The sequence below is a fragment of the Peromyscus maniculatus genome, chromosome 1 (assembly GCF_049852395.1).
Source record: "Peromyscus maniculatus bairdii isolate BWxNUB_F1_BW_parent chromosome 1, HU_Pman_BW_mat_3.1, whole genome shotgun sequence".
Lineage (NCBI taxonomy): Eukaryota > Metazoa > Chordata > Mammalia > Rodentia > Cricetidae > Peromyscus > Peromyscus maniculatus.
In genome coordinates, this window is record NC_134852.1 from 6,776,311 (window position 1) to 6,899,685 (window position 123,375).

The following is a 123,375-nucleotide window of genomic DNA, read 5'->3' on the forward strand; positions in this document are numbered from 1 at the left end:
CAGGAGAATGTGGCCCACACAATCAGCTAAGCAGAGCTCATAGGGGCTCACAGCGACTGAGGCAGCAATCACAGAACCTGCATGAGTCTGCACTAAGGCCTCTGAATAAAAGTCATGGTTGTTTATCTTGGGGGTTTTGTGGGGCTCTGAAGAGTGGGAGTTGGTGTATCTCTGATTTTTTTTTTTTTTGCCTGTGCTTGGGACTCTTTCCTCCTACTGCATTGCCTCGTCCAGCCTTGATATGAGGGTTTGTTCCTAGTCTTATTGAATCTTGTTATGCCATGTCCAGTTGATATGCCTGTGAGGCTTGCTCTTTTCTGACGGGACACTGGAGGAACAGAGGATCTTGGGTGGGGAACTGGAGGAATGGAGGGAAGGGGAACTGGTATTGGGATGTATTGTATGAAAGAAGCATAAATAAAAAGAAAACAATGGAAAAAAGTAAAATGAGGGCTGGGATGGAGGGGAAGGAGTTCACAAGGTCCATACTCCTAGCTGAGGAGCTATTGACAGTTGACAGCTTCTGGGGAAGGGAGAGTCTGTTTTCTCTAAGGCTGTGGCCTATGCTAGGCTGACCAGGCTCCAGCAGATGGCCCACATCCTTGAGTATATGGACAGCCCAAATCATATTCACTGGATTATTTTTTTAAAAGGATTCACAAAGCAGAAAGGGGGAGGGGATGGTATGGAATTACAGGAAGAATGGGGATGAATATGATCAAAACATATTGCATGCATCTAAGAAATACTCAAAAAATATTTTAAATATATCTAATAACAAAAATGTGTTTATCATTGTTGCCAATGGATCAATGCATCTCCCACGCCTCATCTGAGAAGCTTCTATTTGCAGTAGATGGAGATTAACACAGACACCCACAACTGATCGAGGTCACAGAATAAGAGACTGCAGAATGCTCGGCCTTAAAGGGAACATACATACCATTCATCTCCTCCTCCCAAGACTCAGGGATCGTTTTGGAAGAGGGCGTGGGAAGAGCATAAGAGCCAGAGGCAGTAGATGATTTCAGGGACTACAGGGTATTCTGAACACAGAGGGCAGCTGCACACATGAACACAAAGCAGGGGTGACAGCATACACAAGACCTGTGCAAGCCCAAGAACAAAGACAAAATCCCAGAACTGGAAGGAAATTTAGGCACATACTCCCTGCTTTAGCCTTGGAGCGAATGGTCATTACTGCCTGCTGGGAGGAGAGTCGATTTTAAGAGGGTAGACCCTGGAACCAGGTGTAGCGAAGCACACCTTTAATGCCAGAATTTAGGAGGCAGAGGCAGGTGGGTCTCTGTGAGTTGGAGATCCAGCCTGGTCTCCACAGTGAGTTCCACAAGAGCCAGTGCTACATAGTAAGACACTGACTCTGAATTAACTAATAAAATAAAATAAAGTGTAGCTCCTGTTAATTCAACCATTCTCCAGCGCTAGACCACACACAAGAATGTTTGAGCAGCACAAATTGATTTTAAAGGGCTTTTTAAAAATAGACGCAAAAGAGCAGGGCAATGGTGGCCCTCGCCTATAATCCCAGCACTCAGGAGGCACAGGCGGATGCATCTCTGTGAGTTTGTCTGGCCAGCCTGGTCAGCAAAGAGAATTCCAGGACAGCTGGGACTGTTACACAGAGAAACCTTGTCTCAAAAATAAATAAATAAATAAATAAATAAATAAATAAATAAATAAATAAATAAATAAATAATAAAAGTAAAAAAAAATAAAAATGGACACAATGTTGAGTGGGTAGAGAAGGGGGGTGGATCTTGGAAAAGTTGGGTGTGAGTAATATGAGAAACTCAAAAAAATGAATAAAAACTTTTTAGAAATAAAAGAATTTCTGAACAAGGGTATTTAATAATATGTAACCACTGTGATATTAAAAAATAAAAAGAAGACGTGAATTCAAGGGCTACAGTTTTGTGGCAGCGTGCTTACCTAGCATGCATTAGGCCCTGAGTTCAACCTCGGACACTGAGAAAAACAAATGTCCCTAGGTCATCGTCCCTTCCAAACAGGCTCTTCCTAACTCCTTTTAAAGCTGAATTTGGCCGCATGCCCTATTCCTGTTCCTATCAATAAGTCCACAGAAGTATCTTCCAAGTAGAGGATGGGATGAAGAGACTTTCTTCCCAGGGGACTCCAGAATCTGCCTGGCTGGTTTCAGGCCTGAGTAGGGAGTAGACTCCCTTCCTCAAATCACCTCCCTCATCCCTCCATTTCTCCCAGGACTCACCGAGGGCCAGCACCATGGCAGGATGGGGTGACATGACTCAGGCTCTGCAGTCTGACCAGGTCTGGAGCTGAAGCCCTGCAGTGGACACAAGGGGCAGGATGTGCGGACTGGCGCTCATCACAAGGTTTCTATATCAGTTTCCTCACACGAAGAGGAAGAGGTTTCTCCCCTGCGCTTTCCACTCTTTCCCCTGGTGACTCTGTGAGAAGGCGTCAGATTCTGAAAAAAATTGGTTAGGTCCCTGAGTTCAGGTGCAAGCGAGCTCATCCCTCGAAATGTTTGTCTTGCTGTAAATATGCAAGACATAGAAGTATAAAATTTTACATGTCAGTCCTTGTTGTGGAAACTAATGGACATCGATCTTTGGACAAGGCATTTCAACACCCAAAGCTCATATTTCCTAAAGTTGAAAATGAGAATCATAAAGTCCCCCCTAAATGTTTGATGTTATGATCTTTGTAAGATCCCAAGCAGATATTTCACACATTATATGTGTGCTGCTTTAGGTAATGGTTTTTATTAAATAATATTGATTTGTGTGTGTGTGTGTGTGTGTGTGTGTGTGTGTGTGTGTGTGTGTGTGTGTGTGTGTGTGTGTCACAGTGTGTGTAACAGTCACAGGACAACTTGCCTAAGTTGGTTCTTTCCTTTCATTGTGTAGGTCCTAGGGATCTAACCCAGGTTTTCAGGCATCTTTACCCACTGAGCCATCTCACTGACCCAGACAACAATTTGTTTTGGTTTTTTTGAGAGTTTCTCTGTGTTGTTTTGGTGCCTGTCCTGGATCTCACTCTGAAGAACTCACAGAGATCCACCTGGCTCTGCCTCCTAAGTGCTGGGATTAAAGGCGTGTGCCACCACAGCCCAGTCCCAGACAATATTTTTAAGATTTATTTTTATTCTATGTGCATTGGTGTCTCACCTGTCTGTGTGTCTGTGTGAGGGTCTCGGGTCTCCTGGAACTGGAGTTACCGACAGTTGTGAGCTGCCATGTGGATGTTGGGAATTGAACCTGGGTCTCCTAGAAGAGCAGCTGAGCCATCTATCCAGCCCCAGATCATATTTTTAAAGATAACAAATGTTATCAGAAGTGGTGAAAGTGGATCTTTATCATACTGTTAACAGGAACCCATGACCCCAACTGTTATGAGGAAAAGCTGCCTCTGAACGAATGAGTGAGTCAGAGTCATTTTGGGGCATCTGAGGCCCTTCTTCCATGCCACTAGTGGAAAAAAAGGGTAAATCAGAGGGAAGAAAGCTCTTCCTCTTTGGAAACAGCATGAAGATTTCACAAAATAAGAAATTAAAAATAGAACCCAAGTAAGGGGATGAAATAAATGAGAAGTCAGCACTCATGTAATCATTGCAACACTGTTCACAAGAGTTATGATGAAGAAATAATCCCAAAGAATGGGTGAAATGTGGTGCATATACACAGTGGAATGGAGAAGATAATGATGGTGCCGTATGAAAAAAATCCTATGGCTGGACCTTCAAAAATCCTACGGCTTGGCCCAGTGAAACAAACAACCTCAGAAAGGCAGGCACTGCATTGTTCCCCTCATATGAGGTACGTCATATTCAAGCTGGACATGCTGATCCATGCTTGCAGTGCCTGCACATGGGAGGATGAGGCAGGAGGATCGCCATGAGTGCAAGGCCAGTCGACACTACATAGTGAATTCTAAGCCAGCCTGCGCTATATGGCAAGACTCTGTCTCAAAAACTGTAAAATAGTTAAAGAAGTCAAATTCGTAAAAAGCAAAGTTTGGAATGCTGTCTACCAGAAGGAAAAATATGGGAAAGTTATTTATCAATAGACAAAATTTTTAGTCAATCAATAAGAATAACTCTAAGACAACATAATGCCTATAGTCAACAATACAGAACTGCACAGTAAAAATGTTAAGAGAACAGATTTTATCCCTTTCTCTGTCTTAACTAGGTTTTCTATTGCTGTGATAAAACTCCATGAGCAGAAGTAACTTGTGGAGGAAAGGGTTGATTTCATCTGAGACTTCCAGGTAACACTATCACTAAGGGAAGTCAGGGCAGGAACTCAAGGCAGGAGCCCAGAGGCAGGAACTGAAGCAAGCCTGTGGAGGAATGCCTCTTACTGGCTTTCTCCCCATGGCTTGCTCAGTCTTCTTTTTTATAAAACTCAGAACCACCATACCAGGGGATGTACCACCCACAGTCCACCCACATTCATCAATAATCAAAAAATGCCTCAGAGCTTTATCCACAGGGCAACCTGATGAGTGCATTTTTTCTTTCTTCCTTTCTTTCCTCTTTCCTTCCTTTCTTTTCTCCTTCCTTCCTTCTTTTTTTCTTCCTTTCTTCCTTCCTTCCTTCCTTCCTTTCTTCCTTCCTTCCTTCCTTTCTTTCTTTCTTTCTTTCTTTCTTTCTTTCTTTCTTTCTTTCTTTCTTTCTTTCTTTTTCTTTGGTTTTTCAAGACAGGGTTTCTCTGTGTAGTTTTGGTGCCTATCCTGGATCTCACTCTGTAAACCAGGCTGGACTCGAACTCACAGAGATCTGCCTGGCTCTGCCTCCTGAGTGTTGGGATTAAAGGCGTGCACCACCACCTCCTAGGAGGTGCATTTTCTTTTTTTAAATATTTTTATGTTATAATTAATTTAATTTTACATATCAGCCACGGATTCCCCTGTCCTCCCTCCTCCACCCACTCCCAGCCTTCTCCCCCAGTTCACCCCCCCCCCATTCCCACCTCCTCCAAGGCAAGGTCTTCCCTGGGGAGTCAGCCCAGCCTGGTAGATTCAGTTGAGGCAGGTCCAGTCCCGTCCTCCTTGCACCAAGGCTGAGCAAAGTGTCCCTGCATAGGCCCCAGGTTCCAAAAAGCCTGCTCATGCACCAAGGACAGGTCCCGGTCCCACTGCCTGGGGCCTCCTAAATCATTCAAGCTAATCAACTGTCTCACTTATCCGGAGGGCCTGGTCCAGTTCCATGGGGGCTTCTCAGCTATTGGTCCACAGTTCATGTGTTTCCTCTAGTTTAGCTATTTGTCCCTGTGCTTTTTCCAACCATGGTCTCGATATCTCTTGCTCATATAGTCCCTCCTCTCTCTCATCGATTAGACTCCTCTTGCCAAATTACTGTGGCTTGTGTCAAGTTGACCAAACACTAGCCAGCTCCCTCTCCCTCTCCCTCTCCCTCTCCCTCTCCCTCTCCCTCTCCCTCTCCCTCTCCCTCTCCCTCTCCCTCTCCCTCTCCCTCTCCCTCTCCCTCTCCCTCTCCCTCTCCCTCTCCCTCTCCCTCTCCCTCTCCCTCTTCCTCTCCCTCTCTCTGTCCCTCCCCTTCTCCCTGTCCCCTCCTCCTTTCTCTCTCCCTCTCTATATTCTTATAGTACCATTGAAACTAGAGTGGGACAGAGTGGCATAAACAAAATTCTAAAGAGACTAAATAGATAAGAGACAGACCTAGAGTTTGAGGATGGATGGATACCCTTATGTCAAGACCAGAGAAGGCAGCATTTAGTGTGCCATGAGCAGAGGGAGAGGAGAGGTGTCCTCTCCCGGAGTCTCTAAGGTCTTCTGTGTCTGAAGACAGGCACAGTGACTCCTCCACACCTTGCCTCCAGCTGACACTGGTGGAGGTTGAAACAGCTTGTGCTCAGTCATCCTACTAACAAAGACCTAGCTCTGTGGGCGTAGCTTTGTTCCGAGGTTGCAAACATGGACAGGGAGGAAACAAAATTTGAACTAAGACAGTTTCAACAGTCCAACCTGTAGCCCACATGGGTCTTGACCTTGCAATGGTCCTGCCTAACCCCCCAAGTAGCTGGGATTGTAAGGCTTGTGCCGCCAGGCCCAGCTTTTCTAAAGGAGCTCAGATTACCAAATATGGCCAAATGATACTTAAAACGAAATACATTTTATGCATTGAGGTTTTGTGGGAATCAACCCTTTATAAAAAATGGTTTCACAAGGAGACCTTTGCCAGCTTTTACTTCTTATCGTCGACTATGGAGGTCCAGACCCTCTATAGTCCCTCCCAGGGTCCGGGAAGAATCTATAATCAGCTGATAATTAATCACTGATGAAAAGAAATTAATCTGTGTACACGAAACTCCTTAGTTCATACACTTTATTATTCTGTGATGGTTCTCTCTCCACACAGCTTCTGTTCTGATCTCATATCTAGCTCCTTTCTTGCCGGATTTCTCTCTATATTTATCTACTGTTCCCTCTACGTTCTATTTTAATTTCTTCATCTAGTTCTGCCCCTTCTAGGTTCTCATCCATCTTGTTCTTTCCCCTATCAGCTCCTCTCCCATCTCCTTCTTTCTCATCTTGTTCTTCCTCATCTTATTCTTCCCCATCTGGCTCTTCCTCATTTTTCATCTCATTCCTCTAGTCGTCTCTTCTAGTCCTTCAACCTAGTTCTTCCTCATCTCAGTTTGTTCCTCTCAAGTTCTTACCCATCTAGTTCTTCCATTCTCTTTTCTCTTCTCCTTCCTCCACATTCCACCTAAGTCTCCCAGGGATCCAGTTATAAACCTAAGCAATAGCAAGCCCCTGGTACTAACCAAAATACTAACCAAACATGAGAGTCAGGGTCTCTAGAAAATGGATGAGTTGATGAATCAAACTCGAAAATTTCCATCCTTGGAATTCCTCCCTTCCCTCTTTCCCTCCCTCCCTCCTTCCCTCCCTCTCTCCTTCCACATACCCTCTCTTTTTTTTGTTCAGTAGTAAGGAAGAAATTTAGGGTCTCCCACATGCCAGGCAAGCACTCTGCTGTTCAGTTATAGCTACAAACTCTTTAACCTTTTTTCTTTTTTTGACATTGTTTTCATTTTGTTTTAAGTGTGTGAGTGTTTTGGTTGCATGTATGCAAATTAAAAAAATTATATACCAACTCCTAATGACTTATTGTTATACCCTTAGACTGCCATGTATCTCAAGCCTTATCAGAGAAATTTTTAGAGTCTACAGAATGGAAATAAATGTTTTTATATTATATTTTGTATTTTCATACATGTATATATTCCTTTTTTAAATTTCTCCTTTTCCTTCTCCTCCTTTTATTCCTCTTTTTTCTCCTTTTTAAGATATGGTATCATGTAACTAGGCAAGCCTTTAATCCACTATATAGTCAAGGATGACCTCGAATTCTAGATCTGCTTGCCTTTACTTCCCAAGTTATGAAATGACAGGTGTGTGCCTCCAAGCTATGTTGGGCTTATTTATTAATTAATTAAGTTTAACCCACTGAATCAAAATAGTGACACCCAAATATTCATGGATGTAGAGCTATCCACTGGAGCATGGTCAACCTACCATGGGCCACACCTTTAAAGTAAACTGAGTCTCCCTCTCATGGAAGCCATCAATTGCCAATCAAACCTAAGCTAGAAGTGGGACCTAGAGAGCCCTTACCCCATCCATACTGGGTGTTTAAGTGGTTTGATCTTGTGCAGGTCACCGTAGTCTGTGATCTAATAGCCATGTCATGCCCAGCATTTCACAGGACTCCTGCATCTTCTGGCTCTTACACTCTATCAACCCCTCTTCCATGATGATTCCTGAGCCTTGGGGCAGGGGATAGGTTGATATCCCATCTATGGCTGAACCCCCAAAGCTGCTTGTTCTCAGTACTTTGCACAGTTATGAGTGTCAACATTAACCACTGTGTACTGCAATGAGAAGCTTTTTTGACCAAGTTTGAGATCAGCACAAATGTATGGCCATAAATACAAATATTTAGAGATGCTTTGAAAACATGTTCATTTAAAAAAATAACAGTAGGTTCCTCCCCTAGGTCCTCTCACATTCCTAGCCATGGATTAGGGCTAGGGTTAGGGTTATGGCTAGCTTCTAGCCATAGGCTTTGACCATGTCTACAATACCTGCTGTGTGTGTGTGTGTGTGTGTGTGTGTGTGTGTGTGTGTGTGTGTGTGTGTGTGTGTTGTTTTCCAGCATTGGTTGAATCCATGAAGGCAGAACTTGGGCTCGCATGCCCATGTCTTGGTATGAGCTTAGAAGTTGTTATATGTGGTCTGAACTGTCTTCATCTCATTGACTCCTCCAATGTATTTTCCAAAATGATCAGCTCCCACCAAGCCCCATGACTTCACCAGCTCTTGAAGCTTTTCTGGTTTTGTTTTAGCCAAATCACTTTTGGGAATGGCGTCTTCTTGTGGTTTTACTTTGCATTCCTGTAACTAGCACATTGAGACCACATTTGCCATTTGGATATGCTTTCTATTTTTGAGAAATATTTCTCATTTCCTCTTTTTTTTCCTAAGTGAGGTATACTTTAGTTAAATGGGAAGAAATTTCTTTTCTTAGCAAGCATATGAGTTCTGTTTCAAACCCATATATTATGAATGTCAAGTCCCATCTGACAGTTTTTGCTCTTACTGGCACATTTTAAAGAAAAAAATTCTTGAGTCCTACTGTGGTCCAGTTCATCTTACTTTGTATTTTATTTTAAACCGTGTGTGTGTGTGTGTGTGTGTGTGTGTGTGTGTGTGTGTGCTTTGTATATGATGTGGATTGCATAGATGACAGAAAACATAGTATAAACTGTCTTTTTTCTGGGTCTATTTCATTTTACTCAGTATAATAAACTCCAGACCCATCTATTTTTATGAGAATGATGTTTCTCATTTCTCATGTTTCTTTCATCTTCATGGCTAAATACAATTCCATTGTGTAAATACAACACATTTTTATTCACATATCTGTTGATGAGGAGTGAGTGCCCAGCTTTACCTGGCCAATCAGAATCCCTCATGGGACAGAAAGAAATGGCAAAAGTATGGCATCATTCATTTTAAATCCCAGTGTCACAACTCTGGAGCCAAATATAAGACTCCAGCCCTTAAGAAGTTCTTTGAGATTGTAGGAGCCAGATGGGTCAAGAACACCACAAGGAAACTCACAGATCTACTAACCAGGGCCCATAGGGCCTCACAGAGACTAAACTGGCAACCAGGGACCTGCATGGGACTGACCTAGGCACTCTGTATATATGTTAAGTTGTATAGCTTAGTCTTCTTATGGGACTCCTAACATCGGGAGCAGGGGCTGTCTCTGACTCTTTTACTGGCTTTTGGGACCCTACTCCTCATACTGGGTCTCCTTGCCCAGGTGCTTAGTCTTACTGCAGCTTTAATACCATGTTTTGTTCACACTCTTGGGAGGTCTGCCCCTTTCCTAAACAGGAACAAAGGAGGAATGGATTAGGGGGTGGGAACAGAGGGAGATGGGGGGAGGGACTGAGAGGAAGGAAAAGAAATTGTGGCCAGGATTTAAAATAAATAAATAAATTTATTTATTTATCTTTAAAAAAAAAAGAAGTTCCTTGAGGTCTTACCTGAGACTGTCTTTTACGCTGTTATACATTGAACATTTGTGTGCCTTCCCTCATCAAAACTTACATGTTAAAACTTAATCCCTTGGGGCCTTGAAAGAGGTTCAGTGGTTAGGCATGCTTGTTGCTCTGGCAGGAGACCCATGTTGGGCAGCCCACAACTTCCTGTACTCTTGCTCTGGAGGATCAAACATCCTCTATTGATCTCCACAGGCAACTGTGCATACGTGGTCTAACCACACACACACACACACACACAGAGAGAGAGAGAGAGAGAGAGAGAGAGAGAGAGAGAGAGAGAGAGAGAGAATAAATTTGTTTAAATAAATATTTCTAAAATTCCATTGAAGACACTAGAACACAGATATTAAAGGAAGGAAACTATATTGGATCCCCCACATGTAGTATCAGATGGAACTTCTAAGTTTGCAAACTGTAAGTCAGTAAATTTACAATAAATAAATTAAGTCATTAAATTATCCTAAACCACTGCATTCATGATAATGAATGAATGAAGTCACCAGCTGGAGAATGGCATGGATGACTCTATTCAGACTTGACTAACAAGAATTGGACACAAGCGAGATGTAAGCACTTCACCTTCTGGTTGTGATAACATGCCTCTGCCATGGAATAATCCTCTTGTACACTGTAAAGATTTGTTACTCTACACTGATAGGCCAGTATCCAGGCAGGAAGTATAGGTGGAGCAACCAAACTAAGAAAGATGGGAAGGAGAAGGGTGGAGTCAGGACTTGCCAACAGATGCAGCGGGAGCAGAAAATGAATGTCCCATGCTAAAACAGATACCACCACGTGGCAAAGCATAAATAAAATTGTGGGTTAATTTAAGTATAAGAGTTAGCTAGTAACAAGCCTGAGCTACCAACCAAGCATTTATAAATAACATTAAGCCTCTGTGTTGTTTATTTGGGAGCAAGCAACTGAGACAGGAAACTGTCTGTTTACACACCTCGGCAAATGGAACTTAATGGAGACAGGATTTATTTTAGTTCACAGTTCAAGGTACAATCTATTATGGTAAGCAGGAGCTTAAGGCACCTGGTTACACTGCACCTTCAATCAGAAAGCAGAGTGTGAATGAATGTGTGCTGCTATTCATCTCAGTCTCTGCTTGTACAGTCCAAGATCCCATCTAGGCAAAGGAGCCACCACAGTGGGTGGGTCTTCCCACCTCAATGAACAGAATCAAGGTAAGTCCTCACAGCCATGTCCACAGGCCCCTCTCCTAGGTGATGATGCTAGATTATCTCTAGTAGATAACACTGAACATTACAACTTTCATGTGGCCACTCAGCACCGTTTTTACTGCATCATGCACTTATAGTCATGAAAATAAATAAACAGTCCTGTGTTCTGTCTGTTCACCATGGTAGCATGCATTATGGCTTCATGAACTTGTAAGAGCATTGGAGTTTCACCCACAGCCAGCATGAATCATGGCTGTTCTGAGGATGCTAATATATGATTCAGAATGAAGGGGATCACTAGGAACATCTAATTTCCTTTCCTGATTGCTCCTGAGGTTTGGACTCTGAGGGAGCCATGGGCCTAGAGAAGAGCTAGTGCTCCCATTTCTGTTCACAGAGGAAGAACTTACAGCTGGGGAGCTGTGGTGTCTGAGAACTGCCACCACCAATAAGGCACCTTCTCCATGGTTAATATTGAGTCGCATGGTCATAAGTGTCTCTGTATTGAATGTAACTGAGGTTTTAGAAATGTGACTGTGAGGCCCTTCTTCTCCCAGTCTAAAGAGCTCACAGAACTATGAGCTCCTTGCACCAAGTGGACAAATGCATTTTCTGGTGACGCACACTCAGCTCAAACCATCCATTTAGGAGAAGTCCCTGGAAATGATCAGCATGTCTTCTGGAATTTTAGTTTCAGGGCCGTTCCCAGAGAAACCACAATCACACCAGCTCTTCCAACCACAGTGGGATCTCCATGTTAAAGACAGAAGCACAGATTCTGAGTGTTAGGGGAAGAATTTCCCTACGCCGGGTGTGCTGAACCAGAAACAGGCTTGAAGAGTAGCAGGGCACAGTGCTCCCCCACCTCAGCCACAATCCACTCTTGGTTACACCTCCCAGATACGGATCCAGCCTTCCAGCCTACAGCACACAAACCTGGTAGTGTGAGAGCACTCACCTGAGATTCTCCCACAACTCTTCCTAAGTGGAGAAGCAGGTGGTCTGCATGCCCAGGGGCCAGTTCCCACCACAGGAAGGCTCCAACCGGAGCCTTTACTATGACTGCCTCTAGACACGGTATTTCTGAAATAACAGGTAAAGGTATCAGAAACGGTGCTCTGGGCAGCATAGGGCAAGGCAGCATGCTGCGTTTTCCTCTGTGAATTTCTCAGAACAGAAGCGCCCACTTCCTTTGAACTTCGCTCCTCTCGCCTCTGACCTTACCTCACTGAGAAATTTCTCATACAATGAGCAATGCCTGAAGTTTCACAAGCCCACCTGCAGACCAATGTCCACCACCAGACACCAAACTCTGATGGCTCATTTGACTCCGGCTTTTAAAAATAGGTTTCAACAGAAGCTTGAGGTTCACAGGAAAACTGACCAAAAGTCGAACAGAGTTTCTGGTGTCCTCCCAGCGCTGCTCTGCTCCACCAGAGGGGTACACTTTGTGATAAAGCTACAGGGACACACTGCTGTCGTTCAGGATCCGCAACTCATATTGTGTTGTGTACCCGGTGGATTGGGCAAATGTCCAAGACATGGGGCCACAATTACGGTTTGCTGCCCCCTAAAACATCTGTAACCCCTTTATTTCTCTCCAAGTGTCTCTCTGTCTCTGTCTCTGTCTCTCTCTCTCTCTCTCTCTCTCTCTCCCTCTCTCTCTCTCTCATGTGTGTGTTTCTGGAGATGGAACTTGTGTTAGTTACCTTTTCTCACTGCTGTGACAGAATACCTAACAAAGGCAATTGAAGGAAGGAAGGGTTTATTGTAGGTCACAGCTCCAGGGTACAGGCCACCATGGCAGAAAAGTCATAGCATTTGGAACATGGGGCAATATCTGCCAGTCAAGAGACAGAGAGAGGTGAATGTTGATGCCTGGATTGCCTTCCCTTTTTCACTCCGTCCAGAGGACCACAGCCACCACCATTCCCGGCAGGTCCTCTCAGCTCTGCTAAATCCTTCTGGAAATACCCTTATAGCAGCAGTTCTCAGTTTGCCCTTTAATGCAGTTTCTCACGTTGTGGTGACCCTCACCCATATTTTCTTTGCTATTTCATAACTGAAATTGTACTACTGCTATAAATCACAATGCAAATATCTGATATGCAGAATGTCTGGTATGTATGTGACCCCTGTGAAAGGGTCATTTGACTCCCCCCACCAAAAAAAAAAGTCAAGACCCACAGGTTGAGAACTGCTTCCTTTTAGACACACTCAGAGGTGTGATTTCATGGTGTTACTAAATCCCAGAAAGTTGACAGTAAAAATTAGCTATCGCAGAACCCAAGGTTTCACACATGCTAGGCAAGCACTCTACTTCTAAGCTACAACCTCAACTATTTGCTGCGACCTCCATGAGTTTTGTCTTCTTCAGGACATCTTGCAGAGTTGAATCAGACCGTATGTGCTCCTTTGAGACTGGCTTCTTTTTCTTAGTGATGCACATTATTTTTCTCCAAATTCATGCGCAGGAGTGTGTGTGTGTGTGTGTGTGTGTGTGTGTGTGTGTGTGTGTAGGCACAGCTTCTCAATTTCCTTGGGCAGATAGAAAGGATCCAGACTGCTTGATATTATAAAAATATGCTTGTCCACTGGGCCTACCCTGGGAGTCCAGTTGAAGAGAGAGATTATATAAGCAAGGAGAGTCAGTCAAGATCATGATGGGGAAACCCACAGAGACAGCTGACCAGAGCTCGTGGGAACTCACAGACTCTAGAGTGACAGCTAGGGACCCTTCATGAGACCAAACTAGGCCCTTGGCATGTGGGTGACAGTTGTGCAGCTTGGACTATTTGTGGGACCACCAGCAGTGTGACCAGGATCTGTCCCCTGGCACATGAGCTGGCTCCTTGGAACCTACTCCCTATGGTGGGATGCCTCACTCAGCCTTGATGCAGGGGAGAAGAGCTTGGTCCTGCCTCAACTTGATATGCCATACTTTGTTGACTCTGATGGAAGGCCTTACCCTTTCTGAGGTGTGGATGTGGGGGTAGAAAGGAGGTGTGGGAGGGAGCAGTAGAAGAAGAGAAAGGGGAAACTATGGTTGATAAGTAAAATAAATAAATAAACATTTTTTTAAAAAAAAGAAAGTAGAAATAGGAAGGTGAGAGAAAGGGGAAAAGGGGGGCCAGTGGAAAATACGCTTAATTTACATTGAATACTCATATGAAAATATCCTTACGTAATCAATACTATATACAATGAATATGTGCAATAAAAGAAGTATAGTATGTAAAAAATATATATGTATGCCTCTGTCAGATACAGCTGTACTGTGTCTGCAGCTGCCACACCACACTGACTCTCCACAGCCCATCACATTCCCACCACATCCTTCCCAGTACGCACAGTTGCCGCTGCTCTGGATTTGAACAACTCTCACAGGTGTTAGTGAAAACTTGGTTTCTGAGACGTTACAAGGGCTGTAACTCGGGAGGCAGGGGCAGGCAGATCTCTGTGAGTTCAAGGCCAGCCTGCTCTATAGAGAGATGTCCAGGACAGCCAGGAATGCACAGAGAAACCCTGGCTCCACAAACAACAAACAATCAAACAAACAAAAAGGCTGCAGAACACTGGCTGCAAAGTCAAACATTCCTCCTCTGATTCAGTCTCCCACAGCCTCAGTGACCTGATCAAGTCACTTCCCCTTGTAGACTTGCTGACATATAAGAATCTCCTCTCTTGGAAACCAACCAGCCAAGATTCGCTGGTTGCCCATCCCAAGCCCAGTGCCTGAAGTTAAGGACTCACTTGAAGTTCTGTGTAGCAGGAGCTTTCAGTGTATCTTGTTCACATCTTGGTGGATCAGGAAACTGGGATCCTGGCTGGAAATGAGACCAGGCTATCATCTTCAAAGGCCCACCCGCAGTGGCCTATGTCCTCCAACTAGACACTGTGTCCCAAAGGTTTCATAAACCACCCAGTGGATACCAAATGCTCATGGGGGTCCACAGCAAACATGCTGTTCTAACTCTCTACAAATAACCTAACCTTAACCTTGACCCTTTCCTCTATGGGAACTTAGCAACCTGAAGCTCTAAGTATCACCAAAGGAAGACATTCCCAAGCTCCTCCCATAAACCAGCACAAATCTCCACAAAGCTAATGGTAGTCACTCTACAATAAAGAACGTGAAGCCAGGTGGTGGTGGTGGTGGTGGTGCACACCTTTAATCCCAGCATGCAGGAGGCAGAGGCAAGTGGATCTCTGAATTCAAGGCCAGCTTGGGCTATAGAGTGAGTTCCAGGAAGGCACCGAAACTGCACAGAGAAACCCTGTCTCAAAAAAAATAAAAAAAGAGTGTGAGCTGTATGTAAGGGTGTTAACACAGAAAATTTTCTACATGGGACAATTTATTTTCTTATCTGTTCTAGCTCCATTTCTGCTGCAATGATAAAATACCCAAACAAAAAGCAAATTTTGGGAGAAAGTATTTAATTTTAGGCCACGGTTCCAGGTTACAGTCCACCACAGCCCAGAATTTACTGTGGCATGAGCTTGAAGCATCTAGTCACATCATAACTATATTCCAGAACAGGGAGAAGTAAATATGTGAGTGTTTGTTTGTTTACGCAGTTTGATTTCCCCACTCTTACTCACTCCGGGAGCCCCTGGTTAAGGAATGGTGCCACCCACTGTTGGCTGAATCTTCACACATCATTAACTTAAGACAACTCCGCCCCAATACCTGCCCACAGGCCAGCCCAATGTAGAAAATTCCTCAATGGTAGTCTCTTGCCAGGTGATTATAGGTTGTGTCTAGTTAATAACTAAAACTATCACACCCTCTCAGGGATATAAAAGTAGGACCTGAGGCTGGGCAACTGTTGGGTGTGTCCAACTCAAAGACATCAGCTGCCACCATGACAAAATCCTAAATTGTCTTTGTTATGGAAAATGATGGATGACTTTGGCATTGTTCTGGACTCTAACGATGTCTTTATCCTTGGTTCGAAATGTTCTTCTCAAAGCTAGAGAGACGGCTTCATGGCTAAGAGAGCTTATAGCTCTAGCAGAGAGAAGATCAAAATTCAAATTCCAGTGCCCATGTCTGGTGACTCACAGCTTCCTGGAACTCTAGTTTCTGGGGATCTGATGCACTCTTCTGGCCTTGTCAGATTCTAAAAATAAGCGCGCGCGCGCGCACACACACACACACACACACACACACACACACACACACACACACGTGGGGGGGGGGTGGACAGGCAGACAGACAGATGGACAGACAGAGACAGATCCATATAGAGATGGAGACAGGCACTCACAGAGAGAAACAGAGAGAGAGGGTGAAGAGGAAAGAGAGAGGGAAAGAATGAGATACATACATAAAAACAAGTATCTTCCCCATCTAGACAAAACCCATGGGATCCAGAAGGTGGCCAAGAGAGTTAATCTGGAGAGGGGTTATAACCTAATGTCCCAAATACAAGTCTAAACTCCAAAATCATTTCCAAAGTTACTGCATCAGCCTTTCCTTCTCTAACACCACCTCTCCTGACATAGGCCAACTGAAAATAGACCTTCGCAATTTATCGTAAACACTTGCCCTTCTGTTCTCAGGCTACGTGGATTCAGCCCTTGAAGAGGAATTCAGACTTAAATGTTGAATATTTCACTCAAAAACCTGGGTTTGATTTGGCCTTTCAGCATTTGGTTCTAGCTAGGGTCAGGGGAACAGGAAGCCTGTATAGATACTGCCCTTCTGGCCCTCTCTCTTCTCCCCGTGAATTAGGGCAGTCCCACATCGTGGATGCAAGCAGGGCTTGGATCTAGGGGCCTATCTTCCCTGTACCCAAAATTCACACAGGGAGCAAACACAGTAGGCATTGTGCTATGTCCCTGGCCTCACCCTGGCCAACAGATGACTATGGCCATCAGAGAGGATCCATCATAACTGCCTGTGGTTTTCTTATCAAGGATTTCCTCTTTCTTATCAAGTGTTTGAGTTGGTTCCTTTTTCTCTTCACTGGGGCCTAACAGAGAACTGTTCTCTTAAAAATATCTTTGTGCCTGCCCATGTCCTCTATGAACAACATCTCTGATCCAGTATCAGGTTTACACTAGTTGACTCTGACCTGCCAAGAGAGATTCTAGTTGCTGAATTTGAAGCAGGGTTGAATTTGAGCATGTCATCGCTGTGCCAGGCATGCCTAAAATAAAATAAGGAAGCATAAGTTAAAAAAAAAAGTTTCACCTTTTCATGAAACCTTGTGCAATTCTTTTCATTTTCTGATGAACTGATACATTTTCACAGTACATGACACTTGAGATACACAAGTCAATGAAATGCATAGTCTGAGAAAGATACACATCAAACTTCCTCAGAAATTATGTAACTTGAAGTAGTATTAGACACTTTAAAGATGAACTAGTCTGGAGCTGGAAAGGATAGCTAAGTGATAAAGAATACATACTATTCTTGCAGAGGACCCATGTTCAGGATTCCCACATCTACATCAGGAGGCTACAACTACTTTTAACTCTAACTCCAAGCGACATGGTGCCATTTTCTGGCCTCCACAGACACCTATAGGTACGTGCACTAGCACACACACACACACACACACACACACACACACACACACACACACACACACACAGTTAAAAATAAAGTCTTAAGTAAACAAGCTAAAGAAAGGTGAGCTTTGTTATTCCTTGGTGTTGTGAGGTTGCCATGTGGGAGATCAAGGCTGGCATCTGGAGTTCTTCCTAGGGTAGCTCAGGTACCCGGGTCTCCTCCAGCTTCATTTCACCATGGCCTTGAACTTGAGAAAGAATTTTTTTTTCATTTTATTATTTTTTTTACATCCTGACTACAGTTTTTCCTCCTTCCTCTCCTCCCAGCCCTGCCCCATATGTCCATTTTTATCTTTATCTTTATGCTTTATTTCTTATTAAATTTTTATAGCAATGGGTTTAACCATAATATTTTCTTTTCTTTTTTTCATTTTTCTTTATTAAGAAATTTTCTACTCACTCCACATGCTATCCAGACCCCCCCATCCTCCCTCCTCCCACCTCCCAGCCCTCTTTCCCAAGCCACCCTACATCCCCACGTCCCCCAAATCGAGGTCTCCCATGGGGAGTCAGCAAAGCCCAGCTCACTGAGCCTAGGCAGGTCCAAGCCCCTTCCCACTGCACCAAGGCTGTGCAAGGTGAACCATGACATTTTCACACATGTATGTCCTTGTACTTTGTTCATTTCCCCCACTCCCATTACTCTCTTTTATCTACTCCCCCTTCCTCTGGCCCCTTTATCCCAAATTCTCCCCATTCAGCTTTCACTTGAGAAAACAGATATAGAAATAGATACATATAAAATATGATTAACGTATGATATTTGTTTTTCTGAGTCTGTCTTATTTCCCATAACACATGGTCTCTAGTTCCATTCATTTTCCTGACAATGGCATAATTTTGTTCTTCTTTATGGCTGGGTAAAATCCCACCTTATATGTGTATAGTATTTTCTTTATCCATTCATCCGTTGATGGACATCTAGCCTTGTTGCATAATTTGGCTGTTGGAAATAGTGCCATAGTAAGCATAAATGTGAAGGGATCTCTGTAGCGTGCAGACTTTGATTTCTTTGTGCATATAGCCAGGATTGATATAGCTGGATCAAATAGTAATTTTTTTAATAAATAGTAATTTATTTTTGGTTTTCAAGGGACCTCCACACTGATTTCCACGGTGACTTCACCAGTCTGTATTCCCACTGAAGTGTATAAGGGTTCCTTTTCCCGTGCACCCAGGCCAGCGCCCCTCTTTCAGAAACTGCATGCCTCACTCACTTCTGCTCACACTCCAGTGGTGAGAAACAGCCAGGAGTTCACATCTGGGTGTGGGATGGGAGTAGAGCTCCCCTTGTGGAAGCTACCTGCAGGGTGACAGAACACAGTGTTAGGGACAGAAGGCTGTCCTTCAGGCATTCAGTGAGCCAGGGCAGGGGGGGGGGGGGACATGGACCCTGATGGAGGAGAAATCCTGTGGCCCGTGAAAGAAAAAAAAGAAAAGGAAAAGAAAAACTTGGTCTCGAGGCAGATGTCAGGAAGATCTTGATGCTGGTGCAGAGATGTAGAGTTTGTGAAGTGGTCAGCTGGCCCCGTGGGAAGCAAGGCAGAAGGCATTGAGGATATTGAGGCGGCTCAGTCATAGGCAAGAGTTAAGAAAATAGCTCTGTTCAGTCTGAGAATTGAGTCAATTCCAAATGGAAAGTGATGCTTGAGTGGGATGGCCTAAAAGGCTAAAAGAAGATTTAGGATTTCATTTCTCTTCATTGTAATAATAATTTTAATTTCCTTTGATAATTGTTTTGAATAGTGTCAGATATTTAGATAAGTAATTTTGGCCATTTTTACCCCTTCTCATTCTCTGCTTCTACCACTGAAATCCTTTTTCTCATGTCCCCTTTCTACTCCAATGTCTTCTTTGTGTGTGGCCCTGAGAATTTAATTAGGATTGCTTGCCCCAGTGCCGGGAAGGGGTTCGAATTTAATGGAGCAAGGGAAACATATCAGTGGTTACACTGCTGAAGAATTTAGAACTCCCTCTCCCAACAACTGTTAATTGCCCATAGTACCTAAAGTACTATGAAGCTCATCTCCCATCTGTGATGAAACAGTGATGGGCCCAATCTGGGACAGGTCCTGTGGAGATAAGCACAGCTGCAGTGCATACTCACAGGCAAAGACCACACCCAGATGACTTCCTTTTAAAGAGCATCTCCCTATCCTCTGACTCCTGTATCCTTTTGACATCCTATCCTCTGACTCCTGTATCCTTTTGGCATCCCGTCCTCTGACTCCTGTATCCTTTTGACATCCCATCCTCTGACTCCTGTATCCTTCTGGCATCCTATCCTCTGACTCCTGTATCCTTCTGGCATTCTGTCCTCTGACTCCTGTATCCTTTTGACATCCTATCCTCTGACTCCTGTATCCTTTTGGCATCCCATCCTCTGACTCCTGTATCCTTTTGACATCCCATTCTCTGACTCCTGTATCCTTTTGGCCCCCTCTTCTATGATGTTCTTTTATTTTTTATTATTTATTTCTCTGTATCTTCATTTTTATCTGTAGCTTTGCCTGCATTTATGTGTGTATCACATACACGCAGTGCCTGCAGAGGCCAGAAAAGGGCGTCAGGTCCCCTGGAATTAGAGCGAGAGGGGGTCCTTGCCTTCCAGCACTGAATTCAGGTACCTGAATTGAGGTGATAACTGTGGAGATACAAACAAACACACACAGTTGTGCCTGAGGAAGCAGGCTGGTAGGAGTTTGGCTCCCAGAAATTTTCATTTTTATTAGATAAAATTGATTTGTTTACAGTTTTAGTCAAAACTGTGAGGAGGAAACAAGCATCTATTTCTCTCCAATGGTGCTTGAGTTTATAGAGAAGATTAAACAAGAAGCCAGTGGGTGATGGCCCCGGGGCAGGGGGCCCAAAAAGCTGAGTTCCGTATTCAGATCCCACAGTGGAAGGAAAGAACCAACTCCTGAACGTCAGCCTCTGACTTCCGTGTGTGTACCATGCATATGCCCACCCTACTCACGTACACATCCATCATCACACAAATGCACATTAATAATGAGTATTTTCTAAATATTAAACAAAATTCTCCAAATATGCATATGCAAATTTCACCAAAAATTTCTTTCCTAGAGGACAATTCCCCACATAGCTCCCTCCCCTCACACAGCCCCCCTCCACAGCTCCCCCCTCACACAACCCCCCACACCTCCTCCTCTGGAAGTTAGGGATTCAGACTATTCTGATTCCACAGCCCCAGAATTTCTTAGAGAATTCTTCTTTTTTAGGGTAATAATACAAACTACCTTTTTCTTGTCTTTTTCTTCTTTCTTTCTGTTTGTTTGTTTGTTTGTTTGTTTGTTTGTTTCTTGAGACAAGGTTTTTCTGTGTAGCTTTGGAGCCTGTCCTGGAACTCACTTTGTAGACCAGGTTGGCCATGAACTCACAAAGATCCGCCTGCCTCTGCCTCCCGAGTGCTGAAATTAAAGGTGTGCGCCACCACCACCTGACTTTCTTTTCTTTTTCTTGAGGCAGGGTCTCACTACATAGCTGTTAATCCCACAGATGCAAGGAGAAAGACCATTGACTCAAAAGTATAGCCAGATCAAAGAAAGCTTTATTCTGTGCACACCAGAGCTGGTCCAGTGACTGTCTCCCCCTAAGATGGGGTTCAAGAGATCAGCTGGAGAAAATTTCTCAAGTCCCTTTTATAGAGCAAAACCATAGGATGGGAGATTTTGCAAGCAAGCCTGTGTTACAGAAGTGAAAGCAGGCCTTTAAGGAAACCTTCCTGTAACATTTATTACAGAATAGTCTATGATTACAGGGGTAGGGTGCAGCCCAACTCCAAGAAACATTAAGTTTTATAGTAAACAGAAACCTGACCGAGCTAGAATATCAAAATGGCTCCTGACTACAAAATGGAGTTGGGCAGGTTTCATAGACTATGTAGTTCTGGCTCTCCTGGAACTCACTATGTAGACCAGGCTGACCTTGACTCCTTTCAGATCTGGTCTCTGTCTTGAGGGATTTGTGGGTTTTGTATCATTTACTGCTGTACTGATGTGAAAATCCATGAAACATGCCTGTGTTCAAATGAATACTATAATTGGAAAAGAAGAAGCAGAAATCAGCCGGGCGGTGGTGGTGCACAACCTTAATCCCAGCACTTGGGAAGCAGAGGCAGGCGGATCTCAGTAAGTTCAAGGCCAGGCTGGTCAACAAAGTGAGTTCAAAGACAGCCAGGGCTATGCAGAGATACCCTGTTGAAGAAGGAGGAGGAAAAGGAGAAGGAGGAGGAAGAGAAAAAGAAGACTCCAGTTGGTGTCAAACAACCGTGTGAGTTACTTTTGAGGGCTTAATATAAGTGACTGCGTTTTGTTTGTTTTAAGACTGGCTCTCATGGGGACTCAGACTGGCCTAGAACTTGCTATGTAGCCAAAGAACTTCTGATCTTCCTGCCTCTGCCACCTCCTGAGTTTTTAACAGGTGCTCACCACCACTTTCACGCCAAGCAGTAGCAGAGCTACAAATGAAGTCTTCCTTCATACATTCTAAGCAAGCACTCTTCCAACTGAGCTGCATCCCCAGGCCCAAGTCTCCATTCTCCATTGGGGAGGGGGGTGTCTTTTGTTTGTTTGAGATAATGTTTTTGCTACATAGTTCAAGCTGGCTTCAAACTCATAACTCTGGTTTTGTGTACCATTGTGTTCATTATCAATTCATTTTGATTCTGACCTCTTCACCCCATATCGATAGAGACAATGCTAACTGTTCTGTGATTTGTTCTTAACTGTCCTAAAACACAGTCAAGATTGAGTTAAACGAAGCTTTCTACTGTAGAAAATAAAATGGAGAGATGGCCTGTCAGGTAAGAACACTGGCTGCTCTTCGAGAGAATCGGGATTTAATTCCCATCATCCACAAGGTGACTCACAACCATCTGTCACTCCAGTTCTAGGGGATCTAACACCCTCTTTTGACTTTCAAGGGCACCAAGCACATATGTGGTGCATAGACGTAGAGACAGACAAAATACTCATACACATAAAAAATTAATTTTTTAATAGATGGAGGTGCAGCTTGGTGATATAGCAAGTTGCCTGAGCATGTTCTAGTGTATGGACTTGGTCCCCAACACTGAAAATAAAGGGAAAAAGAGCTAAGAAGACAGAACATCTGTTTGTACCTTGGAGCCTCTCCAAGACAGAGAGAACAAGAGTTTCCAATTTTAGAACAAGGAAGGAAGCTCAGAGAGAAGTTCATACTTGGGGTGAGTATTCAACGGCTTCTGGGTTTGCTGATTCTGAAAATAAAAGTAACAGACAAAAGACAAAGAGCAGACAAGGAATGGGACCTGGAGGGTCAGCAAGGGAACAGAAGGCAGGACACTAGATAGGTGGAAACCTCAGAGATGAACAATGTAGTTACTGAAACCATGTGATGTTGCCAGCAGATGAGGTCCACAGCAAGCTGGGCTCAGACGGGTAGAAAGGACTAATTGAAACAGAAGAAGGGTCTATCCCTCACTTTGGCTTTAGAGGTGGAAACAAAAGACACCGCTCAAACTGAGACATAAAAATAAAATGAAGAAATCAGGCCAGTTACACTTGTGATTCCATCACGTAGGTTGCAGAGGAAGAAGGATCAAGAGTTGGGCATCCTGGTTTACATCTTTAGGAAAAACAAAAACTGGGGACTGGAGAGATGGCTCTGTGGGTAAGAACAGTTGCTACTTAGAGGATCCAGGTTCAATTCCCAACATCTGTACAGAGAATACAACCATCTATAACTCAAGGTAGAGGTGATCCAGTGTCCTCTGCCAGCCTCCATGGGCACTAGGCAGGCATGCAGTGTGGAGACGTACATGCAGGCAAAACATCCATGCACAAACAATTTTTAATGGAGCTGGAGAGATGACTCTGCAGCTGAGATTACAAACAGGGCCTCTGGAGTTTGGTTCCCTACACCCGCATAAGGTGACTCAGAATCTACTGTAACTGCAATTTCAGGGAATTCAGTGGCCCCTTCTGAACTCCATGGGCACCTGAACATACATACACTCAGGCTCAGGCTCAGGCACACACACACACACACACACACACACACACACACACACACACACACACAAATAAGTTTTAAATTGCAAAGATAGTATCGGATATGCAGATATGGTGGTGTCTTACATGTATATAAATGGAGAGAGGATGAGAAGGAGCGACAGAGAGAATGTGGAAATGAGGTAGGCACACTCCTAAACTTCTCTCCCTATGGTCCTTCCTGTGTCAGATAATGAGAATTCGAATCTTCTAGTTTTGCAGTCTAAAATAAAATATAGCACTATTCTCCTCAACTTCCTTTCCCTCATACCTCAGCAGATTATGTGGGTTTCCCGCTCACAATTCTCCAAAGCTGGCACACATCTCATTCCCTCCACCCTCTCCTATCACCTGCAGCATTGCAAGGACTCCCCCTGGTTTCTCCTAAAATATTACCTTTAATCTGTCCTGGACACGGCATCATAATTAGTCTCTTAAAAGCCTGTCAATTCTCCTGAGAGTTGGGGACATCCTGGCAGACAGGGTGGCAGATGTAGTAGCCGTGAGGTGCCAGGAACGGCACCCACGCACTATGCCGGCCTAGTTCGTCAAAGAGTGTGTGCTCATCCAGATGAGAGAGGGTAATGTGCCAACTTTGTGTCTGTTGTTCTTGGAAATCATTCCCTTGAGAGCAAGCCTTTGTCGGGCACAGGGAGGAGGGGCTGGGAAGGTGGCTCAGTGGGCAAATGTTCCTGAGCAAACACGACAGCCTGAGTTCGATCCCCAACACCAACAAAAGCCAGATGTGGTCGCTCATGTCTGCAATCCCAGCGCTTTCACCTTGAGGTGAGCTGCAGGGGAGGCAGGAAAATCATTCAGAAGCAAGGAAACAGCAAGGGAGAGCTAGAAGGAGAGGGCCAACTCATGAAAGTTTTCTTCTGACCTCCATGTGTGTGCCATGGCATACACATAGCACACTTGGGTACACACACACACACACACACACACACACACACACACACACACACTAAATTGCCAAGGCCTCACTCCTAGCCGAGGAGTCATTGGCAATGGATGGTTTCTTGGAGAAGTAGAATTATTTTTCTGTGGAGGAATGATGACTGGTAGGTTGTCCATGCCCCAGTGGATGACTTCCCACGCATGCATATATGGGCAGCCACCACTTGAACTTGGTGATTTAAAACAAACAAATAACTAAATACAAAACAAAATGAAAAAAGAAGACATAAAACGGATGAAAGTGTGTTGGGGGAAGTCATGGGGAGAGTTGGGTGGAGGGAGTGGGGAATGGATATGATCAAGATACATTGTTTACATGTATAAAACTTTCAAAGAGTAAATAATTAGTATTTTAAAATGTGGGTAGGGCTAGGTGTGGAGGAGCATCCCTTTAATCCAAGCACTCAGGAGGCGGGGGCAGGGGGGGGTCTCTGTGAATTCAGGGTCAGGCCTAGCCTTCATAGTGAGTTTCAAGATAACCAGGATTGCATAAAGAGACAATATCTCAAAACATAAATAAACAAAGGAAGGAAGGAAAAAAGGAAGGAAGGGAGGGAGGGAGGGAGGGAGGGAGGGAGGAAGGAAGGAAGGAAGGAAGGAAGGAAGGAAGGAAGGAAGGAAGGAAGGAAAAAAGGAAGGAAGGAAGGAAGGAAGGAAGGAAGGAAGGAAGGAAGGAAGGAAAAAAGGAAGGAAGGAAGGGAGAGAAAAAGAGAGAGAGAGAGAGAGAGAGAGAGAGAGAGAGAGAGAGAGGTGTAACTAGGTGTCGTGGCATATGTCAGTATGTCAGTCAATACTGCTGTCAAGTTATGTGCTATTGCAAGCAACCCTCTGATACTTATTTTCTTAAAAATGATGGGAGAAAGATACAGACAATCTGACTCTCTGATTGACAACTGTGGAGTCAAACAGATGATCCTTTTGCCAGCACGAACTTCTCCGAATTCTCGGCAGAGCCTTAAGGAAGCTGCACAACAATTTCAGCTGCCTGCCATCAGCACGCAACTCTGGCTCCTGGATGTGCAGCCCCAGTCGTAACTGTTTGGAGTGTCTGCAGTGGACTGTCTGTCCAACCATGTCCACCCAGGCCGATGGACGAACGCTTCTCCTGGGGGTCCAGCCAAGAGAATGTCGTGATCAGCGCGAAAGGTCACTGCTGTAAGTGTTATGAATACTGTTACGGGTATCCGCCAGCGAAGATGACCGCGACGTGGGTTTAAGTCACTAGAAAGCAGTGGCCAGCCCGCAGCTGCACTGGTGCTCTGGAGCCCCGTGGAGCCCCGAGTCTTTCTCAGGGTGGGCTTTCATGCACAAAGACCGTATCCTAGGCTGACATACGTCAGTTAACAAGGACGTTTGGCCAGAGACGGAACTACAGAAGTGAAAAGGCGAAGTTGGTCCATTTAGAGACTCTCCCAGAATTACCGGTTTTGTTTTCATTTTGGCAGGCAGTACTGTCTGAGTTTTATGGCCTGAATGGTGCTTCTTCCATCAGGGAATCAGTTGTGCTAAGGTCTAGGGGCTTGTTACAGATTACAGTTGATACGGATATAGATATCACATGTTTACAAAAGTTGGTAAGTTTAGAAAAGTAGTGCTTTTTTAACTGTTTACATCATATATAGCTAAAGTATACAACATGAAAACCTTTTAAAACAAATTTCATGCCAGGTAGTGATGGTGGTGCACACCTTTAATCCCAGCACTTGAGAGGCAGAGGCAGGCAGATCTGAGTTCAAGGCCAGCCTGGTCTACAGAGTGAGTTCTGGAACAGCCAGTGCTACACAGAGAAACACTGTCTCAATAAAACCAAAATAAATAAAAAAATAAATTTTGTATAAAAATAAATACAAGAAGGTATCTTTTTTTTTTTTTTTTTTTTGAGACAGGGTTTCTCTGTGTAGCTTTGTGCTTTTCCTAGAGCTAGCCCAGGCTGGCCTCCAACTCACAGAGGTCCACCTGGCTCTGCTTCCCCAGTGATGGGATTAAAGGCGTGCGCCACCACGCCCAGCTACAAGATTATCTTTCAATATATACCATAAAGTGGTTACTCTAGTAGCAGAAACGATCACACCCATCTTCCTACATAGTAACCCATTCCCCCAGGGAAATAGCAATTATCCTCTCACATATCAAAGCTCATGATACACCACACCGCTATTAACTCCAGTCCTCATGTTATGCATTAGATCTTTCACTGCTAGCAAATGTATCTTTGGAGTGCACTCAGTGATGGAGCACTTGACCAGCATGCATGAGGTTCAATGCCCAGGTGAGACAAAAGAAACTTTTCAGCTTCTTCATATCTGTCCTGTTTCCTTTGGAGAAGCAGAGGATCATGGGAGACAGAAGGTCCAGTTAAGTCACTAGGCTGAGGCACCCGGACCACCCACTTTCCCGTAGCAAACGCTAAATCTGTGTCTTGGGCTCCCTCTTGTGGCTATAGTGGGAAATTTTTTCATTTTTTTTTTTTTTAAGATTTATTATTTATTTATTATGTGTTCTGTTTGCATGTATTCCTGCAGGCCAGAAGAGAGCTCCAGATCTCATTACAGATGGTTGGGAGCCACCATGTGGTTGCTGGGAATTGAACTCAGGACCTCTGCAAGTACAGCCAGTGCTCTTAACCGCTGAGCCATCTCTCCAGCCCCGAAGTTTCTTTTAAGTAGGTGTGGTGTGTCCCATCAACCCCCCACGCCCACCCCACCCCGCCTGCCCGTCGGGGCACCCCAGTCCGTCCTGTAGCCATCCGGTTCAAACAATACAACTAATGCAAGCAACCCTGCCGTGAGTCAGTCACACACAAAAAGACAGAAAAGTGGGGGAGAGACTTGCCAGGAAGAAGAAAGCCTGAGGTGGATGGAAGAGAGTGGGGTCTTGAAACTGCTAAAGTCGTGTGTGTGCGTGTGTGTGTGTGTGTGTGTGTGTGTGTGTGTGTGTGTGTGTGTGTGTGTGTTCAGTGGATTTTGTAAAATGTGGTGATCTGGCAAATACTTTTCCAGTATCCTGGTATCGATCCATCAGTATACAGACAACCCTCTCCTGGATACATTCATATTCTTGCAGACAGACAGGAGACAGATAGGAAGCCACAGGAACAGTACAGGAGTCCTCCTTCCCATCGTTGTGATTCATTCCCTCTCATCAGCCACTGTCAACCATAGAATACTGAATGGAAAATTCCAGAAGTAAACAGACTACCTTTTCCATCATGTGCCTCTCTGAGTAGTTTGATGAAGTCTTGCTCAAAGTAATACTCTGTCCAAAACAACACTAATAATACGTGTTGGGGGAAACCCTCATTCTCCATCACTTTTATTACAGTGTTTTACAGGTGTCCTGTTTTACTTTTAGTGATGACTGCTGGTCCTTGTGCCTGGTTTATAAATTGAGCTTTGCGGTAGGGGTGTGGGCACATAGCATATATATATAGAACTCAATACTCTGTGTGGTTTCAGGCATCTGCTGGGTGCCTTGAAATGAATTCTCCACAGATGGCAGGCTGCTGTGAGCTTGTTCACAGTCTTCTTAAACTGATCAGAAAAGATGAGACAGTCGAGCAGCTTGCACAGGAGACCTAGAGGGCCACAGACCTGCGGTGAGTACAGCGTGCTGGGTCCTGAGGAAAGGGGCAGGAGAGCAGGCAGCCGGGGTTGACTCCAGATCATGTGGAACCCTTTCAGTCTCTGCAGTTAGTCTGAGAGAAATGGCAAGCAACACAGACTGCCCCAAGTTGAAGACACTTCCGGCAACGAGTCTTTCACCTAGACTTCCAATGTAAAGCCGAACTACTCAAACAAGAGATCTGTCTTTCCAGTCATCTCCAGTCTCAGCCAACTCCCTCAGCAGCCTCCAGCCCCTCCCCTCTAGATCATCAGGGCTAACAGCTCCATAATGAATTGACTCCTGAATGCCTATCTTGTCAGGGCCAGAGGGGTGTCTCATGGGGCTCCTCACCATATGTGGCACAGTGACCCCCGAGTTCTGCAGTGCATACCTCGCAGATCTGTGCAGTGTTCCTGACATACTCTCTCTGTGTGTGTCTTTAGCTTGTGTCTCTTCTGTTAATTCACTGGGTAATAAGATGTCTTATCTCTCTCCTCTCACGTGAAGGACAGGATAGCGTTAGAAGCACCCAGAAGAGGAACAGAAACACAGCAGCTTCAATGTCATTCTTTTTTTTTTTTTTTTTTTTTTTTTTTAGTTTTTCGAGACAGGGTTTCTCTGTGTAGCTTTGCTCCTTTTCCTGGAACTCACTTGGTAGCCCAGGCTGGCCTCGAACTCACAGAGATCCACCTGCCTCTGCCTCCCGAGTGCTGGGATTAAAGGCGTGCGCCACCACCGCCCGGCCTAATGTCATTCTTAATAAAGAAAACGAGTTGCTACAAAGGGCCAGGAAACTATGACAGGGTTTTAGATACCAGACTGCAACTATGTACAGTCACTGAGATCAGATGAGGAACTGCAGCCCAGCTGGCTCATTGTACCGGGAACTCCCACAGCCAGCAGAGTAATTATAGATCTGCTGGGTGATTACCATGCAGTCACGGAGTCCAAAGCGATAATAGCAGGCTTCCAAACACAGGCACTAGGCAATAACTGGAGGCATGGTGATGATCACAGCTCAGAGACAGAGGATGTCCCTGAAATGTTGAGCCTCAGGATGCCCAGGATAGCCCCACCAGTCACACAGCCTCAGAGGTTCCCTAACATTGAATGATTATTTTTCCCCCTTTGTTACGTGGTTCTTGGAATTGAACCTAGCTCCTTACATACAGATATCAAGGACTCTGCTACTCGGCCATGCCCCCAGCCCCTCACTGGGGGATTCTAGGCAGGGGCTCTACCACTGAGCCACACCCCCAGCCCCTCACTGGGGGATTCTAGGCAGGGGCTCTACCACTGAGCCACACCCCAGCCCCTCACTGGGGGACTCTAGGCAGGGGCTCTACCACTGAGCCACACCCCAGCCCCTCACTGGGGGATTCTAGGCACGGGCTCTACCACTGAGCCATGCTCCCAGCCCCTCACTGGGGGAGTCTAGGCAGGGGCTCTACCACTGAGCCACACCCCAGCCCCTCACTGGGGGATTCTAGGCAGGGACTCTACCACTGAGCCACGGCTTTGGCTCCCTCTCCTCTGCCACATTTCTCTTCCTCACACTCAATCTTTTTGTTTTGTTTTGTTTTCTTTTGTTTAACCAGGGCTATCTGTGTGGCCATGGATTTAAAAGTATCCACTGGTTTTATATCTAGAATACACTTATGTCCAGTAATAAAGCTGAATGAACTATTGTTTACTTGTTTGAGACAGAGTCTCACTCTGTAGTGCAGGCTGGCCTGGAACTATGTGGACCAGGCTGGCCTTGCCTCTTCAGTGTTGGGATACAGTGTGCAGCTATGTCTAGCTGAATAACTACTGATACATGCTACAACATAAATCAACCTAAAAACACTATGCCAGGTGAAAAAGCCAGTCATAAAAGACCACACAGAGTCTGTTCACAGGTTACCGGAAAATGTAAATCTCTAGAAATCAAAACAGAATAGTCATTGCCAGGGACTCAAGAGGAGAGTACAAGGGAACTCTGGGGAATTATAGACAATTCTAAACCTAGACTGTGATTATGGTCGAATAACTTCTTAAATACACTACAAATGAGGCTGGGAGTTTAGCTCAATGGTAAAGCAATTATTTAATATATCTGAGACCCTGGTTTGATTCTCTGTCTTTGTTCATGACTTAGTTATACACATGCAATGGTAAATTAATTATATAACTCAATAAAGCTGTTATTTAAAAAAATATACATCCTTTCCTTTCCTCCTGTATTATCTTGCACTTACCCAGCCACCAAAGAGCTGCTCATTCATTCCAGTGGTTCTTTGAATGTTGTCCCTGGGTTAAGTTAAAAGTCAACTCTCAACTATGTTTACTTTCATCCCATACATTTGTATCTATATTTATTTAATAGTATATGCATTTTTATATGTGTATAGATCAGTTTAAAAAAATAAAATCCATACATAGTGAAAAAAAAATATCCACTGGAGGTTGATGGCCTCACCAGTATGTAAACAACTAAAGGCAATGATGATACCCGTTCCCTCCCTGCAGACTCTGTAGCTGATTGAGATAAGATCGCAAGCCCCTCCCCCATCTGTAACTGACTGATGACAGCGCAGGTGACCACTGCTGTGAGATCATGATTACAAGGTCATCTAAGGGCTTTCTAAAGCCAGATCCCCCAAAGCAGCAATGTTGTTGGCATGGCGGCCGTCGTGATAACTGTGGTTCCTACAACAGGAACAAAGTGGCTTGGGGAGACTATCCAATGTGAAGTCTCTCCCAGTCGTCAGTAGCTGGATTGGTGGTGTTTTGTTTTTTTTTAAGCAGGCACGAGGGATTTAAAGCAGCCACAACATTCACGCTGATAGCTGAGGAAGCAGCTGTTTGATTGACAGCCCCGGTGGCTCCCCAGGGAGTGGCTGTCTACCTCCAGTGAGCTGCCAGAGGCCTGGCTGCAATGTCACAGACCTGCGGGATGCTGGGCTTGGTACCCAAGAAGATAAATCTGGACTTCCTGATCCAGCCTTTGTCACTGTCCTTCCTGTTCCCAGGAAGCTGCTGATATATGTAGGCACAAGGAAAATGTCTAGACAGCTGCCAATCACGCAGCTAAATTGCTGGTAGCTGAGGGAAAACATTATGGTAGGCTGGTTGAAAATATCTGACATGGAAGTAATTAGTCATCTTCAGTAAACTTTATCTAAGAGAAGTTAACCTCCAACCAGTACCCTGGGGAGGGCTGAGTTCTCCAGATCTGTCTTGATTGCCAGCATTTCTTTTTTCCTTTCCTCTGAGTCTGCTAGGCCCTGTGTTCAGAAACGATGGGAACATAAGTCTTTCTAACAGTTCCTGGTGCCGAGGAAGACTGTTTTTCTTTTCTGTTTCCTTGTGGCAGGTGTGATGCTGATCTGAGCGGCCTGTGCAGCCACGTGGGGACATGGTGACATCTAGGCCTGGGATGCTGCCGAGGACCATGTCTGGGTTTGTGGTCCTACTGTATGTAGCCAGAGTCTGTGTTGATGTTCATGGCTCTAGTTGCCACCAAGGGCCACAAGGATGCTCAGCTTTGGGGCTACTACCTGTGACCATGTTGGGGTCCGAGGGACCATGCTACCAAGTGACTATGCTCCTACCTATGGTCATGGTGTCATCTGTACCCAAGCTACTGCTGGGAGCCATGTCTGGGTCTGTGGCCCTGCTGCAGCCAGGGTCTATGTCAATGTCCGTGGCTCCATTCACCACCAAAGGCAGTCCAGATGCGTGGGGTCTGGGCTGACACCTGAGGCCATGTTGGTGCCAGAGGGTCATACTGCCACCAGGACCATGTAGATCAGGGTGGCCAGCAACTACTGCCTCGAACCATCTTGACATCTGGACCTGAGCTGTGGCCAGAGGCCATGTCTAGGTCCATAGCCCTGCTGCAGCCAGGATTTCAGCCTCCACGTAACTGTTATGCCCAGATCGAGGGGACCCCCAAAAGACCACCACCATGGAGACCGAATCCCACATGTAAAAGAAAAGAGCCTTTATTTCAAGCTCCAGAGTTTGGTCTCTCTGTCTGTCTGATGCAGCAGTGAGAGCAGAGAGCCCTGAGCTCAGGTGGGGCAGAGTTTTTATCATAGCAGAGGTTGGGGTGAGGAGATTTCCAGGTCCCAGGACCCTGACTGGCTGACGATTGTCTAGGGGTATCCGTAAAACAAAAAATAGGTGTGTGCTAGACTGGCTACCTTATCTAATGGTTGGAATGTGTGGGAGGTCAGGTACTTCCTCACCCCTGGGTAGATCCCTGGGTGGTATCAGCTTAAGGCTTTTCCTGGATCTGGGTGCTGCCTGCCAGTAAGCCTGTCACAGAAGCTGTGTCTAGGCCTCTAAGCCTGTCATGGCTGCTGTGTGGTCAAGCTATTTGGTGGCATATATTTGAATGTAATCCCAGCATTGGGGAGGTAGAGGCAGAAAGATCAAGAGTTCAAGGTAATCTTCAGCTACATGAGACCTTGTCTAGAGGGAGAAGAAAAATGATGTTAGGCAGCTCTTGAAATCTAAATAAAGGCTGAGGAATGAGGCTACGAGGACAGACTTGGTGGTTTATGCTCTAGTCCAACACTCAGGAGGGTGAGGAAGATGGGTTGTCGGGATTTCAGAGGCAGCTGGAACTAAAGTGTGAGACCCTGCCTCACTCAAAATGACTCAAAGGAAGCAAGACAGAGGATACGGAGCCAAATGGAACATCCTAGTGTGGAAGATGCTCGTGTTTAGGGCTAGGGGTGTAACTCAGATGTTAGAGTCCTTGCCCAGCAGGCACAAAGCCCTGGGTTTCATCCCAAGCACCATGTACGTATATTGGGTGTGGTGATACATACAGGTAATCCCAGCACTACAGAGGAGAAGGCAAGAGGGTCAGAAGTTCAAGGTCAGCCTGAACTCCAGGAGATACTGCTTCAAGGTAGGAATGAAAGAATGGAGGGGGAGAGGAAGGGGCAGAGGGAGGAAGGAGGGAGAAAAGGAAGAAAGGGAGGGAGGGGAGGAAGGGGAACTGGCAACTAGGAACACCATCGCTCCTTGTATCTCTGCCTTAGCTCCCTTCAGGGAAGTCCCACATAGGACCCTAAGATAGGTGGAGTCCAGAACTGACTCTAAAGAAAACCCTCAATATGTGGGGACAGTGGGCAAGCAAGGACTTTGGCTTCCACAAAAGGAGGCAAAGCAAGACTTCCCACTGAGCCCCAGACGGATGGAACCTTCTTTCCAAACAGGAAAAGAACGTCTATGCACAGAACCAAAGATGGCAACCATGCTCTCTCTGTCTCTGTGCACACCAGCCAAGGTGATACCTTAAATAAAAGCTCCTGCTCCTCCTGCCTGCCCACACACTTTCTGCCAGGTGCCCAGAGAGGATTTTTTTTTTTAGTAACTAAGAGACTGACAGACTTGTGGGTGAGAAGGTTGAGCTCGTCAACATTTCAGTATGCAAATTTCTCAAACATAAAGGTTGAAAGAATTTGCCAGGGACTATCTACTCATACCCTGCTTGAGTTCTTCCAATAGCAGCTTACCCTGCTTGGTTTTTAAAATAGAACGTCTTTTTGAATTCTTTGATAATTTCATACTTCATACAATGTATTTTGATCGCACCCACTCTCTCTCCTCCCCTAACTGCTCTCAGATGCATCCTTCACCTCTTCTAACTTCGAGTCCTCTTGTTCTGCTGTTTTGTTTTGTTTTGTTTTGTTTTGTTTTGTTTTGTTTTGTTTTGTTTTGTTTTGTTTTGTTTTGTTTTGTTTTGTTTTGTTTTTCGAGACAGGGTTTCTCTGTGTAGCCTTGCGCCTTTTCCTGGAACTCACTTGGTAGCCCAGGCTGACCTCAAACTCACAGAGATCCGCCTGCCTCTGCCTCCCGAGTGCTGGGATTAAAGGCGTGCGCCACCACCGCCCGGCCTCTGCTTTTAATAACCTTCAGAGCTTTTTTTTTTTTTTTTTTTTTTTTGCGCTGCTCACATACTCGTCTGTATAGGGGTATACCCTGGAGGTTGGTGGGCTTACTAGGTGCCACACCCTTGAAGAAAGCTGATTCTCCCTCTCCCAGAAGCCATCAATTGCCAACAGCTCCTCAGCCGGAAGGGGAGCTGGTGAGCCCCTACACCTCCATGCTGGGTTGTTGGCTGCTTGACCTTCCTCGGGCACTCACAGCCCCTGTTGAGTTCATGAATACAGCAGTCCTGTTGTGTCCAGAAGAGACCGGTTTGCTCAATCTTCCCTGGCCTCTGGCTCTTAGAATCTTTCTGTCTCCTCTTCCACGAGGATGATCCTTTGGCCTTGGAGAATAAGTGTGATAGAGACGTCCCATTTATGGCTGAGCATTCCACACTCACTTATTCTCTGCATTTTAATCAGTTGCGATTTTTCTGCCTTAACTGTCATCCACTATACAAAAACCCTCTCTATTGAGGTCTGAGAGTCACACTAATCAATGAGTATAGAGATGGAAATTTAGAGAGCAGCTTGATGCCCTACTATGGCCATGTCTTAGGGTTTCTGTTGCTGTGATAAAATACCATGACCAAAATCAACTTGGGGAAGCAAGTGTTTATTTTAAGTTTACCCTTTCAGGTATCAATCCATCAATAGAGAAGTCAATGGAAGGGAAGGGAAGTGTAGAGAAATGCCTACTAGCTTGCTTACTAGCTTGCTCCTTGTGACTCACTCAGCCTGCTTTCTCACACAAATCAGGATTACCTACCCAGGGGTGGCGCTGCTTACAGTGATCTGGGCCCTCCCACGTCAATCATTAATCAAGACAATAGCCCATAGGTCTGCCTATAGGCCGATCCAACAGAAGCATTTTCTTAACGAAGATTCCCTCTTCCCAGCTATGTCTAGGTTTGTGTCAAGTTAACAAAAATCAAACCAGTACAGTCCAATTAGCAGAATAATAGTAGCAGGGCCTGAGAGCTCCTCCACTGGTTCCTGGCCAGATTTACAGTACCAGGTGTGAGCTCCCTTCCAAGAATATTGTTGCTCGGTTACACGTGTGAATGCATGTTTGGATTTCTGTTAGGTAAAAGCTGAGCTCTAGAACTCCTGTGTCCTGAGAAGACGTTGCAATTTCATTTCTCTGGGTATAACTCTTTCATTTAATCATGCAGGTTTGTCGTTTTATTGCTGTTGATTATTGGTTTTGTTCATGATTGAGACCAAATAGCAAAATATGAAACTAACCACTGACTATTTTTACATTTTTATGTAACTTATACTTATTGCACAGTGTGGGTTGGGGCGTGTGAGGGTCAGAGGACAACTTGAGGGAGGCAGTGGGTTTCGAGAGCTGAACTCAGGTTGTCAGCCTTGTCAACAAGCGTCCTTACCCACCGAGCCATCTCACTGGCCCACCACTGTTTTAAGGTGGGTAATTTGGTGGGTGTGGTATCTTCATATGTGACCTAACTTCAAGACAAAGTCATCACCCTGAAAGGAGATCCCATCCCCTTAGATTCCCCGGCCAGCAGCTCTCAAAATCAGCGATCTGCTTCTGTTGGCCACGGATTTTGACATACGTGGACTTGAATGCCCTTAAACTTTGTGTGTTTGTATTCTCTCACCCATCATAGCCACCCATGTCCCAGGTATTGATACTTCACCCCATTTTTGGCTGAATAATGTTCATTTCTGTGGGATGCTGGGGTGGAACCCGAGGTCTCACACATGCTAGGCAAGTGCACTACTATTGAGCCACACTCTCGGCACCTCACTGGGGCATTCTAGGCAAGCGATTTATTACTGAGCTACATCCCTAATCCCCGTTCCTTTTATTTTGAAATAGCGTTTCACTAAATTTCCTAGGCAGCTCTTTCGATCACTCCGTAGCTCAAGCTACCCTTGACCTTTCATCCCCTCCTGTCTCAATCTTCTGAATAGTTGGGCTGACTGATCTGTACCACTATACTAGGCTAAATAATATTCCATTGCATGGTCATACCACTTTTTGCTTACCCATTCGTACACTGATGGGTTATTTCTAGTAGTCTTTCCAACTTCCTTGTGGAACCCAAGAGTTACAGGGTTAAGCTGTGGGGCCACACATCCACTCTACTACTCCTTATTTGTGTGATGGTGACCAGATGGCTTCACATTCACTGAACATCTGTTTTCTCAAATACAGAACGGCAGGAATGACTGTGTCTGACTCACAGGATGGGTGTGAAGGTCGAGAGAGTTGATCTATGGTGAGTGTCCCTGGTACTGGAATAACTGTTAACTCTTTTCACTGTTGAGAAAACCGAAGCTTTTGTGCAGCCAAGTCACAAATGCACTGACAGGGAGTCAGATTTCAACCCCCACACATGTCCTACATATAGACCTAGTCCCTCCTCCTCCTCCTCTTACTCCTGTTTTCCTTCTTCCTCCTCCTCCTCCTCTTCTTCATCCTTCTTCTCCTTCTTCTTTGTCCCTTCTCCTTTTCTTCTTCCCTATTCCTCCTCTTCCTCTTCCCTTCTCCTTCTTCTCCCTTTTTCTTCTTCTTTTGGAAGTCCCCTCCCCCACCAGAAACACCTCAGAAGCCATAATAATAGTGACAGCAGCTGAAGAAATGATGTTATCAGAAAGGAGTAAGATACATGGGGAAGTACGCACAACAGTACACCTAGTCACGAGAAAGAAATGAGGACTGATGTGTCTCTGTTCTACTTTGCTTCTCCGTTGCTGTGATAAAATGCTGACCCAAAACCCCTTGGGAAGGAAAGGGTTTATTTGGTTTACAAGCTGAAGTCCATCCGTGGAGGGAAACCAGGGCAGGAACTCAGATGGGAACCTGGAGGCAGGAGCTGAAGCAGCGACCATGGAGGAGTACTGTTTACTGGCTGGCTCTCCATGGCATGCTCAGTTTGCTTTCATATTGTGACGGTTTGAAAGAAAATGGCTCCCAAAGGGAGAGGCAATATTAGGAGGCGTGGCCTTGTTGGAGGAAGTGCGTTGCAGGGGCCTAGCCTCCTCACGGGTTCAGGTCCTGAGACAGAGAAGAGGCGTCATTGCAAGAAAAACTTCTGACCACCAAGTGGACTGCATCCAAGTGTCTCCAAAAAGCTGGAGCCATCTTTATTTACACGTTAACAGAGTTTTTCTTACCAGGGTTACATGAAAGCCCCATTTGTTCCCCTTTATGCTTCTCCAAATACACTTTCCCACACCCTACATAACCTTATTCTAGACATAAAGTTCAGCACTTTCTCAGGATTAACTAAATATCAAGCCAGACACATCCTGCTCTTACAGCACTTATGTCAACTGGAAAGCTACTTGTAGTAACAAAGTTAAAAAGTAATAATCATCAGTACAATGCTTTAAGGACAACAATATTCAAACCCAAACAATTCTTTCATGTCTGCAGATTTGCTTTTATACAAGAGGGTCCCGTGTCTCCATCTCTCTATGAAAGGCAGACTTCAATAAGGCACTCTTTTCCCATCCCTCTATACCATACTTCTTTCACCAACATAAGCTCCTGTGTGCAGTAGAGATGGATCTTTCCAGCCCATATTTTACATTGCGTTTTTCCTATTGGAATAGACTAGATCTCATCATTGATTCTGTATGATTGATGTCCAGGGAACTTACTCTCAACAGTGGCACTATGTGTATTCCTGAGGCTTTTTCCCTATTCTGTGTATGCATGCCTTACTCTCCCTTCCAGAACTGTGAGACATGATTAACATCCCAAGTGTTGTTTTTTCTCAAATGTACCTGTCTCTGTTGGGTCAGAAAAGCTCCCAGGATTAGCAGCTGTAGTTAGTAATTCCAGATAAGATATTTGAGAAACCCGAGCTAGTGGGAGCTCATGGACTCTGAACTGACAGCTGGGGAACCTGTATGGGACCGAACTAGGCCCTTTGAATGTGGGTGACACTTGTGTGGCTTGGGCAGTTTGTGGAGCCCCTAGCAGTGGGACAAAGATTTATCCCTAGTGCATGAACTGGCTTTTTGGAGCCCATTCCCTATGGAGGGATATCTTGTTCAGCCTTGATGCTGGGGGGAGGGGGGCTTGGTCCTGCCTCATTTTGGTTTTTGTTTTGTTTTGTTTTGATTTTTCAAGACAGGGTTTCTCTGTGTAGTTTTCATGCCTGTCCTGGATCTTGCTGTGTAGACCAGGGTGACCTCGAACTCACAGAGATCCGCCTGGCTCTGCCTCCCAAGTGCTGGGATTAAAGGCATGCACCACCACCAGACTTTGTTGACTCCCAATGGGAGACCTTACCCTCTCTGAAGAGTGTGTGGAGGGTGGGGAGGAAGTGAAGAGGGAATTATAGTTGGTATGTAAAATGAAAAAAAAACTTAAATTTAAGGAAAAAAAGAAAGAAAGAAATACCCAGAAGGCAAACCCAGAGTCATAAAGCAGATTAACAGGGGACAGAAGGGGTAGAGAGTTACTTCTCTGTGGCCAGAGCATTCTATGGGTCTGGGGAGATGGCTCCTACCACACAATGTGAGAACCTGAGTTCAGATCCCTAGAACCCATATAAGCTGGGCAGGGTAGCATGTGTCTACAATCCCAGGACTCCCACAGCAGGATCGGAAATGGAAACAAGAGGGTGCCTGGAGGCACATGGGTGAGCTAGCCTGGTGTACACAGCTAGCCTGGTATACACAGCTAGCCTGGTGTACACAGCTAGCCTGGTATACACAGCTAGCCTGGTGTACACAGCAGCAAACGAGGCGGAAGGCAAGGACCAACACCTGAGCTTGTCTTCTGGCCCCTGTTGTGACAGGTGCACTCTCACACTCAAATGCGTGCACATCAAGCACACACACACAATTATAATAATGTGCACGTGGAGATCAGAGGACATGTTTTAGGAGTTTGGTTCTCAGCTTCTACCTTTTTGAGGCAGGGTCCCTCTTTTTTCTGCCATACTGTGTACTCCGGTCTATCCAGTTCACAAACTTCCAAGTGATTCCTGTAACTCTGCGTCTCCTCTCACAGTAGGAATATTAGGATTTCACACGCATCCCACCACAGCATCTGGCTTTTTTTTTTTTTTTTACAAGGGTCCCGGGCATCCAACCCAGGCCTTTAGGCTTGCAAGGCAAGTGCTGTTACCCACTGAGTCATCTCTCTGGCCCTGAAAAATACTTAGGAGAGGGCAATGCTAGCAAGAAGCTGATAGAACATGCTATCTCAAAACTGCTGGCTGATACTGAGGAGCCTACTTGCAAATTTCCCCTGATAAAGGGGCTTGGGTGTTGCCATTCCTTCCTCCCCCAAATCAGCTCTGGTGTGGCTTCCTCTTTCATTCTGGGCTTCTAACCAATATCTATCTATCTATCTATCTATCTATCTATCTATCTATCTATCTATCTATCTATCTATTTCCTTCTTTCATTCTTTTTTGTTTCTTCTTTTTTTAATGCAAAGTCTCTCTGTGTAGTCCCGGACTGTCCTCAAACTTGACATGTAGACTAGTAGGCTGGTCTTGAACTTACAGACATCTGCCTGACCCTGCCTCTCAAAGGTTGGGATTAAGGACATGTGCTACCACGCCCAACACAATATGTCCTATAGAATTACTTCGTTGCACTCTCCAATGAGCCTGCAAGGGAAATCAACAGAAAGAGTGGATAAGAAAGACAGAATGTGCATTTTAAAATCCAGGAACTGTTAGGTTTTACTGCCTTTCTCCTAGTTGGTGTCAAATCACTCCATGCCTGCACGCCTGTCACGCTATAAATAAAATGGTTTAATTTTTATCTCACCTGCTGGAGCTAACGCATCTGCAGCAAGGCCCACACATATTTCCTGCCAAGTTCCATTCAGAATCTTACTGCTGTGCTTGGAATCACCCCAGCAGCTTCTGTTGCCTAGAAATAAACTCTGAACTCCCCACCACCACACTTTAGAACACTGCCGAGCTCACCCTGCCTGTTCCCAGACCCGCGCTTTAGCAGTTCTCCAGCTCGCTCCCACCAGCCCTCACAGAAATGCCCTCAGAGTCTTCAGCCCTGTACTGGGCCTCTGCATTTGCTCTTACAACTGCCTGATGGCCACTAACTATAGCTTCTTCTCATGCTCCCTGTACCACCTTTTGTTTCTATCTCAGAGCACCTCTCCTGGAGGCTGGAGAGATGGCTCAGCAGTTAACAGCTCTTGTTCCTCTTTCAGAGGACCTGCGTTCAGTACCCAGAGGTCCTGGGTTCAGTTCCCAGGACATACATTATGTCTGTAATTTCAGTTTCAGGGGATCTGATGCTTGGATACTGCACACACATGGTGCTCATACATACATACAGGCAAAACACTCATACATATAAATCAATTTGAAAAAAAAACTTTAGGGGCTGGAGAGATGGCTCAGTGGTTAAGAGCACTGACCCAGAGGTCCTGAGTTCAATTTCCAGCAACCACATAGTGGCTCACAACCACCTGTAATGAGATCTGGTGCCCTCTTCTGGCCTGCAAGGACATGTGTAGACAGAACACTATGTATAATAGATAAATGAATCTTTTCAAAAAAAAAAACTTTTTAAATACTTTCTCTGGTTATTTCAAATAAAATGTCTCCCTCGTTGTGACCCATCAGACCTCCATATCCATGTTCTATCATCTTTCTTTCCACATGTGTAGTCACATGGGGAGGCTTGTATGTTGTCCCCAACTCATCACCACCACGGCCGGATTAAAGAGTGAGGCACAATTACTTTTTAATTCTACTTCTGAAATTTATATCATGATATTTAACCTGGCAGGGAAGATACCATGATCACAAAGGTGGTCTTCCCAGGGTGAGGTTTATCCATTACACTCCGGATGTGCTGGCCCCTGCAGTCTCCCCAAATTTGGAAAACTTGACTGCATACTTTGTGGTAGTGGGGGGACTGTGTTCTCACAACCCTGAATGAAATGGCATTTAGAAGTGGTACGTTTTTGAGTGATTGGTTTTAGATGAAGTGATGAGGGTGCTGCCCCCATGATGGCATAGTGTTTTATGTGGTGGGAAAGGCACTGGAACTAGCTCTCTCTCTCTCTCTCTCTCTCTCTCTCTCTCTCTCTCTCTCTCTCTCTCTCTCTCTCTCTCCTTCCATTTCTTGCTCTCCTCGCTGTGTGAGAATATACTAGGATAGCTACATATCTGAAGTCTGAAAGACAACTTTCATAACATTCTAGAATTTCCCCCACCAGATACATGGCAGCCCTTTGCAGCAGCCCACCGAGAGAGTCAGTCAGGAAAGTTAAATATGGAGGCCCTGTGAGACTCTTTTTTTTTTTTTTAATTAAAACTGCTCAGCCATTAGCTCAGGCCTACCACTGACTAGCTCTTACACTTAAACTCAGCCCATTTCCGTTAATCTATATGTTGCCATGTGTTCCATGGCTTTACTTGTGTGTCACTACATGCTGCTCTCTGGATGGCGGGATGGCGTCTCCTCACTCAGCCTTCCTCCTCCCAGAATTCTCCTGTCTACTTATCCTGCCTGTACTTCCTGCCTGGCTACTGGCCAATCAGCATTCTATTAAAGCAGTGTACAAAAGCATTATCTCCCTGTGAGACTCTTTACAAAATGGTTTATTGTCAAGGCCAGTCATGTGCAGACCCAGTGCCGGTAATGGAATCTACTGCAAGCTCACGATTACATTGGCTGTGCCATATGCAGAAGACAGTAGGTCATGGCCCTTCCCTCCCTGTCTTTTACCTCTCATGTTCTTTCTGCCTCCTCATCTGTAATGGTCCCTAAGCCCTAGAGCAATGGTTCTCAACCTATGGGTCATGACCCTTTTAGGGATTGAACGACAGTTTCACAGTGGTCACATACCAGATATTCTGCATGTTAGATGTTTACATTCCTATTCATAACAATAGCAAAATTATAGTTATGAAGTGGTAATAAAAATAATTTTATGGTTGGTCCATGACAACATTAGGACCTGTATTAAAGGATCGTAGAATTAGGAAGATTGAGAATCACGGCCCAGAGGGAAAGGTATAAAAGTCTTGCTGAAGGATGAACTCAGCTGTCACTTATTTTCAACATCTTATACAGCCACGAGTTTCTGCATTCACCACTGTTCACTGCAAAGACAAGTTTCTTTGATTAACTATGTACAGGTATAAACATATTTAGATGGTAGTTTGATGCTATGTCAACTTAGCTGAAAAATAGTACTTAGTTCCCTCTGAGAGCAAGTGAGTTCCTGACTAGGTTTATAGTAGCAAGGGTAGATTCCCTCCTGTGAGGCATGCCTCAAATTCAATCAGAGAGTGATTGGCTATCCCAGTAAAAGTCATGCCTCTATCACACAGAAGGACTGGTCTCACCGGGCAGGTTGGTAGTGTAGTTTGTAAATTTCACACCCTCTCTCATGAGTTATTGGCTATTGATAAATTCTGTGAGAGAGGGAGCCATTGCTTTGAGTTCTGTTTTTTTGTTTTGTTTTGTTTTTTGTTTTTTGTTTGTTTGTTTGTTTGTTTGTTTGTTTGTTTGTTTGAGACAGGGTTTCTCCGTGTAGCTTTGCTCCTTTTCCTGGAACTCACTTGGTAGTCCAGGCTGGCCTCGAACTCACAGAGATCCGCCTGCCTCTGCCTCCCGAGTGCTGGGATTAAAGGCGTGCACCACAACCACCCGGCCTTGAGTTCTGAACCTACTGGTGAGTTTACCAGGCTCCCGCAGATCCTTCTAAGCAGACGATGACAGACACCAATGGTTAAACTCTGAGTCTCCAAACAAAACCAGAAGACATGAGTGGAATAAAGAGATCTATGTGGAGGAGGGAATTTAACAAGAGCGGCAGAGAGATAAAAGAGGGTGGGTGAGATTGAAGGCTGTCATTGTAGTATATACCTGTATGGAACTGTCAAATAACAAATTTAATAAACTAAAAATAAAACAAAAAAAGGAGTAGATTTAGGAGACTATATGGAAACCATGCAGTCTAGAAACTTCTATAACTCAAAGAGGAAGGATCCCAAGGAACTCCTGAGAGAAGTGTCTCTCAAATCTCCACATCTGAGGTTGAAACATTCCAAGAGAATTAAGCCGGCTGCCACATTGCAAGGGACGCTGGTTGCAGTTCTGAAATAGTACCACTAGATGTCAGTATTCAGTGTGCCCTCTTTGTAAGGCCAAAATGGCAATCTTGGAGGCTAAAATCCTGTGAAGGGGTCACTTTTGAGTTCCTAAGGGATGATCTATGCAAGAAAATACTGCAAACCTCAAACCTTACAGGAGGTCATCTACAGTTCAGACAGTGAGGTAAACATCTCCCTTCAAAACCAGTGGATTCCTGACCAACAGGCCTTGGATATGAATCATGTATTTTCAGTTTATATGTTTGTCTATGTTTCAGTCTAAATGGTGTTTGTTTGTGCCTTGACATCTTGAGGTCTTGAAAACTCTGTAGTGGACTAACTATCTTTCTAGACATGCCAAATACTCATCTGTTACGATGCCTAATCTTAGTTGTCAACTTGACTGGACTTGGGTTCGACTAAGAGACCCATCTGTCTGAGGCAGGTTCATTTCCTGTAACAATGATAAAATGTTCTGGCAAAAGCAATTTGAGGGAAAAAAAGGGTCATTTGGCTCACGCTTCCAGGTTGCAATCCACCATTGTGGGGAAGTTAAGACAGCAGGAACATGGAGCAGCCAGTCACGTTACAGCCATAGTCAAGAGCAAAGAGCAGTCCATTAATAAGTGAAACGCTAGTGCTCAGCTCATTTTCTCCATGTTTATACAAGCCAGGATCCTCCCTCCTCAGGAACCAGTGCCACCCATAGTGGGCAGAGTTGTGCATTTAATCAAGACAACCCCTCAATGGCATGTCCAGGATCCAGCCTGATTCAGACAGTCCGTTATTGAGATACCTTTCATAGATGATTCTAGATTGTGTCAAATTGATAATTAAAAATATGCATCCAGGGGTTGGGGATTTAGCTCAGTGGTATAGTGCTTGCCTAGCAAACGCAAGGCCATGGGTTCGGTCCTCAGCTCCGGAAAAAAAAAAAAATGCATCCAGAGTATGTTTCCTAGAAGCATTAGAAGGGGAAGACTCTCGCCAAGAGTGGCGCATTTTGCTGCTCAGATAAAGAGACCTGAGAGAAGAGCAGAATGGCTTTTGCCTGCCTGCTTAAGTCTTTGCCCGCGAGTGTATCTACACTGTTGTTGCTGCCTCTGCGGCCAGCCATCCTGTGCTGACATCAGAGCCCAGATTGTCCCATCTTCCAATGTGGACTGAAGGTCAGTGGCTCTCCAGGAATCCTCTAGGCCCTCAACACTAGATTAAGACAGCTGAGGCATGCAGCTTTGTGGCCTGAGCAGCTACTGGGCTCTCACCCTCTCTAATGTTCAGATAGCCATTGTTGGACTACCTAGTCCATATTGTGTGAAGCATTCTAATAAAGCCCCTATATAATATCCATTCTTGAGACCCTGTCTCAAAAAAACAAAATGAAAAATAAAAAGCCATTCTGTCAATTCTGTTCCTCTAAATAAACATGGCTAACATGTCTGTGATTGTGGTTTCCCTATGCAGCTCACACAATCTAGAATCCACCCCCAAACCCATACACACCATCCACCCACACTTCCGTTGTGCCCATCATGCTCTGGGTAATTATTCTCTGTCCTCAGGACTCCAAGAAAGGTACCAGGCATTAAAGACAACCTGTTCTCAGAGCCACTGAAACTGTTAACATTAACAAATTCTAACCTTGATTTCACAAAACACGATAATGTCTCTTGCTCACCAATTCTCCTTATTCCCAGTGCCTCCTGACCACCCCTGTGCTTCCCTGTGCATTTCTGTGTGGCATTGCATGCCTCCTTGTCTATAAAAAGCTGCTCTTTCAATGGATTTTCTCTTCTTATCTATTGGTTTCATCATATCTATATTTGAAAACATCTTGATGCCTGAGTGAAAGGAGAGATAAGGATGTGGGTCCCTCATGTTTGGGAGTGGGAAGGATGCCACTGTGAACACTGTGGACCAGGCCACCCTTGCAGGGCTCACAGAGGGCTCAATGCAGAATCTATGTGTGGCAAAGAGACAGCTGCCTAGAAATGAGAACAGCCAGAAGGCTGCCTGAGGGAGAGATTGGCCCCAGGGGAGTCATGGTAAGCAAGAGCATAAAGGGGCAGAGCAGGACAGCAAGAGTGAGCACATCAACCCCAAGAATTGGAAGTACCATGGAGACAGATTCAAGGAGCATCAAAATTCCTCCTAACCAGAGTCCTGACATCAACCAAGTTTTTTTTTCTCACTTGGAGATGCTTTCTGCACAGATGAGCTGCTCCTTAGTCGCTTGGGATGCTCCTACAGATGATGAGACAGAGACAGATAGAGCCACAGAGACACATTTCCTTGGCCAAGCCTGAAGATGATATGCAACCTTTGCAACCTTCCAACCCTAGAGACTAGCCACAAGGTCACGCCTGAAGAAGAGGGAAAGCAGGACGTAGGTGTGGCACCTGACTGGGATGCTGTTTTCCAGTGATACAGAAAACAAAGAGGGGCTGGCTGAGGATGTAACTCAGCTGGTAGAGCGCTCACCTAGCATGCACGCAGCCCTGGGTTTGAGCCCCAGCACCACATAAAACTGGGTGTGGTAGTGTACACCTGTAATCCTAGAATTCAGGAGGTGGACACAAGAGGTTTAGAAGTGCAAGGTCACTCCTTGCTGTATAGCAAGTTTGAGGGAGGCCAGACTGGACTACTTGAAACTGTGTCTCAAAACAGAAGAAGAAGGAAGGAAGGAGTCTCGCTACCCAAAACAGACCACATGCATGTCATGGCAGATTCCGCAGGACTCCAACTACCCCACAGAATGCTTGTGGTGATGTTTTATTTGTGCTCTAGCAAATAAAGCTTGCCTGGGGAACAGAGAACAAAGCCAGTCACTATATTAAACATAGAGATCAGGCAATGGTAGCACACGCCTCTAATCCTAGCATTCGGGAGGCGGAGACTCATCTAGATCTCTGTGAGTTCAAGGCCACACTGGGAACAGAGCCAGGCTGGTGGCACAGGCCTTTAATCCCAGCACTAGTCAACCATAGAGGCCTGGAGGTCTGCACAGACAGACAGGAAGTGATAGATCTGGGCAGAAAGAGGAAGTGATGTAGCTGGGCTAAGAGAGGAAGTAAGATGACAGGGCACAGGAAGGTATGTAAGACGTGAGTATGCAGGAAGTAGCTCTCTTAGGCTGAGGACTTCCTAGCAGTAAGAACTTGTGGCTGGCTTATTCCATTCTGATCTTTCAGCTTTCACTCCAAATATTTGGCTCCAGGTTTAGGTTTTTATTATTATTACCTTTTAAAATTCGTGTTACAGGGCTGGAGAGATGGCTCAGTGGCTAAGAGCACTGGCTGCTCTTCCAGAGGACCAGAGTTAAATTCCCAGCACTCACCTGGCAACTTACAACTGTCTGTAACTCCAGTTCCAGGGAACCCGACACCCATGGCAAAATAAAGTTAAATAAAAAAAAATTTTAAATAAAAAGATTAGTAGCCGGGCGGTGGTGGATCATGCCTTTAATCCCAGAACTTGGGAGGCAGAGCCAAGCGGATCTCTGTGAGTGTGAGGCCAGCCTGGGCTACCAAGTGAGTTCCAGGAGAGGCGCAAAGCCACAGAGAGAAACCCTGTCTCGAAAAACCAGGAAAAAAAAAAAAAGATTCGTGTTACAGATGCTTTTGTGAATTACATCTAAGATGCACTCACAGCTTCCAGGGGCTCATGCTGTAAAGGCTTATCTCCAGCTGGAGGCGCTGTTAGAGATGCCGTGGAATCTTTAGGAGGGGTATAACAGACAGAAGTAGGTCACTAGGTACAGACCCTTCCAGGTTGTACCTGACTCCTATTTTCTCTCTGCTTCCTGGTCTACTTGTGGGACAGCCTCTTGCTCCAGCCACCATGAACTGACCTCCACAATGTCTTCTCTGCCACGATGGACTAAAACCCTCCGACACCAAGCCAGAATAAATTGTTCCTCCTTTTAAGTTGTCTCTGCCAGGTATTTTGGTCATGGGGATGCAAAAATAACTAATGCAGATGACATTTAGGATGTACACAAAATCTGTACAACTCCTTTCCCATTTAAGTGATGACTTCTTGCCTGACACATGTGCCCTCCTGTAAATTAGATGCATTAACACAGCGAATCACACACACCCAATGTACAGCTAGCCCACTTCCTTTCTTCTGCTCCTAACTCTGCTACAGATTTTTAGTTTGGGGTGGAGGATAAGTGCATAAAAATATATTTGACCGTGAAAGTACAAATCCAGGATGAAGCTCCACAAAGTCCATTCCTAATGGCTACTCTAATTATGTAGAAGTTCACTGAGAAGTAGGGACTTTGGGTGTGGTTAATTCTGATGTGTGATATTTTTCTATTTGTAAGGTTTTATAACAAAGCTAACAAAATGTAAAGAGCACAGTAACCCAAATGTCTTAGTCAGAGTTACAATGGCTGTGATGAAACACCATGACCAAAGAACCTTGGGGAGGAAAGGGCTTGGGATTACTCTTCGACATCTCTGTTCATTATCGAAGGAATTCAGGACAGGAACTCAAACAGGGCAGGAACCTGGAGGCAGGAGCTGACACAGAGGCCATGGAGGGGTGCTGCTTACCAGCTTGCTCCCCATGACTTACTCACCCTGCTTTCTTACAGAACTCAGGACCACCAGCACAGGGATGGCACCACCCACCATGGGCTGGACCCTCCCTTATCAATCACTAATTAAGAAAATGTCCTTCATCTGTAGGCTTGCTTAGATCCCCATCTTATGGAGGCATTTTCTTTTTTTTAAAGATTTATTTATTATGTATGCAGTGTTCTGCCTGCATCTATACCTGCACATCAGAAGAGGCACCAGATCTCATTACAGATGGCTGTGAGCCACCTTGTGGGTGCTGGGAATTGAACTCAGGACCTCGGGAAGAGCAACCAGTGCTCTTAACCTCTGAGTCATCTCTCCAGCCCCGGAGAGGCATTTTCTTAGTTGAGGTTCCCTTCTCTCAGATGACTTTAGCTCATGTCAAGTAAACATAAAATGTCAAGTGAACACCAAGTAAATCCAAATCTCGTGAGACCTTCTTTCTTCCTTCCATCTTTTTTCTTTTCTTTTTTCTTTCTTCTTTCTGACAGTCTCCTGTAGCCCAGATTGGCCTTGAACTGACTATGTACCCAAGAATGACCTTGAATTTCTGATCCTCTTGCTTCTGCCTCCCAAGTGCTGACATTACAGGCATACACCAACATGCCCAATTATGAGATGCTAGGTGTTGGACGCGAGGCCTGGTGTATGCTAGGCTAGTACTAACGCCCAGCCATGTAAATTTGGGAGTTTTGTGTACAAGTGTTTTGCCTGCTTGTACATACATACGATACATACATACCTTGTCCTCAAGGGTCAGAAGAGGGCTTCAGATTACCTGAGATTGGAGTTACAGAAGGCTGCAAGCTACCATGGGGTACTGGGAATTGAACCCAGATTCTCTGCAAGAGCTAAAAGTGCTCCTAACCACAGAACCATCTCTCCAGTCTGTACATTATTTTATTAAAATGTATTACATCATTTCCCCCTGGATTTCCTTGCTCCATCCAAGTCTCCTCCCTCTAACTCAAAATTTTTGTTTATTTATTTATTTGTTTGTTTATTTATTTATTTATTTATTTTGGTTTTTCGAGATGGTTTCTCTGTGTAGCTTTGCGCCTTTTCCTGGAACTCGCTTTGGAGCCCAGGCTGGCCTTGAACTCACAGAGATCCACCTGCTTCTGCCTCTCAGTGCTGGGACTAAAGGCATGCACCACCACCACCCGGCTGAAAGATTTTTATTTTATCCCCTCCCTATTTGAGGGGTGTGGGGGTGTATGCTAATGCCTTGAAGACCAGAAGAAGTGTTGGACCCCTTGAAGCTGGAGTTACAGGTGAGTGGGAGACATCTGGTATGGGTGCTAGGAACTGCACTTGGGTCCTGTGGAAGAAGCAGCCAGCCTATATTATTGCTGACCTTTCTCTCTAGGCTTTATTTATTTTTATATTTTGTGGTGATATATTGTGTATCCTAATAAACTTGCCTGAGGATCAGAGGACAGAGCCAGGCACTAGATTAAACATAGATGTCAGGCAGTGGTGGCACAATATCTTTAATCCTACCACTCAGGAGGCAGTGATCCATCTGGATCTGTGAGTTCAAGACCACACTGGGCTACAAGAGATTGATCCAGTCTAGGAGAGAAACAGCCAGGCAGTGGTGCACACAGCTTTATTCCCAGCACTTGAGATCGCATGCCTTTGCTTGGGAAGCACACACATACTTTTAACCCCAGGGTGTAAAATGGCAGGGCAGAGAAAGGTATGTAAGGCATGAAAAACCAGGAACTCACTCTCCTTAGGCTGGGGATTTTGTAAAGGTAAGAAGTAGTGGCTGGCTGTTCTGTTTCTCTGATCTTTCAGCTTTCACCCTGATGCTGTGGGATGTTCTGTATGTCCTGTGGGAGCCCTTCTTGGGTTCTTTGTGGCGTTACCCAGCAGGTCCGCATAGAGGATGATTAGGACCATGGGCCTGAGTGCAGGTGTCTGAGATGGTCTGCACTTGGCTGTGCTGGGGGATGGTCTGTATGTCAAGTTGTTCTGATTGATCAATAAATAAAACCTGATCGGCTGTGGCTAGGCAGGAAGGATAGGCGGGACTAACAGAGAGGAGAAATAAAAGGACAGGAAGGCAGAAGGACTGACTGCCAGATGCCGCCATGACCAGCAGCATGTGAAGATGCCGGTAGGCCACCAGCCACGTGGCAAGGTATAGATTTATAGAAATGGATTAATTTAAGCTATAAGAAGAGTTAGCAAGAAGCCTGCCACGGCCATACAGTTTGTAAGCAATATCAGTCTCTGTGTTTACTTGGTTGGGTCTGAGTGGCTGTGGGACTGGCGGGTGACAGAGATTTGTCCTGACTGTGGGCAAGGCAGGAAAACTCTAGCAACACCCTGATATCTGGCTCTGAGTTTTTTATTAAAAGACTGCCTAAGTTTTCAACAACAATATTCATTTGTTATGTATATATGAGTATACACATGCTCTAACATGTATGTGGAGGTCAGAAGACAATGTGTGGAAGTCTGTGAAAGGAACTCCCAAGGGCAAGTTCTCAGCACAAAGGAGATTTATTTGTCCCAGAGGGACAGAGAACAGGAAATAAGAAACAAAGAGCACACATCATCCAGAACACACTTTTACTTGGTGTGGATTACCTCTGACCTTTGATCCTCATAATGTGTGTTCTCCTTGCGCCTGGAGCAATGCAGGCCGCTTGATCGGCTTCAGAGTCACTTAGCTGTTAAGCACTACCCTGAAATATTCCCCCTGTGGGGAAGTAGGGGGCTCATGAAAACCACAAGAAACTTACAAGAAAAACTTACGGGGTCTCCCTCGGAGGTTCTTGTAGAGATCAGCAACTGATGGAGGAGAGGAAGCTGGTCAGTGGAACTGTTTGGAAGATATCCAGGCATCTTCAGGGATGCCAGTTTTATGAGGCACCCATCACCCATGCCAGGATAGGCTTCGCAGTGGCACAGCTGCCCGTCTCCCATGCTCCTGTGAGTAGCTCCAGTAAGTTCGCTGGTTCACCAGGCTGATTTGGATGGAACCATTCCTCCTTGCCCGTCTCTACCCTCCCTCTCCTGGGCGGATAGAAAGAGACTCCTGGGTGAAGTAATGCAACAGGGCTGCTTTCCTGATGGTCTTTGAATGGAGGACATCAAAATGACGTGAGCAGAAGATGAAGGTGGGGAGGAGGAAGAAGAGACAAGAAGACTCCCAGGAGACCACAGGGATGACCCCAGCTGACTCCTAGCAATGGTGGAGAAGGTACCTGAACTAATCATCTACTGTGATCAGATCGGTGAACACCCTAATTGTCATCAGAGAGCCTTTGCCCAGTAACTAATGGAAGCAGATGCAGAGATCCACAACCAAGCACTGGGCAGAGGAGCTCCGGAAATCCTCCTGAGGATAGGGAGGAGGGATTGTATGAGCCAAGCAGGCCAAGGTCATGACGGAGAAGCCCACGGAGACAGCTGGCCTGAGCTCCGAGGGAACGCATGGACTCTAGGCTGGCAGTTGGGGAGCCTGCATGGGACGACCTAGGCCTTCTGCATGTGTGTGTGGCAGTTGTGTGGTTTGGTCTCTTTGTAAGGCTCTAGCAGTGGGATCGGGACCTGTCCCTGGCACTTGGCTGGCTTTGGGGAACCTGTCCCTCATGCTGGATTACCTTGCTCAGCCTTTATGCAAGGGGAGGAGCTAGGTCCTACCTCAAATTGACTGCTAAGCTACAGTTCAAGGCCATGGGAGGCCTGCCCCTATCTGAATGGAGATGGAGGAGGAGTGGATCTGGAGGGGTGCAGATGGGAGTTGGGGAGAGGGAAGGGGAGGAAAGGAAGGAGGGGACACTCTGGTCAGTATGCAAAATAAATGAAAAAAAAAAGTTAATAAAATTAAAAAGAGAGACCAGAGCTGCACCTGTGTTAAAGACTAAGGGCCAAAGGACAGAACTTGGAGAGTGTGAATTAAAAGGCTGCAAACCAGAACTCCAGAGCCCAATTATCTTGGGTTATTTTTATTCCCTTTGAAAGCAATCCACTGGCTAGCCACCCCCGTGTCTGACCTGACACCCTGTGACTATCAAAACCTTTAAACGTGATTGTCAGAACTGAATTGAACTGTTGGACATCCAGCTGGTATCAGAACTAGGATCCCAGGTGGAGGAAATAAATTATTAAACGGTTTCATGTAGCAATGTGGGAAATGAGATCTGCCTGGATATTAAAAGATATGATGAAGAGAAAGCCCTTAAAATTTATTCTTAGCATACCAGCAGCTTCCACCAACCCAAAAGCTAAGAATAGCATCATATAGCAACTGGAACCTATAGCAGGGATTTCCCCCACTTTGCCATAACCCATTTACCTGTGGCTCCCACCAATGTCTTTTGGCAAATATTTGATTTATGACTTTTTCCCCTGTAACTAACAAAATCTCATGGAACTAATTTCACAGCAGAGTATAGCTTTTTGGGGGGCGGGGGGGGGGGGCGACGGAACCTGAATCTGTGTTCCTGGATCATGCCTACTCATATATGGTTCCTTAATAAACTATCACTTCTTCCCTTTGGGGTAAGGAGTGTGTTTCAGAGGTAAGGGTTGTGGTTTTACCTTAACATCAACAGTAGTGGGCACTAAGGAAAGCAGCCGTTCTTGAAACACTGGTCAAAAGGGCAAAGGGATCCCCAAGAGCTTCCATTGACAAAGATTCCAGTGACTTTCCTGGCTAGACGTGGAGGAGAACTGTGGTGATATTTTGTGTGTACTCTTAACAAAATTTGCCTGAAGACCAGAGGACATAGCCAGCCCCTAGATTAAAAATAGAGGCCAGGCAGTGGTGGCACACACCTTTAATCCTAGCACTTGGGAGGCAGAGATTCACCTGCATCTCCCTAAAGTTCAAAGCCACCCTAGACTACACAAGATTACTCCAGTCTAACAGAGAAACAGAGCCAGGCAGTGGTGGCATACACCTTTAATCCCAGCACTTGGGAGTCACATGCCTGTAATCCCAGCACTAGGAAGGTTGAGACAGGAAGTGAAATGGCTGGGCAAAGGAAGGAATATAAGGCGTGAGGAGACAGGAGTTGGAGGCCCTTTTGGCTGAGGACTCAGAGGTGTTCAGTCTGAGGATTCTTGGAGACAGGATCTCACCTCTCTTTTAGCCTGAGGATTTGGTCTTGGTGAGAAGTTTCTCTACTGCTTGTTCCTTTGTTCCTCTGATCTTCCAGCATTTACCCCAATATCTGGCTCTGGGTTTTCATTATAAGACCAATTAGGATTCATGCTACAGAGAACAGCCAGAGGGAAACAAAGCCAGTGAGCGCACCCCATCCTTCTCTACTTGACCCCAGAAATTGGAGCAGGGGAGAAAGGCAGAGAATAAGGAGAGAGAACTGGCCGGTCTGTGTTCTGCTCCTGTCCTTTGTCCTGTGGGGGGTCTCAGCTCGGGCCTCCACCAGGTTAAGAGAAGCAACTTCTGAGCTGATCAACAGCCATTTTACTATTATGTTAGTCTGGATGATAGGGCTCCTAGAATTCCAACCGCTGGACAACCCCAAAATAACACTAAAATATTGAAGGTATTCTCCAGATTATGGCCAGGGAACAAAAAAGCCTGGGCCTCAGCTGGTTACATCTGTTGAATTACAGCACTTAAGAGGCAGGGCAAGCAGAGCTCTGCGAGTTCAAGAACAGCCTAGTCTACATAGCAAGTTCCAGGTCAGCCAGGTCTCAAAGTGAGTGTGTGTGGAGGTGGGATGTAGAGAGATGGCTCAGAGGTTAAAAGCACTGACTGCTGCTCTTCCAGAGGACCTCGGTTCAATTCCCAGAGCACACAGGGCGGTTCCCAACCGTCTGTAACTCCACTTCCGGGGAACCTGACACCCTCATCTAGCTCCTGAGGGCCCTGGGTACACAGACAGGCAAACCAATCAAACACATAAAACAATAACAAAATAATTTAAAATAAAACAAAACAAACAAAAAAAAAACAGGGCTCAGGCAAACGTGAAGACACATGAGAAAAATAAAACTGTTTTGTGCTTATTCAATGAGCCCTGGCTTCATTGTTGAGGATGTTTGCAACATACGCACATTTATTTATTTATTTATTTATTTATTTATTTATTTATTTATTTATTTATTTATTTAAGTTAGCTCATTAGACTTGGTGGCAAGTGCCTTATAAGCTGAGCCTTTGCACTGGCCCCCAGACCTCAGACTTCATATTTAAAACTCTTCTATTATGTGTGTGTGTGTGTGTTTTAAAAATTCAGATTGTGGGCTGTGGTGGCGCATGCCTTTATTCCTAGTACTCAGGAGGCAGAGGCAGGCGGATCTTTGTGAGTTCTAGGCCAGCCTGGGCTACAAGTGAGTTCCAGGAAAGGTGCAAAGCTACACAGAGAAACCCTGTCTCGGAAAACAAAAATAAATAAATAAATAAATAAAATAAAAATAAAAATAAAAATTCAGATTGCTTTTTAAGTAATATTTTAATCTTAGAATTTCCGATGCAAGGCAAATTGCCAAGGACTGAGTTCCTGCACTTGTTTCCCAGATCCCCTCCTGTTATCACCTCACATTCCTAAGATACTCTGTCCCAGCCGAGGAGCCACATGGTCACATTGTTGCTAACTGTAGTTCACACTGTACTCGGATTCCCTTTGCTTTGACTAAATGTCACCTTCTGACCCAGGATCCTGTGACATCTGTCCCTCCTGTCTCCTTGGGCCCTTCTTGGCCTTGGAAGTTTCTCAGGCTTCTTTTGCTTTACTAACCTTGACAACTTGGAGAACTCTGGTTAAGGATTTTGTAAAATGTTCTTCAGGTGGAAGTGTGTGTGTGTGTGTGTGTGTGTGTGTGTGTGTGTATGATGTGCATGAATGTCTGTACATCTGTTCACGTATGTGAGGGTTCTTGCGCATGAATGTGCACATACATGTCAGGGTTGACAACAGTTATCTTCCTCTATCTCTCTTCACTTTATTGAGGCAGGGTCTCTCACTTCACACAGACTTTGAAGACTTTGTTAGCTACCTATTCCCAGAGATCCCCTGTCTCTGCCTCCCAAGACCTGATATTAGAGATGGACCACCAATCTTCCATAGCTTACCAGAGACATATTTCCCCCAAGGCTAAGCACACCCCAAAACAGCGCCACCACAGACATGGAGCCGCTATCTTCATGACTGGTGACATTGACCTGGGTCACTGGCTGCGGAAGCACTTGTCAAGTTTCTCAACTTTAAAGTTATTTCTTTTCATTTCTCCTTTCCAAAACTGTATACTTTAGAGAGGAGTCAGTAAGTTCAGCCCATTCTTTGGGGCTGGGGAGTTTGTGTTGTCCATCTAGTCTTTGAATGGAGGCTTGTTGTAGTGTATGGTCAGCTTGTCAGGGGCCACCTCATTAAAGAAAATGGACTCTCCTTCTCTTAGCAGCCATGAAATGTCAATAGCTCCTCAATGAGTGGTGGCAACATTCCCTCTTCTACACTGGGATCTTGTCTGGCTGGAGCTCTAACAGGTTCCATTCATGATGTCACAATCTCCATGAATTCATAAGTTCATCTGCCATATTGTGTCTGGGGAACAACATTTACTTAAGTTATTCACCACATCTGGCTCTTAACAATCTTCCTGCCTCTTCTGAAAAGACCCCTGAGCCTTTGAAGCGGGGTGTGTGATATGAATATCCGCAGTATTTTGCTCTCTGCACAGTGACCAGTTAAGGGTTTCTATGTTAATTGCTATCTACTGCAAGAAGAAGCTTCTCTGATGAGAGATGAGAGGTTCTCTGATCTACATATGGTAATAAATCATTGTGTTAATATTATGTCCATTTGTCAGAACATTATGGGATTTTCTTTTGGGGTCTATGACCTATCTAGCACAGATTCTTGACCCCTTTAATAGTGCTAGGTATGGGTGCCATGTCATCCACTGTGGATAGACATCTAAGCTGTCTCCAGCCCTGGATTATTACAAATATAGCTGCTTTGGACACTCTTTTATAGTTCTTATGGCAGATGGATGTCCTCATTTTTCCTAAATAAATAAATAAATACGTAAGAGTAGACTTGCCAGGTCCAGGTATAGGAGTTCTGAAAAGAAATAGCACAAATGACATGAATGAGTGATGGATGTATAGGTAGATAGATAGACACAGAAATAGGTAGAGAGACAGACCCCATTCCTGGTACCAAGTTCTGTATTAGTTACATTTGTTGTTGTGATAAAAGGCCAAGTCCAAGGCAACTTACAGAAGGAAAAAGTTGTTTGAGCTTGGGATTCTAGAAGGAGAAACTATAACGTTGCAGGGGGCAGGTATGCACAGCAGCAGGAGGCTGGGGCAGGAAGCTGAGAGACTACATTTCAACTGCAAGCCTGAAACAGAGACAGCAAACTGAAAGTTGCATGAGGCAAAAACTCTCATCAATGTCTGGCCCCTGTGATGTACTTCCTCCAACAAGGCACCACTTACTAAAAGTTCCAGAACCTCCCCGAAACAGTACCACTAACTGGGACCAAGTGTTCAAGACCATGAACCTATGAGGGGACATTGCTCAAAGCACTACAGATAGATACAATAGATAGATAGATAGATAGATAGATAGATAGATAGATAGATAGATAGATAGATAGATAGATATGCACATACATACATACATACATACATACAACATAGATAGATATATAGATGCAAAAATAGATTGAAGGAAATTTATTATGAGAATTGACTCAAACAACTATGCAAGTGAGAAGTCCCACAATTTGATGTCCTCTCTGGAAACACAGGGAAGCCAGAGGTTGATTTCACCTTGAAGGCCAGAGAATCAGGTACTTAAGTGTTCTTCGGCAGGAGAAGAGAATGTTACAGGTGTGGAAAAGAATGCGAACTTACTCTGTCCTAACCCTCAGTAGATTTGGGGGTACACAATTCTTACATCTATGTGATGGGTTAGAATCTAATCTCCAACACCTGCTCTCAGACACACCTAATGTGAATAAAGAAATGAGGTTGTGCCAGCAATGTGTATATCCCCCCCAACCCAGTCAAGTTAGCACAGAGAATTAACCACTCTGCCATATGGACTCACACCAGGTAGCTCAGCTGTGAGGCCTGGTCCAAGCTGTCAGTCATTTGAGTCTGTGCTTGAAGGTCACCCACATGCAGGAAGAGCCATTTCCCTAGTGTCTTCTGTATCCATAGGCAACCATTCCTTCCCACCACACATTCAAATACAGTATTTATTTAAATGGTTATTAGCATTTATTCATTGTACACAGCAATGGGTTTCATAGTATTTTAATTCATAAATATATACATACATATATGAATATGATCTAGGTCCACATATGACAGAAAAGATGCAATAATTGTCCTTGTAAGTCTGGCTTATTTCACTTAAACAGATGATCTCCAGTTCCATATAATTTCTTGCAAACAATAACTTATTCCTCTTTACAGCTTTATAAAATTCCCTTGTATACACAGACCACATTTTCTTTATCCATTCATCTGCTGATGGATACCCAGGCTGATTCTGTCGCTTGACGACTATACATAGTGATGCACTAAGCACAGATGTGTAGGTATCTCTGTGGTACACTGACTTAAATCCCCCCCCCCTTTTTTTGTGTTTTTTGTTTTTCGAGACAGGGTTTTTCTGTGTAGCTTTGCGCCTTTCCTGGAACTCACTCTGTATCCCAGGCTGGCCTTAAACTCACAGAGATCCGCCTGCCTCTGCTTCCCGAGTGCTGGGATTAAAGGCGTGGCCACCACCGCCCAGCAAATTTTCCCCTTTTTCTAAAGTTACTACTTACAGTCTGTTTCTCCTTTGCCTTACCTATTACATGAACTTGGGTAGCTACTATTCATAGGAAACTGTGTCATCTGCTTTAGGACGCAAAGCAATGCCTGAACGCATAGCAGGCACCCTGTTCTGTGTTTGAGGCATGTAGGAAAATGAATCACAGTTGATTCTATTTAGTGAGGACCTACTATGTGCCAGCAATAGGATGCAGAACTGTGTGATATCTTCAGAAATCTGGTTAGCCAGCAAGGCTCCTAGAGTCTAGGTTGAGTTTCTCAGCCGAGACCTGCTCTCACCTTCTGTCAGGAAGGGCTGGGCAGGAGGGCTCCCTGGAGGAGGCACATGACTACATCTCCCGGGCTTCTCTCCCACTTCTCTGGCTCAGCATTACCATGCCCCCCTCTTCCTCTGCTTGCCCCTTGCATGCCAGTGAGGCACAGCGTCTGGCTAGACCAGAGCTTGCAGACCAGCCAGCACCAGCCCACAGACAGGTTTTATTTGGCCCACACAGTCATTTTTTTATTTGAATTCATTTTAACATTTAAAAGCTGAGGGATTTTTGCTTTAAAAATATCCAGATTTCTGTCTTCGTTTGGAAATTTGGAACATCTGGTGAGGCTGGGTCCTTCTTCCCATATGGCCAGCACTGGCTGAAACTAAATGGCACTGACCACGTGGTCAAAGCCAGCTTCTCTACACCCAGCCTGAATTAACGCCTGTGGAACCCGAGGTCATTTGGGAATGGTGTTCCCATCTGGGGACTCTAGAATGTCACATGAACCATCTGGGAATAATCCCTCCATATCTCTTCCTGATGAAACAGACAGGGTACAATGCTAGGTGGAAGTCAAGCCGACAGACCTATATCGGAAGGTACCACACGTCTCTGATATAATAGGACAGGTGTCTTGAGTTGAATCAATACAGGCTAAAGCAATTCCCCAAAGAGGCTGCCTTCTGGGACCAAACCACACACTCAAGAGGCAGAGATGGAGGTAAATGGAGGAGAGAGGCACACAGAGAAGCAATCCTCTCTCTCTCCCCCTCACCTCTCTCTTCTGTTGCTACCCCTTTCCTAACAACCTGGACCAAAATGTAGGGATGGGATGGGTAGATTACCTTTTACTACCTCCATCTCATTCCTGACCAGAAAGAAACATTACTGGGTATTTCAGGGGCAAAGACTAGCCCTTCTCCACGCCAAGAGGTACCCTTGAGTAGCACCCTGGGAATGTTAGTTCTAGGTCACACAGTGAAGGCCTGGGTGATGATGTCACGGTGGTCAGGTCCCCTCCAGGGTCTCTATATCCCCTTCCTCGTCTATCTGTGTGACTTCAGTGACTTCCTATGAGACCCAAACAAGTATTTTGTCTAGAAGATACCTTGTAAACTTTAAAGTGAATGGCAAGGGGCGAGGGTCACTGTGTAGACTGAAGCAGTTTGGAGGAAGTTTCTAAGACCTGGGAAGCCACCTAATACAGATGGGATGAGTTCCTATACGGATAACCGGAGTCCTTACAATTAGTCTTTACAGCATATGCAGGTATGTCCACACATTCTGGAAGGGTCTGTCCACACAGGAAGGTTTCTGTCTAGAGACGGTCCGTATACAGATTAGGACAAAGTGGGGGGCGGGGGGAGAGGACTTTTATCCAAGCACAAGCACTCTTTACAACAGAGAATGCATTTAGAAAAGTGAGGAATTTTCATTGGCGCGCCTGGCTATTATCTGCAAAATACTAATGACCTTTACACCAAGGTGAAGGTTTTACGTAAGGATAAAGAGCTTGTGTGCTTCAAAGAGAAATCACAGTATCCTGGCTCTTGCACGTCCGGGAACAAGGAAGGCTAATCGATTTTGTTCTCAGCACAGCCCAGCCCCTGGATACCACTGACTTGAGCAAAGACCCTGCACCTGCTCAGGCAGCAGGTGGGAGCCCGGGAGAGGGCGGAGCAACGGGGCCCACTGCTCACGCCGCATTGCCTCCGGTGGCCGCCAGGGGCAGCACCGAGGCACCTGCCGCACCTCCCCCTCCCCAATCTCCACCCCCCGCCCTCTGGGCTCCTGCTCCCGGGAGCCCCGCAAACCCCGCTCCGCCCGCGCCCCGCACAGCACCGAGGCTCCCAGCCCGGTCCGCCCAGCTGCCCCACCCCGGGGCCATGGGGGCACCCCCGGGCTACCGACCCTCTGCCTGGGTGCATCTCCTCCACCAGCTGCCCCGCGCCGACTTCCAGCTCCGACCGGTGCCCAGCGGTTTTGCGCCCCGCGACCAAGAGTACCAGCAGGTGGGATGGCAAACAGGGGCCAGGTCCCCGGGGAGCAGGAGGCTGGGTCACAGTTCCTGCGTCTTGGGGGCTGGAGACCCGGCCCGCGTTTGGGGGTACAAGAACAAGATTGGCGGTAGAGAGCTCATACCTTAAGGTTCCTCCCTCGGACGTGCGCTGGGGATGCAGACCCTCTCTCCAGAAATAAGAGAAAGTCAGGAGCCTGGACCCCCAAGAGTCCTAAATGGGAGGAGATGAGGCCCCAGCATTTGGGTTCCTGAGACCTGCCTTGGAAGCCAGTCTCCAGGGTCATCTAAGGAAAGATCTGCTCCTGAGGTTCTAGGCGAGAAGGACCCCGCCCCCACAGGATCCCAGCTTGTAAATATGTCCCAGATAAGGGGGTACCCAAGAGAGAGGACCGAGAGCGGGAAGGCTGGGGAGGCAGCTGAGGTCTGGGACAGGGATTGATATCCTCAAATAGGGACGAGAGATTTTAGGGCTAGGGCTGTGGAATGAGGTGAGGTGAGATAAGGATTCAGGGTGCTTTCGGCCTGTCCCAGGACAGAAGACGCTGTCAGGGCGCCAGAGAGGATCGGGTGGAGATGAGGTTAGGTTTGGGGCTACTGAAGACGACAGGCCTGGGTCCCAGGAGGGTGAGGCTGGTGGTGGAACCTCACGGAAGCTGGGTCCCCAGGGAAAGGGGCCCAGCTGTAGCTCTGGGTTGGGGGGTGGCTGTCCCCTGACCCAGTTTAATTCAAGTCCTTGACTTTGAGATTAATGAGAAAAGCTTGGCTGAGCTGGGGGCCTTGGGGGGGGGGGCTGGGAGTCAGCTCTGCCCTCCCCGCAAGTCTGAACCTCTGCAGCTGTTCAGGGTGGCTTCTGGGAAAGGGGCACAGGGTTGGGAGAGCTTCGAGGGAGGGGGGTGTTCCCAGAAAAGCAGCAAGGGGGAACGTGTGCTGTGTGCTTGCTATTTGGGTCATGGCTGGCACAGCCTGAGCGGCTCCTCCCTGCCTACTACACCCGCCCCCTCTCCCCTCCAAACGGGGACCGCCATCCCCTCGCCCACAGCCACTTACACAACCACAGCCTCCAGCCGGTGGGTCCACCCACTCCCAAACAGACTCACGGGGCTTATGGCTCTGGAGAGCTCCTCAGCCACGAGGATTCCCCCGTGGGCCCCCAGCACCGCCACAGACGCTTAGAGCAGTTTGCTCAACCTGATCCTCAGCAGTCGGAGTCAAAGCTGGGGCACACACAGTCCCATCCCGGGGACATTCTTCGTCATAGAAATGACACACTGCGAGGGACTCTGGGACAGGACCTTCAGGATCACATGCCCAGTCACATATACACAGCACCCTCATGTGTACACCACCACACATGCAGGCACCCTCATACACACATACACATCTACCCCCCCCCCACACACACACAAACTCAAACTCACCCCAAGTCACACATACACTCACATAGTCCACCCAACACCCCTCACTGATTGAAGAAGCTATGTCCAGAAAACATTAATGCCCACAAGCATTCTCTTGCTCCCAGACATGCAGCATGATAATACACAAACACTTATACTCACACTCCATGTGCCCTCATCTGGTGGAAGGCAAATTCACAGCCACATCAACACTGCGCACACTTGTCACTCCCACAGGTGATGTGGAGGACAGGGAGCTAGGCTATGTATGGTTTAGGGACCGTAGTCCCTGGAAATGCAGGGCTGTGATTCCAGACCTCATACTGCCCCTGTCCTGCTGTGTGGCTCCAGGTAAATCCTGTCCAGCTCTGGGCCTCGGAGAAGACACGTGACACAGGTCTCCTGAAAGACCCTACCACATGCAGAGCCCACAGTTCTATAATTGACTGAGACACAGCCTCGCTCTGTAGTCCAGGCTGGCTGGAGTTTATGTAACAGGGAATGGCCTGAAAATATGGCGATCTTCCTGCCGTAGCCTCCAGAAAGCTGGGGTTACAGGGGGTGTAGTGCCGTACCCAGCTCAGAGCCACTCTGTTCTGCAAGGTGTTCCCAGCTGTTAGCATCCCTTTGCCTCTCTTTCCTTCCCTCCGTCCTTTGGGTCTCAGTACACACTGCCCCACCAGTCTCCTTTCTTCTATAGTTCTTTCTCTGTATGGTTCTTGGTCTGTATGTGTCTCTTCACCTCTCTGTCTGTCTCTCTGTCTCCCCCTCTCCCCCCTGTCTCTGGTTTGAACCCTCTGGTGTTTTGTGTGTCTCATCTCTACCCCTTCCCTCTTCCTTGTCTTTGACTCTGAGCCTTGTGTGTATGTGTCACACCACACACACACCAGACACACACACACACACACACACACACACACACACACACACACACCTGTCACAGCACCCTGTCCCCAGCCCCAGACCTGGGGTGACAGACAGGGTGGGTGTGTGAGCTCAGCTCAGCAGCAGGAGGGAGAGGCGGTATAGAAGGCAGCCTCTCCTGCTCTCCTGAAGTATGGAGATGGGCGCCTTCCTGCCCCTTCCTGCCCCACAGTTCAGAGGGAACCTCAGGAAGTCCTTGGGATGTGTTGCCTTCCCATTGACTGGTCGCAGTGAGGAGGAAACCAAGGTTCAGAGGGGGAGGGGCCCTTTTGAGGCCACACAACCTGGGAAGAACTGTCCAGGGCTGGAACCCAAAACCTGGGTCCCCTACTTGGATGCTGCCTCCAGCCACCTAGCCCTAAATCCTGGATGGGCCTCAGCTGTAAATAGGAGAGAGAATAGGTATCTCATGTTTTCCCACAACCTGAACACCATCAAGGACTGGGCTTTGCCCCCATCCATGCAGCAGGGGAGGAACTTCTTGTCGGGGACACGAAAGTGCTCGCTGAGGCTTCTCATCACTTCCTCCTCAGGCCCTGCTGCTGGTGGCAGCCTTGGCTGGGCTGGGTTTGGGCCTGAGCCTCATCTTCATCGCCGTCTACCTCATCCGCTTCTGCTGCTGCAGGCCCCCGGAACCCCCTGGGGCCAAGAGCCCCCCACCAGGAGGTGGCTGTGTCATCTGGAGCTGCATTGCTGCCCTTCTCGTGGGCTGGTAATGGGGCCCCAGGGTGGGTGGGGAGTGGGGGGCAGAGCTCTCTACACTTGCAGTGGGGTGTGGGCGCAGTCAGGGGAGAGAATCCCTGGGCACTGCGAGTGCCTGTCTGTCTGCTTGGTGAGTGGAGGGCTGGAGGCCTAAGGAGGAGCAAGCAGCCAGCCAGGGAGTAGAATTGAAAGCCTGGGACAGGTTTGGGGTTTTCGGTGGCTCTCTCACTACTTAGGGGAGTGAGATATTCTCCCCAGACTTCAGTTTCCACATCTTTAAAGTGGGTTTTGCAGCCCTGCCTGTACCCCAGTTACAGTGAAACTAGAGAGTGCACAGCTCCTGGGTCGGTCCTGGGGTGTCCTCTGTGTTAACCCTGATCAAAGAGTTATTCATTCACTGAGCTCATTCATTCAACAACTGAGCATAACTCCCGTGTGCCAGACACTGAACATGCCAGCCTCGGCACTCTGCGACCCGAGCCACAGTTCCAGTCAGGGAAACAACAGGCCTTACGGGGGTCACCCTCAGCGGCACCTGCTCAGCCCACACCCAAGCTGGTTCTGAGTCCTTCTCATGATAAGAGCTGTGCTCAAGCTGGCCACACCTGGTTCTGAATGAGGGAAGCTCGGGGAGGTAGGGAAAATGACTTTTTAAGCCCACCCAGTTTAAGAGGCAAGTGGAGATTCAGGCTCATGGAGAAAGACACACCCCCCCAGGACCCTCCATAGGAACTTCAGTGAACTTGACAGCAAGATTGCTGACCGACCCTGAGTCCAGCTCCTCCTAGGTCATGGCTAGTTAGCTGACTTATGTCACCTATGAGAGGACTAAGGATTTGAGGGGGTTGAGACCTGCTGGGGACCTCATGCATGGTCATCAGGAGCCGCATCGGAATGTGGTGTCCCCTCCAGCCAGCTGGGGGTATGGCCTGGAGTAGTCACCCCAGTCTGGGCTCTGGGCCACTCTTCCTCGTGGTAGGAAGAAGAGGGTGTGTGTTTGGGAGGATACGGGGGCTGGGCGCCCTATATCCAAGATGTTTTCTCATCAGGCTTTCCAGGATGGGGGTGGACGGGGGAAGCTGACAAAGACCCAGTGGGGGAGAGACACAGCCCCAGCCCCCTCAGAGCCTGGGAACAAGAGGAGCTTTGTAGGGTTCTGAACAATGGGGCAGGGGCAGTAGGCTCCCATCCAAGGGGTGGGGTGGGGGCCTGTTTAGCCCGAGGCTGGGAACTGTGAGGGCATCAGGCTCTCGCCCCCTCCAGTGCGAGGCACAGACTCGGGGAGGAAAGTGGGTCCCCATATTCAAGCTCCACAATGGAAGTCTGTGTGTTGGCTGGGCAGGGACAGGGGCCCAGCTCCTGGCCTGGCCTCCAGCCCTCCCTCCCACATTCTCTTACTCCTCTTCCAGCTGGCCAAATGCCTGGATCCCTGGGCAGCATAGGGGAAGCCTGAGAGCTCCAGGCACAATGTCTTTTACAAAAGAATAAGGGCTAGGGACCTTGTGCTCCTAAGCACCCTGAGGAGGCAGGGGCAAGGGCCACCTGGGCTAGGGAGAGACAGGTGTGGATGGCCTAAAGACTCCTAAGACAAGGCTGTGAATGCGGGATGTTTTGGCAAAGGATGCAGGAGTGGGTTGTGAGCTGATCATGATTAGGAACTGATAACCTTTTGTCCAGGGCTAGGCAGAAACCAGGGTTCCATTCTGGGGTGGTGCGAGTTAAATCTGGGGGGGGGGGCTCCTTCTTTTCCACCACTCCACCCACCATTAGCATCACAATGACGTCTCTCCAGCTGGGGGAGTGAGGTCTGCAGGTTACCTTGGCAACTGGTGGAGGCCAACCTTGAGCTGTTCTTTTTTCCCACGGAGGAAGAACCAATAGGGTGGATGCAGAGACTGGATGGGCAAAGGAAGCAAAGGGGAGGGTGGGTGGGTGCCGCCGCGTAGAGGCATGGTGCCTGCCCTCCAGGGTCTGAGACGGGTCGGTGTTTCTTCTTCCTCCTTCTCTCAGTGCGGGCATTGGCATTGGTTTCTATGGCAACAGCGAGACCAGCGACGGGGTGTCCCAGCTCAGCTCAGCGCTGCTGCATGCCAACCACACGCTCAGCACCATTGATGACTTGGTGAGGGGGCCGGCCACTGGCCAGACCGCAGACTCATGCCCCAGTTGGTGTCCCCATGGGATCGTGGTGTCCCCCGCTGAGGAACAAAAGGAGCCCAAATCAAAGCAGATCCCAGACCAGAAACCTAATCCCCAGATGCAGAACTTCAAACTCAGACCTGCAGACCTTAAGCCCTATGTTCAATCCCAACCCTGACACCTGGAGCTGGAATCTAGAAGATTCAGACACAGAGGGTGAAGACTCGGATCCAGGCCCAGGCCTGCACTTCAGTTTATATCCCAAGCCAGAGACAAAACACCAAGGACACCAGTCCCCGTCTCCAGGCCAGATCCAAGGCTACAGACCCTACACTTGGCCCAAATGCAAGCTCAGGGACCCCCACCCCCACCCCCCCACAGGAGATCTTGTACCCCAGGATTCCAGAGCTCAGGGCTGAGATGCGGGTGTTGCAGTTTGGTGCCTACTTGTGGAGAGCCAAGGAATCAGATTTGAGACCCCGGACTCAAAAAGGCAGATGCAGACTTCAGACTTAAGACTCACTCTTCCATTTTGACTTAACTTCAGTGCTGGGGTTAGAATCTTTACCTTGTCCTCAAGCCCCTGACCAACTAGAGCAGATGACAGGACCTGGGGGCCCTTTGCCCCAGTCTTCAGATGCCCCAGAACCCCAGATCTCTGGCAGCTCACACTTCTCATCCCTGCTTCACCCCCGCCCCCCAGACCCCATCCTTTAGCCTCCACCCCAGGCTGTGGAAAAGGTTACCCCGGGCCTGAGACCCATGTCCTCTCCCCAGGTGCTGGAAACAGTGGAGAGGCTGGGTGAGGCAGTAAGGACGGAGCTGACCACCCTGGAGGAAGTACTGTCAGAACGCGTGGAGCTGGTGGCCGCCACGTGGGGAGCCCGGAGGCAGGCAGAGGCTGCGGCTCAGCACCTGCAAGGACTGGCCTTCTGGCAAGGAGTGTCCCTCAGCCCGGTGCAGGTGGCTGAAGATGTGACTTTCGTGGAGGAATACAGGTAGAGAAAGGACTCCCCTATTGTTTTAAGCATCATAGCCTCAAACTAGGCCCTGGGGTGTGTGTGGGGTGGGGGGACAGTATCTGGAGACAGGGACAGTATCTGGAGACAGTTTTATTTGTCCCACTGGTTGGAAGAGAAGCTACTGTCACTTGGCAGGTGGAGGCAGGGATGCTATTCAGCATCCTATAGGCCAGCCCTACTATGGAGAATTACCCAGTTGTGAATATAAGACCAGGCTGATAGACCCAGCTCTGTGGATGGGTCCAGAGATTGAGGACCCAGCCTCATAGTTACATATCCCCTCAATGATCTCTCATTCATTCACTCACTCAGCTGTTCCTTGACTCATTCATCCAGCACATCAATCACATAACACACACATAGTAGTAACTGGACTAATCAAGTAGCAAACCTTAGATTTATCTAAAATTAGATTTTCTGGGAGGCAACTGTGTTCACTGTACTGTGTTCACTGTGCAACTACTTAACACTGGAGAGAGACGGTGCATATGATTGAGATTTAAGAGGCCACTCTGTATACGTACATGCTTAAACAGGTTTCTTGCCATGTCTTGGCCTTGGTTTTCCCACCTTAAAGTGAGTCCTTTCATGCATAGCTCAAAATGCCCTGTGGAAAGTTAGTTGATAACCTTGAATGTCTGAAACAAAGAACACATGGTGACCGATGAAATAGTCAAGTGCAGATATGCCAAGCAGAGGAACGACACAGGAAATCCCACCCAGGAAGGACTCTCCTCAGCCAGGAGAGCAATGGGAAGCAGGCCTGTAATCTCAGCTGCTCTGGAGGCTGAGCTAAAAGGGTTGAAAACTCAAGGCCTGCTTGGGCTGCTGAGTAATTTCAAGGCCAGTCTGAATAACTTAGTGAGACATTGTTTCAAACCAGAGTCAAAACAAGGCTGAGGCCAGGGATAACGGAAGAATATTTGCCTAGAATTGACTGGTGAAGGACTGAGAGTGTGACTCCGTGGTAAAACACCTGCCTAGAATCTCCCTGTGAGGGGCTGGGGGTGTGACTCAGTGGTAGAGCCCCTGCCTGGAATCCCCCCCCCCCCCCCCCCGTGAGGAGATAGGGAATAAAGCTCCGGTGGTAGAGTCCATGCGTAGAATTCCCCAATGAGGGGCTGTTTTTGTGGCTCTGGTGGAACATTTACCTAGAATCCAGTCCTGAGGGGCTGGGAAACATGACTTGGTTAGAGTTGCCTGCCTAGCATGTTTTATGTTTACAGAGGCATCAACAGGTCTCGGGGTGCAAGGGGGGGGTGACTAGAGAGATGGTTCAGTGGTTAAGGGCACTTGCTGTAACTCCAGTTCCCCGGGATCCAACACCCTCTTCTGACCTCTGCAGACACCAGGTAGATGCACATGCATGTAGGCAAAACACTCATCCATATAAAATAAAAACATGTTTAAAGAGCAAACACATTTCCTGGGAGGCGGGTCATGAGAAGGGGCTTGTCTGGGGACAGGCAGGCAGTTGATGTCCGAGTGTTTGGAAGGGCCATGCTGAAAGGTGACACTGGAGGGGAAGAAGAAGCAGTGAAGCCCTCCGAGGCAGCCATCCATCTCAGCAGCCAGCAAGACCAAGCTTGACCCATCCTCTCATAGTTATTTCATTACTTCTTGCCTTCAGCTGACAACCCGAGTCCCCTGTTCCCAAGCAGGGAGGCCGGGCTCCTTGGTACGATCATACTGGGGCTGAAACGATCCCAGCAGAGGGTGCAGGCTGGGGATCAAACACTGGGAGGCAGTCAGGCCCAGGTCCAAGGGCCACAGGTCCTATGTCATGGTCAAACCTAGGATCCCAAGAGTCTGGTCGGGGAAGTGGAGGTGACGGTGAAAATGATGCTCAGCAGGTGCTCCGTGAACGTGTCTGGTATTAGAGAGGCCCAGCAAATGCACTGGGGCCATGCATGGAGGCATGGCCAGAGGCAAGGTTGCAGAGAGTGCAAACCACAGTCACACGGGGACTGCTGAGAAACGGCGCTTTATTGAGCATTTGCAACGTGCCCAGCGCTGAGTTTGGGCCCTCCATGCATCTCCCTCTGCAGTCCTGGTGTGTTACTTATTTAATGACCTGGTATGGAGCATTCAAAGCCTCCCCTGGATGGTGATTTAGCTAACATTGACTTCACCCACAAGCCCACTCTCCTAAGACCTTTACATGTGCCCATTCATTCACCCGATCACAGATTGTGAAGTTGATCCTGATAGGCCGCTCAGGTTGCTAGTAGGGAAACTGAGGCAGATAGGTTACATGGCTAAATGAGTAATTGAGACCTAGACATCATAGCTCTGAAGTGTGCAATAAGGTCCCAGGTAACTGACACCCTGTAGTCCTGGCTCAAGGATCCCAGTCAGAGGGGCCACTGCCCGTGTCCTCGACCACAGGACTTCTGTGTGATTTGGTCAGGGGAGGTCCCAGGAGCTTCAACTCCAGAACCTATGCTGCAGAGCACTCCAGCGTCTTGTGAGTCATGCACCGTTTCACCAGTGAACTTCACGGAGCAGTGGAGAGGCTGCAGGACCAGGCTGGGGTGGCCCCGAGGTCCTGCAGGCCTCCTGAGGTCCACGGCCTCGGCCCTTCTTCCTGCAGGTGGCTGGCCTACGTCCTCCTGCTGCTCTTGGTGCTTCTGGTTTGTCTCTTCACCCTCCTGGGCCTGGCGAAGCAGAGCAAGTGGCTGGTGGTTGTGTGAGTAGAGCCGTATGGCACAGGGGAGGGGGATGGGCGGGTTTCCAGCACGCAACATTGCATAAGTCATGGCAGAGACCAAGCTTGCGTTTGCTGTAGGCTGGGGTGGGGCGGCATGCCAGATGCTTCCTCCCTTGGTTACCACAACAAACGCATGGAGGGAGTGCCACCAGGTTCTCTATATGGCAGGTGAGGGACATGAGGTAATGGGGGGACACCTAGGACCCGGGTTCTTACTGAACAGCTCTCTGTGTGCCAGATACCATTCTTAGGACTTCATGGAACTCTCACATTCAGCCTCCCAGGGAGGTAGGCACTGACCTCTGTGTAACAGTGGGAGGTGGTGGAAGGCCACTGTGGCTAGGTCAGGGCCACACAGCAGTCAGGATGTACTGTGGTAGGGCACAAGTCCAGCCTGCCCATCAAGGGAAGAGCCCACCCTCCTCCTCCTCCTCCTCCTCCTCCTCCTCCTTCCTTGGTGCCTACTGTCTGTGGACTCCTCCTGGGAGAGATGCCCAACGACTGCGTCTAAGCCCTCATCAAGGCTTGGAGACTGGTAGAACACACTGTGTTGAGCAAGTCTGGGACTGGGGGCCAGGTCTTCCAGTTTACAACAGCTGTCAACCTCCCCTACCACTCCATGACCCAGAATTATCTTACCCCTCACAACCCCGGACATACGTCAAGACTTAAATAAGCTAAACTCAGAATTTCAGAAATCAACTCTGGAACACTCCCCGCGCCTTGCGGCTTAGAGGTTGAGAGAGTGGAGAGAAGATCGCTAAATAAAATGGGCCGTGGACGGTCCTGGGAGCTAGCTCTGAGCCTACTGGACCCTGCACAATAACATCCCAGGAAATTCAGCCCATGGGTGGACAGCTGCCTCCTAGGGGCCAGGAACAGCTGGGATAATGGCTGCTGACCTGCCAACCAAGACCTTCCCCTCTCCTTTTCCCACTGAACAGATGTTCTGTCTGACGTCAGTCTGGGCCTTACCCCACCCTTTCCTCCCCATGCCTCTGCCTCTAATCCTCTAGGCTACAGAGGTTGGTGGGTACTGGGGAGGGCTGTGATTGGACGTGGGGTGTAGAAAGAGGCAAGGCTGATTAAGAGACCTGAGTCCAGCTGCCTCCCCCTCTAGGATGACCGCCATGAGTCTCCTGGTGCTTGTCCTGAGCTGGGGTTCTATGGGCCTGGAGGCCGCCACAGCTGTGGTAAGTAGGGGGCTCTGGATTCGGGTGTTCTGAATCCTGGGGTGGTTGCTACCTAATTCATGCCATAAATCCTAAGGCTTGGGAGACGTGATCACCGTTCGGAGGTTCCAGCCTTATGTGCTAGGTCCTGAGAGAGCAGAGGCTGGGGTCTGGACTAGACTCCTCAGTCTGAGGAGGGCTAGAGTCTGGACCCCTGGGTTTGAGGGGGGAGGAGAATTGGAGCCTGGACCTCTGAGTTCTGTGAAAATATGGAATTGGACATTTCTGGTCTGATCCCTTCCTGCTTCCTTCACCAGGGCCTCAGTGACTTCTGCTCCAACCCAGACACCTACGTGCTGAACCTGACCCAGGAGGAGACAGGGCTCAGCTTAGGTGATTCCCATAAATCCCTGCTGCCCTCAATGCTCCCTGCCACCCACTAGTGCCTAGTCTGTGGTAGAGCGCAGAACCATCTACCAATCCCGGCAGGATGGTAAAAGGGCAGGAGCAAATACCTGTGAGTGTGAGGGGAGGGAGAGGAGGCCATGGGCCTCAGTGATAGGAGGATGGGACTGTGGGGGACCTGCCCCCACTTTTTCCCCTAGGGTACTCTTGAGCAGGGGAAGTGAGAAATACTTAGAAATATAGAGGAGAGAGAGAGAGAGATAGAAACACAGGATAGCTCAGGAGGGCCTGGGTCAAAACCCACCAGCCCCTCCTTTCTCTTCTAAAAGGCTGTTTATAGAAATGCCAAGGGGTGGAGCAAAAGACCTCCCCCCCAGCACAGCCAAGTGCAGACCCTTCCAAATACCTAGTGATCATGCATGTGGTCAAGCCATCCCCTAATGCAGTCCTGCTGTGTAAAGCAAGCTTAGATCTCACTAGGAAACCTCTGTGGACCCCAACAGGAGAACAAGGAAGCATAATTAGGTCAGTTGAATCTGCCTCCAGATGTGGGTGAAGCAGAAGGGATGAAAGTATGGGGTGTGATATTGCCCACCTATAATCCCAGCAATTAGGAGGCTGAGGCATAAGTTCAAGGGCAGCCTGAGCTATGTGGACCTTGCTGCACCGTTTTAAAACAAAACAAAAACAGAGTGGAATTGGAGACGTTGCTCAGTTGGTAGAGTACTTGCCTTGCATGCCCAAAGCTTTACGTTTGATTCCCAGCAACACATAAAGCTTAGCACAGTGGCTTGTGCCTAAAATCTCAGCGCTCAGGAAGTGCAGGAAGAAAGATCAGAAGTTCAAGGTGATCCCCAGCTACATAGCAAGTTCAAGGCTGGTTTGGGTTGCATGACTCTTGTCTCAAAACAACAGCAGCAAACTGAACAACAACACACGAAGGAAGAAGAGGAGGAGGGAAGGAAAGGAAAGCGGGGAAGGGGAGAGAATGGAAGGAAGGGGGAGAGTAAGGGGAGGGAAGGAAAAGAAGGAGAGAAGGGAGGGAAGGAAGGAGGGGGAAGAGGAGGGAGGGAGAAGGGAGGAAAAGGAACAGATAGGAGAGTGACTAGCAGGTCTTTGAGACCCCAAGAAAGTTCCAAACTGGGTGGGGAATGTCCCCTGGGCTATGGCCCTCCAGATGTGCCCAGGGAGAGCCTGGGCTCAGGCTCATAGCCTGCTCCTTTCTCTCCCTCCACTTCAGACATCCTCAACTATTATTTCCTGTGCAACCAGGCGGTCTCCAACCCCTTCCAACAGGTTAGGACTGTGGGCAAAAGAAATGGGAATTGAGGAGATGGCTAACGTGAAGCCTCAAGGGCATATGATGGGCTGTACTCCTGGGTTCCATGGGAGGTGGAGGGTGCCGTGGCCCAGAGTTGTGTATTCTACTGGGCAGATGGCATCACGGATACCCTGACCTGAGTGCTCCTCTCTCTTATCTCCCTGCAGAGGCTGACTCTGTCCCAGCGAGCTCTAGCCAGCATCCACTCCCAGCTGCAGGGCCTGGAGCGGGAAGCTGTGCCTCAGTTTCCTGCAGCACAGGTTAGGTCAATGGACCGTACCAGCCCGAGGGGAGAGAGGGCACGTGGAGCTGGCCCTTCTCCAAGTAGGCAGGGTCTCCTGTTGGGTGTAGTCTATGGAAAGGGGCGGGGCAACAGAGCTGAGCAGGTCTCTGGGCCAGAGCCTTCAGGAAGGAGTGGAGGCAACCGAAGCTGACTGGTCTCTTGGGGCTTGGGTCGCCGTGGAGGTGAGGGAGGCTCTGGGGTGCTGCTGAACATCTGTAAAGGGGAGAGAGGAGATGGTCCCTTTGGGAAGTGGGGCTCCTGAGTTGAGGGCAGGGCGTACTTTGCGGTGTAGCAAAAGGACTGTGTAACTGTGTTCGTTCCCTCCCACAACAGAAGCCCTTGTTATCCTTGGAGGAGACGCTGAATGTGACAGAGGGAAGCTTCCACCAGTTGGTGGCGCTGTTGCACTGCCGCAGTCTGCACAAGGTGCGCTCCTGTGTGCTTGCCGGCCTGCATGCTGTCTGTTTCTCCCTCCCCTTTCCTCTCTTCTCTCCCTCCCCTCTGCTGCTGCTCTCTCTTTCTCATCCTCTCTCCCTCCTCCCATGTTTTTCATCTTTCACCTTCTCTCCTCCTCCTTGAAAGCTGCTCAGCCTCTTAAGCCCTGGAATGAGAGCCTGGGCAGGCTCCCAGTTCCCAGGGTTGAATGCTAGTTCATGGACCTCTCCATGTGCAAGGGGCCGGGGCCGGGCTGCCTGTCCAAGGCCCACCATGGGCTCAGCTGTGAGCTGTGTGGCCTCAAGGGCCGGCCAGTATCTCTGAGTCTCCATTTCCCCACCTTTACACCTTTGAGGGAACAATCGTGAGCATTGCAAAGACTCTCACCCTTACAACATCGAGTTGTTCTAAATAGACCTAACTTCTTTCCTTGCTCACAGTCTCCCACAGTGTGTGTGTGTGTGTGTGTGTGTGTGTGTGTGTGTGTGTGTGTGTGTGTGTGTGTGTGTAGGGTTTCACCCTCCATGCACACAGGCTTTGCCGTGATCCTGACTCTATGGGGTTCACTGGTCACCGGCCCCCATGCCAAGACCAGGATCAGTTTTTTCTTTTATAGTACTGGGGGATTGAACTCCGATAGTCCAGCCTATTAGACGAGCAGTCTACTATTGATGTGTGTGTAGCAGGAATCTTAAAAGGTCTTACTATTAAAAACAAACTCAGATGCCAGGTATTGGGGTGAATGCTGGAAGATCAGAGCAGAACAAGCCACAGCTACCTCACCTTACCAATTCCTCAGCTGATCCTGTTTCCTCAAACTGGAAGCCTCTGTGCCCTCATCCAAGTGGATCTCAGCTGAACTGCTGCTAAAAGCCTTAAAGCTTAACCAGGCTCTAGTTCCTGGTCCTCACACCTTATATACCTTTCTGCCTCCTGCCATCACTTCCTGGGATTAAAGGCATGAGTCACCATGCCTGGCTGTTTCCAGTGTGGCTTTTAACTCACAGAGATCCAGATGGATCTCTGCCTTTGGAATGCTAGGATTAAAAGTGTGTGTGCCACCATTTTCTGGCCTCTATATCTAGTGGCTGTTCTGTTCTCTGACCCCAGATAAGTTTATTAGTGTTCACAATATATTGGGGCACACAATGTTACCGTGTGTGTGTGTGTGTGTGTGTGTGTGTGTGTGTGTGTGTGTGTATAGGGTTTCATGTAGCCCAGGCTTGCTTCAGACTAGCTGTTATAGCAGAGGATGACCCAAAGTTTTGATCTTTTTGCCCTCCTTGGTGCTGAGATTACAGGTGTGTGCCATCGCACACCTTATGAAGTACTGAGAATGGAACTCAAGGCTTCATGCATTTCAAGCCAGCTCTCCCTCAACCTAGCTGAGTCCCCAGCCTCCAGTCTTTTTAAAAGGTATTTTTCATTTTGAGGCAGAGTCTCATTAAATTACCCATATAGGCTTGGATTCCCCAATCTCCTGGGTTCAGCCTCCCCACTAGCTGGTATGGCAAGATCTTCCAGACCCAGCAGGGACTATTATTAGATTAGGAGAAGACAATTGAGTGGTCGGCCCAGAGGGCAAGGAGCTCATGGAAGGGTACTGAGCTACACTTCCAAGCATGGCCAGTCTGTCCCCTCCTGCTTTTGAAACATTTTGACCCATCCACCACCCAAGGGCTCACTGAGGATCAGATCTTCAGGACAGATGCTTCTTCACCACCTTCTGGTTATCTGTCTACCTTGGAGTTAGCATACAGATTCAGCAGAGAGATTCCTTTCTACAAGGAGCCCCTAGCAACACCTGGGAGGTCCTTGTCCCAAAGCACTGTTTGCTGGGTATCCAAAGTCTGAAATTAATGTGGTATCCTGTCCCAGGGGGCAGGTACCAAAAAGTGAGCAATGGGGCACTGAGTAGGTATCCGAGAAGGGCCAGGGAAGGGTCCTTGCTTTATTTATTTATTTAATTTATTTTTAAAGATGTATTTATTTATTATGTATACAGTATTCTGTTTGCATGTGTGTCTGCACACCAGAAGAGGGCACCAGATCTCATTACAGATGGTTGTGAGCCACCATGTGGTTGCTGGGAATTGAACTCAGGACCTCTGGAAGAGCAGTCGGTGCTCTTAAACTCTGAGCCATCTCTCCAGCCCAGGTCCTTGCTTTTTTATACAACGGCATGCTGGGACCCCAACCCTGTTTTATGATTCATGCAGATGCTGAGCTCCAACACTGGTTCCACGATGACTGTGAAGGGAGAGATGAGGAGTCGGAGTCTTTGCCCACCATCAATAAGCCATGTGACTCTGGGCCTTGGTTTCCCATCTAGGCTTTTTTTTTTTTTTTTAAGCCACATACTAAAATTAGGGACAGGACCGAGAACATTGCTCCCTCTATCTTGTCACACAATCATAAAAACCTGAGTTTGATCCCCAGAAACCATGGAAAAAGCAGGCCATGTGGTGCTGGTTTAAAATCCCAGCACTGAGGAGGCAGAGACATGTGGCTATGTGGAGCCTCCTGGCCAGCGAGCCTAGCCCTGTTGGTGAGCGCCAGGTCCAAGTGAGAGAGCCTGTCTCAAAACAAACAACACCTTGTTGGTTGCTTATGCCTTTAATCCCAGCACTCGGGAGGCAGAGCCAGGCAGATCTCTGAGTTTGAGACCAGCCTGGTCTATAAAATGAGTTCTAGGACAGCCAGGTCTACATAAAGAAACTCTGTCTGGAAAAACAAAAACAAACAAACAAAAAAACCCAAAATGTATTTGAACTTTAATCTTTGCCCCCACCCCACATGCACAGGCATCCAAACACCCTACCCACTTGTACACGTACACACACACACACACACAAATAAAATAGGGACAAGAAACATTAGGATGAGAAAGAACCGGCTGGGGGTGGTGGTGGTGGTACACACCTTTCATCCCAGCCCTTCCAGAGGCCGAGGCCAAGGCAGGCGGATCTCTGTGAATTTGAGGCCAGCCTGGTCTACAAAGTGAGTTCTAGGCCAGCCAGGCCTATAGGGAGAGACCCTGTCTAAATGAGAGACTTGGTTCCAGATTCAGCTCTGTACCTTGTAGGCTGTATGACTGTGTACAAGGAGATTGCCCACTCTCTGGGCTCAGCTTGCTTTCCGTGACAGCCAAAGACAGCATGACCTGGGGCTGTTGCAAGGATGTGTGGGCATAGTATGTGTGTGCCAACTGTTGCAAACCTAACTAGTTAGTGTCCTGGTGGGCTCCTTAACCCTAGCCCTTCAACTAGGACGTCGGGACTGTCCTTCTAGCTCCCCGTCCTCACTTCCCACTGCATCTGCTGCTCACACAGCCACCACAGCTGCAGACCCTGGCCCTCCTTAGTGCCTGCCCAAGACCACAGCCTCTTGCATGCCAGTCTTGCTCAGTCCATCTGTCCAATGACAGCTGGTGATCCTTTCAAACACAATCGGATCAGAGTCTTCCTCTAAAAATCCTTGCATGAATCCCCCCTGCACATGGATTAAAGCCAGGGCTCCTGGCACTGACCTAGAAGAGCCTGTGTAGACGACAGTCCTACCCAAAGCTCTGTGGCCTCAGCCTTGGTGTTTCTACCCTTGTCTTCCACATCAGCCCAGCCGCCTGCCTCAGTCTAGACCTACCCATCTGCCCAACTCCTTGTTCCCTTCTCAGATGGCCTCTGTGGGCACTGTCCTAACATCTTACTGTCCTGCCAGCTTCCCAGCCTCCGAAGTGGCCTCCTTGGTCCCGTGTACTGACGGTTGCCAGTGCTGGGGACATTGCCTGGAGCAGAGGTGGCTTAGTCCATTCCTGCAGAATGAACCGGCATGGTGGCCGTGCTACAGGGCCTTGAGGTGGTGGTCACAGCAGCCAGCCTCTTCTGCATGTGTTCCGTGTGCCCTGTCCAATCCTAAGTGTTACATAAGCCAGCGATTTGTGGGTTCCCAGGGGCACTTGACAAGGTGTGGGGGGTGTGGCTTTCCCAACTGCAGGAAAGGGTGCTGGCATCCTCATCGGTCAGTAGCCCCTGGCTGGAGCAAGGACAGGCAGGGCTGGTGCTGGTGGGCGGTATCAGTGTAGAGGCCTGCCCACCTAGGTTCCTGGGAGAGCTCTCTGGGTGCTGAGTGATGATGCTAGACCACTTCGCATGGGGGTGGGGGGTGGGGGGTGGAGGCATGGGATAAAATAGGAATAGGTTGTGAGGCTATAGCTCAGCAAATAGGTGAACACATGGGATGACCATCCACGTTCCAAACAGTTCTCTGATGGGAGACTGCACTCAGGCATAGAGTCTGGGTGACTGACTCATGCAGTGCCAGGTAAATGGATGGTTGGACCCGCGGACAGTTGGGTGCAGAGTGCACGCGTGCACACTCTGAGGCTTACCCTCTGCCTCAGGACTACGGCTCGGCACTCCGAGGTCTGTGTGAAGATGCCCTGGAGGGCCTGCTGTTCCTGATGCTCTTCTCGCTCCTGTCTGCGGGGGCCCTGGCCACCACCCTTTGCAGCCTGCCCCGTGCCTGGGCCCTCTTCCCGCCCAGGTCAGCAGGGGAGAGAGGGCAGGGTCCCCAGGGAGGGGACAGGAGGCAGGACCCAGGGCCACTGGTGGGGATGGGGCAGCCTCCTGATGGGTTCTTCCCATCCTGCTTCTCTGCTCCTCCCCACATCGCACTTCAGTGATGACTACGATGACACAGATGACGACGACCCTTTCAACCCTCAGGTACACACCCTGGTCTGAGGGGGGAGCGCTGGGGGCGGGGCCTCTGGGCCTGAGGGAGGAGGAGGAGGGAGGGGCCCCACAGTAAACGACAGATGCTCACTTCACATCTTCTCCCTGTTATCCTGCCAGGAATCCAAGCGCTTTGTGCAGTGGCAGTCTTCCATCTGAGCCTCCCCTCCAGCCTGGAGCCTGCCTCTCCTCTTCGGTAAGCTTTGGCGGCACCTTGGTGTTCTGCTGGGCCTTGGCTTATGGGTACTCTGATGCTGGGTGGGTGTCCATGGGAGTGTCTCCTGCCCGTGCCAGCTCCTTCTCTCTCTCTCTCTCCAGCTCCACTCCTGGCTGCTGGAGAAGGCCCCACTAACCTGACCCTGACTGGGTTCTGACCACTAACACTGCTGGCCACGGACACCTCACATAGGATGACATTCTGCTCTGGCCCCAGCCTTTCTCCATCCCTGTTTGTCCTTCACACAGGGGACTGACTGCTGAGGTGGCAGAGCAGTGACCAGGGCCGACTGGGAAGGGGGCTGACCTACAGCCGGGTGTCCCTCACCTCTGGCTGGCTGCCAGTATTGTCCTTGGAGGGACTAAGCTGGCGGCGGTGGCGGGTAGAAGGATGTCTCTGCTCATCGCCTAGTGATCTCACCTTATGGCACTAACTTGGCAGAGGGTTGACTTGAAATAAAAGGGAAGACTATTTTACAAGTAGCTAGGTCCTTCTTATTTCTTCCCTCCTGGGAGAGGAAATCCTGACTGGGCTAGGGAGAGCCCCTTCCCTGGTGGTTGAAAGGCAACTCTCCTCTTGTCCAGGCTCAGCACCGCTCTGGTTCTGAAAGTCACGTGCGTATCCTGACAATGGAAGAGGCAGATCCCAGGAAGAGAACAAACCTAGCATTAGATCTAAACGTGCATGTACCCACAGGAAACAAGTCGAGCTTCCAGTCGCGTGGAATGTACAAGGCCTGGTGGGTTTCGGGACGGTGTGGAATCAACTCGCTTCCTGGCGGCTCAAATCCAGCACAAGATGTCAGAAAACCTACGTGTGTGCCAGTCAAGGGGCAGAACTGTTCAAAGAGAAAGTAGAATATCTGTATGGAGTGCGGCCAGGGTGATGTAGAAGGGGAGACTGGAAAGAAGATTAAATCTAGACAGGAAAAGATAAAGCAGCCTATGAGCCATGAAGTAAAAACAAACATGGCAGAGTAAAAAGGGAAATTTATTATCAGGGGAGTAACGCCTATGTAGTTCTCTTTTATAAAAAAAGGCAGCACATATGACAAATAACCCACAGAAGCTTCTATTTATTTAACAGAAAGACAACTCAATTTAAAAGTAAGCAACTGAGATGAACAGAGGAAAAAACAAAAACCCCACGACAAACTCATAAAGCTGTTCAAATTCTAATGATTTCCAAGCACGATGTGCTACTCCCCAGCCTAGTACTTACTTATTGTGACATTAAAGTGGGGTGCTGTCTGGTGCTGGTCTAGAAGCCGAGGAAGAGGTGCTCAAAATATGCTGCCCAGAGGCTATGAATCCCTAGTTATGTGAAAAAAAAAAGAAAAACCTGTTCATATGTGAAAGAATGAAAGCTATACCTCCACCTGGTGATCCTTCGGGGACCGAGCTTCCAGAAAAAGACAACAAGCAACTAAAAATGTGTGTGAAGAGCCCTCTGTCCAGGCACCATGTGGCTTAGTTAAATGCTGGAGACAAAAAGTCCACAAAAGGGAAAGAGAAGTAGCACTCTCTGGAAGACCAGCAGCAGCTCTGTAGGGGAAGCCGGTAGAGCAGGATCCTCAAGTTGGGTGTGACAAACAGTGGCAGTAGGATGCACAAACACCAAGGGACATATACCCTTAAAGGGCCTCTCACAGTGGGTGGATACCTCTGGGCCCAGTCCTGGCACCACTGTGCTGATGTGGGCAAGTTATCTGACTCCTTGAACCTCAGTTGCATCGTCAGGCAAATGGGTATCTTCAATCTAGACACGTCAGCTCTGACAGGACAGGTAGAAAGCAAAATAAACGCAGCATGATGCTCTGGGTTACACTCTGGCACGCAGAAAACATTAATTAGAAAAGTATCGAAGTCTAAGTAAAGTCTGCGGCTTAGTTCAGAGTATTAAAGCAACATCAGTCAGTTTTATTACTTTTAACAAATAAACCATGGTGAATCCGAGGTGGTAGCAATAGGGGAAACTGGGCATACTATGCCCAACTACCGTATTATCTTTGCAACTTTTTTTTTCTGTAAACCCAAATTTATTCTAAAATAAAAGTTCATTATTAAAAAAAAAAAGATGGGAAGAAACCTATCATGCTAACAGTAACAAAATGATACAAAGTTAATCAAGTGTTGTGTAATTACCAAAAGTCGCTAGTACAAAGTATGACCGGAAGCTGGGCTATAAGGTGCTGTTTCTTTGTTTATTAAGAGGGACCCCTAATTGAATGGCACAGTTCAATCATTCCTGGTGTAAACAATGAGCTTTAAGAAAAGCCTCTTGTGGCCGGGCGTGAGGGCTCACAACTTGAGTCCCACAGGGAGGCGGATCTCTTTGGAGTTCCCCGCCAGCCTCATCTACAGACCCATGCACATACGCACATACTTCTAGGTTCTGCAAGCACCCTCTCCCTACACATCCCTCTACCCCGGCTACCTCTCCAGCATCATAGCTCAAAGGCTACTCCCCTTCCTCAAGCGACGCGTTGTTTCCTGCTTCCTTGGGTTCGCACTCACTGTTCCCCACGCCAGGTGAGCCATTCCAGGTTTATTCACTAGGCAAGCCTACCAAGGGGAGATCCATCCTTATCCCACTCCTTCCTTTTTTCGAGACAGGGTTTCTCTGCGTAGCCCTGGCTGTCCTGGAACTCACTCTGTAGCCCAGGCTGGCCTCGAACTCACAGGTACCCGCCTGCCTCTGCCTCCCGAGTGCTGGGATTAAAGGCGTGCGCCAGGCTGACCTCGAACTCACAGAGATCCTCCGGGCTCCGCCTCCAGAGTGCTGGGGTTAAAGGCGTGGGCCACCGCCGCCCGGCTTCTTTGTTGTTGTTGTTGTTTTGGTTTTTGTTCTTTAACGTCATGGCGCTGTGCGCAGCCTCACAACGCCTGTCCCCATAGTTTTTTAGGGCAAATGACTACGGTTCACAGAGACTGAGTCAAAACTAGGCTGCTGGACGGGAGAGTTTTACGGCGCTTGTCCCCAGGGGGCCACCGTCCACGCCCAGCTTCCGGCTGGCCGACCACGCCCCCACGCAGCTGCGTGGGCGGGAGGGGCGGAGGGCGGCGCAAGCCCAGCGGGGGCATCCATTGGCTGGGCGCGCCGCGGGGCGGGCACGGGCGTCCGGGTGACGTCATCACGCCGCGGCCAGGACGTCCCAGCCGCCCCAGAGGAGCCCGCCGGTGACCGAGCGCTGGTCGCGGTTGTCTCGCCGCCGCCTTGGGCCGCCCGTGACGCAGCCCGGAGAGTGAGCGGTCCTGGTGGTGAGTGTGAGGAGTGGCGGGCGGGCGGGCGGGCTGGCAGCCGCGCCCCGCGACGCCTTCGGGCCCCGCGCCCCGCGAGCCCCGGCCTGCCGGGGTGGAGGCTAACCGACGCCGCACCCGGCGTCTGCGCAGGGTGTGGCCGCCTCCGGGGCGGCTCCGCGCATGCCCCGTGTCTTCTGCGCTCGCGGAGACCGGCGCCACTGCGCGTGCGCACGCGCTTCCGCCCTGCCCGGGGGGTCCCTGGCAACGCCGCGGTCCCCGGAGCCCCCCAGGCGCTCCCCTGGCGCCCCCAAGGGACCTGTTGTTACGCCGGCCGGCCGCTGCGTTGCCCAGGGCAACCCAGAGAGGCCACCCTCGCGACGGCGTGGTGCGCAGGCGCGGCTGAGCTGGGGGCTGGCCGCCGCCGTCGTCGGTGGGGTCGGGGGGTGGAGGAAAGGAAGGTCGCTTGGGTTCAGGGCGACCACTGTTTCCACCTGGTGTCGTGGACCCCCATGCCTGCGGGACAGCCAGGTGCTTCTGAGCTTAAGAGTCTGTGTTGCCCTCGTCCATCAGACCCCTGCTCCCTAGGCCAAACTCCTAATACCAGTCAGTAGCCTCAGGCTCTCCCACTTGCTTCCCTAATGTCGACCCCTTGACTCCACCCAGCGGCGGTCTGTCTGTCTTTTTTTTGTTTTTGTTTTTGTTTTTTAAGGTCTTTGAGGACTGTCAGTGTCCCCAAGGCTTCCTGTAAGATTTCGGGTTCTTCATTGGCTTCTTTGCTGTAAACCCTATCGTTTGGGCCCCTGGAGCCCTGTCGCCCACCCCTCACCCTTAACGGTTTCTTAAAAGTGTTGTGGGTCTCCCACGGCATTCTGAAGCTTTTATCTGCAGACACCTACCCAAGGGAGTGTCTGTTATTTCTTCCAGACCAGCTCCTGCTCCTAGGTACATCCTATATAAGTCTCTTCTCTGTTCTCTGAGGACCCTGATGATTCAGGTTCTGACAGCGAGTGACTTCACATGGGGAGAGGCTCCCCTTCCTCCACTCTGCTGCTCCTCAGTGGGACATCCAGAGACGCCTTTTTCTTTGGAAACTTTGCTCTGTTTGCTGACATCCTCCAATCTCAGCCCTATGCTCCTCAGTGTGTCCCCAGAAACTTCCCTCTTGCCAAACTTGTTAGCTAATACTTTATTCACTGATAGTTAGGACTTTACTCACTGGAGTGCCTTCCTCCTGCTCCTTTCAGAACCTGTATCAATACTCTAGGAATTCTCTTTAGATCCTCTGCCCAGGACTGAGGTCTCCCCATCCACCACCTCAGCCTGGTTTCCTCTCACATCCACTCTGCTAACGATAGTTTCATCATCTTGTCTGTTTTTCATTTTCACATCCTGCATTTTAGGGAGTCCAGTTCCTTGCTTTCATGCTTAAGGGTCTTCATTCCACATTAGGAATTCCCTCTGATTCTTTTGGCTGTTTGTTTTAGAGATAGGATTTCAACATGCACCACAGGCAAGCCTTGAACTCCCAAGAGTGCCTGGATTCTTTTCCATTCTTTACTAATGCTTCTATGAGATGTTCTCTTTCCTGCTGTCCTTTTATTGGTCTGATCTACTTTCTTCCTCCTTGGGTCTAACTCATCTTTTTTCTTATAGACAGTGAAAAAGCAGTCTGGCTCCCGAGGTCCACTCCCTACACCCCAAGGTCCAGATGGCGGCCAACGTGGGTGATCAGCGCAGCGCAGATTGGTTAGTAGGGCTAGGGGAACACAGCCGTTGTGATGGGAAAGAGGAGCAAGACTCAGTGGGACCTCACATGGCTTAGAAGAAGAAATCCAAATCCCGGGGGCTAGGGTGGAGGGGCAAGCTTCCCCTCTGAGCTTTCGCGTGTGCGCGTGCGCGTGCGCGTGCGCGTGCGTGTGCGTGTGCGTGTGCGTGTGTGTGTGTGTGTGTGTGTGTAAGTGTTGTTCACACTCATGGAGGCCAGAAGAAGCATGACATTCCTTGGAGCTGGAGTTGTAGGTATTTTGAGCCACCTCAATAGGTGCTGGGAACTGAACTTGCAAATCTGCAGGACCAGACATGCTCTTAAATACTGACCCATCTCTCAGCCTCTCTTACTGTCCTTTTAGTAATTCCTTTCTTTTTTCCATAGTTGGCCATATCAGAATTCATTTGCTTGTAAAAAATGAGTCCTCCTAAGGCCATAGGTCATGTAAGGTTCTGTACACACTGGTCAGCCTTCCATTTGCTTGGCACTTGCTGTGTGCCAGCTTCAACTAGGGCTCTGGCAGGTAGAGAGCTTAGCTGTGGAACTTGGCTGCCGTGTCTACCTGTGTGCGGTAGGTGAACTCTGTCTTACCTTTGCAGGTCTTCTCAGTATGGCATGGTGGCTGGGGCCAGCAGAGAGAATGGCATGGAGACTCCCATGCACGAGAACCCCGAGTGGGAGAAGGCCCGCCAGGCCCTGGCCAGCATCAGCAAAGCAGGGGCTGCCAGCAGCTCCAAAGCCAGCAGCAGTGGACCTGTGGCCAGTGCACAGGTGAGAAGGACGGGGACCGCTGGGCGGGGCGGGGCTGTTGCTCAGGGTGGGAAGGATGCTGGCTTCCAGAGGATGGCATGCCTTAGGGGACTGTAAATGTGTTTTCCTGTTAACTAATTTGATGGAGGGAAAGGTCAACAACTTGGAGTCAGCCAGGGCCTGAATGATCTTAAGGAGGGAGGCCTGCCCCATCTCCCATAAGCCTACTCTTACTGTCAGGCATGGACTCTGTTTCTTTTCTGCAGTAGAGGCCTTCCCTCTTGGGACTGTAGTTCCCGTAGGCTCCTGTGGCTGGTACTGACTGACGCATACATGCCTCTGTCTCCACAGTATGTCTCTCAGGCAGAAGCCTCAGCTTTACAGCAGCAGCAGCAACAGTACTACCAGTGGTACCAGCAATACAACTACGCCTATCCGTACAGTTACTACTACCCCATGGTGAGTACCCGGCTGCTGGGCGAGAGCAAGCCCTCTGTCCGTGTTGGGGAATGGTTAGTGGGAGTGAAGACAGACAGCGGAGTTGAGACACCTGTCAGGAGCCCCTAACGTGAACCGGCTTCCTGCTCAGGTTTCTCAGGATCTGACCTGGCCGTGGTCCATCCCAGCTGTGGATGCTCACATCCTCACTGCCTCCCTCCAGACCCCAGGACATTAGCATATCCCAGTCACCTGTGCTTTGCCCTGCTGCAGCTCTCCATTTGACTGTGCTCACTTGAGCGTTCCTTGCTGCCCCGAGAGCATCTTCAGAGCTCCCATTGCCACACTCTTCAAGTCATACTCCTGCTTCTCTTCTCTGTCTCGTTTTCTTTCATGCTGCTTACTGTGGGATGGTACCCACTTACACTGATAGCTGGGTAGCTGAAGCCCGGGATTTGTTTTTCTTTTGGGGTCAGAGTTCTCTATTTAGCTTAGGTTGGCTTCAAACTCCCCTCCTGCCTCAGTCTCCTAAGTGCACACCACCACAACAAGCTTGCCTTTTTATTTTTTATTTATTTTTTGTTTTTAAAGATCAGTCTAAATGTGTCGCCCTGGTTGGCCTGGAACAAGCTATGTAGATCAGGCTTGCCTCAAACTGCGCAGAAACCCCACCTGTCTCCACCCTGCCTCCCAAATCATGTGATCGAAGGGAAGAGCCACTGTCCCTGTCCGCCGCCGCCTGCCTCTCTATCATAGCATTAGAAATGTTGGCACTCACTACGTCTCACCACTTGTTAGCAAGAGCTCTGGGTGCTGGCGTGAGTGGAATGAAGAGGGGTTTTTTTTGTTGTTTTGTTTTGATTTTTTTGAAAATCGATGATTTGGTAGATTTGTGTGGTGGAAAGAACGAGGGCCTGGCTTCTATAGCCTCTTGAGTTGAGCACAGTTCCAAGGGAGGCCGAAGGCATGGGCAGCCTTCACTAACCCCGGCTCTCCCTGTGCCTTGGCAGAGCATGTACCAGAGCTACAGCTCCCCGTCCCAGTATGGGATGGCCGGCTCCTACGGCTCAGCTACAGCCCAGCAGCCGGCGGCTCCCCAGCACCAAGGGACTCTGAACCAGGTAATGCTGCAGCTCGCTGCTCCCGGTCAGCTGGGCGCAGGAGCCCGGGTTTTGAGACGACTCGCAGGCAGGAATGGTCTGTACTCTTTCAGAGCTGCTTCCTCCCTGTTCCTTCCTGTCGAGCAGCTCCTGATCTAAAAGCTTAGCTTTTAAAACAGGAATGGGCTGGAGACTGGGCAAGGCCAAGGGGCTGTAGTGTTGGGGAGATGGCAGGAGTAGTTTGTAGTTTGTCTGTCTTCTCTTTTCCTCCAGCATGTGCACTCACAACTGCATTCAGGAGCAAGTGTGCCCCTACACACAGCAAGTGGTGTACACACACTCACACCTACCCTCCATGACGCCTTTGCATCTGGTGCAGCCTAGAGGAGTGGGGGGTGTCCCCGGCGCATGGGAAGTACATTGACCTGGGTTTGAGTGCTTGCTTTGCTTCCCTGACCTCTGCACCTTAGTGGCTCGTCAGAGGGTTCGGCAGGTGTGCTGTCGTGAGTGGTGATGTGCTCGAGAGAACCCTAGTGACTGCGTCCTCAGTGGAGTCAGGCCCCAGGGTGGGCAGTGATGGTGGCTGCTGCCCGAGGTAGCTGAGGCTGTGGACATTTGTAACCCACAGAAGATTGTAGTGTTTAGTACTGAAGAAGGTGGCTGTAAGAACTGAGTACCACGTGATCCAGCCTCCGAATGCTGCCGGCTGCCCTCAGCCTCTGCTTCTTCCCACAGCCTCCAGTCCCTGGCATGGAGGAGAGTATGGCCTACCAGGCTTCCCCTCAGCAGCTCCCTGCGGCCCAGCCCCCTCAGCCCTCAAACCCTCAGCATGGGACCCATGGTCTAAGCAACGGCCCTCAGTCGGGAACAGCCCCAGGCACTCAGCACAGCCAGGCAGGGGCACCTACGGGGCAGACCTATGGACCGCACAGCTACAGCGAGCCTGCCAAGCCCAAGAAGGGCCAGCAGCTGTGGACTCGCATGAAACGTGAGTTAACGAAAGACCTTTGATGGTCAGGAAGCTGGGGCTTGGCCGTGAGCCACACAGTGGCTGGTCCTCCACCAGGGTGTTGTGATAGGCCCTAGTCTGGGGAAGACTGTTCTGGAACACACGGTCATGCTAGGGACCTGGTCCAGAGTGTCTGGGGAAGGCCTAACTCCAGTCTCTGCTGTCCTCCCACAGCAGCCCCTGGGACTGGAGGTCTCAAGTTCAACATCCAGAAGCGGCCCTTTGCTGTCACCAACCAGAACTTCAGCTCCAGTGCAGAGGGTCAGCACAGCAGCTTCGGCCCCCAGCCCAACTCTGAGAAAGCTCAGAGCCACAGGTGATTCTCATCCCCGGCCCTGCCTGCACATGCTCTGCGTTCAGCGATGTCTACTCCAGGGCCCCTCTCTAGGGGCCGCTCCGAGTGCCTCGTGAGGCGAAGGGAACACTGGAAATGTACAGTGTAGGGCTGCCATCGCAGATCACAGGGAAGGTCCTGCTGTGACGTGGTGGTCCCCCACCTCACCCCGAGTGCCCTCATCTGTCCTCCCGTTCCCACAGTGGGCCTCCTGGCCGAGGAAACCTGTCTGGGAAGCCGGATGATTGGCCGCAGGACATGAAGGAATACGTGGAGCGGTGCTTCACCGCCTGCGAATCAGAAGAGGACAAGGACCGGACAGAGAAGCTGCTCAAGGAGGTGCTGCAGGCCCGGCTCCAGGACGGCTCTGCCTACACCATCGACTGGAGCCGGGAGCCTCTGCCTGGGTCAGTCTGGGTGACGCAGTGGGGCTGCTGGCTGGGGGCTGGGGGCTGGGGCCTCAAAACCCAGCAGCTTCAGAGGAATGAGCTAGAACACTGACAGCTCTATCTCAGGACCCTGTGGGGTGGGTGGATGGCCCAGGAGTGATCAGGGTTGGTGTTTTGGGGAGCAGGCAGGACTTGCTGGGGAGGTATGGGTGGCTTGATGGCTAAGAGCATCCCCTGGACACAGACAATCTTGGGCTTGGTCCCTTTCCTGCACCACAGTGGCTGAGTTGCCGGGGTAAGTGCCTCTCCCTTCTGAGGTTTTGTGGCCCTGGGCCGTAGGGTGGGGTCTGCAGTCCTGCAGGTTGGTGGCTGGTTGGTAATGCCCTGCCCTGCTATATCCTCAGGCTGACCAGGGAGCCTGTGGCTGAGAGCCCCAAGAAGAAGCGGTGGGAGGCCCCTAGCAGCCTTCACCCTCCCAGGGGGGCAGGCTCGGTGACCAGGGGCGGGGGTGCCCAATCCCAGCGAGGGACACCTGGGGCTGGGGGTGCTGGCCGAGCCCGGGGTAGCAGCTTCGCCAAGTTCGGCAACCGCAACGTCTTCATGAAGGACAACAGCTCTTCCTCCAGCACAGATTCGCGCTCCCGCTCTTCATCCAGGTCCCCCACCCGCCACTTCCGGAGAAGGTGTGCAGGCTTGTGGCTGGAGGGCAACTGGGAGGGGGCTGCTGCCTACCCCTTGTGGTCCAGGCCTGACTTTTCTGTTTTCTTACTCAGTGACTCCCACTCAGACTCTGACAGCTCCTACTCGGGGAATGAATGTCACCCTGTAGGCCGCAGGAACCCACCCCCCAAGGGTCGGGGTGGTCGTGGGGCCCACATGGATCGGGGCCGAGGCAGGGCGCAGCGTGGAAAGAGGTGAGGCTTTGAGTGGGAATTCTTCCTGGGCATAGGTGGAGTTTATTGGGTCTCGCAGGTGGGGTAGATGGCCTTCCGAGCAGCTAAAGACATTGACCTTCTTTACACGTTCTCCCCAGACACGACCTAGCTCCCACTAAACGCAGCCGCAAGAAGATGGCAGCACTGGAGTGTGAGGACCCAGAGCGTGAGCTTAAGAAGCAAAAGAGGGCAGCCCGCTTCCAGCACGGGCACTCACGCCGCCTGCGCCTTGAACCTTTGGTGCTGCAGATGAGTAACCTGGAAAGCAGTGGAGCTGACCCTGACTGGCAGGAGCTGCAGATTGTGGGCACCTGTCCTGACATCACAAAGCACTATCTTCGACTGACCTGCGCCCCTGACCCATCCACTGTGCGACCTGTTTCTGTAAGTTCCAGGCAGTGGTAACCATTAAGCCAGGGAGCTAATGTAGTGGGTGGAGCAGGGGACATGTGGGGTGTCTGAGGTGGCAGCTCTGGCTATGAGAAGACCTTAGCATGCAGGCTTTTCACACTTGGGGTATAGCATGACCACCGTCAGCCTTACTACAAGCAAAGTTGAGGCAGACTTTCATGTGGGACCCTGGAGCCAGTGGCCTTGTGAAAGGTAGCTATTCTGTTCCAGGATGGCACAGCACTGTGTCAACAGGAAGTCGTGGGGCACTCAGTCTTGCTGTGTTGGCTTGATCTTGTTTGTTCATAGTGGTGAGTCACTGATGATGCGGGCTGTACGCAGCTCTCATTGAGCAGCAGCCACACAGTGGCTTTGGCTGGTCAGCTGTCTCTGCACTCAGCCTTGATTCCATTCCCTGCAGGTTTTGAAGAAGTCTCTGTGCATGGTCAAGTCCCACTGGAAGGAGAAGCAGGACTACGCTTTCGCCTGTGAGCAGATGAAGTCTATTCGGCAGGACCTGACGGTAAGGCAGATGCTGAGAAGGCTTTGGGTCGGGGCCCCCTTGCCCTTCTCTGCTCAGCCTGACAGCTCTTTCCCACTGCCCAGGTACAAGGCATCCGCACCGAGTTCACTGTGGAGGTGTATGAGACACATGCCCGCATTGCCTTGGAGAAGGTAGGGAGGAGCTAGGCGGCTGCCATGGGGCTCCCGCCCCTCTCTTGAAACCGCCTGTGCTTGCCTGTTCCTCACACCCTCCCTCCATTCCCTACTCAGGGTGACCATGAAGAATTCAACCAGTGCCAGACACAGCTCAAGTCGCTGTATGCGGAAAACTTGGCAGGCAACGTAGGTGAATTTACTGCATACAGAATCCTCTACTACATCTTCACCAAGAACTCTGGAGGTGAGAGGCCCATCCCAAGATGGAGGGGGCCTTGCCCGAGGTGGCGCCCTGCCTCCTGACCTCCTCTTCTCTCCTGTGCAGACATCACTACGGAGCTGGCGTACCTCACGAGGGAGCTGAAGGCGGACCCCTGTGTGTCCCATGCATTAGCACTGAGGGCAGCTTGGGCCCTAGGCAACTACCACCGCTTCTTCAGGCTCTATTGCCATGCACCTTGTATGTCAGGCTACCTTGTGGACAAGTTTGCAGACCGGGAGCGCAAGGCCGCCCTCAAGGCCATGATCAAAACGTATGTGGCACTGCACTCTGCTGCATTCTGTGCTGTGGCCCTGCCACGCCCCCTCCACATCCTGGTCATGCTTCAGCTCCTCTGCTGGAGTCCCTCCCTTGGCCCTCAGTGCTCTCCTCCTCAGCCACCCTCAGTTCTGGGTTTTCTCCCACTCTTCGCATCTCACTGCTCCTGGTACCGTGCCCTCTCCTTCCCTGCACTCCTCCTCTTCTGTTCATGTCAGCTTGGAAGCTGGTTCTCTGCTGTCCTGGCCTTGGCCTGCAGCTACTTGCTGCTCTTCTTCCTGACATCAGAAAGAGTAGCCTGGCTCTCTTTGCAGCGGTCTCTTGAGATGAGGCCTTGTGCCCATTCCACTCTTGAGTGCCAGAAGTCTTTTGGGACAGTGTGATTGGGGACCTGTGGCACAGAGGGTGGTATTGCAAGGCCCTCTGGTCATCAGACATGAGGCTTGTCCCTGTGGGGAACAGATGTGCCGCCCCTTGTCCCCTGATATTTTTGCTTGTCACATGGGTGTGGATGATGCTGCCACCTAGTGGGTAGAGACCAGGGATGCTGTGCAACAGAAGGCCCACAGTAGTGTGTGCCAGCGTTGCCAAGGTTGAGAAACCCTGGTCAAGAGGTCTGGGAACAGTCTCGAGGGGCCTTGAATGCCGAACTGAACAGCATTTTCTCACTAAGGTAGTAGTCCTGTTATGGTGGGACCTGCAACTTGTGCATCAGGAAACCTGTAGGATTTTGTTTTAGTGAGTTCAACCCAAGGGAGGGGCTATGGGGATATGGCTCCAGATGTGACTGAGATGAGTGAGCACCGGGCTGTCAGCCTTTTGTGGTCCAGTGGGCCCCTCAGTGAGCAGCCCTCAAGCCTCAGTGGTGCAAGTGATTCTTGTCTGTTCATAGTCAGCCGTGGCTGCACAGCACAAATGGTCCTTGTGAGTGCTCAGGGCGCTGGCCTGTGTTGACCGCATCCTCACAGCACCTCCCTGTGAACTTGGCACAGCCATTCTTGGTACACAAGTCCCTGCCGTGGCCTGTAAGGCCACTTGAGAGAGACGGGTCGGGGGAGGCTGCCCTGTCCCAGGGCCATAGGATGCCTGGTTCCAGATACTTGGTGAGACTTCCCAAGTGGCTGAAGGGCTGTGGTGGCCTGTAGTAGAATGTCCCCAGAACTAGTAGGACATGTAGACTATTAGGACGTCTTAGTGCCAACCGGAAGCACTGCCGAGTATGATACTCTGTGCAAATGTCCTGGAGTGGGGGGCACCACTGTCCCTACCCTCTGAGCCCTGTCCTACTTACTCTGTCTGGCTCCAGCCCCTCAGCCAGCAGAGGAGTCAGCTGGGCCCTTTCCCTCCTGCCCCCTCCTTCCTGGACAGGTAAGTGTGGGCAAGGGGGGGCAGCTGGGCACTGGGGCTACCAACCCCATCCCTGGCCCCCCCCAAGCCCCTACTGTGGGGAGGCTGGGAGGGGCTGCAGAAGCCAGCAGGTTCCTTGCTGAGGAAAACTGTGGGAGCCCGGATGGGGAGCCTTGCTCCCTGCTCTTGGGCCCTCCCTTGTCTGCTTGCCTCATCATTTTCTCCTCTTGTCTCCATAGCTTCCGCCCTGCGCTGCCCGTCTCCTACCTGCAGGCCGAGCTGGCCTTCGAGGGCGAGGCCGCCTGCCGGGCCTTCCTAGAGCCCTTGGGCCTGTCCTACACGGGCCCGGACAACTCCAGCGTGGACTGCCGCCTCAGCCTGGCGCAGCTGCCAGCCTTCTGAGCACCCATCGAGCACGGGCGGGTTAGGGCTGGGGCCCAGAGCCGCCTTTGCTGATTGTGTTTTTGAGCCATGGACATGGGTTGTAAATTAATTTGTGGGGAGTGGGCTCCAGGAAGAGCCAGCGTCCCTACCCCCGTTTCCCACCGGGGATCTGTACAGAGATTTTTCTACGTTTTTATTTTTTGTCTCAGAGGGATAATTGGGAGTATAGTGGAGGAGGGTGGGGTGGGGACTACAGGTTCTGTGTCCACCTCTCACCTCTACTAATGCTGTCTCAGTGTTTTTTCTCTCTCTCTTTCGAGCTCGTACTCCAGCACCTGACCCTGCGTGCTGGCCCATCCCATGCTGGGGGGCCAGCAGAAGACAGGCCGTCCAGCCCGCACCCGCCTGCAGCGGGGCACCAGCCAGCCACATCTATTGCCTCGTCTGCCTCTTCATAGACTTTTGTTGCCCAGCCATTGGGGCCTCAGTGTTTGGGGTGAGGGGAGCTGCTTAAAGACTATGCCCCACCTTCGACCCCTCACCCCAGAAACGCCAGCCAGCACCACCAACACAGCCAGACCAGCCCCACACCGCACTGAGGACTCCAGGCCTTCGCGGGACCATGCCGGCAGGGCCGCCTCGTCTTACTCAAGTTGTATTAAGTTGTCTCCGTGTCCCTTCCTCCCTCTGCCCCAATGTTTCTTCTGATTTTTTTTCCCTTCCCTCCCTCCTCTTCCTTTCCCCTCCCTGCTCCCTGGTTCAATACAGGTAAAATGGTTACCCTCCTTTCCTTCCTCCCCTCTGCCTTCATGGATCACCAGCTCACGTCATGTTTCCTTCTCTTTTCTCTGTGTGTGTGTTTAAGTTATTTTTCTTCTTTCTCCCCCTTTTCTTTTCACCCTCCCCTCTTCTGCCATGTAACTGGAGGATGTGCTATGAGGTTGCAAACAGCTGGACTGTCAGGCTGCTTTTTTTCCAGATGCCTCCCTGCTTCCCCTCCCCACCTCTCCCCTCCCCTCCCTTCATTCTCCTTGAGCATTGAGTACAGTACATTTTGGAAGCTTGAAACCAAAATTAAAGAGAGAGAGAGAGAGAACTTGTTTCTATTTGGCTTGTTTCTTCAGAGTTTGGAGCCTTGGTCACTTTAGGGGAATCTCAGCCAGGGCCAGGTAGCTATGCCCTGCTCTGCCCATACGGCACAGCCAGAGTTTCCCTAGGGGCTGCCTCCCCAGCTCCTGGTTCAGGATTGACCCAGGCTCTGGGATGCAAACCTGGGATCCGTGTGGCACCTTGGCCAGGGTGAGGTGTGGCTGTAGTCCCCCTGGGGGCCACACCACTCTCAGCCCTTCAGCCTCTAGCCTCTGATTCAGAGTTTGGGCCATGCCTGCCAGTGTGGGGGAGGGTGTGGCACAGAGCACATGATGGCCCAGAAGAACCAAGTCCTTGAACTGCAGCTCAGAGGGTACCTGAAGCCCTGGTTTCAGGAGGGCCCTCCGCAGAGCCCCAGCTGCTGCGGCCTCCTCCCCAGGGCCTGTCAGCCTCAGCAAGGCCACTGTCAGGTGCAGGGCCTGCGCAGGTACAAGGAAAGCCGCACAAGAAGGGGCAATCCGGACCAGATGCTCTTGGGCCTTGACCACTTCCGCCTTCAGCCCAGGCTCTGTTACCATCATTGCCACAAAATGTGTGGGCCGGGGCTGTCGAGGGGGGTTCCTTTCATCAGGCCAAGCTCCTGGAACCCACTCACTTTCCATCTGTTCAGCAGAAAGCCCTGGAGCTTCCATGGCCTGTGCCTGCCACTGTGGAAGCAGTGTGGCTCCAGGTGTCTCTAGTGAGTTCATGATCTCCTTTAGTCCCATGAAGCACTCCTTTGGGTCTGGTGTTCCTGACTCTGCTGTCCTATTTGGGACGGTCTCTCTGGTTGCCCCACCCTCTTTGGGTGTCTCCAGGCCCGAATCAAGCTCAGTTCTGCTCTCTTTGGTTGCCCCGCCCTCTTTGGGTGTCTCCAAGCCCGAACCAAGCCCAGTTCTTGCCGCGTTTCCATCCTCTTCCCTAGAAGCGTCCTGGGTGTCCCGAACCTCGGAAGCTGCCCCTGTCTTCTCTGTGTCAGGGATCTCTAGTGCAACCTCTGGCCAGTACTCGTCCCCGCCGTCCAGCGCGTCCAGGATGGTGGGTCCCCGTCCAGTCACAGAACCCGAGCCAAAAATGAGGTCAGTACGAGAGGCACGGTCCCACACTAGGCGGCCTCGGAAGCGGAAGTAGCGGATGCGGTGCTGCGGGACCGCCAACACGCCGGGCCCGAGCGCTGCCAGCGGTTCGTCCCAGCAGAAGGCGCAGAAGGGCTCTTCCTGCACGCCCAGGAAGCGGTCGGTGTAGCCCACCGAAAAGTCGGCGGGGTCCAGGCGCGGGTCCCAGCGGATGCGCTGGATGACGTCAGCGGCAGTGCGCAGCGCCGGCTTCTTGGACCCGGCCTCGGGCCGCGCGACCTCGGGGGTTGGCGCTGGGGCCCCGGGGTGTGGCTGGCGGCAGCGCGCGCCGAAGCGGCAGCGGCCCTCTAGGAAGAAGCGGCAGGCCGGGGGGCCCTCGGAGGAATCGGCCACGGCCTCCATGGTACCGCAGCACCCCGGGCAGCCTCCGTCCACCGCGCTGAGCCCCAACTGTGGCGCCAGGAGCCCCGCCTGCCTCACCTAGAGGGAGGCCGATAGCCTAGGCCCGACCTCGGAGTGTCCCACTGGCTCCGGCGCTCCCGGCCCTGCCCGCCCAGCTTATTTACATGTAGCCGGCCTCTGGTTCCCTGGGAACCCGGTCTTGCCCCGCCCCAGATGAGCTACATGTGTCCCTCCCCTCGGGGGCCTTGGCGAGTTTGCCCGGCCCAACCAGCCCATTAACTAGTGTGCAGATCCTCCCAGGCACTCAGGGAAGGCAGGTTCCATCCCATCCAACCACTTTATATGTGCTCCTCCCTTTATGGGCCTTGGCGAGACAGTTTCCACCCCTTGCGAATACTTGTGCTTGTACTCCGCCGCTTTCAGAGCATCCAGGGAGCCTTGGAGCAAGGCCTCCTCTCCAGCCAGCTGATTCACAAATAGTTTACCCCTGAGGTTGGGGGCGGGGCTACGAGATCGCGGCCCTCTGCAACCAAATGCTTTGCTTGTACCCAGTCCCTCTCTCAGGACCTCTAGGGAGCCTGCCCTTCCTCCTCCCCCTACCACCCCGCAGCACAAGATTTACACGCACAGCGCCCTTTGTGTGTGTTGCGGCGGGGGTGGGGGTGGAGGTGGGGGCGGTGTTTCAGGTATCCTGCCCCGCCCTCGACCGGCCTTAAAGAGTGTAGTCCCCATACCATTGACCTACATCTGATCCCTCACTATCAGCAAAGTCCTGTTCCGGCAGGCAGCGTGGCTTACCTTGGCCCCAACCCACCTTAATGATTTACATAAGCCCCGCGTCTAGTTGGCCTTACCCTGGCCTTGCCAAGGTTCAGTGGTTTTACCTGAGTCTGGTTGTGGGGTACGGGTCTTGCTCCTATCCCCAGTTTAGGGGTTGACACATACGACCCACCCCTCTGGAAACTTCAGAAGACCTTATTCTGCCTCTGGTCCGGTTAATTTAAGTTGGTTTCGCCCCCCAGGGACCTAAGATAGACCCTCCCCAAGCCGCGTGATTAATACTAAATGTCCCTCCCTCTGGGAACCTTTGAGAATCTGGCCCCATCCTCAGTCCACGATATAGGCCTAGGGAGCCCCGCACCTCTGGGATGTTGAAACATCTGGACATCTGTGGGCTCAGGTTTAACTTTGTGCCCAGATTTGTGACGCAACAGCCACCCTCAAGGCGACACACCTTGGTATGACCAGAGGCTCTCCCCACGGGGGACCACACCCCGCATGCTCCAAAGGTTCCTCAACCACTTCTCTTTGCAGCCATTCCTAGAAAAAAGAGCGGCACCGCCCGATCAAAGTGCACCTGGTGGGGATGTGGAGGGCCAGGCGCCTGCGACTCTTCGAGCCAAATGTTACCGTGGGTGGTGCTAAGCAAGTCATGGGGGCTGGACTTTATCCAGGTTAGCAGTGAGACTGGGTCAATATTTGAAGAATGAATACGTCTGTGGGAGCGGCCAGGTGTGAGACTCCGCCCTTGGGGAGGGGCATTATTACATGAATACACCTTCAGAGTCTTTTTTACCCAGGCTGGCCTTGAACTCACAGATATCCTCCGCCTGGCTCTGCCTCCCGAGTACTGGGATTAAAGGCGTGCACCACCACCGCCCGGCCACCTTCAGACTCTTAAAGGGACACCATTAACGACAGACTTGGCTTTTAGTTGGTGGCACCCCACCGTCCTGCCTCTGTGCCCCTTCCCGTACAAAGTGAACAGACACCGTCATTTATGTGTACAAAAGTGGGATGTTGGGAGGGAGGGATGCAGGAATAAGGACACTACAGGCCTATGACATCGTCCAGCGGGAGGTCTGCATTGGAGCGGCAGCAGGCCTTCGGGTGCTGCATTCCAGGGTGGGCGTCCCCGACGGGCTTGGTTGTCTGGGTGCGCTCCGCGTCCATGACGCCTAGCACTGCGTCCAGCATAGAGGGGCCCAGGTCCAGATGGAAGGACAGCAGCGGGTCCGCAGGTGAAGGCACCAGGAGAGCAGGTGTGGGGGGCTGTGGGACTGCAGGTGGAGGGACGGAATGTGGGGCCCCGACTGGCGGCGCGCGGGGCTCGGGGGGCGGGCCGCCCCCGTGGCGACTCAGGAACGAGGTGTCCCCAAAGGCGTCGCCACCGCGCCCCACATGCAGTGTGTGCCTGAAGTCTCCAAGGGGCGCCGAGATAGACAGTGCTCCGCGCTCCAGTCGCTTCTTGGGCTGCGCAGGGCCCAGCTGCTTCAACACCGGCATCTGTGGGGGCACAGGCATATCAGAGCTGCCTCACCCAGGAGCCCCAACTCTATGTCCCAGACCTACCTAGTCAGCCACAAGAATGCTCCAATAAGGCAGGACTGTGTCGGCACTATTATTCTCAGTTAACAAGTGAAGAAACTGAGGCTGTGAGAGGTTCCCAAGGTTACTACTGCTGGACTCAAATCTCAGATGACATGTTTAACTTTTGCCGAATCTAACAGGTCCATGACCATAACGCAATGTGGCTCACCTCAGTAACTAATAGTTGAGTTTTTTCCTGGAGAGTAAGTACCAAAACATTACTTTCAGAGAGATTCCCAACAAGGCTAGTAAAAAACTCCAGTTAGCATTAGTTATAGGTGAAGATAGGGGAAGAATAGATGAAGATTATCAGTGTCCATCCTCAAAGACAGGGCAGACTGGCCAGTGAGTACCCCAGGCACTGGACTAGGACCAACCACACACGCTTAAGCACCCTTCCCTCCATACACACTGACGAAGTGGACCAGGAAGGCTCTACAGAACATGTGCAAAATTCACTGTACAGACCACATGAAGATTCTCATTTGAGAGGTTTAATGTGGTCCAGGGGAGCTGTATGTTTACACAGAATTTTACAATTAAAATGATATACTTTGGGGGAAGACTTTGACTTAGGTTATAGCATCTCATTTTGTAAAACACAATAAAGCAAATATCTCATGTTAAAAAATTGGCAGTAATGGGGGCCTGGAGAGATGGCTCAGAGGCTAATAGTGTTGGCTGCACTTCCAGGGGAGGGAAGTTCTGATCCCAGTACCCAAGTCCTGCAGCTTACAACTTCCTATAACTACAACTTCAAAAAGTCTGCTGCCCTCTGCTGGCCGCTGCAGGCACTGCACACACATGCATGCACAAAAATACACATTCCCAGTGATGGTTCACAACCATCCATTACCATCAGTTCCAGAGGATCTGATGTCCTCTTCTGACCTCCACGGGCACCAAGCATGCATGTGTGCATACACACACATATGCAGGCAAAATACTCATAGATAAAATAAATGACGCAATCTACTACACACATACTGGCAAGAACGGCATATGTTTGCAGCTGCTACCTTGTGAACTGTAAACCAGATGTGCAGCTGTGAGATTACTGCACCTGACTGGGTGGTGAACAGAAACCCAGCAAGCCTTGGCCCATATCCTAGAGCTTGGTCTTTTTCCATGGAAATTGTGGGAGGGATTTTGACAACTGTGTACTTTTAACGCTCACTACTGTGATGAAATCCCTTGTTTCTATTTCCACCAAAACCCCACCCTTTTCCCGTTAAATGAATCTCCACAAATTAATCCTTCCTTTTCCTGTCTATACACCAGATAAAATGACACTGCCGATTCCCTGCAGAGCACACAGAGATAGTGACTCAAAGTGTGTTTTTTTTTAAATATTAAGTGCTGCCAACTGGCTGTGCTGGTGTTGGGAGTAGAAAAGGCTGTGTCGCCCAAACAATAACTGGGGAGCAAAGATTAGATTTGGTAATACTGTACGAGGAAGGCAAGGGAGCCAACATTGTTCTTTCAGCATTCAGCACCCTGGGAAGTATCAACGATGATGTGAACACAAAGTACAGCCAAAACTGTTCGAAATAATTTAGATGGATGTAGTCCAAGGACTATCGAATTCATGCACACGTGCACACTTGCACACTTCCCGTATTTTCCCCTCTGCTAGGGACTGAACCTAGAATCACATACATGCTAGGAATGCACTCTACTGCTGAACTACATCCCCAGCTCTCTTTAAAAAAAATGCTCTATGTGTATGGGTGTTTTACCTGCATGTATATCTGTGTACCACATGCATGCCTGGTTGGTGCCCACAGAGGCCACAAGAGGGTGTCAAATCCCTTGGAACTGGAGTTACAGATAGGCTAGAGTTGCCGTGTGAGTGTGGGAATCAAACCCGGGTCCTCTGGAAGAGGAGTCAGTGCTCCTAATGCCTGAGTCATGTTCCAACATTGCCATACCCCTCTCTCAAACCTCTTTTTATTTTTCATTATGGAACAAGATCTTACTAAGTTGTCCTTGAGCTCACTTTGTAGCCCAGGACTTAAATTTTGTCATCCTGCCTCAGCTACCTGAGAAGTCTGATTACAGGCCTCGCCACTAGTGTTGGTGTTTGTTGGTGGTGCTTTTTGAGATGGTTTGTTTTGGAGACAGCATACTACAAGCCAGATCTAGCTGGCTTCCAGTTCAGGGCAATGCTCCTGCCTCAGCCTCCCCAAGTGCTGAGCATACAAACCTGTGCCATCTTCCCATCTCTGAAACTACTCTTGCTATACCAGCTCTACTCTGCCCTTAGCGTCGGTGAATAAACACATTTTTACTGTAACTCGACACACAATCACCACTCCCTCCTTCCACTGTAATGAAAACAAAAGCTTTGGCAGACTAAGACTTGCCTGTAACAATTTAACAGGTACTCGAACTTTCCCTATTATAATTTCCCTGGGTTTTTTTGTTTGTTTTTTAAAAATGCTGTGTTTGACTCACTAGTGAATACTGAGCCACAGTTAACCATAAAAATCCTCTCTGGGTGCAAGTGAGGCCATTCATCTTAGTATTGGCTCTGCTGTGAGAAGTGAAAAGAGGTAGGATTCAGAAAACCAGTTGCCCAGGTTTGGATCTGGCTGGGGCTGTTGCTCTGTGGCTTTGGATAAGCAATGTGACCCTTCTAACCTTGTTTTCCCATCTGCAAGGTGGGGGTGCCAAGAGAATGCTCCATCTTAGCAAAGCAAATGGTAGGTGTTCACTGAGTAAACGCTGCGTAGAATTCCAACCCCTTTTTGTTGTGCTGCTGAAGCTGACCTACAGTTAGCTACCACCCTGGGTGTTTGGCAAGCACTCTACCATTGAACCATGACCCTAGTACCTGATTGGTGAATTCCAGGCAGGCACTCTACTATTGAGCCACGCCCCTAGTACCTGATTGGTGAATTCCAGGCAGGCACTCTGCCATTGAGCCACACTATTAGCCTCTAAAAGGAAAAAAAAAAATCAGTGGCATATGTGGTGCACACTTTTAATCTCAGAATTTGGGAGACAGAGGCAGGCAGATCTCTGACTTTGAGGCCAGCCTGGTCTACAGAGTAAGTATTAGCCTCTAAAAGGAAAAAAAAAATCAGTGGCATGTGTGGTGCACACCTTTAATCTCAGAATTTGGGAGACAGAGGCAGGCAGATCTCTGACTTTGAGGCCAGCCTGGTCTACAGAGTAAGTTTCAGGACAGCCAGAGATATACAGAGAAACCCCTGTCTTGAAAAACCAAAAGAGCCGGGTGGTGGTGGTGCACGCCTTTAATCCCAGCACTCGGGAGGGAGAGGCAGATGGATCTCTGTGAGTTTGAGGCCGGCCTGGTCTACAAACCGAGTTCCAGGAAAGGCGCAAAGCTACAGAGAAAAACCCTGTCTCGAAAAAACAAAAACAAACAAACAAACAAAAAAAAAAAAAAAAAAAAAAAAAGAAAGAAAGAAAGAAAAAAGAAAAACCAAAAGAAAAAAAAGATTTTTCATATGGAGCCTCATTAACTTGCCTAGACTGGTTTTGAATTCACTCTGTGACGAACGAAGACAGACTTTGAACTTGTGATCCTCCTGTCTCAGCTCCCTAGTAGCTGGGGTTATAGGCCTGAACCACTAGAATTCAGCTAGGCTCACATTTGTAATATTACGTACACTGGGGCTCAAAATTTGCCCTTTCTTTCTTGTGGGACTCTGATCAGCTTCCTTAACCTCTTGATGAATTTATTCTCGAAAAGCAAGAGTCAGACCCCTGTATGTTAAGGGATGGCAGGAAACACTTGCCTGAATCATTTTATTTTCCAAGCACCTTCTCAGGGCTGAGCACAGGCCTAGAGGCCTTGAAAGGATGCTCAAACACGTTAGTCTTCAGAAGAATCCAAGAAGTGGAAGATGATAATTAAAATTCTTTTTCAATGATGAAAACCAGAAAAATTCAGTAACTGGCCCTGGGTCACACAAGAACAAATGCTCCAGGCAGGGTTTAGAACAGGCTGAAGAAGTGTGGAATGTAATGAAACTCTTACAATTCGCAGCCACTCACAGGAGGTGGACCACGTGGAAGGAAAGAAAAAATGTTTTAATTTCATACAAAGGCCAGAGCTTTCTTTGGTACCTTACCTGGGTTTGGTTTTCTTTTCCATTCTATATGGGGCGGGGGATGAGTTTAAAAAGAGCTTTTGTGGGGCTAGAAAGCTGTTAAACTCTGGGGTCACAGTCCAAAAGAGCTTTTGGAGGTGGACACGGTGCCACATGCCTTTAATCTCAGTGTTTAGAAGGCAGAGTAGGCGGAGATTTGTGAGTCCGAGGCCAGACTGGTCTATGTAAAGAGTTCCAGGACACCCAGGACGACACAGTGAGATCTAGTCTCAAAAATAAACAAAGGAAAAAGCTCTTTGGATTGGAAACATGGCTAATTGTTCTAAACCCCATGCTATACAGGGCAAGGGCAGGAAGACAGCTCCGGCTCATTCAACTCCTGTTTGAATAAGCAACCCTCCACCATCTCAAGAATAAAGTGGCCAGCCGGGCAGTCCCAGCACTTGGGAGGCAAAGGCAGGTGAATCTCTGTGAGTTAGAGGCCAGTCTGGTCTACAAAGCGAGTTCCGGGACAGCCAGGACTGTCACACAGAGAAACCCTGCCCCGGGTGGTGGTGGTGGTGGTGGTGGTGGTGGTGGTGGTGGTGGTGGTGGTGGTGGTGAAGGAAGGTGGAGAATTATCTATCAGGACACCCGACTTCTCCTCTCACCTAGGCACTCACATCCCCTAGCACACAGGTATGCACACAGTACATGCATTGCCTGTACTCACACACGCACAGGGAGATTTTAACGCTCCTGTAGCTCCTGGCTGGCTTGGAGACCTTGAGAGCGTCACTTGCCTCTTCAGCCTAGGTGTCCTTCTGCACACCCAGCTCCAAGCTCGAATATGCTTGTTGCAGGGCTGTTACACCCAAGGCAATGCGGTCATTCTTGGAAAAAGTTCGTCATCAGCCTAGTCTCTTACAGAGGGGCTGTTGTTAGGGATCAATGCAAAGCAGACTGGAGGCGAGCACACGCAGGGGACCCAGCCGGTCCGGACAGACGCGCTCTCAGATAAGCAGACCTCCTCTGGCCTCTTCCACACTCTTTCCTGCCTAGGCACTGTGCCGCTCCAGCTGCAGGGGTGAGGGGCAGAGCTGGTTCACCTCTGTCCTCTCTGAGCCCCAGCCCTGCCAGGACGCAAATAACCACCCGCTCCGGAGCTGGCCCAACTGGTTCTCCGGCTGGAGGAGAGTGGAGCCCAGACCTGCCAGGAGACCCCACCTGGAGACCCCTGGGATCTTAGGACTGGCAACCCTTTTCCTAAAGCTACGCGGCTGCAGCCGGGCCGTCAAAGGCCCCGATTTCTTTGGTAACGAGTCTGTGCCTTTTTCCCCTCTGGTTGAAGACCCCTGCCCACCACAAGCCTTCTCACCTCTTGGTCCTGACTGAAGTGGGTTCCGGCTCAAGCTGTGGTCCCTCCTGGCCTCGGAGGCTACCTCGCTGGCGCCCTTTTTCTTCTTTCTCCGGGCGGGATCTCACCTGGCAAAGAAACAACTGTCATGCCCCACCTGGAAGGGGCTCCAGGACCCAGGCATATGGTCTGAATGCCACCACCTCAGGCAGGGTCCTGCGCTCTTGGGTCCCAGGAGCCCCACCCCCTAGCTCTCTGGTTTCACAGGCAGGGAGTTTCCCTGCTCTCCGCTCTCACATTCCAAGGGTCCAGGCTTCTGCACTCTTTATCGTTTATGGGGGTCCAGACCGGTGCCCTCCTCCCTGAAACTCAGGAGACTAGATCTCCGAGTTTGGCAACCCCTGGTTGTGGTTCCTTCTTACCTGCACCGGGAACTAAGCTTCAGCCCCTCTCGGGGGCCATGGTAGCCTACCAGGAGAGCGCGAGTCAACGCCCAGTCAGCCTAGTTGGTCTTGGTTTCTTGTCCCGGATTGAGAGGGTTAAGGCATAGGCCCCTCCCAGCCTTCCTTATTTCCCCCAAAGTTTGCCTCTAGGATTTAAAGGACTAGAAAGCGTGTATGGTGGAAAAGCTGAGAGCCCTTTGAGAGGATAGTGGGGGCAGGAGGAGACCAGGACTGGACGTGCTGGAAGCAGGGGCAGAGCTAGGGGGATGGACGGGCGCGCCCCCAGCCCGGCCCCGGCCCCTCCCCCTGCCCAGCTTGGAATTTCCTGAAACTAGGGAAGTCTGGCTGTTTAGAAGAGTAATTTCTTCCAGACTCTGCAGCTGTTGGTTGGGGGAGTGGTGTGTGTGTGTGTGTGTGTGTGTGTGTGTGTGTGTGTGTTGAGAAAGAGAGGAGACAGGAAGAGAGGAAAGAAGGAAAGAGAGAACTACTAAAAAGTCCTGGCTGGAGAAAGCAGTGGCATGACAACACCCTGGAGAGTTCCCCAGATGGATGTTCCAATTTCAGCCACCTTCCAGAGAAGAGTCATTGCTCTGAGTGCCAGGGTCTGAGGGGAAGACAACACACTGGTGTTGGAAACATCCTTCTGAAGCTGACGGGGCATGGCTGGAGTGGGGAGTTGGGGGTGGTGTGGGGTCCCGAGTGTGCTGTCCTGAGGTGTGGTGTGGCTTAGGACAAAATCTACTGAAATCTACTGAAAGTGGGCAGGTTCAAGGGATGCCGGGGAGACCCAGTTACAGATCTAACAAGCAAGGCCCTTTGAGCTGCACGCTGAAGGACCACTGGGAACTTGCCTAGCCCACGGAGGAGGGAGCACATTAAGAGAAAGGCAGAGGCTGGGCACAGTGGCGCACGCCTTTAGTCCCAGCACTCTGAAGGCAGAGGCAGGTGGATCTCTGTGAGTTCCAGGCCATCCTGGTCTACACAGAGTATTCCGCAGGGCTCATAGGGACACTTTGTCTCAGAGGTCTGGGTTGAGGGAGAACAGGCAGAGACCACCTAGAACACAGGCACACAGGGAAGCAGATAGAAGTGACCTTGGCAGACCCCGAGAGGTCAGCTTGAAAACCACAAGGAGGAATCCTGCCAGCCCACATACTGGAGCCAGGTTACTGGATTAGTCTGGATGTCCATCAACAGATAGATGAGTGGATGAAGAAATTGTGGTGTATATTCCCAATGGAGTGTGTGCAGCCACGAAGAAAAGCACAATTATACCATTTTTTAAAGGAAATGGATAGAACCTGGAGACTACTATGATTCATTTACATGATCTCTCTCTGTCTCTCTCTTTCTCTCTCTGTGTGTGTGTCTGTCAGTCTCTCTCTCTCTCTCACACACACACACACACACACAAGAATGTGCACACATTCAAGCACACGGTAAACATCGCGGTTGATGAATTGTTTTGTTGGTGACAGTAGGGCTTGAACCCAAGGCTTCCTGCATGGTCGTTAAGGCCTCTTCCACTGAGCTATATAGCACACCCTCCTCTACTCTTCACAGTGTTTTCCAGGCAGAGTCTGTCATTAAGCTGCCCAGGCTGAACTCAGATTTTACTTCCTCCCACTTCAGTATCCTGTACAGCAGAGATGACAGTGTCGCACTATGTAGCTCTGGAACTTGCTGTGTAGACCAGGTTGGCCTCACAGTGACAGAGATCTGCTTGACTCTGCCTCCAGAGTCCCCAGATTAAAGGTGTGCTATCATGCCTGGCTGTTTTCTGATTTTATTGAGTTACCTACTGTGGGTGTGCATGCTTTTACATTTCATTAACATTGTAACGAATATATTACTAAAATATATAATGTGATATATGACACATACACATGTTAAGGGGGGCCAGTGTACACATGTAACTCCTTCTGTCACATGAGGTGAAGTGACCCATGCATGGGCTGGGGCGGGGGAGCTAGTGTGAGGATGTCTTTGAATCAGTTCATTCTGTCCATGCCAATGACCCTCAGAGATCATCCAGCAGCAATGCACAATCTATTGGTCTCATCTCCTTTGGAATTGAATGACCCTTTTACAAGGTTGAATATCAGACATCTTGCATATCAGATAGTTACATTATGATTCATAACAGCAAAATTACAGTTATGAAGTGGCAGTGAAAATTATTTATTTATCACTTATTTGTTTATTTTTTAATTTGTTTTTTCAAGACAATTTCTCTGTGTAACAGCTCTGGCTGTCCTGGAACACCATTGGTAGACCAGACTGGCCTGGAACTCACAGAAACCCTTCTGTCTCTGCCTCCTGAGTGCTGAAGTGCTGACATTAAAGGCATGTGCCACCCCCACCTGGCAACAAAAATAATTTTATGGTTGGGGGTTCACTACAACATGAGGAACTGTATTAAAGGGTCGCAGCATTAGGAAGGTTGAGAACAGCCAGGTGGTGGTGGCCCATGCCTTTAATCCCAGTGCTTGGGAGACAGAGGCAGGCGGATCTCTGAGTTCGAGGTCGGCCTGGTCTACAGAGTGAATTCCAGGAAAGGCGCAAAGCTACACAGAGAAACCCTGTCTCAAAAAACCAAAAAAAGAAAAAGAAAAAGAAAAAAAGAGGTTGAGAATAGCTGATCTTAGGCGATGCTGTGGGCTGGGGCAGGGCCAGCTTCACGGACAGGTGTTTTGTGAAGGCACCCAGGGTTCCATGCTCAGAAGTGCCTGGTGCTTGACTTAGTGCCCAGCAGGTCCCCAGCGGCAACTGACTAGTTTTAGAGAAGAGGTTCCTAACACTACCCCACCCATTATGAAACCTATGGAAAGGAAAAGCGAGAAGGTAAGGCTTGGGGCAATACCTCCTTGAAGTGCAAAGTCTGAGTGATATGAGGAGGGAATGACCCCTGGGGGCAAGGCTGTTGTGGAACTGGGAGAAAGGGGAGGAGGAGGAGGGTTGAGACAACAAACCTTCACGGGACAGTAAATTAAAACACAACCGAATAAACAGGGCTGCTGGATTTAATAACAACCCAAAGACCGCTGGGGGCGTGGGTGGGAGCCAGCTTTAGAGGGCAGAGTGGGAGGAGAAAGCCAGGCAGGCTGGGATCGGAAGTGAAGAAGGGCGGCTCTGAGGAGGGCAGGGTATCCACTGGGAGGATTAGAGTCAACGAAAGGTTTCCTCTTCTTTGCTTGGTTTAGACACATTCGCTACTGTTTTATTTCATTTCAAAAAACAGTTTTATTTCTTATTTTTTTAAAGTAATTTTCAGTGACATTGGGGAGACACAGACACATCTTTCTCTTGTGGGGGAATCTTTAACTAATAAAGCTTTAGTAACCTCCAATCTAGTTCCCGTCTTATTATTATTAAAATTATTTATAGTCAATTTTGAAAGTTATAATATAATCTCATTATTCCCCACCTCTTCCCTTTCCCCTATAACCTCTTTAATGTACCGCCCTTTTAAATTCATGGCCTCTTTTTTTCTTCAGTGGTTGTTACATATTTACATACATACATATATATAATATAATATATAATATAATATACAATATTAATAAAATATATAACATATAATATATAATATATATAATAGATACATTCCTAAATACATAAATACAACCTGTTCAGTCCCAGTAAGGTTACCTGTATGTGTATCATCTTAGGGCTGACCAATTGGTACTGGGTCACCAGTTGGGGAGTTCTTCCCCAAGGCATTCTCCTGCTCCCAGCATTTGCCCTCTTATGAATCTCTTGAAGTTAGTTTGGAGGGGTAGGGAAGATACAGTTCCTGACTTTGGCAGGGACTTACAAATTGACCTAAACTTTTTCACTCTCAAATGTTTTTTTAAATATATATATTTTATTTTATAGTTTAATTTAATTTTACATATCAGCCACAGATTCCCTTTTCCTCCCCCCGCCTCCGCTGCCCGCACCCTCCCTTCCCCCCAGCCCATCCCCCATTCCCATCTCCTCTATGGCAAAGACTCCCCTGGGGATTGAGTTCAACCTGGTAGATTCAGTCCAGGCAGGTCCAGTCCCCTCCTCCCTGAGCCAAGTGTCCCTGCAAAAGCCCCAGGTTCCAAACAGCCAGTTCATGCACTGAGGACAGGTCCCCATCCCACTGCCCACTGCCTGGATGCCTCCCAAACAGATCAAGGTAATCAACTGTCCCACTTATCCAGAGGGCCTGATCCAGTTGGGGGACCCTCAGCCATTGGTTCATAGTTCATGTGTTTCCATTTGTTTGGCTATTTGTCCCTGTGCTTTTTCCAACCTTGGTTTCAACAATTCTCAGTCATACAAACTCTCCTCTTTCTCGCCAATCGAACTCCTGGAGCTCCCCCCCCCTCCGGGGCCTGGCCGTGGATCTTTGCATCCGGTTCCCTCAGTCATTGGCTGAGATTTTTTTAGCATGACAGGATGTTTGGCCATCCCATCACCAGAGTAGGTCAGTTTAGGCTTTCTCTCACCCATTGCCAGTAGTCTATTGTGGGGGTATCTTTGTGGATTTCTGTGGACCTCTCTAGCACTTTGCTTCTTCCTAGTCTCATGTGGTTTTCATTTATCATGGTCTCTCAAATGTTTTTATTAGGGATAATTTTCTTTTTGTTTTTTATTCCCTCTCTCTCTCTCTCTCTGTGTGTGTGTGTGTGTGTGTGTGTGTGTGTGTGTGTGTGTGTGTGTTCCTTGCATATGTGTGCACCTGTGCTACCTGTATATGCTCCTTAGGAGGTCAGAGGTTGATGTCAGGTATCTCTATTGTTATCCACATAATTATTGTTGTTGTTATTGTTACTATTATTTTGGGTTTTTTTATTTTAAAGATTTACTTATTTTCCTTTTATTCATATGTGTGTTTTGTCTGCATACATGCCTGGTGCCCACAGAAGACAAAAGAAGGCATTGGATTCCTTGGAACTGGAGTTCCAGACAGTTGTTAGCCACCATATGGGTTGATTAGGTCCCCTGAAAGAGCAACAAATGCTTTTAAGTGCTGAGCTATCTCTCCAGACCCTTGGTATTTTTTCAGACATGGTCTCTTGTAGAATGAACCCAGAGCTCACACATTTGCATAGGCTGGCTGGCCAGCAAACCCTTGGGATCCATTGATTTCTACTCTCTCAATGCTGGGCTCACAGGCACATGTTATTTCTGCATGGCCTTTGGAAAAGGTTTATTTATTTATTTATTTATTTATTTATTATTAATTTTTATAGTAGCTAGAGAGGTGGCTTAGTGGTTAAGAGATGTACCATTCTAGCAGAGGACCCAAGTTTTCTTCCTCGTAGCCAAGTCAGGTGGGTCACAACCACCTGTAACTCCAGCTACAGGGAATCCAGTGTCCAGTCTCATGGCCTCTGTGGGTCCCCAGAATCAAGTGCATAGACTCATGCACAGGCACACATGCACACACATAATTAAAAAAAGAAAACATCTTAACATTTACTTATTTGTGTGTATGGTGTATGTGTGTGTGTGTATGGTGTATGTGTGTGTGTGTGGGTGGGGAGCATGTGTATGGAGGTCAGAGCATAGACCTATATAGCTGGTTCTCTCCATCCATATTTGTGTGGGGCTGGATACTTTTTTTGTCATGAAGGTCACCCTGAGTGCCATGGGAGCTGAGCAGCTATCCCTGGGCTCTGACTATGATATTGTCCTCCATATTTCCCACATTTCTCATTTGAAAGGTCAAAAGTGTTCCTAGGCTCCTTCTGTTTATATTTCAATAATAAAGTATCCCAAACTGGGCCTTGAACTCACACTCCTCCTGCCTCAGCCTCCCCAGTGGTAGGTTCAGAGATGTGTGACACCACAGATGCCCAAAGCACTTATTTTTTTCAGTGTTCTGGAATCATGAAGTCCAAGATCAGAACTGATCTGGGGTGTGATGGCAGGCTGCTGCTCACACACAGCCTCTTGGGGCTGGGTCCTTAAAAGGTGCGAGGGGCAATGGTCTCTTTTCCAAAGACACAAATTCTAAGCGTTTTGTCACCTACTCTCTCAATAACCTTGGGGGTGAGGATTTCAGTGTCTGGGGGATAGAGACATTCAGATCATAACACAGACTCTGGTGCCAAATATTCCCGGTTAAGAAAATCACCTTTGTGATAATTGATACCCATATTGATTGTGCTCAAAGGCACCTGCAGTTTTCTTTAAATAAGCCTAAATCCTATGAGATGATTTTGGAAAATCAGGTGTGGTGGCACAAGCCTTGAATCTCAGCACTCAGGTGGCAAGAGGATCAATTCAGAGTCATCCTCAGCCCATAGCAAGTTCAAGGCCAGTCTGGGGGCATAAATCAAGAGGTCGGGGGAGAAGGAGAGAAAGAGAGAGAGAGAGAGAGAGAGAGAGAGAGAGAGAGAGAGAGAGAGAGAGAGAGAGAGAGGAGACTGTGGCTCAATATACTTCTTTCTCTATTTTATTTATTTTTTTGCATCATTCATCATACGTAGAAATAGATTTAAAAAGAAAGAGAGAATAAACTTTAGTGTTACAAAAGTAAGGAATAAAAAAGAAACAAACCCAAACTAAAACAAACCCACAATAGCGTCTAAGAGTTATCCAAGACTCAAAACCTCCCAGGAATACCTTACATCCCTTTCTTATAATTATAGCAACGTTGAGAGTTTGACCAGTTACTGCTAAAGTAACTGCTTATAGTTGTTGTTGTTGTTATTTGCCATTTGATATTGGAATGCATCATTTATTTTATATCCATTCCTTTATTGTGGCTGTGCACATGCCATAGCACATGTATGGAGGCTCAAGGACCACGTGAGGGAGTTGGTTCTTCTTCCGCCATCTGGGTCCTGGGCATGGACCTCATGTTGTCAGACTTGGCACCAAGCGCCTGCACACTGAGCCATCTTGCTAGCCCTGGAATTCATTCTTAACAATGCTGTTATTAAAAACAACTAAACTAATATATATGATTACATCATACATAATTTTATCATTTTCTGATTATTATTAAAGCGTTTGTGTGTGCAGGCACATGCATGCCACAATCCACATGTAGAGATAAAGGGAGTCAAGGTCTCTCTTGCTGCTATGGGATGTGGAGACTGAACTCAGCCTTTGACTCATCTATCACCTCTCATCAACATCATCTCTCTACTGTGTATTCAAACTTCCCAATCACTTTACAGGGAAAACACTTCCACAAACAGCAGGTTGCAGAAAACCAGGAGATTGTCAAGTCCCAAAACCACAGGAATAAACAGACTTCCCTTTGGCAAAAACGCGTGGATCATCCCGGCTCCTAGGCTGATTAATAAAGATGTCTTTGAGCCCAGTTATAATAATTTAAAACTTCAGATCTGAAGCTGCTATTCCTTTAGCCTGACCCTATTGATGAAAACAAAACCACGAGGCCCGCCGCCAGTCTCAAAATCAGGCCAAGGACAACAAAACAACCAGACAAAATGTTCAAAGGATTTGGTAACAGCCCAGAGAACGCTGCGGTTGTGAGTAGGAGCTGGGACCCGAGGGCTGTGTGGGTGGAGGCGATTGGTGTCAGGAGAGGGAAGGGAGTGCAGAGAAGAGGACACTGGGCACCACGTGCGACCGGAAGGGCTGGGCAGGGAGATAGGCTATCTACAGGGGTAGGTAAGATTAGGAAAGGTTGTTCTTTTCCTTCTTCCGTAGTTTGGATACATTAGCTACTCTTCTGTTTCTTTCCCTTCCTTCTCTCAGGTTTCAAACCTGGGACAAAGGGCTGAGGTGCCTTATTAACATTTCAAAGTGGGTGCTCCTGCCAGGTTCTGCCAGCATTCCTCAGTCCTTACCTGTTACGGGGTCCTCCAGGTTTGCACACCCCGCCCCCTACCCTGAGCTCCCCACCCCAGGGGACTGGGCTGCTCTTCCCTTTATAATCCAACGGTTTTGATTCTCGCTCTCTGTACCTTTGGGCTTCCTGACTACTAAACCTGGTGCCCCCTCTTCTCTCCCTTCTCTCTCCTGCTCCCCCTCTCCACACGTGGCTCAGGGTCATGTCCACTCTGGACTCTCCTAGATGTCCCCGTCTCTCTGGCTATTCTCTCCACACATCTATAATAGACTTTCTCCTCCACCATACCTAGGAGCAGTCATGTTCCTTTCTTTTTTAATCTCTTTTTCCCCATTCTCCTCCCTTCCTGCCTCCTTTCTGTCATTAAAAAAAAAAAGTTTAAGGTACATACACTGTATATTGTGCACAATTCCAAAGAGTAAAAGAAAAAGATTATTCTAGCTATAACCTTGAAAAAATGAACGTCTTTTAAAATTTTATTTTTAACATATTTATTCATTTATTGTATGGGAGAGGACTGGGGGTGGGCATGAGATTGACTTTTAACACTGTCTAAGATGATGGTCACCCGTGGCTGGTAGGGCTGAGAAAATGGAATTTTAGATTGATTTAGTTATTTTAATTTATTCAAATTGAAACAGTCTCTGCTGGCTTGGGCCCCATCCTATGGTGACAGTTTCAGGCCCAGACAATTTAGAGAGGGTTTGGCTGGGAACAAGGGGTCAGTCTCCTCTGGAAATGGGCAAGGAGGGAGGAGGAGAGGGTTAGGACCCAGCCCTACGCCACTTACTGTCTGGGCTGGTCTCAGAGAAGGAGAAGGGACTCTGCCTGAGCGGGAGGCGGGAAGCAGAAGCAGGTCCACCCTGGCCCTGGACGACAGAAGGGCAGCATCTACTGAGCTTTTGTTGAATGCAAGGCCCTCCCTCATCTAGCTAGGTCTGGTGACACATGCCTATAATCCCTGTATTCTGAGCAGGAAGCAGGAGGATGGCAGAACTGAGGCCAGTCTGGGTTACACAGCAAGACTCTGACTCAAAAAACAAAGCAAGCAAACAGGAAACAAGGAAATATGCTTCTTAGGTGTGTTATGCACATGGTATGTTATCTCTTTCCATCATATCAGCCAAGCTGAGTCATCTAGGGAGAGCCTGTACCAAAGTCCATAAAGCCAGGTGTAGATGTAACCAATCGTATTATTAAACTAAGAAACACAGAGCCAAGGTAAAAGAGAAAAGCCGAGAGGTCAGAGCTCAGAGATAAAATCTTACCTCCTGCAGTGCTCCTAGCTTCCCCGAGAGAGGGAGGTACTTCCTGTGTCCCTGTTTAAATAATCTTTCTGTTCTGCCTTCTCATTGGTTGTAAACCCAACCACATGACTGCCTCATCACTGCCTGTAAGTACCGCCCTCCAGGTCTTAAAGGCGTATGTCTCCAATACTGGCTGTATGCCTGAACACACAGAAATCTACCTAGCTCTTCTAACCACCACGCTCTTACTATGGCTCTAATAGCTCTGACCCCAGGGCAACTTTATTTATTAACATAAAATTAAAATAACATTTCAGTACAAATAAAATATCACCACATTTCCCCTTTTCTATTTTAATAAAAAGAAAAAAGGCAAAAGGTTATAACTAACAAAAGAAAAACTATATACAAAAGTACAATAACTATATACAATATATACAAGTAACAAATACCTAAACGATGTCTAGTCCATTTGTATTTGACATATCAGAGAAAATAATTCCCTTATCTATCCTATTTTAGTAAGTTCAAAATGTATCTAATTCACTTTCTATCCTAATTAATCTTCAACTATAACTAACTAATCTTCAACTCCCTCAGAGACCCAAGAAGGAAATAATATTAGCTAACAAAAATAAAAACAGGAAGTGCACAAAAGCAACTTCCAAAAATTTTGTGAGTTGACAGAAACAGCCAGCTGCCTGGACAGTCACCTGAGGTTTCTCCACAGTGTTGGGGCATCATCTTCAGCCTATAGGCTTATCGTATCTGACAGACTCATTTGTGAAGTAGGTTGTACACAAGGTCAACAGTTCAACCTCACACTGGTGAGAGCAGTCCATCTACCAGAAACACCTGAATTCCACTAGTGTCATGTCATGATTCAGGATTTTAAATTCTGGAAATTGTTGATGGTTTTTGAATTCAGCTGTCCATTCTTCTTGGCTGTGTATATATGGCTTCATCTAAGCATGCCCTTCTCCACATCCCTCTATTAAATGCCAGTCTACTATTGAGAGGCGTGAGCTTTCAGTTGCTGTTCCATTGCACAACAGAAGCCATCGGCCCACTGCCTGTTCAGCTGCCTTCAAAGAAAAGGGCACTGTACCTTTTCCAGATTGTGAAGGCCACTTCAGGGATGGTGCCATATTGTCCTGGCCTCAGAAGATGCCTTCTGATAAAGCCATAACCACACTTGTTTTGGCAGGAATCGGTAGTCCTTTGTTTCGTGTTCTGTCTGTCCATTTTGTCCTGTTGATACGAGGATACTTTGTTGTCCAGTGGCTAACTTTTGCCACAATGAAAATTAACTCCATATGCAGTTTCTTCAATGCCCATATTTTCTCTGAAGTAGATTGGTACTGCCAGGAGCCGACATGTCTCAAAAAAGAAAAATTTCTAAGTTATTAAAACATTTTAAATGCCATATTCGGTAGATTTCTGAAGGGTTTGAAGATGACCTGTCTAAAATACATCTGCTCAATTTTTAAAACATATCTAATATGACTACAATTTCTATTGTAATGTCTAACTACTAACTTTCATTTCTTTATATCCTAATAGTTGGTAATAATGTAAAGTATTTAAAACTAGTAATTGTCTTTTTCTTTTCTTTTCTTTCTTTCTTTCTTTCTTTCTTTCTTTTTTTTTTTTAAAAAAAAACAAGAACCTTAAATCTAATCTCCTTTGCTTAGCCTTTTTCCTAACCCTTGACAACTTGTAACCAACCCCCCTAATTAATGAAAATTATCCCAGACCCAAAACCCATTAAAAGAACCAAAAAAAAAAAAAACCACCCGCCCCACACCACCTCTTTGGGAATGTGGGCGTCATATTCTTAAAATTGCTTCCTGCTGGGTATGGGTGAAGTTATCTTTATCCTGAAAGAAAAATTTAGGTTAATTGTCAAATTCTAGGAAAGGTAACTATATCCTTCATTATTATCCAGTCTGTGTATAAAGCCAAAGTTCAGGGTTTATCTCAAGTCCTTATTCAAGTAGTCTTTGAGACTGGATCATCTCAGCTAGTCATCTCAAAATTGTTCTGAGCACCTTGTAGTTCAAAGCTGATCTGTAGATGATGTTTGTCAGCTTAGTGATATTATTATTGTCCATGTGGAATTGTTGTTGTTGTTGTTGTTGTTGTGGGGCCCCATCTTCTTTCCGGAGACTTCAGTTGATGTTAGGCCTGGCCGTGATTTCCTGCAGAAAACTGATAAGAGACTCGAACACAAAGACATATATATGCAGCTAACTGAAGCCTTTTTTCTAGAATTAGTTAGTACTCTATATGACCATTCATATCTTAACAAAGTTTAAAATGTATATATATTAATCTTGTAAATTTTGATATAAAATTTATACTTTAAGAAAAGTTTAAAGAATCAGAATAGAATCAAAGAGTTGAGATTAGTAATAGAATAGTCCCTTAATTAATTTGGCTTTTGTCCTGTCCCATAGCAGAAAATGGCTCTTTTATTCTGTCATGATACAGGGAGTTTGTATTTTCATTTTAACAACATGCTTGAGTTTAAAGAAGGAGAGAGCCATTCTCCAACTCCAAAGTCAGCTTTAAATTTTAATTGAACTGGGACTATTAGAAAACCAATAGTGTTAAATCTTTAGAGAAAAGCAGAAACAAACATTTAAGAAGACATAAAATTTTTTAGATAATATATACCCATATGCCATATACTCCAATATACTCTGTTTCCTGGGATAGATGATTTGTCCCTTTTCTTCAGTTGTCTCATTTGTCTTGTGTCCTTCAGATTCCTTAACCTTCATTCTCCTAAAAGACAAAAACAAAAACCTTCCCCCAAGACTAATTTTGGGGATGTTCCTTTTTGGCAAGTTATTATCTGATTAAATGAAAAGACATGTGTTACAGGTACAAGTTAGTTTAAATTGGATGTTCATGCTGGTTGATGAACTATCACCTCCTCTAATTAAGAGGTTTCTCTTGTTCAAATCGAACCTTTATCAATTTTGATGGTACCCACAGCTTATCTTCTCCTATAGAAACAAAAGCAAAACCTCGTCCCCAACGTAATACATACCCTGGCTTCCATTCTGAGGTCAGCACATCCTTAAAGTATATAGGCTGATTTAATTCTGTAGTTTTTTCTATTACCCAATGTCTCTCTGCAGCTGTTGTTCCTTTCTCATTGGCATTCAGAAAATTCAAAGTTAATAGAGCATTATGCAGTCTATTTCTGGGGGTTTTTGTTACTCCTTTCTGTTTATTTAGCATATCCTTTAGAGTTCTGTTTGACCTTTCTATAACTGCTTGACCTGTAGGATTATGTGGTATACCTGTAATATGCTTTATATTGTAATAAGCAAAAAACTGTTTCATTTTAACAGAGACATATGATGGAGCATTGTCAGTTTTGATTTGTGCAGGTATACCCATAATGGCCATAACTTCTAGCAAATGAGTGATTACAGAATCAGCTTTTTCAGAACTCAAAGCAGTTGCCCATTGAAATCCTGAATAAGTATCGATAGTGTGGTGTACATATTTCAGTTTTCCAAATTCTGCAAAGTGAAACACGTCCATCTGCCAGATTTCATTCCTCTGAGTACCCTTTGGGTTACATCCTGCTGGTAATGGTGTTTGATTATAGAAGGAACAAGTAGGACATTTCTTTACTATTTCTTTGGCTTGTTGCCAGGTTATGGGAAAATCCTTTTTTAAACCTTTACTATTGACATGATGTTTTTTATGAAATTCTGAGGCCTCCAGCACATTTCCTATCAATAATTTATCAATCTCATCATTGCCTTGTGCTAGAGGGCCTGGCAGACCAGTATGAGATCGGATGTGAGTTATATATAAAGGATGACTCCTTTTCCTGATTGTATCTTGTAATTGAATAAATAGTGAAGTTAATTCTGAAGCATCAGGGATAAATTCTGCAGTCTCAATATGTAATACCACTCTTTCAGCATACTGAGAGTCAGTTACTATGTTGAGAGGTTCTGAAAAATCCATTAATACCAACAGAATAGCATACAATTCTGATTTTTGCACTGAATTATAAGGACTTTGTACCACTTTACTTAAATTTTCTGATTTGTAACCTGCCTTTCCTTGTTTGTTGGCATCTGTATAAAATGTACGAACTCCAGATATGGGTTTTTGCCGTACAATTCGAGGCAAGATCCAATCAGCTCTCTTTATAAAATCAATTCTGTTGCTTTTGGGATATTTGCTGTTAATTTCTCCCAAAAAATTACTGCAAGCTCTTTGCCAAGGTTCACTTTCTGTCCATAATTTTTCAATGTCCTCCTTAGTTAAAGGTACGACAATTTCTGCTGGGTCTATTCCTGCTAATTGACGAAGTCTCAATTTTCCTTTCCAAATCAAGTCAGAGATTTTTTCCCCATAAGTTTTTAATTTTTTATTTGGTTTATTTGGTAAAAATATCCATTCCAATATAATATCTTCCCTCTGCATTAATATTCCAGTAGGGGAATGCCTAGAAGGTAAAATAACCAAAATGCAATCCAGCTTTGGATCAATACGATCCACGTGCCCTTCATGTACTTTCTTTTCTACCAAGGCCAATTCTTTCTCAGCTTCAGGTGATAATTCTCTTGGACTATTTAAGTCCTTGTCACCTTCTAAGGTTTTGAACAAATTAGTCAGTTCATCATTTTTTACCCCAACAATAGTTCGTAGATGAGAAATATCTCCAAATAATCTTTGAAAGTCATTAAGAGTCTGTAGTCTATCTCTCCTAATTTGCACCTTTTGGGGTCTAATTTTTTGTAGCTCTATTTTATATCCTAAATAATTAATAGAATCTCCTCTTTGTATTTTTTCAGGAGCAATTTGTAATCCCCAGCAAGGCAAAATTTTCTTTACTTCTTCAAACATTCTTTCTAAAGTATCTGCATTTGAGTCAGCTAGTAAAATATCATCCATATAATGATAAATTATAGATTTAGGAAATTTTTTACGTATCACTTCCAATGGCTGTTGTACAAAATATTGACACAGAGTTGGGCTATTTAACATTCCCTGTGGGAGGACCCTCCATTGAAATCTTTTAACCGGTTGAGAATTATTATAAGTAGGCACTGTGAAAGCAAATCTTTCTCTGTCTTTTTCTTGTAAGAGTATTGAAAAGAAACAGTCTTTTAAATCAATAACTATGAGAGGCCATCCTTTTGGTAACAGAGTAGGCAAAGGAATTCCAGATTGTAGAGAGCCCATCGGCTGAATTACTTTGTTAATTGCTCTAAGGTCTGTTACCATTCTCCATTTACCAGATTTCTTTTTAATAACAAATACAGGAGAATTCCAAGGGCTGGTTGACTGTTCAATATGCTGAGCATTTAACTGTTCTTCTACCAGCTCTTCTAAAGCCTGGAGTTTCTCTGTTGTTAAAGGCCATTGCTGAACCCATACAGGCTTGTCTGTTAACCATTTTAAAGGTAGAGCTGTTGGTATTTTTGGAGGATTATCAGTTGTTGTGCCCTGTTCTTGTATAATATGGATGGCTGGTGACCACTCAAAATAATGCCTTCTAATATTTCTCTCAGAAACATGTGCTAGTTTATGATTTGTTTCTGAGATTGGAGGGATTTTAATCTGAGTATTCCATTGTTGCAACAAGTCTCGACCCCACAGGTTCATAGCTATGTTAGCGACATATGGTTTTAATTTTCCTCTCTGTCCTTCTGGACCTATACATTCCAGCCATCTTGCACTCTGTTTCACTCCAGATAATGTCCCAATTCCTAACAGTTGAACGTTTACCTCTTGAAGAGGCCAAGCTGGATGCCAAAATTCTGGTGCAATTATGGTAATGTCCGCACCTGTGTCTACCAGACCAGACAACAAAACACCATTTATTTTTATCGTTAATTTTGGTCTCTGTTCATTAATAGAAGTTTGCCAAAAAATTTTCTTTATGTTTTCTCCTGAATTTTCTATTCTCTCTTTTTCATCATCCTGACCAGCATGATTTATTCCAATAGTCATTTGGTTATTTAATCGCTCAGAGCAGGGATTTCCTCTACAGCTGCAGGAAAGGTTTGAACTGGTTTTGCTATGGGGGCCTGCATGAGGCCCCTCTGGGAGTTTCCCGAAAACTGAGGCAAAGGATTACCCTGTCTGTCCTTTGTTGATCTACATTCGTTGGTCCAGTGTTTTCCCTTACCACACCTTCTGCATACTCCAGAAGGAAGGGGCATTCTGTTGCCATTGTTCCTTGAAGAAACATTGCTTCTAGGAATGACCTGTTTACAGTCCCTTTTAAAATGTCCTTGCTTTCCACACCCAAAACATCTAACACTCCTCAAACCTTTTGAAATTACTTCTCCTACCCACGTATCATGCTCATCAACCTCAACATTAATTGTTTCTCTAATCCAATCTTCCAAAGGTGCAGATCTTGCCCTTAACGGCCTGATTATTCTTTTGCATGCTGCATTCGCATTCTCAAATGCCAAAGCTTCAATTATTGCCTTACTAGCTTCTGATCCTGAGACCATTCTGTTTACTGCTGAAGCCAGTCTTTCTAAAAAATCTGTGAAAGATTCTTTTGGGCCTTGCATAACCTTTGTGAATGACTCAGGTTTTTTTCCTGGTTCATCAACTCTGTCCCATGCATTTAAGGCTGCCATTCGACATAAAATTACAGTTTGAACATCATATAAACATTGTGTTTGTATTGAAGCATATTGGCCTTCTCCAATAAGCTGATCCTGACAAACTTGTATTCCTTTTTCCCTCCATTGTGTTTCTACGTTTCTAGCTTCCTCCTTAAACCACGTTAGAAATTGAATTCTCTGGCTGGGTTCCAGAACAGCTTGTGCAAGGTCCCGCCAGTCCTGTGGTATAATCCTATTATATGTTGACCAAGAGTTTAACATTTGCTTTACATATGGGGAATGCATGCCATAAGATACTATTGCCTCCTTAAACCTTTTAAAATCCATCAGTTCAATTGGAGCCCAGATATTTTGTGTAGCCATTTGATCAGGCATCTGCTGTACGGTTACAGGATAAATTAAGGATGATTGTGTGAAAACAGGCTTTCTTTCTGTAACCTTATGATCCAAACTTGAACCAACTTCACTGTTAAAATTAACAGGTTTTTCTAAAGCTGTTATCCTGGCACTTAAATCAACTATCTTTTTAAATAGTAAAATGAGAATAAGCATGGTGATTAACTGCATAATTCCCATAATACTAATCTTTTCATATAGTTGTTCCATTGTCAGACTGCCTAAAATTTCAAACAAAACCCAATTTTCTTCCAATGTACACAGGAAACCCATTTTTTTTTAATGTGGAAAAAATTTGTCTTTTAAATAGTTTCCTTTATGACTTACCAAATCTGCGTAGAACAGTAGAAATCCGAGCGAATTTCAAAACAGCCACCTAGAGTCCTAGGTGTAAATCCAGAGAGAGAGAGAGAGAGAGAGAGAGAGAGAGAGAGAGAGAGAGAGAGAGAGAAAACAGAGAGACAGAGAGAAAGCAAGAGAGAAAGCAAAAGCGAAAGTGAAAGTGAAAGTGAAAGCGAAGGGGTAGCCGGCTAAAGCTTAAAGCCAGCCACTTGTTCCCTCTTGAGCCGAGTCAAGGCTTGGCTTTACAGGCAGGGGCCCTGTTTAGCAGGGCAGGCCTGAGCTGTTTGTAGCACTGGCTTTAAGCAAGCAGCTCACAGTCCGGCCTGAGCCCAAGCAGACCTGGGCCGGGGCTAGGGAGCAGGCTGCTCCGGCTAGGGAGCCGGCTGCTCGGGCTAGGGAGCCGACCCCAAGCAGTTTTTAACAGATTCTTGTCACGTTGGGCGCCAGATGTAGATGTAACCAATCGTATTATTAAAATAAGAAACACAGAGCCAAGGTAAAAGAGAAAAGCCGAGAGGTCAGAGCTCAGAGATAAAATCTTACCTCCTGCAGTGCTCCTAGCTTCCCTGAGAGAGGGAGGTACTTCCTGTGTCCCTGTTTAAATAATCTTTCTGTTCTGCCTTCTCATTGGTTGTAAACCCAACCACATGACTGCCTCATCACTGCCTGTAAGTACCGCCCTCCAGGTCTTAAAGGCGTATGTCTCCAATATTGGCTGTATCCCTGAACACACAGAAATCTACCTAGCTCTTCTAACCACCACGCTCTTACTATGGCTCTAATAGCTCTGACCCCAGGGCAACTTTATTTATTAACATAAAATTAAAATAACATTTCAGTACAAATAAAATATCACCACAGCCAGGGGCCATAAGTGACTGGCGCCTGGGGCTTTCAGAATTTGTACAACTCACTGTTAGGTGTGGGCCACCCACAGACAGAGTACCTTGGGATTGCGGTGCCCGGCAACAAAGGGACTTTGTGAGAACACTGTCCAGGTTCCGAGAGGACAGAGAGAGGCATAAGGAAGGGAGGAAGAAGGTAATGGAGAGAGGAAGAGAGAGTGGGGGAGGAGAGAGTCAATGCTCTGGGGTCAGTGATCGAAGTCTGGAGCACTCTGTTCTAACGGAGGTACTTTACTCCTTCAGCTGAGGCTTCTGCCCCAAAGCACAGGCAGCTGAAGTCATCCCCCCAACCCCCTCCACCTTTCACATCAGGAAGACTTCCAAAAGCTCACTGAGGACCTGGGAAGAGCATTGGATGCCTTGGTAATGAGTGGGAAATTTGAGAAAGTAGGGAATCCTCAAGAGACAATGGCTACAGCTCCTACACAGAGGGTTGTGTGAGGTCTTCCCATTTCACCAGGGTCTTCCTGCTTGACTCTAAATTCAAGTGGATGGGGTTATAGCGAGAGCCCTGCATGCCTGGGTGCAGAGTGGCTGGCTCGTGACTCCTGGCTCCACCCCACACAAGTATCCGTGTTTCTCGGTTAAGCAAAAAACAAACTTAAAAACAACAACAACACTGTGATTCTTCTTTTTCTCCTTCTCTGTCTCCTCCTCCTCCTCCTTCAGCTTCGACAGTCTCATAATGCAGCTCAGACTATCCTGGAACTCACTATGTAGATGAGGCTGGCCTTGAACTCACACAGATCTGCCTGCCTCCCCAGTACTGGGATTAAAGGTGTGCATCACTATATCTGATTTGGCAAGTTCTTAATTTTCAAAGATTTGTTATGTTTTTTTCCTAGTGTTCTAAGTTATTTTTTCCTCTTCCTCCTCTCTCTTTCCCACTTCCTTCCTTCCTTTTTTTTTTTTTTTTTTTTTTTTTTTGAGACAGTGTCACTCTATGTACCTCTGACTGTTCTGGAACTCACTATGTAGACCAGGCTGGCCTCCAACTCATAGAGGTCTGCCGGTCTCTGCTTCCCTTGTGCTGACGTTACAGGCATGAGCCACCACACCCAGTTCAGGATTCTGATTTCACCATCTCTGAGGAGACATTTCGCCTCATCAACCACTGTTAATATTTGTTCTTTGGTAGCAAATGTAGTGCGGCTTCTCATCATGGCTTTGAGTTGGAAAATAAATGTCTGAAATAATTTTAAGTGCCTCCAGCACCCCTACAGGGTTAGAGACTCAAAAATGAAGAAGGCTTTGTAAAGATTTGCAACAGAGAACTAACTGGTATCCGGTATAACGATGCTGCCCTCTAGTGGACTGAAAAAGAGCTATTCTCTCTGTCTCTCTACTGGGTGACATCACAGACCACATCATCACGGTGCTGCGATGCTTTTTGAAAGCCTTATGTGTGATCTCACCTTATTATAGGGGACTCCTCATCCAGTCTAATGTGCCACATCACCAACTCCCAAAACTTATGCCTCATGTTTGGTGTATCTGACCTATGGTGTCTAGGTTGCCTATCTGCATCTTTCCTGAAGGGGCCTTGAGTTTCTATTTTCACCCTGAGAAGTATAGACTCAGCTGGTGACTTCCCAGACACCAACCATGTTCAGAAATATTGGGAGTCAGGAGCATTGAGGGGCTGGAGAGATGACTCAGTGGTTAAGAGCACTTAACTGCCCTTTCAGAGGTCAAGAGTTTGATTCCCAGTGATCACATGGTGACTTACAGCCATCTCTAAGGGGATCTGACTCCCTCTTCTGGTGTGCATGATGACAGGGCACACATATACATGAATTAAAAAAAAGAGTGTCAAGGAGAGGCAGCTGTGCTGGTTGGGTTTGTGTCAACTCGACACAAGCTAAAGTAACCTGGGAGGGGACTCTTAATTGAGGAATTCATTCCATTAGATTGGCCTGTAGGCAAAGTCTATGAGACATTTTTTGATTAGTGATTGGTTTGGGAAGGGCCAACCCACTGTGGGAGGTGCTCCCCCTGGCAGGTAGTCCTGGGAGTTATAAAAAAGTGGCCTGAGCAAGGCATGAGGAGGAAGCCGGTGATCAGCACTCTCCTCCATGGCCTCTGAATCAGTTCCTGCCTCCAGGCTCTGCTTGAGTTACTGTCCTGACTTCCCTGAATGATGGAGTACAATCCTCAAGACGAAATAAACTCTTGCCTTCCCAACTTGCTTTTGGTTATTGTCTTAGTACTGTTCTGTTGCTGTGGAGAGACACCATGATTAAGGCAACTCTTATAAAAGAAAGCATTTAGTTAGGGGCTTGCTTACAGTTTCAGAGGATTAAGTCCATGGTGAGGAGTGTGGCAGTAGGTATGGTGCTGGAGAAGTAGTTGGGAGCTCACATCTGATCCACAAATTGCAGGCAGATCTCTCTCTCTCTCTCTCTCTCTCTCTCTCTCTCTCTCTCTCTCTCTCTCTCCCTCCCTCCCTCCCTCCCTCCCCCTCCCTCCCTCCCTCCCTCCCTCCCTCCCTCCCTCCCTCCCTCCCTCCCTCCCTCTCTCTCTCTCTCTCTCTCTCTCTCTCTCTCTCTCTCTCTCTCTCTCTCTCTCTCGACTGGGCCTGGACTGGCATTGGCTTGGCTTTTGAAACTTCAAAGCCCATCCTCAGGAACACTCCTCCTTCATCAAGGTCACACTTGCTAACCCTTTCCCAATAGTTCTAGTAACTAGGGACCAAGCACTCAAGTATATGAGCCTATGGGGGGCATTTTCATTCAAACCACCAGTCATAGTGTTTATCACATCAATAAAAAGAAAACAATGATAGCAGCAATTCTAGATATGTTGGGACTCACCTTTTTGTACCTGTAGTTCTTTTGTTGGACTCTATCTTGTTCATTCCAAATACTCTTTGTCCCTTGAAGAATTCCATTTAGGACCCTCTTACCATATACACAATAGAAGGTAATAGAAGGTAATATCCATTTTCCCAAGTCTCTTCCGTCTCTTGGATCTCATACCTTAAAACAGGTTTAGCAAACTACCTCTAGAATTGACTTCTTTTCCTTCTCTCCTCTTCCTTTTTCACTAAACTTTTTATTATTTATTTATTTATTTTTGTGTATGTATTTGTGACACACACACACACACACACACACACACACACACACACTTGTCAAAAGACAACCAGAAGGAGTTAGTTATTTTCTTCCACTATGAGGGTCCTGGGGATCAAAATCAGCTTGTAAGGCTGTAATACAAGTGTCTTTACTCATCTCACAATCTCTCCACTCCATCTTCCTTCCTTCCTTCCTTCCTTCCTTCCTCTCTCCCTTCCTTCCTTCCTTCCTTCCTTCCTTCCTTCCTTCCTTCCTTCCTTCCTTCCTTCCTTCCTTCCTTTTTTCCTTGTAGTGGGAGAAATCCATGGAATCTGATTTAAGGGCAAAGGAATTTATTTGGGGGAAGAAAACTCACAAGACAGAATAGAGAAATTTGTTGCAGGATCCTAGAAGGGTGAGGCATGGTCTCACACTGTTCTGCCTGAGATCTGATTGGTCTGTTCCATCATCCAAACCCTGATGGAGTGAAGAGAGAGCCACAAATGTGCATCCCAGGTCTTAAGGGTCCCCAAGTGGCCATGCCCCAGGGGCATGTACCTCAAGGTCATAGGCAGGTATAACAGCTACCTGCTACCTCACTAGGGGTGGTGCTTCAAGGTCATAGCTAGAACAGCTTCCCACCTTCCTTCCTTCCTTCCTTCCTTCCTTCCTTCCATTCCTCTCTCCCTCCTTTCTTTTCTCTTTGTCTGTCTCTCTGTCTCTGTCTCTCTTTTATTTTCATTTTTTGAGACAGGGCCTCATGTATTCTAGGCTGCTCTTAAACTTGCTATAAGCAGAAGACTGCATTACACTGCCAATCCTCCTACATACACCTCCCAAATTCTGGGATTGCAGATGTGCACGTCCATGTCTAGCTGGTTTGGCTAGGTCTGTCAAGTGTTCCTTGTCTGTCACCACTTTATGTCAAATGTTACATCAAGACTCTGACATTAAGAGAGCTGTCTCCAAATGTGGACTTAATATTATACTGGAAAAATGAGCCCCCCAAAACCTTTTTTTTTTTTTTACAGATCACCAGGTCTGTGGTATTGTATAATTAACAAAAGAAAATATTTTGAGGCATAAGGGGGTAACTGAACTTCTAAATTCTTCTTCTAGTCAGAATCCATGGAGTGTGAAGATCATTTACATTGATGCTAAAGATGGACATCTCTTTGCACATTTCAAGCTTATGCTCATGCCATGACTCTCTCTTTTTCTCCCTCCCTCCCTTCCTACAAGGTCTTGCATAACCCAGACTGACCTAGAACTCTCTATGTAGTAGTGAAGGTGACCTTGAATTTCTGATTCTCTCACTTCTACTTTGTGAGTGTTGGGATTACAGGTACATACAACCCTGCTGTTTCTGTGACTAAGATGCTAGAGCCCCAGAATTCATGCATGATAGACAGACACATTGATAAATGAGCTATATCCTCAATCCAACTGCATATTTCTTATGATAGTCCTTCAGGAAGACTATGTGTATGAAAAACACCTAGTTTAGCCTGTGTGACTTCCAACTCAGACAGCAGAACTTGGAAGAAGCAGCATGAACCTATAGATTCTGACCATGGTGCTGAACTCAGAGCAGAATGTCAACATCTCAATCAGCACTGTGGACAGCAACCAGGAAAGCCATTCTCACGAGGCTGCACCTGAGGAGAAAACTACAAGGGAAGGCATGTAGACTTTGGGTACATCCACAGACGGACTCAGAGTTTAGCAGGAGGTGAAGAACTTAAGACATGGATGAGGTCCA

The 123,375-nt window shown here is 47.9% G+C and overlaps 5 protein-coding genes and 1 non-coding gene across 26 annotated transcripts in view; 3 read left to right on the forward strand and 3 right to left on the reverse strand.

Annotated features, from left to right (window-relative positions):
• LOC102908851 (leukocyte-associated immunoglobulin-like receptor 1) overlaps positions 1-11,861 on the reverse strand; it is a 21,637-nt gene extending 9,776 nt beyond the window's left edge. The window contains exons 1-2 of the mRNA XM_076568726.1: positions 11,757-11,861; positions 2,249-2,323 (exon numbers count right to left, since the gene is read on the reverse strand). Coding sequence (XP_076424841.1) covers positions 2,249-2,282 — 34 coding nt within the window. The 5' untranslated portion in view covers positions 2,283-2,323; positions 11,757-11,861. The remainder of the gene's footprint in view (positions 1-2,248; positions 2,324-11,756) is intronic.
• A 28,811-nt stretch (positions 11,862-40,672) lies between these two features.
• LOC121827035 (U1 spliceosomal RNA) lies at positions 40,673-40,837 on the forward strand. The gene has a single exon (XR_006069181.2). It is a non-coding gene; the product is annotated as a U1 spliceosomal RNA (small nuclear RNA).
• Positions 40,838-59,304: 18,467 nt separating this feature from the next.
• Positions 59,305-79,188, forward strand: Ttyh1 (tweety family member 1). 5 transcript variants are annotated; one of them, XM_015989285.3, is made up of 14 exons: positions 59,305-59,645; positions 62,508-62,686; positions 64,687-64,798; positions 65,593-65,813; positions 68,431-68,526; positions 69,668-69,740; positions 70,037-70,112; positions 71,365-71,420; positions 71,613-71,705; positions 72,062-72,154; positions 76,563-76,705; positions 76,842-76,887; positions 77,017-77,092; positions 77,698-79,188. In XM_015989285.3, exons 1-13 carry the CDS (start codon positions 59,520-59,522, stop codon positions 77,053-77,055), a joined length of 1,353 nt encoding a protein of 450 aa, XP_015844771.1. In that variant the 5' UTR covers positions 59,305-59,519; the 3' UTR covers positions 77,056-77,092; positions 77,698-79,188. The 5 variants fall into 5 exon arrangements, with proteins under 5 accessions (XP_015844771.1, XP_076424831.1, XP_006995936.1 ...); XM_006995872.4 differs by having other exon boundaries at positions 59,413-59,645; positions 77,215-79,188; XM_015989288.3 differs by having other exon boundaries at positions 59,413-59,645; positions 77,810-79,188.
• A 1,048-nt stretch (positions 79,189-80,236) lies between these two features.
• Positions 80,237-91,493, forward strand: Leng8 (leukocyte receptor cluster member 8). Of its 15 annotated transcripts, none has more exons than XM_076568695.1 (17): positions 80,237-80,373; positions 82,009-82,101; positions 82,723-82,894; positions 83,225-83,332; positions 84,322-84,432; positions 85,147-85,399; positions 85,595-85,736; positions 85,958-86,161; positions 86,388-86,438; positions 86,548-86,826; positions 86,917-87,057; positions 87,177-87,462; positions 87,890-87,991; positions 88,075-88,143; positions 88,243-88,372; positions 88,454-88,661; positions 90,253-91,493. In XM_076568695.1, exons 2-17 carry the CDS (start codon positions 82,064-82,066, stop codon positions 90,413-90,415), a joined length of 2,457 nt encoding a protein of 818 aa, XP_076424810.1. In that variant the 5' UTR covers positions 80,237-80,373; positions 82,009-82,063; the 3' UTR covers positions 90,416-91,493. The 15 variants fall into 15 exon arrangements, with proteins under 15 accessions (XP_076424810.1, XP_076424789.1, XP_076424814.1 ...); XM_042270259.2 differs by lacking the exon at positions 80,237-80,373 and adding an exon at positions 80,746-80,883; XM_076568674.1 differs by having other exon boundaries at positions 88,454-91,493.
• Leng9 (leukocyte receptor cluster member 9) lies at positions 91,485-94,460 on the reverse strand. Its single transcript, XM_006995871.4, has one exon. It carries the CDS (start codon positions 93,001-93,003, stop codon positions 91,537-91,539), a length of 1,467 nt encoding a protein of 488 aa, XP_006995933.3. The 5' UTR covers positions 93,004-94,460; the 3' UTR covers positions 91,485-91,536.
• A 234-nt stretch (positions 94,461-94,694) lies between these two features.
• On the reverse strand, positions 94,695-110,329 carry Cdc42ep5 (CDC42 effector protein 5). Of its 3 annotated transcripts, none has more exons than XM_076568733.1 (3): positions 110,310-110,329; positions 100,813-100,919; positions 94,695-95,289 (listed from the first exon to the last, which is right to left on the reverse strand). In XM_076568733.1, exon 3 carries the CDS (start codon positions 95,287-95,289, stop codon positions 94,834-94,836), a length of 456 nt encoding a protein of 151 aa, XP_076424848.1. In that variant the 5' UTR covers positions 100,813-100,919; positions 110,310-110,329; the 3' UTR covers positions 94,695-94,833. The 3 variants fall into 3 exon arrangements, with proteins under 3 accessions (XP_076424848.1, XP_006995931.3, XP_076424846.1); XM_006995869.4 differs by lacking the exon at positions 110,310-110,329 and adding an exon at positions 101,214-101,352; XM_076568731.1 differs by lacking the exon at positions 110,310-110,329 and having other exon boundaries at positions 100,813-100,954.
• Between the last annotated feature and the right edge of the window lie 13,046 nt (positions 110,330-123,375).

Bases quoted from the DNA above. Each gene is read 5' to 3' on its own strand.
- Leng8 (XM_076568674.1), top strand. From the start codon at position 82,064: ATGGCGGCCAACGTGGGTGATCAGCGCAGCGCAGATTG. The intron at 86,162-86,387 runs GTCAGTCTGGGT...CCCTGGACACAG, and splicing joins AGCCGGGAGCCTCTGCCTGG to ACAATCTTGGGCTTGGTCCC. The intron at 86,439-86,547 runs GTAAGTGCCTCT...CTATATCCTCAG, and splicing joins ACAGTGGCTGAGTTGCCGGG to GCTGACCAGGGAGCCTGTGG.
- Ttyh1 (XM_076568716.1), top strand. From the start codon at position 59,520: ATGGGGGCACCCCCGGGCTACCGACCCTCTGCCTGGGTGCATCTCCTC. The intron at 64,799-65,592 runs GTGAGGGGGCCG...TCCTCTCCCCAG, and splicing joins TCAGCACCATTGATGACTTG to GTGCTGGAAACAGTGGAGAG. The intron at 71,706-72,061 runs GTTAGGTCAATG...CTCCCACAACAG, and splicing joins CTCAGTTTCCTGCAGCACAG to AAGCCCTTGTTATCCTTGGA.
- Leng9 (XM_006995871.4), bottom strand. From the start codon at position 93,003: ATGGAGGCCGTGGCCGATTCCTCCGAGGGCCCCCCGGCCTGCCGCTTC.
- Cdc42ep5 (XM_076568733.1), bottom strand. From the start codon at position 95,289: ATGCCGGTGTTGAAGCAGCTGGGCCCTGCGCAGCCCAAGAAGCGACTG.